The sequence below is a fragment of the Hypanus sabinus genome, chromosome 29 (assembly GCF_030144855.1).
Source record: "Hypanus sabinus isolate sHypSab1 chromosome 29, sHypSab1.hap1, whole genome shotgun sequence".
NCBI lineage: Eukaryota > Metazoa > Chordata > Chondrichthyes > Myliobatiformes > Dasyatidae > Hypanus > Hypanus sabinus.
The window spans coordinates 28,524,467-28,668,645 of record NC_082734.1 but is presented as its reverse complement, the minus strand read 5'-3'; positions in this window follow the sequence as shown (position 1 = coordinate 28,668,645).

The window sequence follows — 144,179 nt, the reverse complement described above, 5'->3', positions numbered from 1 at the left end:
CAGGGGCGTGTCCCGACAGGCACATAGTTCACCACAGGAGTGTTGGAAGCTATTGAGACGTTGGTGTTGGTGTGTCCTGACCCGGTGGAAACCGGTGGTGCTGCCCTCCTGGTGGGGACTAACTCCCCAGTTGTGTGACGGCTCCCGGGAGCTTGTACGGAGAAAGGGGGGGAAGACTTTCTGAAGACCCTTTCGGTGCATCCAGTGTTTCGAGCAGTGTTCGCAGAAGGGGTTGCCTCCCAAGGGCTGGACCCGGAGTGTAAACGAGGGACGGTGTGGTGTACGCAGGCGAGGCCCAAGGTGATCCGACCCGGGGAGGTAGCCCTAGTGATGGGGACCCCCAGATTCCCAGGAGTGCTGACGGGAGAAGCCCTGTTAGTAGACACCCCAGACGACCTTGAAGGGGAGACACGATTTCCGGCGGGGGCGCTGGTGAGGCCCGAAGTGCAGAGACCAGGGGTGGTACATGCGAGGCGTATAGCTATAAGTGTCAGGAACACCACGGCAAGAGAAATCACCTTTAAGAGGGGAATGCCACTGGCACATCTGTTCCCGGTGACTGTAATGTCCAGCGCACCAGTGAGGACCCCTAACAGGGAGGCATCGGAGCATCGAGGGAGCTGACCGCTGAAGCCTTTAACTTCGGGGATTCCCCTGTGTCGCCGGAGTGGAAACGCAGGCTAGTGGAGAAGATGCTGAAGATGGAAGCTGTTTTTTCTCGGGGCGAGTTTGATGTTGGCTGCACCAAAAGCACTCGCCACATCATCCGGGTGACGGAGGACACCCCGTTTCGAGAGAGATCCCGGCGGCTGGCTCCGGCAAATGTTGAGGACGTACGACAGCACTTGTGCAAGTTGAAGGAGGCCGGAATCTCGAAGTCTCGAAGTCCTTATGCGTCCCCAATAGTGGTGGCACGGAAGAAGAATGGGCGAGTGCGCATGTGTGTTGACTACAGGACGTTGAATCGGCGAACTGTCCCTGATCAATATACTGTCCCAAGAGTCGAGGATGCGTTGGCCTGCCTGAGCGGTGCGAAGTGGTTCAGTGTGCTGGAAGAAGTGGGTATTACCAGATCCCGATGAGTGCGGCCGATAAAGAGAAGACCGCTTTTATCTGCCCACTGGAGTTCTTTCAGTTCGAACGAATGCCCCAAGGCATATCCGGAGCCCTAGTCACCTTCCAGAGGCTCATGGAAAGAACTGTGGGGGATATGAATCTGTTGGAGGTGCTGGTGTACCTGGACGATTTGATAGTGTTTGGATTGACTTTGGAGGAACATGAGGAGAGGCTGTTGAAGGTGTTAGGCCGGCTTAATGAAGAAAGGTTGAAGCTTTCCCTGGACAAATGCCAGTTCTGCAAGTCGTCGGTTAACTACATTGGCCATATCATTTCGCGAGAGGGAGTGGCTACTGATCCAACCAAGATAGAGGCCGTGACCACCTGGCAGAGACCCCAGAAAGTGGGTGCTCTGCGCTCATTTTTGGGGTTCTGTGGGTATTTGTGAGCTATCCTCCGGTGGGGAAGAAGAGGACAGGGAACCAGAGGCAGGACGCTGGAGGATACTGGAACCCGGCGGAACCTTTTGGCTCGAGATGGGATGATCAATGTGAAGAGGCGTTCCGATCTTTGAAAAAGGCACTGACCCAGGCCCCGGTGTTGGCTTTTGCCGATCCCCAGAAGCCATGTGCTGCACACGGATGCCAGCCGAGAGGGTCTCGGGGCTGTTCTGTACCAGGAGCATGGCAAAGCATTGAGGCCGGTAGCCTTTGTCAGCCGAAGCTTGTCGCCATCGGAGAGAAACTATCCCACTCACAAATTGGAGTTCCTGGCGCTGAAGTGGGCGGTGGTGGACAAGCTGGGCGATTACCTGTACTGAGCCAAGTTTGAGGTGAGAACAGATAACAATCCTCTCACTTATATTTTGACTTCGGCGAAGCTGGATGCCACAGGACATCGGTGGCTGGCGGCCTGAGGTACCGCCCCGGAAGCAAGAATGTCGATGCAGATGCATTGTCTCGTCGGGAGCAGGGGGAGGAGGAGAGGGACGAGGAGTGAGAGAGTGTCCCTGCCCCTGGAGTGAAGGCGATGTGTCAGTTTGCTATCACCTTGAAGGCCGAGGGAAGAGGGAGGCTGGAACGAGCCGTGGACCATTTGGGGGTTTTTGATGACGCCATACCCCTAGTTTACTGTGACCTGACCGCACTGGGGACTAAACAGTTGCCGGTACTGAGTCCGGGGGAAGTGGTAACTGCTCAGCAAAATGACCCGGGCATTGGCACAGTGTGGAGAGCGGTCGAGAAGGGGGATGGGGCGTTGGCTGAGAAGGCGAAACACCCATGCGTGCCTCTGTTGTTGAAGGAGTGGTCTCGGTTGAAGTTAAAGAACAAAATCTTGTACCGGGTAACGACGCCTCTGGACCAACCTTCTGTTGGCAACTGGTCCTGCCGGAGGAGTATCACCAGGCTGTACTCCAGGCCTTACATGATGATTCTCGGTGATTGGGGGTGGAAAAGACCTATGGATTACTCAAAGACCAGTTCTACTGGCCCCGGATGAGGGGGGACGTCGAAGAATACTGTAGGGGATGCCGTCGTTGCATCCAAAGGAAGACCCTGCCAGCGTTGGCGGCTCCACTGTCGCACTTGCAGAGTGCGGGACCTCTGGACCTGGTATGTATGGATTTCCTATCGATTGAGCCTGACACCAGCAACACCGCGAATGTCCTAGTCATCACCGATCATTACACTCGCTATGCTCAGGCATTTCCCACCAAGGATCAGAAGGCGACGACAGTGGTGAAGGTGTTATGGGAGAAGTATTTTGTGCATTACGGCCTTCCCAGGCGAATCCATAGTGATCAGGGGCGGGACTTTGAGAGCCGCCTTGTCCGGGAATTACTGACTATGCTTGGGGTTGAGAAATCCAGGACTACCCCTTACCACACAGGGAGATCATCAGCCAGAGAGATTCAACAGGACCCTGTTGGATATGCTCGGGACGCTGGAGATTGGGCAGAAAAGCAGGTGGAGTCGTCATATTGGACAATTGGTTCACTGTTACAATTGCACTCGCAATGATGCTACAGGGTATTCGCCCTATTATCTGATGTTCGGGCGGGAAGCGAGGTTGCCCATTGACGTGTGTTTTGGAGGTGGTGTGGGTGAATTTCCCGGGAAGTCCCATCTAAAGTACGTGTCTGACATGAAGAGGGAGTTACAGCGGGCGTACGAGTTGGCCGAGACGGCGGCTACCAAACAAAATCAGAAGAATAAGATGCGGTATGATCGAAAGGTGAAGTTTGTACAATTATTACCAGGCGACCGGGTCCTTTTACGGAATTTGGGACTCCCTGGTAAGCACAAGTTGGCAGATCGATGGGCAGCCAGCCCCTATGTAATAGAGAGCCAGATGCCGAATCTGCCAGTTTACCGGGTGAAGCCTGAGGATGGAAAAGGGCCTATCAAGATACTCCATAGGAATCACCTGCTGCCAAGTGGTGAAGGTGGATAAGGAGCCCAAGTGGGAGGTTACGCCTAGTACAAGGACTCTGCGAGGGCGCGTAGAACGGGAAGAGCCAGCTGCTGAAGAGCGGGGACGGGTCCCTCACCCAGGAATGGCTATCGATTCAGAGGAGGACGACTCAGATGAGTGGGCCCTGTTCCCATTCGCTGGTGCTCCAGTACCAGGAGAGGAGGCTCCTGGCCCTTCCCATACTGAATTGGGTGAGAGGAGGGAAGGTCTTGAGGGTCAGATGGAGAGGCAGCCTACATTGGTGAGAGAGAGGGTGGAACCCGAGCGTGAGCCAGAGAGATCTCAGGTGAGGGAGGACCCCTGTGAGGAAGGGGGTGCAGGTCTGTCAGGTAGACCTGGAGTGTCCGAGACAGTGGGTTCGCAGGTGACGAGGGAGCCCAGTGGGGTAGAAGGGGTATGGAGATCTCAGAGGATTAGGCGCCCCCCGGAGCGGTTGACATATGTGGTACTGGGAGAACCGAGTGTGAATTCTACTGCTCTGGGTAGTTATGTCACTGCTTTCTGCACCTGGGTTGGGTTTTGTGTGTTGCAAGAAGCTTTGGGGAACTCTAGTAATGCCATGAGGGCATGACATTTGCTGGTGGGGAGAGAATGTACAATGTCCTGTGTATGTTACTCAAAATGGCCTCTTTGGTTTGTTACAAGTAGGAATGCTTCTTTGTCGGATAAGTGTTTCTCTTGCCGTTGTTTCACTTTAGAATGGCTGATATGGTAATTGTATTCATTCGTTAATCAATGGGGAATGTTATTGTGTCTTGTGATGCTGGGAACTTGGGGGAGGGGTTTTTCGCGGGTTTTTGGGGGGAGAAGGAGGCCGAGGAAGGTGGACGTGTGCTGGACTGCTCGTAAGACCACTGGGGTGGTCCCAGGTGCGACGGCCGGATGGGTCGATTGGTTTGTTGATTGAGCTCCAACGAGTGTACTAAACAGACTGAACTTTGATAAGTTGGCACCTTTTGTTTTTTCCTTGTATGTATGTATATATATTGTATTGCCCACTACACTTTTAATTTTAGTAAACTCTTTAAAGTGTATTTCATAACTGTATTTGTTGTGGATTTGTGGCGGGCGCGAGGCATAAACTCGATTCTCACAGCACCTGCGTGTACAGGAGGTGGGTTAGTGAGTGGCTGGATCTCCTTTTTCCCCTAGACATATACCAGCCTGTTGGGTAAGTGTTACACTAGGATAAGAAATCAGAATCTGTTTTTCTTGCAATAATAACAAATACAAGAAACCATGCTTTTAAGTGGAGGGGGGGAGGTTTAAAGGAGATGTGCAGGACAAGTTTGTTTTTTTGCAGAGTGGGAAGTGCATGGATCAGGCTGGAATCTAGAGGAAGTAGATACAATAGTGGTGAATAAGAGGCTTTTAGCTAGGCCTATGAACATGCAGGAAATGGAGGATTGGGGTTATGTGTAGGCACAAGAGATTTAGTTTGTCATCGTGTCAACCACAGTCATTGTAGACCCAAGCTTGTTCCTGTGTTGGACTGCTGTATATTCTTTAAATACCACCACTTCTGAATGCTACAGAGAGTAACTGTGTGGATTCATATCTGGTCATTGACTTGACTATAAATTAAGTGTGCTATTTTCTATTCCATTAGAATACAGACCATAAGACATAGGAGCAGAATTAAGCAATTCAGCTCAGCAAGTCATCATGGCCATCCTGGATGATTTATTTTCCCTCTCAAACCTTTTCTCTTGCCTTCTCTCCATAACCTTTGATACCCTTACTAACCAAGAATCTATCAATACCCACTTGAAGTATACTGGCCTCTGCAGCCTTCTGTGTAATGAATTCCACAGATATGGCATCCTCTGGTGAAAGATGATCCTGTTTCCCTTTCAGACTTACTATGGATATGGCACCTACTGAAAGTATATAACATGGAAATTGTCCTCCTCCATAACGTATATATTATTTGAATGCCTTTAAGCTACCAAATCAAGAGGCAAATGAGATTTATGGTTTAATAAAATGAGGTCCTCCAATGGTTGGGGTCAATCATGCATCTCACTTGACTACATGATACACAAGCTAGGGAGATATAATATGGAGAGCAAGTTGTTGCCCATGTAGCCTGTTCCCCCTTTCCATGCAGCTGCTAAGTCCAAAGGAATGGCAGAGACAGATACAGTTTGGCACCAGCGATGTTCCAGGAGTTGCCAGTCAGTGTTGAACTCGCTTTGGGCTACCTTAGGGATTACAGCTCCTGATTTTTTCTGTCAGGCTCCTGAAGCCTTCCCTATGAGTGGGTATAGCGACAAGGTAGTGGAGGTTTGAGATCAGAGTTTTCCTTTTCCTAAATGAGCTGCCAACCATGGCTGAGGAGTCCTGCCTGCCCAAAGCGACCGGTTTTAATGTGCCAGTAACCTTCCATTGCCCCTTCTGCTGTCAGTAGAAATGGTTCCACTGGGCTTAGTAGCTCAGCCACATGTGAAGGCCCAGATCAGGACTTGGTTGTTAGAGGCTATTTCAGACTTTGATGCACCATCAATAACTCACTCTGAGACTTAAAGGCGAGATATCGGCTTTTATTGACTGGAAGAAGGAACCAGCAGTGAGTAACCATCATACTACATCCTGGAGACTGAGGCAAAGCATCAGACTATGATCGCCTTTATACAGGGGCCTGTGGGAGGAGTCACAGGAGCAGTCAGCAGGGGGCGTGTCCAGAAAGGCATACATAGTTCACCACAGACATACAGCATTGGGAGCATTTAATAGTTCGTGGGAGCTTATTCCCACTACCACACCTGGCTATATCAACTTTAAGGAACCTGTTTTAATAAATTCAAGATAATTTATGTAACCTATTGTGCTGCAAATCTAAGATTTAAGAACAAATTCTGTAGTTCCTTCAAAACCTACATTATTGTTAATACAGAGAAGAAAATAGAGAGTTTTGAGAAATGCATTATGTTGTACACTGTCTACACCACTAATAGGTCAGGCTAACTTAAGCAACCCCCTAGTAGTCTACACAGCTGAATATACTTAGCAATGTCTACGTGATCCCTGAAGCACGTGGTCAACCATGGACTAGCTAGGGTGGAGTTTCTTGGGGCCGGTTCAGCTGTTGGCCTGAAGGTGGGACCCAAGCGAGTGGTGTGCCCAAGAAGGGACTTGCACATCTTTATAGATCTTTATCGCTACCTCCCAGTCCAGCTGGACGAGGCTAGGAATCCAATCCAATGCTTACTGGACACCAACTTAGCTAATCCATGACCCATTTGCATATTAAGCCAGCATACAATCTCCACACCTATAAGTCCCACAACTGAGTGACCTTCAACAGTCGGCCTCTGCCTCCCCAGGGACAATACATCCTATTAAGCTTACAATCATCAATCAAAATAAACATTTTTAGAGACAAGGTAATTGATGGCTTTTACGCAAATCAGCATTTTTAAACATGTTTTCATATATTGTCATCTGGTGTAGCAGGGTCATATATTGTCCTCCCTTTATTTAGTATCAAGGATCAATCTGCCCAACAACATAGCAGGCCCTAATTGTTAACCATTTCTTTACCATATCTACTTTCATACCCACTTACTCTACCCATACACTATACACTTACCTATACACCTATTTAGTATTATCAGTTTACTGAGACTTGGCTTGGACAATATTAATATGATGTCTGTTCTATAGTTATTTCCAGCCAGCAGTTCTGCTCTACTGGATCTCTGTGGGTTGGACACGGGTTCAAGTGGTCCTTCTTACCCTTCTGCCCCCACCAATCAAAGCTGGAACACTGATCTGTCACATGATCTCAGCAGCTCAGTATCATTACTAGATGATGAATTAATGTCATTAGGTACGAACTTTTTCCTCAGTACTTTTCTGTAATGTGAAGATCAATCACTTACTAACCCACTTAGCTACATGAAATTTAATTATTCAGTTCATCTGTGTGGGATAATGTCTGGAGTATCCCAACATTCTCCCTCCCTGGCGATCCTTTATTCAATGTTTTCATATGATTTAATTTATTTTTTTTATTTATTTGTTTTTCTTTATTTTCTATAAGGAAGATTTTTCCTTATCCGTGGTTTGGAGGGGACTGGAAGGATGCTTTCTCTCCTTTTTCTTCTAATTTCATCCTCGAATGGACTGTCCAATCTTTCTTTTCTTTTTTTGTTTTAGTTTAGTTTAGTGGGTATTTATTTTCCTTTTGTATCATAAAATTTCCAATCTTTTTCTTTTTATGATCTGTTAAGAGGAATTGAGATCTCTTCTTTATATCATATATATATATAAAAAAAAACAGTGTAACATTATACTTATCTGATTTTGACAATATATACTTTTTTGCTGTTTATATGTCTTTTGTATTATGTGTTTCCTAAAACTTCTCTGATTTGTATATTTTTTTTCTGGAAAATCAATAAAAAAAGATTAAAAAATACATTCTCTCTCCCAGCCTTTCATCTTCTGCCATGATTCTTAAACGTTGACCTGAATACTCACGTGGGATGGTTGCCGGTTCAGGAATTCTTATTCCCATTAACAATTTGTTTGGATATAACCTGGATACAATTCCCACTATTGTCTGTTAGGAGTCTGTACATTTTCCCCATGACCAAGTGACGTTCCTCTAATTGCTCTGCTTTTCTCTCATTTTCCAAAGACATACGGGTTAATAGGTCACATCTGTGTACTTGGGCTGAAAGGGCTGGTGACGGTGCTGTACCTCCAAATTAAAATTAAAACCCAATCTGATTTTCTCTTTTTCTCCACATTCTCATAAATATAATCACCAGTCAATGATACGGTGTTAATCGATTTGAAGACGAATCACCAAGTATTGATGAAAAATGGAGCACAAGTTGTAATAGTGAGCAAACGGAAATCAAAAACTGCTGCAGATTCTGAAAAACACTAGCAAGTTGAGGAGCAGCTACAGAAAGTGAAACTGATGAAAATTGGTGTATCTGAGATGCTGCAAAAGGATTTACAGCATTTTTTTTGTTTTTTTAAGCAAATCAGCCTGATGTGGGTAAAGTGAGCTGAGACAGTGCAGCAGAACTCAACCCCATCTGAGTCCAACACACGTAGTTGGGTCACATTACTAGGCTTGAAGTGCAGTGCCTATAAGAAGTATTCTTCCTTTCTTTTCACCCCCCTCCCCCAACCCACCGGAAGTTTTCTTGTTTTACATTACTGAATCACTGTGGATTTAATTTGGCTTTTTTGACACTGATCAACAGAAAAAGATTCTTCCATGTCAAAGTGCAAACAGATCTCTATAAAGTGATCTAAATGAATTACAAATATAAAACACAAAACAATTGATTATGTAAGTATTCATCCCTTCATCCCTGACAAATCAGTCTTTAGCAGATGCACCTTTGGCAACAATTACAGCCTTTAGTCTATGTGCATATGTCCCTATCAGCTTTGCACATCTGGACTGCAATTTTTCCCCATTCTTTATAAAACCGCTCAAGCTCTGTCAGATTGCATGGGGATCATGATTGAACAGCCCTTTTCCAGTCCAGCCACAAATTTTCAAATGGATTGAAGTCTGGACTCTGACTGAGCCACCTCAGGACATCAACATTGTTTTTAAGCTCGTCCTGTGTAGCTTTGTCTTTATGATTGGGGTCATTGTCTTGCTGGAAATCAAATCTTATCTCAACGCAGTTCTCTTGCAGACTGTATCAGGTGTTCCTCCAGGATTTCCCTGTATTTTGCTATGTTCACAAGCCTTCCAGAGCCTGCTGCAGTGAAGCATCCCCACACCGGGATGCAGCCACCACCATGCGTCAAGATAGAACTGATGCGTTTCTGATGATGTGCAGGCTAACACCAAACATAGCATTTAGTCTGATGGCCAAAAAGCTCAATTTTGGTTTCATCAGACCACAGAACCTTCTTCCAGCTGACTTCAGAGTCTCCCACATGCCTTCTGGCAAGTGAGCCAAAATTTCATGTGAAGTTTTTTCAACAGAGGCTTTCACTTTGCCTCTCTCGCCTAAAGCTGTGTCTGATGAAGCACTAGGGCAACAGTTGTTGTATGTGCAGTCTTTCCCATCTCAGCCACTGAAGCTTATTATTCCTTCAGAGTTGTCATATAACTCTTGATGGCCTCCCTCACTGGTCCCCTTCTTGCACGGTCATTCATATTTTGAGGACGGCCTGCTCTGGGTAAATTTACAGATGTACCATATTCCTTCCATTTCTTGATGATTGACTTAACTGTACTCCAAGGGATATTCAGTGACTTGGAAATTTTCTTGAATCCATCTCCTGACTTGTGTTATTCAAAAACCTTTTCACGAAGTTGCTTGAACTGTTCTTTTGTCTTAGTGTAGTTTTTGCCAGGACACTAACTCACCAGCAGTTGGACATTCCAGATACAGGTGTATTTTTACTACAATCAATTGAAACACTTTCACTGCACACAGGTCTCCAAATCAGATCTCCATTTAACTAATTATGTAAATTCTAAAACCATTCGACTGGACCAGTGATGATCTGGTGTGTCATATTAAAGGGTGTACGTAAATTATTTTGTGTTTTATAATTCGTAGTTAATTTAGCTCACTTTGTAGAGACCACTTTTCACTTTGACACCATGACATGTAGTGAGGTACAATAAAAATCTGTTTAGCATGCCATCCAGACAGATCATACAAGGATGCCCTTTAGAACAGAGCTGAAATGGAATTTCTCCTGCCTGAAGCTGGTGAATCTGTGGAATTCATTACCAAAGATGGCTGTGAAGACTGAATCATTGAGTATATTTAAATTGGAGGTTGATAGGTTCTTGGTTAGAAAGGATGTCAAAGGTTATGAAGTAACCAGGAAGTTAGACAACGGAGATCCAGTGGATGTAGTGTACGTCGATTTTCAGAAGGTATTTGATAAGGTCCCACATAGGAGATTGGTGGGTAAAATCAGAGCTCATGGCATTGGGGGGAGGATATTGACATGGATAGAAAACTGGTTGGCAGATAGAAAGCAAAGGGTAGCAGTGAATGGGTGTTTCTCAGAATGGCAGGTGGTGACTAGTGGGGTGCCACAGGGCTCAGTATTGGAACCACAGCTGTTTACGATTTACATCAATGATTTAGATGAAGGCATTGAGAATAACATCAGCAAGCTTGCTGATGATACTAAGCTGGGTGGCAGTGTGACATGTGAAGAGGATGTTAGGAGAATTCAGGGTGGCTTGGATAGGCTGAGTGAGTGGGCAGATACTTGGCAGATGACGTTTGATGTGAATAAGTGTGAGGTTATCCACTTTGGGAGTAAGAACAGGAAGGCAGATTATTATCTGAATGGTGTAGAGTTAGGTAAGGGAGAAATACAAAGAGATCTAGGAGTCCTTGTTCATCAGTCACTGAAGGTGAATGAGCAAGGGCAGCAGGTGGTGAAGAAGGCTAATGGAATGTTGGCCTTTATTACAAAAGGAATTGAGTACAAGAGCATAGAAATCCTTTTGCATTTGTACAGGGCCCTGGTGAGACCACACCTGGAGTACTGTGTACAGTTTTGGTCTCCAGGGTTAAGGAAGGACATCCTGGCTACAGAGGAAGTGCAATGTAGATTCACAAGGTTAATTCCTGGGATGTCTGGACTGTTTTATACAGAGAGGTTAGTGAGATTGGGCTTGTACACGCTGGAATTAAAGAGATTGAGGGGGATCTGATTGCAACATATAAGATTATTAAGGGGTTGGACAAGATAGAGGCATGAAATATGTTCCAGATGCTGGGAGAGTCTAGTACCAGAGGGCATGGTTTGAGAATAAGGGGTAGGTCATTTAGGAAAGAGTTAAGGAAAAACTTCTTCTCCCAGAGAGTTGTGGGGTTCTGGAATGCACTGCCTCGGAAGGCAGTGGAGGCCAATTCTCTGGATGCTTTATTGAAAGAGCTAGATAGGTATCTTATGGATAGGGAAATCAAGGGATATGGGGACAAGGCAGGAACCAGGTATTGATAGTAGATGATCAGCCATGATCTCAGAATGGCGGTGCAGGCTCGAAAGACCAAATGGTCTACTTCTGCACCTATTGTCTATTGTTATGGTGAGAAGGCCAGAGAATGGGATTGAGAGGGAGAATATAGCAAACAGGATCAGATGGTGGAGCAGATTCTGGGCTGAATGGCCAAAATCGGGTTCCATGTCATATGGTCTTATGATGTTTTCATCACGAGTACATCAAGAGAGTACAACAGAACACAGAATAAAGTGTAACAGCTAGAGAAAGTTTAGGGCAGGCAGACAATAAAGTGCAAGGCTATGGCGAGGTAGATTATGAGGTCAAGATTCCATCTTATCATAAACACAAGGTGTTCTGCAGGTTCTGGAAATCCAGAGCAATACACCCTAAATGCGTGAGGAGCTCAGCAGATCAGGCATCATCTATGAATAGACTCCTTTCATTAGGACTCTGGTCTTGGCCCAAAACGTTGATTGTTTATTCCTCTACAGATGCTGCCTGACCAGTAATGTCCATCTATCATACCATCTTATTGACGAATGATCTTGTAACTAATTGGTGTAGAAGCGTGGTGGTATATGCTTTTAGGCTTTTGTATCTCCTGCCCAATAGGAGGGGACTTACCCTACCGCTGTCACTACAAGCCTTTGAGAGTTCATATCCCTTCTGTTTTAGGCTTTCTGAGCATCGCTGATTTCTAACTGTTATGCTGTGATTGATGTACTGCCATTAGTGGTGCCTCCTCCTTCTCTGTAGATGGGAAAAAGCAAAGCAATTCATGGACAGGTATCCATCTGGGCAATTTGTTCTGAAAACTCAAGTTTTTAGAGTTGTTTAGTTTGATGTGGTGTTTTGAAATCATTTGATCAGAATGAGTGGCTAGATTATAGAAAATGTGCAAGATTATCATTTACAGCAGCATTCTACCATTAATATGTCAGACAATGGCTAGAACATCTTGCAATAGATGTAAATATTTAATCAGTAAACAACATTTGTAAAACAAAATCTGTTAAAATTTATCTTCTTTTATCTATAGGACTGAATGACCTAGTTCCTATTGCATCATCTTCATCCCATGTTGAATCAAGTAATTGGAATACATTTCAGGTAAATAAATGCAAAGCTTGGATCTCTTATTATTCTTTATTTTGGATAAAAACTGACCTTATGCAGTCAGATTTCTATTAGCTCAAGAACAAATTTCGGTTGTACTCATTGCCTGTAAATCACTTTAAATCTTGAAAGTAACATGAAATATGGTGTAGAAATGTGAATTTATTTCTACAGTGACAGTATTACAATCATTCAAATATGGTCTTGGTTGCAAAACTCATAGTTCACCATCTTAAATTTTAGTAGCTCTTTTTCCATGAGTACAAAGATTCTTGAGAACATTATTTTTTAATGTGTTAGAGTTTTGGAGCCTAAATTGCCATAATATCTTAATTCTGGCTACTGTCTGTTACAGCTTCTCCAGTGAAATGGATGCTTAGGGTGTGCCCATTTCTATGACTAGTTCTATAATCATAATTCATGTGACTAACGGCACTGAAGCCCCCTTTATCTGGTGCCTCCTGTTTATACCTGCATAGTCTCAACCAAGCCCAGTTGCACCTATTTGTGTGATTCACACAGTTAAATGATCTCAGATCACAGGCCAGATAAAAATGCAGTAAGTGTAACTGTTTACTCGCTTCAGTATGCTTTTGGAGGTTAACAACTCAGTCATTTTGTTGAGAACAGCTAAAAGCAACAAGCCCTCTGTAACCATAATTAATCCAAGTGCCTAAAACCAGAATAGGCTTCCATTTCTTGGTTTCAAGTGGGTGCAAGTTTTACCAAAAAAGTTTAAAACAAACTAATCACCATATTTATAAATGTTATACTTCAATGGGATAGAGGAACAGAAAGCTGAAAGTTTGGTTGATGTACAATGGGAACTATCCTTGTTATGGCTGTAAGATGGGGTGAGAGCCATTGTATGGGAACTAGAGGAGATGTGGGTGAGGGCAGCATTGTTAGTGGTGGAAGAGAAACCTCATTCTTTGAAAAAAAGAGGAAATCTCAGATGTTCTAGAGTAGGGAAGTTTTTCTTGAGAGCAGTGAAAACAAGTGGTAGGATGAGAAGAGATATAGTCAAGATAGCTGTGAGAGTCAGTAGGTTTGTAAGTGAATAGCCTGTCTACAAACATGGAGACTGAGAGATCAAAAAAACAGAAAGACCTGTCAGAGATGGACTAAGTAAATTTGAGGGCAAGATGCAAGTTGGAAGCAGGGTTGATAAAATTAATGATCTCAGCATGAGTGCAGGAAGCAGCATCAATGCAGTTATCAATGTAGTGAAGGAAAAGCTGGGTAGAATTACGAGTGTAGGCTTGGAACATGGACTGTTCCACTTCATACAATGGACAACTTATCTCAGGCCACTACATCTTCACCATTTAAGCATACCACTGAAGTACATGAATACAGTTTCCAAATGTGTTGAGTTTCCTTGCCAAGTAGTTTTGTGATAGCAACAAAGCTGGTATTAGCGTTGCAGGCCTGAACCCATACTTGTCTCTTTCAGTCATTTTGACTTCCACAAGGGCTAGCATTGCTGCAGTGTCCTTCATTAAGAGTGAGAATCTATTGAATGCGATGTTACACTTAGAAGTTCCCTAAAGTGTGGCTTCGTTCTGTACAGAAGAAAGTCCGATTATGATACAAGCTCACGTTTACATTGGGTGACTAAACCTTCAATTAAATGGGAGAAGTGGATCAGTTCCCACCTTCAGAGTCCTGGGGGGGGGCCTGTAACATGGACACAAAGCAACACTATACAGTACTGCTGCTCTGTCATTAGGAGACCGCCAACATTTTACTATTAGGGTAAATGAAAGGAGCGACAATAATTTTAAAATAATTCTTGAAACAGCCAATTTCGGATTTCTAAGGCAAATCTTAAGAAATAACAGAATGGTCTGGAGTGAGACCTCAGTCCTGCTACTGAGCAGAACTTTATGATTCCCTGTTGTTAACTAGATATGTCAACATAGTCCCCTCCCTGTGTGCAATGGTGATGTCACGAGGATTCTATATAACTTTATTCAGCATGTGATAAAATTGTTCAAGTTTTACTCTAGTGTTTCAATGTCTACTTTTTCCTAAGCAATTTGCCAGCTGCTGTCCACTCTCTTCTGGAATTTTGAACTGTTACGAATGTGCCGCAACTCTGAGGGGCCGAAGTGTACAAGGTTGCCCCCTCCTTTTTGAGAATCGCAAGATCACTATTAATTCGGGTCTGGGACCCAGGAAATGAGAGAGAGACACGCAGAATCCACAAGGTTTGGAATGTGTCCTGGCATCAGCAAAACAAAACCACTGATAACAGCTATTGTTTCTTGGAGATTGGGATTGTGTATTGAGTACTGTACTAATCATTAAAGCCCCTCAGGGGACGACCAGAGTGGGCTGGTTGAGGGATTGCATCATGCTAACCTGATTGACATCTGAGACCCCGTGAGTAAGGATAAAAGAGGGTCTGGGGAACAACCCCTTTAGACGCACCAGGAGAAATGCTGGAAATCCAGTGACAGCATTTTATAGCAAAAGCCGGTGGGGCTCGTGTGCGTCCTTCCCTTGCCTGGGTGGGCGGGCTCACCACGGAAGAACGGCTTAGCTAAAGGAGAGGCCACGAGTGAAAGGCTACACCAACGAGACTCCGATGGATCAAAATCATAAAAGGAAAATCGGCAAGTTTTTCTCCCAAAACTCTCTCTCTCTCTCTCCAACCATTGCAACCCAGCAGTCCCCAAAGGCTGCAGCCTGCATGAACTGAGTGAACTTTATATTTCCCTCGGACAATACATTATCCCCTAGACAACGATAGAGCTTATTTCTTATTGATTATTCTTATACCAGCAATTTTTAGATTTTGTATTGATGACGTATATTATCTGTATATTTGCATTGATATTATTTTTGTGTATTTTTACTAATAAATATTGTTAAAAATCGTATCATCAGACTTCAACAGACCTCTCTATCTGTGCTGGTAAGTGACCCAGTTATGGGGTTCGTAACAACATGGGGGTTCGTCTCGAGATTTGATACCATATTGGAGGGACAGTGAATCGGGATTTTAAGTCCAAACGTGGGTCTGGTTGTGTGGGTAACCAGACAGGAAACCAGCAAAGATGGACATAGATGAATTCATAGAAAATCCGACTCTGGAGGCGCTAGAGGCTGCCACAAAGTCAGACTTGATAAATATTGCAAAAGGACTAAACCTCGCAGAGGTGAGGTTGTAGATGAAAAAGCAGGAGGTGCAGAGGGCCATAACTAAGTATTATATTGTGAAGAATGTGCTTTTGTCTGAAGTATTGGAAAATATCCCTGAAATGGCACCAGCTAGTGGGGCGGCTCAGTTAGAGTTGAAGAAATTAAGGTTGGAACATGAAATTAAGTTAAAGCAGCTGGAAGCAGCCAAAAAAAGAAAAGGAGCAGGAATGAGTGGAGAAGCAGAGAGGACATGAAATTCAGTTAAAATAGCTGGAAGCAGTTGAAAAGGAAATGGAAAGGGTCAAAAAGAAAGAAGGAAAGGGCCGAAAAAGAGAGGGAGAGAGCCGAAAAGGAGAGGGAGTATGAGGATAAAGAGAAACTGAGGCAACATGAGATGGACCTGCAGAAATTAAGGCAAGAGCTAAGAGCTCAAGGGCCAGACCGAGAGGAGAGATTTAATGTTAGTAGGGAGTTTAGGTTAGTAACTCCGTTTGAGGAGAATGATGTTGATAGTTATTTCTTGCATTTTGAAAAGGTGGCAGTGAGTCAGAAGTGGCCCAAAGATCAGTCAGTGGCATTGTTACAAAGTGTGTTAAAAAGGAAGGCACAACGGGCATATGCAGCATTGTCCATGGAGGAGGAGCTGAGAATTATGAGAATGTAAAGGAGGCCATTCTTTGGACCTACGCATTGGTACCTGAAGCCTATAGACAAAAGTTCAAAAATTTAAAGAAATGGTGGAATCAGACGTATGCAGAGTTTGCCTATGAGAAGGGTGTGCTCTTGGATCGTTGGTGTGCAGCAGAAATGGTGGAAGAGGATTTTTGTCGTCTCAGGGAGTTAATTCTGATTGTGGAATTTAAAGGTTGTGTTTTGGATGATATCCAGATGTATTTGAATGAGAAGCTGAATAAGTCCATATCCGAATTTGCTAGGTTCGCAGATGAATATGCCCTAACCCACAAGACAAAGTTTTCCTCGAATAAAAGTTACCAGAGAGACCATGGGAATGGTAGAGAAAGCCCGCCGGCTGAGGCAAAGATCCAGCCAGGAGCTAGTGGTAAAATTAAGGAGGAAGAAAGGCAAGACGGCAGGAGAGGTCCTGGCTTGACCCGTTTTAATTGTGGAAAGGTGGGTCATATTGCATCTAAGTGCCTTGCTCTGAGGAAGGAGGTAGGAAAAGGGAGAGCAGCAGTCCCTACAGGATGTATTGTGGTGATCAGTAAATCAACGAGACAACCCAAAGTAGACAGAATACGAGAGGGGCCTGAGAAATTTACTTCAGAAGGAACCGTGTCTGTGAAAGAGGGAGATGCACCAGTTCCAGTGCGGATCTGGAGAGACTCGGGAGCTGAGCTGTCATTGATTCACAGTACGGTACTAGATTTTGGTTGTGAGACTGGAGAGGTAGCTTTGAGAGGCATAGGAAAAGGGACAGAAGTGATGCCCTTGCATAGGATCATTATAAATTGTGAGCTGGTATCTGGACCAGTTGAAATAGGGGTGCGATCAGAATTCCCGAGAACTGACGTAGACCTCCTTCTGGGTAACGACTTAGCTGGTGGTGAAGTCTGGTCAGCCATGGAGCTGACGAGCCAGCCTGTAAGTGTTGAGGACCCACCACTAGATTCTAAGATCAATCCCGCATGCACGATCACTCGCAGAATGTTGAGAAAGGCAACTGAGAACGAGACCAGTTTAAATCTGGCCAGTATTGATTTGGCCGAGACGTTTTTACCGACCCTGTACCAAGAAGAGTTAGAGGGTGGTAAAACGGAGAATAGGGAGGTGAAAGAGAGTAAGGGAGAGGAGGTAGACCTTCCCTTAGCCAGGAGGAAATTTATAGAGGCACCGAGTAAAGATGAGAAACAGATAAGGCTGTTAGAAGGTCCAGGGTTGGACATGGATGATCTGCCTGCTTTGGCAGAACTGTTTGAAGAAATTGAAAATTTTAAATGTGTTCCTGATAATGAAATGAGGGCAGTCCTAGATGAAAAGGATGACATTACCTTGAAGAAGTCTGCTGGGTTAGCAGATGAGGTTGTTTCAGCCCGCAGGGTTACGTTTACTCTGGAAGGGAGTTGCCCAGAGAGTAACTGGGAGGATCAGGGGAACTTAGAATTTGAAAAGGGTACAGGTATTGAAAGCTTGGAAGAGGCAGCTGTCCCATTTGAGTGTGTTCAAGATGTGGATGCACGTGGTACTGAACCTAGTAATGAAACTCAGGAAAAGTCTGAGGTATGTGATTCAGTTGAAAAGGAATGCAGTCCTTGTGGGTCAGATGGACTTGGTTCAGTGAAGAAAGGGTTAACCTTGGTAATAGTGGGAAGTGAGAATTCCCAGTTGTTTGTGTTCAAAGGTGTGTTAAAAATTAGTGGGGAGATAAAAGGTAGTGAGGTGAATATTATTATTGAAGGGAAAAGGAAAAGTGTAATTCCTAAATTGAATGAAGAAAATTTAAAGTCTGGATTGAGGTCAGAAGCAGCAACCAGGCTCCAGGAACAATGGTTTGGTAAAATGGTGCCTGCGAATCAATTACAGGTTGATTTGGAATGTAAAGGTGCCCCATGCACTATTGTTATTCAAGAATGTGCTGTGAAGAGGCAGAATCTGAAATGCTGTTTGGACAAAGAGGGATCGCTTGCAGATGTTAAACTGAAAACTAATAGCATGAAGGGTCCTGAAGATAAAATTAACGACTTGCTTAAAAATAAAGAATTGGGTGGAAATTCAGCAAATGGGCTACGTTTGGAACACATTGTTGATAAAATAACTCCTCTGAAAGGAGCATGCAAAAGCCTCCTCCACACTGGTGCACAAGCTAACCACGTGGGAGTTAACTAGAAAAGGGGCGAGGGTTGACGGGATGCCATATTAAATAACAGGATCCAGTTTTAAGGGATTTCGACAAAGCATGTGAATAATAACGACAACCCCCATGGAAGATTGACTGTTAAGTTTAAATGTAAAATGAAAATTAGTATTTGCATGAACTTTTGTAATATACACGTAAGCTAAGATCACAACTTGTTAGTTTTTGTTTGTTGAAGAAATGGAATAAAAATAAGTGGTTACTAAATTGGAGTCTGATGCTACCAGAATTTATTAAGGAACAAGATGTTAAGATATTAAAGGAACTGACAATGTAATCGCTAACTGTGTAGATGTTGAATTGAATGTATAACTGTATTGCTCTGTAGTGAAAAAAAAACTCTTTTGTATTGTGTTAGATTCTGAAATTCTGTAAGACTCTGTATTAATTAATTTTTACCGTTGGTAAAAATCTTAGAAGGAAGGGGGTATTACGAATATGACACAACTCTGAGGGGCCGAAGGGTACAAAGTCGCCCCCTCCTTTTTGAGAATCGCAAGATCGCTATTAATTCGGGATTGTGTATTGAGTACTGTACTATTCATTGAAACCCCTCAGGGGATGACCAGAGTGGGCTGGTTGAGGGATTGCATCATGCCAACCTGATTGACATCTGAGACCGTGTGAGTAAGGATAAAAGAGGGTCTGGGGAACAACCCCTTTAGACGCACCAGGAGAAACGCTGGAAATCCAGTGATAGCGTTTTATAGCAAAAGCCGGTGGGTCTCCTGTGCGTCCTTCCCTTGCCTGGGTGGGCGGGCTTACCACGGAAGAACGGTTTAGCTAAAGGAGATGCCACGAGTGAAAGGCCACAACAACGAGACTCTGATGGATTGAAATCATAAAAGGAAAATCGGCAAATTTTTCTCCCAAAACTCACTCTCTCTCTCCAACCATTGCAACCCAGCGGTCCCCAAAGGCTGCAGCCTGCATGAACTCAGTGAACTTTATATTTCCCTTGGACAATACATTATCCCTTAGACAATGACAGAGCTTATTTCTTACTGATTATTATTATACCCACACTTTTAGATTTAGTATTGATGACGTATATTATCTGTATATTTGCATTGATATTATTTTTGTGTATTTTTACTAATAAATACTGTTAAAAGTCATATCATCAGACTTCAACGGACCTCTCTATCTTTGCTGGTAAGTGACCCAGTTATGGGGTTCATAACAGAACCCTTAAACTGTATTCTAGCAGACAAAATACTCAAGTCGAGGCTAGAACACAGCTGAAGGGTTCAAATCAGGCATCAGAGATTTTGGCTGGTGCTGGAAAATGTATTACTGAGCAGCAACACAGGAAACTCAACAATATCTCTAACCCAATCTTACAATTCCAGTTTCCTTACTGGGAGTGCAACAGTGCAGGTTCAGCCACATAACACCTAGATATTTAATTAGAACTCTGATTTAGTTACCTGAAGGAGTTTAATGTTTTCACACCCACACTATGGATACTTGTGATTTACACTGAGGGTGTTCTATGAATGTCAGCTCAAGCTCTTCTGCTTATGTAAGTACAAATGGCCCAGCCTCTGATGATTCAGTAGCATGCAAACCGTGGTCACATCAGCATTGCCTATTCTGGTCTATAACGTACATGGAACCATTTCACTGCATTTGAGATGGCAAGCCTTTGTGTTGTCTGCTTGTCAGTTCTAGCTTCTTTCTCTCTTGCAGAACTTTTGACTTATTCATGCAAAAGTAATGAAACTGTTTACAGCTCTGAAGCGTGCCTTTTTTCCCTTCTGCTCTAGCTTTCCAATGTAAAAGTGACTCAGCTAAATAATTTAATCTTGGTCCTGATTTACCACCTTGAGATGCAAACACTACGTGCTTGCACTTTTTATGGAGTGGATTCATGGAACATGGTAAAACAGAATTATAGGGGTTAGAGACTGAAAACACTGCTTTCCTCTATAAGCAGATTATCAGTCCCTGTCTCTGTACCGTATACTGGATACAGATGTATGCCATGAATCTGAAGTAACTGCTACTTTCTCATTTAAGAGTACATGAAATGCAAAATTTGGAACCAGTCTTTTTTATCAATCCTACCTTTTATATAAGTTCCTGTAGAACAGGAGTTGCCAGTGAAAAATGAAATGCTGATTCTGTTCCTGTGATGTGAAAAACTGTGATAAGTGAGTAAGAGTTGAACCTATAAAACCTGACTCGTGATATGCCTTACTTTTTTAATGTTCTTTAAATTTTACTTGGTGCTTGTATTTATTACAAGAGAAAACCTGCAGATGCTGGAAATCCTAGTAACACTCACAAAATGCTGGAGGAACTCAGTAGGCCTGGGAGCATCTATGGAAAAGAGTAAACAGCTGATGTTTTGGGCCGAAACCTTTAATCAGGACTGGAGAAGAAAAGGTGAGAAGTTACAGCAAGAAGAATGGGGGAGAAAAGGAAGGAGTACAAGGTAGTCAGTAATAGGTGAAACCAGGAGAGGGGGAGGGCTGAAGCTAGGAAGTCAATTGGTGAAAGAATAAAGTGCTGGAGACTGGGGAATCTGATAGGAGAGGATAGAAACCACGGAAGAAAGAAAAGAAGGAGGAACACCAGAGGGAGGTGATGGATAGGGAAAGATATCAGATAAGAGAGGGATCTCCCTCAGGTGTTCCACCCCATGCCCTTTCTTCCATGGCTTTCTGTCTTCTCCCTTTATCTCTTCTATCAATTGACTTCCCGGCTCTCTACATTACCCTTCTCCCTCTCCCAGTTTCATCTATCAGCTACTACTTTTACTTCTTCCTGCCCTCATCATTTTTTTCCAGTCCTGATGAAAGGTCTCGGCTTAAAATGTTAACTGTTTACTTTTTTCCAAAGATGCTGCCTGGCCTGCTGAGTTCCATCAGTATTTTGTGTGTGTTGCCTATATTTACAATTTGATTACTGGAGGGCCAAGAAAAGCTTCTTTGCGTCACACCCAAAATGCTGGAGGAACTCAATAGGTCAGGTAGCATCTACGGAGAGGAATGAAGCATCGACATTTCAGGCTGAGATCCTTCATAGGAAGGGTCCAAAATGTCAACTATTCATTCCTTTCCTTAGATACTGTCTGACCTGCTGAGTTCCTCTAGCATTTTGTGCATATTACTCTGTATTTCCAGCATCAGCAGTATTTCCTTTGTCAGAAGGCAAAATATTGTTATGCACTAGGTCTAAGCTTTCAACTCTTTATGCTTTTAATTATCAATCACTTTTGATTTTGCTGGAGTCTGCAATAATGCTCACTGCTAAATTGTAGTGTGTCCAGTTATCATGCAGCTTTTTCAGACATGAAAAATTTGACTTCTAGTTCGTAATTCCAGTTTGCTTAATTTCAGTTATCTGACAACTCTTTATATAAGCAATCTCTCTGTACATTTTATGTTATTTTTAATTGTTCACTGTCAGCTAAATAAATTATTCAGGTCACCTTATGAAAATTTGTGTGATCTTGTTAACTGCCACATTTCTTCTCATTACAGCACTGAAAATATGCTGAAAGTGCCTCATTTTGGGAATTGCCTGAGTATGTTTCACGTTTGAGTTACTTTAACCTTATTAGTGTAGGGAAGGAATTACACCTACAGTTTTGAGCAGACAGTAATAAAATAAAGCTACAGAAAGCTTTCCTTTGCATCACCAAGAATCACTGTCATAAAAGTTATCTGTTTCACCCCTTCCAATACCAATAGATGAAATTAGTTCAGCCTTCAAAAGGCAGAAAACTGTTTCATTGGACCTGTTTCTTGAGCATTTAACCTATTGAGAAGAATTTCCAGAGAATCAGCAAAATCTTGCAATGGTTCTTTGCATTGTGAAGTCAGGTGTGAACCACACAGTCCCACCATCCTGTGTACAAAGCTCAGATTGTCCATTGGTGGGCCAGTGATAGGTTAAGGTGCAAAACAAAACATAGCTGAAGCTGGAGCTGCACAGAGGTTTGGTCACCACCTGCGGATGTAAAAACAGCAACATGTCACCCTGCAGAATTGAAAATAAATGTTAATGTCAGTAGATTATGTGGTGGGGACTGTGTACAGCTTTATCATTGCACTCATACTGACAAACTGCATTATGCCATGTCCATGGTAATATTTAACCAAGATTAATTTATCATTTTTAGAAGACAATTTTTGAAAGAGGAATTTGCACAATTACTTTGATCAGAAATTGAGGATCACAGCACATCTTTGAGGCTCGTTCTTACAAAATAAAGGGAGACAAAATAAAGTCTGAAGTAGATTAAAATAGTAAATGCTGGCAAAGCAATATCATATGAGCATATTTTTTAAACTTATTTCAACAATTCAATAGCACATGAAGAGTAAGAGCTATTTTTATGTTTCTGAACTCTTCCGTTCTGTAATTGTACTATTCTCAGCATCAAATTGAGCCAAGTATGTTGTGAGGCAGATTTGGAAAAACAATTGAATGTCAGATATTTGAGCGTGTTGATGGTCCATGCAGGCAGCATCAAGAAAGTTATCATGTGCTAGTCTTTAGTGAGCAGACAGTAAGTTAACCAGTAGACCAGCCCAAAATGGCAAGTCGATTCACAGGTGCTACCAGAAGTTTGGTTTATATTTCCAGAGTGAAGCCCATGTTCTGCTAACCTCATATGTACATGCATTGTATCATGAGTTACAATGTTTTTTGATGTGGAAAACTGGAGTGTGTGTCTGTGCATTGTATGAAAAACAGTCACTGTTAAGTGAAATATGAGTCTCCCAGAAGCTACATGCATCTTCATTAGTAGTTGTATAACAAGCACAAAATGCTGGAGGAACTCAGCAGTCCTGATGAAGGGTTTTGGCCCAAAAATCTTCCAGCATTTTGTGTGTGTTACTGCACAATCTCTTAATTTTAAATACTGTAACTGGGTTCCCATGGGGCATTCCTAAAATGGAAACATGCTCTTGCCCAGTGTTTCAAGCACCATTTACACTGTAGCACAATAAGTTTCAAAGCATCAGGCCAACCCCCATCTACTTTCAGAGACCTGATGACTGATTTACTTGACGTTGGCCAAGTGGCTGTGTACAGGGCTGACTTTTATTAATCAAATCCAACAGCTGCCTTTAATCTCACTTTCCACAGGCCCAACAAACAATCTAAAGACTGTGTGTGCACAAGAGCCATGTGCAGAACAATTAAAGCCTAGAGTAATTTTTATTTTCTTGGTGGAGTATCTTAGCCACCTGCCTGTCTGAAGCTGGTCATTTCCTACCATTGCTCTGTGGAGAATTCGTGAGAAATCCACCTGCTTTGTGTCTCGACTGGTCTGCAATGAAATTGGGGAAACATCAATTTCATGTGTGTGACTTTCTTTGCATATGTTGTCCAAAGGGTGGGAATTCCCTCCATATTGAGTAGACTACACTGTAAATTTAATTATCATGCTGGCTCTCTGAAAACACTATGTTGGACTGTGCCTGAGTCACAGTGAGCAGAGTAGGACTATGGTGAGTTTTTCTATCATTATTGTCCTTAGGTCTTGATACCATTTACACCCTGGAGAAGAGTGTAGAAATGTGGAAGTGATCCATCCACTGTGTCCAGGAGGGGCCATCAGTTCAATGTGGGCTAGAAGTAGAATGAATTCAGACCTACTTCTCCAGTTGTAGCTGGCTGCCAAGCAGCTGAACAAAATGTAATACGAATCCTTCTAGCTCCTGACTTGCACTTGCAGGGACTTCATGTAGGGACACACCTTAGGTGATCTCCCAACGTGCATATGCCCAGTTGGACCTGTTTTCAGGCCATATGTTGTTTGTTACCAGCTATTTGTTCTCGTCAAGTCTCTGCAGCAATGTTCTCACTAAGCGGTGGCATCTGGGTTATAGTAACTTATTTTTTACCCCTCTCGCTGAGTTCACCAATGTCTAATTGATTCAAGGATCCCTCCAACTACAGCCTTTCTTTGCTCAAAATCCGATGTGCACTAAATGGGTTATGCATTATTTATCAGGTGATGTGTACTCAAAAATATGCAAGGAATTGCAACCAAATGAACACTAGATAAGAAAGAAAGGTTCCCGTTCAGTGGCTTTTAACAAAACACCAGCAAAATAACTTCAAACACGAGGAAATCTGCAGATGCTGGAAAATCAAGTAACACACACAAATGCTGGTGAAACGCAGCAGGCCAGGCAGCATCTATAGAAAGAAGCACTGTCGACATTTCGGGCTGAGACCCTTTGTCAGGATTAACTGAAAGAAAAGATAGTAAGAGATTTGAATGTAGGAGGGGGAAGAGGGAAATGTGAAATGATAGGAGAAGACCTGAGAGGGTGGGGTGAAGCAAAGCTAGGAGCTGGAGAGGTGATTGGCAAAAGGTATACAGAGCTGGAGAAGGGAAAGGATCATGGGACGGGAGGCCTAGGGAGAAGGAAAGTGGGAGGGGACCACCAGTGGGAGATGGAGAACAGGTAAAGAGTGATGGGCAGAGAGAGGAAAAAAAGGGGGGAAGGGAAAAAAGTAAATAAATCAGGGATGGGCTGAGAAGGGGAGGAGGGGCATTAACGGAAGTTAGAGAAGTCAATGTTCATGCCATCAGGTTGGAGGCTACCCAGACTGTATAGAAGTTGTTGTTCCTCCAACCTGAGTGTGGCTTCATCTTGAGAGTAGAGGAGGCAGTGGATAGACATATCAGAATGGGAATAGGACGTGGAATTAAAATGTGTGGCCACTGGGAGATGCTGCTTTCTCTGGCGGACAGAGCATAGGTGTACAGTGAAATGGTCTCCCAGTCTGCGTCGGGTCTCACCAATATATAAAAGGCAGAACCAGGAGCACCAGATGCAGTATATGACACCAACCAATTCACAGGTGAAGTGTTGCCTCACCTGGAAGGACTATCTGGGGCCCTAAATGGTGGTGAGGGAGAAAGTGTAAGGGCAGGTGTAGCACTTGTTCCGCTTACAAGGATAAGTGCCAGGAGAGATTGGGGGAAGGGATGGGGGAAAGGAATGGACAGAGGAGTCGTGTAGGGAGCGATCCCTGTGGAAAGCAGAAAGAGTGGGGGAGGGTAAGATGTGTTTGGTAGTGGGATCCCTTTGGAGGTGGTGGAAGTTATGGAGAATTATGTGTTGCACCCGGAGGCTGGTGGGGTGGTAAGTGAGGACAAGGGGAACCCTATCCCGAGTGGGTGGCAGGCAGATGAGGTGAGGGCAGATGTGCGGGAAATGGGAGAGATGCGTTTGAGAGCAGAGTTGATGGTGGAGGAAGGGAAGCCACTTTGTTTAAAAAAGGAAGACATCTCCTTCATCCTGGATTGAAAAGCCTCATCCTGAGAGCAGATGCGGCAGAGACAGAGGAATTGTGAAAAGGGGATGACATTTTTGCAAGAGACAGGCTTGGAAGAGGAATAGTCCAGGTAGCTGTGAGAGTCAGTAGGCTTATAGTAGATATTAGTAGATAAGCCATCTCCAGAGATGGAGACAGAAAGATCAAGAAAGGAGAGGGATGTGTCAGAAATGGTCCAGGTAAATTTGAGGGCAGGGTGAAAGTTGGAGGCAAAGTTAATGAAGTCAATGAGCTCAGCATGCATGTAGGAGGCAGTGGCCTGGTACTCCTTCATAGGGTCATGATCGAGGGGTAAATAAGAAGAGGCATTGGCAAATTGTCGCTGTGCCTCAGCCAGGTAGAGGTCAGTATGCCAGACCACAACAGCGCACCTCTATCACCGGTTTTTATCGTGACAGTTGGGATTGGTGTGGAGAGAGTGGAGAGCAGAGCGTTTGGAAGGAGTGAGGTTGGAATTGGAACAAGGAGTGGTGAAGTTGAGATGGTTGATGTCCCATTGGCAGTTAGCAATAAAGAGATCCAGAGCAGGAAGAAGACCAGAGCGGGGTGTCCATGAAGAAGATGAGGGTTGAAGACGGGAGGAGGGTTCATCAGTGGAGGTGGGAGAGTCCTTGTTGAAGAAGTAGGCTCAAAGACGGAGCTGGTGGAAGAAGATTTCAACGTCATGGTGTACGTGGAACTCACTGAGGTGTGGGTGCAGGGTACAAAGGTGAGGCCCTTACTGAGGACTGAGCACTCTGCCTCAGGGAGGGAATGGTAATGACCTGGTATGGATGAGAGATAGAATCAGAGGGGGGAGAGGGGATGCTGACAACTGCCATCTTGAGTATGGAGTCCAGGACTAAGGTAGAATAACAGTTTGGTATTCTAACTGGGCTGAACAGGACCTATTCTGTGCTGTAGTGCTCTATGTCTTTATCTGAATCATTATGAAGATAATTTAACCAGTTCCTATGACACATTATGTTGTGCATTGCACATTGGTGTTAATCTGAGATCCTACAAACACCATTCTCCAATTTTTATTCCTCATTTTCCTTTTGGACCTTTGTAGGCTCTGGATAGGAATCGATTCTTGACCCACAGATGCTCATAGAATCCAAGATTAATTCCTTGGAATGCACTGAAGGTACAAATTTAATTGTTATAATGATCATCAACCGGGAGAGAATTATCTGTCTGGTATGTAACCAAGTGATGCCTTTCTTTCCAGAAGAGAGACATATCCAATACTTTCAAAGTCCAGGACTTACCCTGGTTGTTTAGGGTCTGTCTCAGAAAGTAGAAATGCTTTTTGATTGACTGCAAATATGCTGATTCCTTTTTAATGTTGCACATCCACTTTTTCCACTAATCCCTTGCTTGGGGTCTGTAGAACTAACTTGTGTATATAATTATATGGTCTTTCAGTATTATGTACATTAGAGCAAAGATGTATTTATGGGAAATGATGTTTTCGTTTCAGGATTGAGTCACAGTGATGTGCTCTGGGCCTGCCTTTCTTAATGTATATTTTTCAATAAATTGCTCAAAGTCAGTTTTATTTGTATTTATAATTTTTATTGTACTTAAAGGGTCTGGGAGCCCAGTTCATTGAAATGTGAATCTTAAAATACAGGAAAGAGGCATTTCTAAAGGGGATGTGAACTCAGATGTGAAAAGCTTGCGTGTTCTCAGTACCACCATTGAATCAAGATTGAATAACTTTAGCAGTAGCGTAACAGATAGAGGTGTTTTGGAGTTCTGTTCCAGCGCCTTCTGTAAGGAGTTTGTATATTTTCCCCGTGAACATGTGGATTTCCTCCAGGCACGCCAGTTTTCTCCCATGGTGCAGAAATACCAGTTAATTGGCCATTATAAATTGTCAGTGGTTAGTGTAGGGTTACTAGGTGGGTTGCACAACAGTACAGCTGGTTGGGCCTGTTCTGCACTGTATCTCTAAATAAGATAAAAATATAACTGGTGATTGTTGGGAGGATGCTCACGTCGACACCTGAAATGCAGCTTCTTCTATTTCTCACAATCACGCCAAGTATTGTTCCCACTCAAAGAGAAATTTGTATTTTATTCTGGCCCGAATGTTTCAATACCATTTGATTATTCAATCCAGCTGATCTAGATTGTACACAGTTGATCAAATATCTCAAATAAAAGCAGAAATAGTTAGAAGCACTCAGACAACATCTGTGGATAGGGGAACTGAGTAGTCAGAAAGTCTCGTTATGAAACATTAAGTGTCTTCTAAATGCTAAAAATTGACTGAAGCCTGCTAGTGAACCCACAGGTTCACAACTGCTGCCAATCTCTTCAACAAGCTTCCTTCGTTCTGAGTAACAGAAAATAATGCTGTTTTACAAGGGTAAATTGGCTTCAGAGCAAACCACTCGATGTACAAAGTGACTCATTATATTCACACTACAGAACATCATCTCCACACAGACCGTGTTTGAACTTTAGACCTCAAACCACACTGAACAATTCTTTGCGGGCTTGATGCAGGCAAGTTGTTTTCCTTAGCTGAAACAGGAGGCCACTGTTTCAGAATAAGAGGTGAGATGATGAGAAATTATGTCACTCATTCCACCACCCAATCTAGATTGGATTACCATCAAGGTCAGTACATTTGGTCAGAAGGGTGTAGTTCTATGCTATACCATTATGTGTTCAGAAAGTGTTGAACCTTTTGGAATTCTGTATCCCATTGTCTTTGTTCAAAGCACAAATCAGAACATTTCTGGACATATGGATAGCACTGGCAAATAACCCTGAGGTAAAAGTTCAGCCAAGAGTGATGGAACTGAATGGACTAACCTTGCTCCTGTTTAGCTTACCCATGTAACAGGAGACCTTTTCAATGCAGTATTATAGAACACCAAAGGAGCCTGTCCTTCTGGCCAGCCCGTAATTTTTTTTTTACAAACGAGATCCTGCAGATGCTGGACAGCTTGAGCAACACAATCCAAATGCTGGAGAAACTCAGCAAGTCCAGAGAGGAATAATCAATCAATCTTCATTACACAGAACTCAGAATGATAAATCAGTTTGTCAAATGTGTTCAGTACAGTTCCTTAATCAGTGTGTAGAACTCCCAATAGAAGAGTCTGCAATACTTGATCTACTATTAGGGAATGAGACAGAGCAGGTGACAGGAGCTTCTGCAGTGGGGAACCTGGCATCTAGTAATCACAATGCCATTAGTTTCAAAGTGAATATGCAAACAAAATAGGTCTGGTCCGTAGGTTGAGATTTTAAATTGGAGAAAAGAATCACAATTTTGATGGTATCAAAAAGGATCTGGCAGTTGTGGTTTGGGATAGGCTGGGCCTTCTGTAAAAACTATACCTGGTAAGTGGAAGGCCTCCAAAAGTGAAATTTTGAGTACAAAGCTTGTATGTGTCTGTCAGTAAATAAACAGATTAGGAAATCTTGGTTTTCAAGAGATATTGAGGCAGTGGTTAAGGGGTAAATAACAAGAATAGGCAAGTAAGACAAATGAGGTGTTTATGGAGTATAAGAAATGCAAGAGAAATCAGAAGGGCTAAAAGAAGGCATGAGGCTGCCCTAGCAGACGAGATGAAGGAAAATCCTAAGGGATTCTAGATATGTTAAGAACAAAAGGTTTCCAAGAGACAAAATTGGTCCTCTGGAAGATCAGAATGGTAATCCTAGCATGGAGCCAAAAGAGGTAGGGGAGATATGAAATGATTTTTGCATCCGTATTTACTCAGGGGATGGTCACAGAGTCTACAGAAGTGAAGCAAAGCTGCATCAGCTTCATGGACCCTGTACAGATTACAGAGGAGGAGGTGTTTGCAGTCTAGAGGCAAAGTAGGCTGGATAAATCTCCAGGGCTTGAAAAAGTGTTCCCTTGGTCCCCACAAGAGGCAAGTGCAGAAATTGCAGGGGCCTGAGCTGAGATATTTAAATCTTCCTCAATGACAGGTAAGGTACCAGAGGATTGGAGGATGGCTGCTGTTTAAGAAAGGCTCTAAAAGTAAACCAAGAAGTTATAGGCCACTGAGCCTGACATCAGTAGTGGGAAAATTGTTGGAGGTATTCTAAAGGACCAAATGAATGAGTATTTGGATAGACGTGGACTGATTAAGGATAGACATCATGGTATGTCATGCCTAACCAATCTTACAGAGTTTTTCTAGAAAGTTAACAGGAAAGTTGATGAAAGCAAGGCAGTGGGTATTGTCTACATGGACTTCAGCAAGGCATTTGACAAGATCGCATATTGGAGGTTGGTTAAGAAGATTCTGTCACTCAGCTTTAAAGATGAGGTTGAAAATTGGACGAGACATTGGCTTTGTGGGAGAAGCCAGAGAGTGGTAGTACATAGTTGCATCTGTGACTAGTGGAATGCCATGGGGATTGGTGCTGTGTCTATTGTTGTTTGTCATCTACATCAACAATCAGGATGATAATGTGGTTAACTGGATCAGCAAATTTGAAGATGCCCCCAAGTTTGGGGGCATAGTGGACAGTGAGGAAGGCTACCATGGCTTGCAGTGGGATCTGGACTGGCTGAAAAATGGCAGATGAAATTTAATGCAGACAAGTGTGAGGTGTTGCACTTTGGTAGGACCAACCAGGTTAGGTCTTGCACAGCGAACAGTAGGGCACTGAGGGGTGTGATGGAACAAAGGGATCTGGGAACACAGGTCCATAAGTCATTGGAAGTGGTGGAACAGGTAGATAGCGTTATAAAGAAAGCTTTTGGCATGTCAGCCTTCATAAATCAAAGCAGTGAGTACAGTGTCCTGATGAAGAATCTCGGTCCAGAACATTGACCGTTTACACTTTTCCATAGATGCTGCCTGGCCTGCTGAGTTCCTCCAGCATTTTGTATGTGTTGCTTGGATTTCCAGCATCTGCAGAATTACAGGGAATGGGATGCTAAGTTGAAATTCTACAGGGCATTGGTGAGCCCTAATTTGGAGCATTGTGTGCAGTCTTGGTCACCTACCTGCAACAAAGATGTCAAAAAGGTTGAAAAGAGTACAGCACACAGTAAAATTTACAAGCACACTCTGGATCTGGAGCACCTGAGTTATAAGGAAAGGTCAAGTAGGTTGGGACTTTATTTCTTGGAATCTAGATGGAGAGGAGATTTGATAGAGATATACAAGATTATGAGGGGTATTAATGGGGAAAATGCAAGCTGGATTTTGAGCTTGAGTAGGACTATAACTAGAGGTCATGTGTTAAATGTGAAAGGTGAAAAGTTTAAGAGGAACATAAGGGTGGTGAGAGTGTGGAACGAGCTGCCAGTGGAAGTGGTGCATGCAAGCTCAATTTCAATATTTAAGAGAAGTGCATGCATGGTAGGGGTATGGCAGGCTATGGTCCCAGTGCAGGTTGGTGGGAATAGGAAGGGTAAATGGTTCAGCAAGACCAGATTGGCCAAAGGGCCTGTTTCTGTGCTGTACATTTCTTTGACTCTCTCATGGGATTAGGCCCTTCTGCCCACATACATTGACCATGATGTTTTAATCCAATCTAGATTAACATTCAGTGATACTTATCAACTCATCTCAGATTCTGAAATTGTTTCTACTGCAACCTTATGCTTGCTCCATCGATCTGTTAAAACTTTAATGATATTTGATTTTGATCTATGAAAGTGAAAAAAATGGGAACCAAAGAGAATTCCACTCAACACAAGTCCTATTATTTGGGCTGAAGGATCCAGCCTCCGGTTAATATTGTCTTCAGTAGTTTCACATCGGCAAAACCATCAAAATACACTCAGTGTAGTTGATACCTAATAAAGTGGCTACTGAATGTATGTTTGTGGTTTTCTGCTGCTTGTAGCCCATCCACTTCAAGGTTTGATGTGTTGTGTGTTCAGAGATGCTCTCCTGCACACCACTGTTGTAACACATAGTTATGTGAGTTGCTGTCACCTTCCTGTCAGCTTGAACCCGTCTGGCCATTCTCCTCTGACTTCTCTCATTAACAAGGCTTTTTCTCCCACTGAACTGCATTCACTTTATGTTTTTTTTTATTCTTTGTACCATTTTGTGTGAACTCTAGACACTGCTGTGCGTGAAAATCCCAGGAGACCAGCAGTTTCTGAGATACTCAAACTACACTGTGTGACACCAACAATCCTTCCCTGTGCAGCATTCTCAGCAGCAGTGGTAAGGACAGTGCAGCAGTCTGAACCTGGCCCTGCTCAACAAGTCCCACAAGAGGCTAAAACAAGGGGACAAAAGAGAAGGAGATGAACTTCTGCCCTGCAAAAAAAGGACTGCAATACACCAACTACTTGCAGCAAATATGGTAGACTCATATGCAAGAGCCACACACGCAAGGTTCCCCACTACTGCTTTGAATGCAAAGACTAGTTTGCAAATAACAACTACTTTTTTGTTTGGTTTATTGGTTAGATGTTATTTAATGTTGAATTAATAGTTAATAGCTATAGTTAGATAGTAGTTAATAAGATTTTGTATGATATAGCAGTGAGAACAGTGTTTACTGGTTGCAACTGTTACAATTAGTTATATAATAAACCTCACAGTTCCAGGATGTTCTTACCATTTTCAGTTTCAATAAAATATATTTAATTCTTTATGGCTGTTATGTTTTCATGTCTTAGGTAAAATTGGACATTATATTGTGTGACAATGTATGTTTTTTCTTCAAAGATGAGTGGTGTAAAACCTAAAAAATACACTACACTGTCCCTCATCTTTGATACATTAATTAAGGATTAATCACACTTTTATTAATGTCAGATAGGCTATTTTGACATTGTAAATAGATCAGTGACTCAATTTTGTATAGACACTTGTTATAGGGGGATTCTTGGGACAGGGTCAAAATTGACCCTGACCGTACTGGGAAGGTATAAAATCTGAACAGTATGTAAGGGTTAAAATACTTAGTCACTAACATGGTATTATCTTACATTGTTGCTAATACAAAGAGCCTAGCAATAAAATTGCTAGAACCTAACTTTCTGAGCAACACGCACAAAATGCTGGATGAGCATTTTAAACGGTTAATTTAACCCCGTTAATTGAGCTCTAAGTCCTGATAAAGGGTCTTGGTCCAAAATGTTTATTTGTTGCTGCCTGACCTGCAGACTTCCTTCAGCATTTTGTGTGTGCAGTGCAGAGGCAGGCCCATTAGCCCATCTGTTTCCAAACTTCTCTTAAGTGTAGCATTCAAACCCGCATCCGCTACTTCCACTGGCAGCTCATTCCACCTTCACTCAGATGGTAGTGAGAGTGTGAGGTTCCCCCTAAATATTTCACTTTCCACCCTTAACCTGTGACCTCTAGTTGCAGTCTCAATGGAAAAAGCCTGCTTGTATTTACCCTATCGAACGTATATTCCCGAATATTTTGTATGCCTCTGTCAAATCTCCCTTCAATCTCCAATCTCCAACCTCCAGAGAATAGAGTCCTGACCTAGTCATCTGTTTCACTATAACACAGGTCTTCAATTCCCAGCAACGTCCTTGTAAATTATCTCTGTCCTCTTTCAATCTTGCTGATAGCTTTTCTGTGACCAGAAAAGTTCTAGGTAACCAGAACTTCACACAATAACTAAATTTGGATTCAACAACATCCTACACAACTTCAACATGATGTCCCAACTTCTGTACTCAATACTAGGATTTATGAAGGCCAACATGCCAAAAGGCTCTCTGTGCAATCCAATCTATCTGTCTTGCCACTTTAAAGTTCTCAAAATTTGCAACTTAAATAATTGGTGATTGATATGTATTGTCCTAAGTTGTTGCTTACAGAAAGAATATTGACACTAGTAAGGACAACTGTCTTCCAACATCCACTCCCCGCAACCCCGTCCTCAAGTAGAGTCATGGAATATTTTGCATATTCAGCTTATGAGAACAAGAGGAGAAAGCATCTCCAACAGTACGCCACCCTCTCAGTAACAAACTGACAGCCTGAATTATGCATTCAGTGAACATATTATGAGGTACCACCTGTCGCTAATAAAGTTGCCCCTGAGTGCATGTCTGTGGTCTTCTGCTACTGTCAGCCATCCACTTCAAGCTTTGATGTATGCTGCATTCAGAGATGTTTTACTGCACACCACTGTTGTAACGTGTGTTTATTTGAGTTCCTGTCACCTTCCTGTCAGCTTGAATCAGTCTAGCCATTCTCCTTAACTCTCTCATTAACAAGATGCTTTTGTGCACAGAACTACCACTCACTAAATTTTTGTTATTTGTTTTTCACACCATTCTCTATAAACTGTACTGAACTGTGTGAAAATCCCAGGAGATCAGCAGTTTCTGAGATACTCAAGCCACCTTGTCTGACACCAATAATCACTCCACAGTCAATGTCATTTTGATCACATTTCTTTCCTATTCTGATGTTTGTTCTGAACCTCTTGACCATGTCTGCATGCTTTTATGAATTGAGTTGCTGCTACTTGATTGGCTGATTAGATATTTGCATAGATGTACAGGTGTACCTATTAAAGTGGCCACTGAGTCTATACACACAGCCACAATCTCTTAATCTGGAGAAAATGATAGAGTGCGGCCATAGCAGGAAGAGCATCAGAAATACCTTTGAATTTGATCCACAACTTACAGCCTCCTTCACAGCCAGGAGATTATGGAAGGTTTGCTATTTGTCATTGGCTGAGGAAGGAGAGTTACAAAGGTAGTACGTGCCTATGGAAAGTTTGGTTGTGCTGACAAAGGTCTAAATTTCAGAGGAAACCCATGCGATAATGGGGAGAATGTACAAACTCCTTACAGGCAGCAGCAAAAAACTGAACCCGGGTCGCTGTACTGAAAAATGTTCACTATCTATTGTGTCGTCCATGCAACAGATTCCTATTGCAACACTCTTTCTTCTACCTCCCCACATTGTTGTCAGAATTGCATGACTTACAAGGTAGAACAGCACAGTACAGTCCATTCAGCTGCCATATTGTGCCGACCTTTTGATCTAAGGATTCTCTGAGGATCACTACCTAGTTATGGTGGAGAGTTTGCTGAGATCCTGAGAGCCATGCTGCCTAGATCTTAACTCCTGGTAGGGTCACCCATGGGGGTAAGGTCAAGGGGGAGGATCCAGACCAAAGAATGATCTAAACTAGACCTCAACGGTGGAGTTGGCAGAAGATGATGGCATGTCACAAAGGCAGTGGAGAAAGGCTGCAGCAGTGAAGGGTCCCCAGTCGTCTTTCACCCTGTGCCCCTGAACCCTGACTCTGATCTGCCAAGGACCATGAAGTAGCAGTCCATGTATCAGCCTCCACACATTAAACAAAGTTACACACAGGCGTTTCCATTAAGGGAATAACCTCTAGGGAGAACATCATACTCAACTTGAGTGATCGCACTAAGATCAATCCAACCCTTCCCTCCCATATGGCCTTCTATTTTTCTGTTCATGGGCCAATTTAAGAGTTTCTTCAATGTTCCTACCACCACTCTTGGCAATTTCACACACCCACGACTCTGTATTAAAATTTATCTCTGACAGCACCCCCCCCCCATACTTCTCCACAACCATATTAAAATTATGCACCTCATATTACAGATTTCTGCCATGGGACTGTCTCAGACTGTCCACTGTTGAGTCTTTTATCATCTCGTATACCTCCAGAGGACTGAGGTCTTCAAGTGAATGGCCTGGCATGAAAGTGCACTTTTTGAGCAATTAGGACAGACAGAACTTAGGAAGGCACAAAAATGCACCATCATTATTGACCGTCCAGAATCAGAGCACTGTGGCTGACCCTAAATCTCTAAAAGCTGTTACACTGAGCAACACACACAAACTACCGGAGGCTCATCAAGTCAGGCAGTCATCCGAACCCTATGGAGGGATATAGACCGTCAATGTTTCAGGCTGAGGCCCTTCGTCAGGACTGGATAGGAAGGGGGCAGAAACCAGAATAGGAAGGTGGGAAGAAGGAGAAGAGTTCAAGCTGAAAGATCATAGATGAAGCCAAGTGAACAGGAGGGTGGGTGAAGTAAGGAGCTGGGATGTGATTGGTGGAAGAGGTAAATGGCTGAAGAAGATGGAATCTAATAGGAGAGAACATTTAGTTTTCTATCCTTGACACACATTGGTACTTGCCATTGTTTAAACCAACCACATACCCAATAGAAAGCATTAGTCACTCAGTTGTATGTTCAAAAAAACCCTGTAAGATTTTGAATTTCTTTGTCCTTGTAGATGGAGTTGAAGCTATGTTCTTTAGTACTGCAGAAGCACACATCAAGAAGCCTCATTTATCTCAACTACACTGTAACACACACAACTCAGCAGGTAGTTCCTCCAGCATTCTGTGTGTGTTGCTCTGGATTTCCAGCATCTATAGAACTTGCATTATCTCTGTTAGTTCTGATATTGGACATTTTTAAATGTGCTTTATATTTAAGCAAATGCTAAAGCTCAATGTTGATCATTTGCAGACTAGGAAATCTGACATTTATGTTAATAAATACACAATACAAAGGATAAAGTACTAAGGAAATAATCAACAGGATATCAGTGGAGCCAAGAACAACAGCATTATCATTTCCAGCATCTGCAGATTTCCTCGTGTTTGAGCATTATCAATTTCTACTTTGCAATAGTGCAGTTCAGAATCTGTAAATATTGTCAAATCCTGAGAGTTTCAACGATGATTGACTCATTGAAATATGTAGTCCACATATCTGGATTGGTAAATTGATCTGAATAATTGGAGTGGAAAAAAAGGAACTGGAATTCTCTGCAAATCACAATCCAAAATATCAAGGTAAGGGAGGAATGTGCATATTTCTCAATACCCGGAGTGCAAGAAATAGTTCAAGATCACATGCATGCACCAACCTAAGTGGACGTTTGCAAACTCCAACTACTGGAGCAGAAGAAATAGCTGAAAGGTATGTGCAATGCATGTGAAACTGAAAGCTATTTCACTGTCCTGTGCTGCAGTTCAGATGTAAGAAACAAAAGGTCCTTCTAATTCAGTTTGCTGCTTGTTATCTTTATTTTCCTTTCCACCACCATGTCGTAGAAAGGATCCCGAGTAATACTGCCTCTGAAATATTATAACAGCACAATTATTCATTTGCATGACATTTCCTTTAATAGCATAGATACGATCGCAATGTCATCAGACTCAATATATCGTAAGTATTTACCCAAGGAGCTAAAATCCTTAACATTTTAAATCATAATCTTGCCTAACCTATTAATAGGTTAGTGATAGCATCCATCTTTAAGGACCCTCCACCAGGACATGTCCTCTTCTCATTGTTACCATCAGAAAGGAGGTACAGGAGCCTGAAGACACATACTTAATGTTTAGGAATAGTTTCGCCCTCTGCCATCAGAGTTCTGAATAAATTGATTTAAATTGATTTAAAAATATATAAAGACAAATACAAATAAGAGCAGAGGTTATATCAAATACATATTCCAATAGAAGTACAAACAACAAAAAATGAGTGTACACTGTCAAAATCATATATAGTACAATTTAAGCTAATAGATTAAAGGAGCCACAACTCCTCTTAACCATTCAAAGCAAAGATCAAAAATTACCATTAATAAGAAACAAAATACTAAACTAACTTAAAACAAAATAAAAAGAAGATGGGGCATTCCATCTGAGGAATTCACTACAAAAAAAAAGGAGTAATATCCTTCTGGTAAAATCTGAAATGTCACGGAGAAGAAGAAGAAAAAAGAGTGGAAAAAAAGTAAAATAAAGAAGAAAATTTAAATCATATAAAAATATTGAAAGAAAGGTCGACAGGTTTGCTCAAATTAAAAAGATGTATCAAATGTCTGACTTCTAATTTTCTCCAAGCTTAAACACAACATAATGGAGGACAGCCAAAAAAAAAACAGTAGGTGGATTAGGAACATTTCCTGCTTCCTTCAGAGTGATCCCAAAAATTGCCGTAAATGAATTAGGTTGTAGGTCCAAACCTATGACTTTGGTTAACGTTCTAAAAACATCTCTCCAAAAATTATTTAACTTTATACAAGACAAAAGCATATGAGTTAAGGTAGTCACCTCAGCATTACATCTATCACAGGTGGGATTTATATTAGAAAAATATACGCTAGTTTATCATTTGATACATGCCCCCTGTGCACTACCTTGAACTGAATCAAGGAGTGACAGGAGCAAGTGGATGAATTGTTCACTAAATTATAAATTTTATTCCATTGATCATCTGAAAATGACTCCCGATGTTCCAATTCCCTAGCAGGTTTAACCTTATCATTAGACATCATTCATAAATTCATAAACCGTTTATTTATAATGGCTATCAATCCGTTTTGAGATGGTTTAAACTGAAAAATAACATCTATCATATTTGGTAAATGAGCAAATGGATAGTTCAGTAATAAATCTCATAAAAAATTCCTAACTTGTAAATATCTAAAAAATAGTGGGTTACATATATCATATTTATCCACTAGCTGCAGAAAAGACATTAAACAATTCTGTAAAAAAAACAAAAAAAAATTGATTCCATTAGTTTTCCATATTAAAAAGGCCTTATCCAAAATTGATGGTTTAAAAAATAGTTAAGATGGATATTACTAGAGAACAAAGTTATTCAAATCAAAATAATCTGCGAAACTGAAACCAAATTTTTAATGTATGTCTAACAATGGGACTAAAATATATTGTCTACCAATCCTCGAAAACAAAAAGGAGAAATTATGTAATTATGAAATTAATAAGCTATTTATGGATTTCTATTCTAATCTTTATAAATCTGAATTCCCTGATAATACTATTATTATGAATCAATTTTTGCAAAAATAAATATACCTAAAATTTCGGCTCAAGATATTAATGTACCAGATGCATCTATTAAACAAGAGGAAATAGCCAAGGCTATATCCTCTATGCAATTAGGGAAAACTCTGAGACCAGATGGATATACAGTGGAATTTTATGACCTTTAATGAAATGCTTACATCACATCTTAGTCAAACTTTCACTTCTATATCTTCTGGGAATCTTCTGAAAACTTTTTATGAGGCATCAGTTTCACTGATTACTAGAAAAGGAAAAGATTTCTCTGAATGTGCATCTTATAGACCAATTTCCCAATTGAATGTGAATTTTAAAATTCTCTCTAAGATTTTTGCTAATAGACTTGATAATATTTTGCCTGCTGTTATATTTGAATCGGGAGCAAGTTACAGCTTGTGATTCAGCTGGGAGCTCAGAGAATTCGACCATGTAGGTAGGATTTAAGCCTACCTGGTCAATACCTGTGGAGGAGGGGGAACTGCGCAGGCGTGAGTGACGTCAGCATCGAGCGCGCACTTTAAAAGGCAGGACTTCTTTTCAGAGCGGGCAGCAGAGTCCGTGGAAGCAGAGTCCTGGGCTTTGGCTAAGTGGGCTTCGGCGTAAGGGGACTTTGGTAAGCCTGTGTGATTGCTCGCTGAGGGTAAGAAGGTAAGGTCGATAGGTGCTTTTTAGACTTATTCTATTAATCCAGTTCAGGTATGGGGGAGACAGTCAGAGCAGTGGTGTGCTCCGTATGCAGTATGTGGGAGGTCAGGGTCAACACAGTTGTCCCTGATGACCACACCTGCAAGAGGTGCGTCCAGCTGCAGCTCCTATCAGACCGAGTTAGGGAGTTGGAGCAGGAGCTGGATGAACTACGGATCATTCGGGAGGTGGAGGCAGAGTTAGATAGGAGTTATCAGGAGGTAGTCACACCAAAAAACCAAGAAGTAGGCAGATGGGTGACGGTCCAGAGAAGCAGGGGGAGCAGGCAGAGAGAGCAGAGCACCCCTGCGGCCATTCCCATTAACAATAAGTATACCGTACTGGATTCTGTTGATGGGGATGACCTACCAGGAATGAGTTGTAGTGGTCCTGCCTCTGGCACAGAGGTTGAACCCCCAACTAGGAAGGGGAGGAGGGAAGAGAAGAGAGCGATAGTTTTAGGGGATTCTATAGTCGGGGGGCAGATAGGAGATTTTGTGGGGCAGATCAGGAGTCTCGGATGGTATGTTGCCTCCCTGGTGCCAGGGTCCGGGACATCTCAGATCGGGTGCAGGCTATTCTTGAGAACGAGGGCATGAACCCAGATGTAGTGGTCCATGTAGGGACCAACGATGTAGGTAAGGTGAGTGAGGGGGTCCTGCTTAGAGAGTTCAGGGAGTTAGGAGTGAAGCTGAAAGGCAGGACCTCCAGGGTGACAATCTCAGGATTGCTACCTGTGCCACGTGCGAGTGAGGTGAAGAATAGAATGATTATGCACATTAATACGAGGCTGAGAGCATGGTCCAGGAAGGAAGGGTTCAGGTTTTTGGATAATTGGTCTTTGTTCCAGGGACATTGGGATCTGTTTCGAAGGGATGGTCTACATCTGAACCAGAGGGGTACTAACATTCTTGCAGGAGTGTTTGCCAGTGCTGCTCGGGGGGGTTTAAACTAGATGTGCAGGGGGCAGGGATCCAGATCCAGAGGGTTGGTCAGAAGGTGCATGGGGTTAAATGTGTACAAGGTTTGGGTGATCTTGAGAAGGTCATCAAAATTCAGGGTGCAATTTGCCCGATGGAAGTTCAAGGAGCTGGGTTAGGTACAGTAGACAGTGTTTTAAGCAAAGAGAGGAGGAATGGGCTAAGAATTCTATACTTGAATGCGCGTAGTGTCAGAAATAAGACAGATGAGCTTGAAGCTCAGATGAAAATGGGGAACTACGATAATGTTGGGATAACGGAGACATGGCTGCAAGGGGATCAGGCCTGGGAATTGAGTGTACCAGGGTATACGTGCTATCGTAGAGACAGAAATACGGGAAGAGGGGGTGGGGTGGCCCTGTTGGTGAGGAATGAGATTCAGTCCTTAGCAAGAGGTGACTTGGGAACAGGGGAAGTAGAGTCTGTGTGGATTGAGCTGAGGAACAGTAAGGGTAAAAAGACCCTAATGGGTGTTGTGTACAGGCCTCCAAACAGTAGCGTGGATATTGGGTACAAGTTGATTAGGGAGTTAACATCGGCATGTGCTAAAGGTAATGCAGTCGTTATGGGAGATTTCAACATGCAGGTGGACTGGGAGAATCAGGTAGGTGCTGGACCCCAGGATAGGGAGTTTGTGGAGTGTCTAAGGGATGTATTTTTGGAACAGCTTGTGCTTGAGCCAACCAGGAACGAGGCTATTTTGGACTTGGTGATGTGTAATGAACAGGAATTGATAAGTGATCTTGAAGTAAAAGAGCCATTAGGAAGTAGTGATCATAACATGATAAGTTTTTATCTACAATTTGAGAGGGATAGGGGCAGATCAGAGGTGTCAGTGTTGCAATTAAATAAAGGAGACTACGGAGCCATAAGGGAAGAGCTGGCCAAAGTTAAATGGGCGGATGCCCTGGCAGGAAAGACAGTGGATCAGCAGTGGCAGATATTCTTGGGCATAATACAAAAGATGCAAATGCAGTTCATTCCAATGAGAAAGAAGGATTCAAAGAGGGGGAAGGGGCCACAGTGGTTGACAAAGGAAGTCAGAGATTGTATAGCATTAAAGAAAAAGAAGTATGACAGGGCTAAGATGAGTGGGAATACAGATGATTGGGAAAGTTTTAAGGAACAGCAGATCTTAACTAAAAAAGCAATATGGAGAGAAAAAATCAGGTATGAGCTCAGTCTAGCCAGGAATATAAAAGGGGATAGCAAAAGCTTTTTTAGCTATGTGAAGAGAAAGAAGATAGTTAAGAACAATGATGGCCCCTTGAAGAATGAATTGGGAGAAATTGTTATGGGAAACAGGGAAATGGCAACAGAATTTAATGCGTACTTTAGATCTGTCTTCACCAGGGAGGACACAAGCAATCTCCCAGATGTATGGATGGGCCAGGGTCATAAGATATCAGAGGAATTGAGACAGATTGACATTAGGAAAGAAACTGTGATGAGTAGACTGGTAGGACTGAAGGCTAATAAATCCCTGGGTCCAGATGGTCTGCATCCGAGGGTTCTAAAAGAGGTGGCTCAGGAAATTGCGGATGCATTGGTAATCATTTTCCAATGTTCCTTAGATTCAGGATCAGTTCCTGAAGATTGGAGAGTGGCTAATGTTGTCCCACTTTTCAAGAAGGGAGGGAAGGAGAAAACGGAGAACTATCACCCTGTTAGCCTAACGTCAGTCGTGGGGAAGATGCTTGAGTCCATTATTAAGGACGAAATAGTGGCACATCTAGATGGCAGAAATAGGATTAGGCCGAGCCAGCATGGATTTACCAAGGGCAAATCATGCTTGACTAATCTGTTGGAGTTTTTTGAGGGTGTAACAGGGATGTTAGACGAGGGTAAGCCAGTGGATGTTGTGTACCTAGATTTTCAGAAGGCATTCGATAAGGTGCCACATAGGAGATTGGTGAGTAAAATCAGAGCTCATGGCATTGGGGGCAGGGTTTCAACATGGATAGAAAACTGGTTGGCAGATAGAAAGCAAAGGGTAGCAGTGAATGGGTGTTTCTCAGACTGGCTGGAGGTGACTAGTGGGGTACCACAGGGCTCTGTATTGGGACCACAGCTCCTTATGATTTATGTCAATGATTTAGATGAGGGCATTGAAAACTATATCAGCAAGTTTGCTGACGATACTAAACTGGGTGGCAGTGTGACATGCGAAGAAGACGTTAGGAGAATACAGGGAGACTTGGATAGGCTGAGTGAGTGGGCAGATACTTGACAGATGTCATTCAATGTGAATAAATGTGAAGTTATCCACTCTGGAAGCTGGAACATGAGGGCAGAGTATTGTCTGAACGGTGTCAAGTTAGGTAAGGGAGAAATGCAAAGAGACCTAGGAGTCCTAGTTCACCAGTCAATGAAAGTGATTGAGCAAGTGCAACAGGCAGTGAAGAGGGCAAATGGAATGTTGGCCTTTGTTACAAGGGGAATTGAATACAAGAGCAAGGCTGTTCTTTTGCATTTGTACAGGGCCCTGGTGAGACCACACCTGGAATATTGTGTACAGTTTTGGTCTCCAGGTTTAAGGAAGGACATTCTGGCAATTGAGGAAGTGCAGCGTAGATTCACTAGGTTGATTCCTGGGATGGCAGGGCTGTCTTACACAGAGAGATTGGAGAAATTGGGCTTGTACACGCTGGAATTGAGGAGATTGAGAGGGGATCTGATTGAAACGTTTAAGATAATTAAAGGATTTGATAGGATTGAGGCAGGTAATATGTTCCAGATGTTGGGAGAGTCCAGTACCAGAGGGTATGGATTGAGAATAAGAGGTCAGTTATTTAAAACAGAGTTGAGGAAGAGCTTCTTCTCCCAGAGAGTTGTGGAGGTGTGGAATGCACTGCCTCGGAAGACGGTGGAGGCCAATTCTCTGGATGCTTTCAAGAAGGAGCTAGATAGATATCTGATGGATAGGGGAATCAAGGGATATGGGGACAAGGCAGGGACTGGGTATTGATAGTGAATGATCAGCCATGATCTCAGAATGGCGGTGCAGACTCGAGGGGCCGAATGGTCTACTTCTGCACCTATTGTCTATTGTCTATTGTCTATCTCAAGTGCTCAAACTGGATTTGTTAAAATAGGCATTCAAATTTTAATATTCAAAGATTATTTAATATTATTTATTCCCCCTCAGTCAAAGAATATGAATGTGTTGTTTCTCTTGATGCAGGGAAAGCTTTTGACAGGGAGGAATGACCTTATTTGTTTCAGGTTTTGGAGAGGATTAACTTTGGTCCGGGATTTATTTCCTGGATCAAAGTGATTTATCATGCCTTGATGGCTGCGGTTATAACTAACAATCAGAAATCTCCTTATTTTAGATTATATAGAGGAACTCATCAGGGTTGCCCTCTTAGCCCTTTATTCTTTAATTTGGTTTTAGAGCCACTTGCTATTGTTCTTAGGGATTCTAACTTTGTTCAGGGTATTATGAGAGGGGATAAATTATATAAGGTTTGGTTATATGCAGATGATTTATTAGTTTATATTTCAGACCCTAGGAAATCTATGATATCCAAATTTACTGAATTCAGTATTTTCTCTGGATATAAAATAAATTTACATAAAAGTGAATTATTTACAATCAATAATTATTCTGATTATTGTGATCAAATTCCTTTTAATATTGCTAAAATTATTTTACCTACATTCGTATTAACATTACAAAAATTTATATGTATAATTTTCTTCCTCTAATTGAATATAGTGAAAACTATTGAAAACAAGTGCTTTCTAAATGGTCGCCTATGATGATGTCACTAATTAGTCAAAGAAATACTGTAAAAATGGTAATTTTACTGAAATTTCTATATATGTTTCAAGTTGTTCCACCCTTTGTCCCGAAAACATTCTTAGATAGAATAGATTCTATGATCCTGTCATATATCTGGAATAATAAGAGTTCTAGATTGAGTAAACTTTTATTGCAAAAATCAAAAAAAGATGAAGGATTGGTGTTAGCAAACTTTAGATTTTACTATTGAGCATTTAATATTCATTATATTGCTTTTTAGATTTACGGTATAGATAATCAAGATTGTCTTTCATGTTTGGACTTGGAGGAGAGCTCGATAAGGGGGTTTTCTTTGGCTTCCTTACTGGGAGCTCCTTTTCCTTCTTTGTTTTCTAGGATTGGTAGACAAGATTTTAGTCCCACTTGCACGATTTTTAAGCATTCATTTTGTAACTTATGTATTGCACTGCACTTATTTAATTTGATTTTTAACCATTTATTTTATATTTCTTATTATAATTTATAGTATATTTTGTGTATGGTACTGTACTGCTGCTGCAAAACAACATATTTCACACTGGCACACACACACACACACACACACACACACACACACACACACACACACACGCACGCACACACACACACAAGTGCTGGAGGAACTCAGCAGGTCAGGCAGCATCTGTACAAAGCAGTAAACAGTGGATATTCGGAGCCAAGACCCTTGAAATATCACAGCACAAGTCAGTGATAATTAACTTGATTCCATTTCAGAACCAGTAGATCTTCATTAGTGGCATGGACCCTTTCAGTAGAAAAGATTTTAAAACATTTTTTTGACCATAAGACATACAGTAGGAGGCAAAACTATCACACTCTATCCTGGTACATAGAGTCATCAAATCAAATCAAGTTTAATTATCATTTAAACCATTCATAGGTACAGCTGAATGAGACAGCGTTCCTCTGGGGTTAAGGCACTGAACATTCAAAAATAGCAAGCAAACATTGAAAAAAAGCAAGTGGCAAATTCAAAGGAGGATATTCATTCAAATAAAAAAACATATATGTAGACAAAGTTCTGGAGCAACAACGTCCGGCAATTGATGGTACAGATGCAAGCAATCCAGCCTATCATTCTACCCCTTGGACACAGGAGGCCAGGCCCAGCCAAGCTCCACCACACTGTAACTCTTCTGCATCTCACCTGGTCTGAGGGAGCAGGCAAGCCCAAGACTTGTGGCCCAATCTTTTCTACAGCCAAGGATACACAGCTCCTATGTTAACTGTCCCTGCAACAGACCAGGGTGCCAAGCCATTGGCAACTTACATTATCACTGTCCAGCAGAGTGTTGTGATTGCAAATAAAGTGTCTGAGACAATCTCCCAAGGTTATACTGTATCAACATTGATGCTTCCGAGTGGCTGGCAGCAACAAGGTCATAGAAAAATACAACACAGTAACAGGCCCTTCAGCCCATCTAGTCCATGGCAAATCATTATGCTGCCTAGTCCTATCAACCTACACCCAGACCACGCCCTTCCATGTCTCTCACATTTATGTATTTATCCAAATTTCTCTTAAATGTTGAAACCAAACCTGCATCAAATATTTCAACTGACAGCTCATTCCACACTCTCATCCACCTTCTGAGTGAAGAAGTTCCTCCTAGGTTCCCCTTCACCTTTAACCCATGACCTCTAGTTCTAGTGTCACCCAATCTCAGTGGAAAACACCTGTTTGCATTTACTCTATCTATACCCCGTATAATTTTGTATACCTCTATCAAATGTCCCCTCAGTCTCCTGTGCTCTATGGCATAACATCCTAATCTATTCAGCCTTTCTGTGATGAGACTTGGAATTACTGCAGGAATTCGGTAGTCACATGGCCTCTGGAAGGAGTCCAGTTCCAGGCAGTGAGACTACTGCCAAGTCAGGATGATAGTTCAAGTGTTTCTTTTAACATCTGGCTCAGTTCTACCTGATTGATTTAATCCACTCATCTCTTTCTTCCTTCAAGAGTGTGGATATTAAAGAACAATACAGCAGAGTGCAGGCCATTTGCCCCACAATGTTATGCCGACTCTTAAACACTGCCTCTCATATAAATTCCTCCATATACCTGTCGAGTAGTCTCTTAAATTTCATTAGTGTATCAGCCACCACCACTGACTCAGGCAGTGCATTCCACGCACCAATCACTCTCCGAGTCTAAAACCTTCCTCTAATAACCCCTTTGAACTTTCCACCCCTTAACTTAAAGCCATGTCCTCCTGTATTGAGCAGTGCTGCCCTTGGGAATAGGTGCTGTCTGTCTACTCTATCAATTCCTCTTAATATCTTGTATACCTCTATCATGTCTCCTCTCATCCTCTTTCTGTCCAGAGAGTAAAGCCCTAGCTCCCTTAATAGACAATAGACAATAGGTGCAGAAGTAGACCATTCGGCCCTTTGAGCCTGCACCACCATTCTGAGATCATGGCTGATCATCTACTATCAATACCTGGTTCCTGCCTTGTCCCCATATCCCTTGATTGCCCTATCCGTAAGATACCTATCTAGCTCCTTCTTGAAAGCATCCAGAGAATTGGCCTCCACTGCCTTCCGAGGCAGTGCATTTCACACCCCCACAACTCTCTGGGAGAAGAAGTTTTTCCTTAACTCTGTCCTAAATGACCTACCCCTTATTCTCAAACCATGCCCTCTGGTACTGGACTCTCCCAGCATCTGGAACATATTTCCTGCCTCTATCTTGTCCAATCCCTTAATAATCTTATATGTTGCAATCAGATCCCCTCTGGCATTTCCCCCTCTGCTATCAGATTTATGAACAGCCCATGAACACAACCTCACTATTGTTCTCTTTTTGCACCTGTTATTTCTTCATGCATCCCTTATTGTAACTCATTGTAGTTTTTATTATGAATTGCACTGTACTGTTGCCACACAACAACAAATTTCATGACATATTGTATGTCAGTGATAATAAATCTGATTCTGATTCTGAGAGAGAAAAAACCTTCCCCTCAAATATCTAATAAAATATATGCCAGAGACAACTTACAGTTGTGTACTCAAAGTAATGCAGGCAGTTGGCTTGTCCAAATGTATCACCGGTGTTTCCACTTTTTTACTCATCCACCTGTAAGGAAAGTGGGAAATGGGTTACACGTGCAAAGGGAAACATCCTGAAGTGTCATCACACTGTTGACTTTTACCCTTCAATTGTTTGAACAAGATTAACAAAAGGGCCAGACTGATTGGCCAGTGCTGATCCAACACAATGTATCAAGAGACAATTATAGACTTGTTTTACCCTATTTAAATTTAATTTTAAATTAGAGAATCAGTACACTAGAGGCTCTTGGGCCCAATGAGCCCATACTGCCCAATTATACCATGTGACCAATTAACCACCTAATCTGACTTTGGAATATAGGAGGAAACCAGAGCACCTGGAGGAAACAAACATGGTCACAGGGAGAACGATAAAGTCATCTTACAGATAGCAGTGGGAATTGAATACTGGTTGCTGGCACAATAAAGCAATGCACTAACTGCTCACTACTGTGCTGAAACACCTGGCTATCTATTTCATTACCTCTGTATTTACATATTGCTGCACCTTCCTGACCTGCAGTCTCCATGACGCCAGAGGATCTAAAACTCATCCAAAATTGATTCAAATCTCATCCTCAGTATTCATTATCCCAGAAGAGTACCCAAGACCTCCAATCCTTCTGCAAGCAAGATCCCTCTGCTGTGAAGATCAACATGACGACAATGTTTGTTATATGAGTATCCCACAGCACGTAGGGAAGGATCAAGGTAAATAGGGTCATAAAGAAAGCTTTTGAGATTGAGTGTGACCAGAAGGGTGAAAGGCAAAATACTTAAGGGGAACCTGAGGTGGAATTTCTTCACTCAGAGGGTAGTGCAAGTGCAGAGCGAACTGCAGGTTCAATTTCAACATTTAAGAGAAATTTGATAAGTACATGGACAGCAGAGGCATGGAGTGCCATGGTCTAGTTTGACACAGACTAGATGGGCCAAAGGGCCTGTTTCTGGGCTGCAGTGTTATTTAATTTGGTGCTAGAACTCTTGGCTATTGCACTTCATGAAGCTAAAGATATTCATGGAATTCTCATGAATGGGACTGTTCATAAAATCTCCCTTTATACTGACGATCTCTTAGTTTATATTTTGAATCCTGAAGAATCCATTCTTAGTTTATTGAAACTATTAAAAGATTTTGGGAAGTTTTCAGGATATAAACTAAACCTTCATAAAAGTGAATTATTTCCCATAAATGCATCTATATATGATGACATTCCTTTTAGAGTTACGGAGTCATTTAAATATTTAGGTATTATTATCTCTAAAAATCATAAAGGCCTTTATAAAGCAAATTTGGTCCTTTAGTGGATTTTATGAAGCAATTATTTTGTAGATGGAATCCACTTACACTTTCATTAGCTAGCCGAATCCATGCAGTTAAAATGATGACTACCAAAATTTTTATATGTATTTTAAAATATCCCTATTTTTTTTAACTAAGAAGTTTTTCAATCAGGTTGACTATTATTTCATCCTTTGTTTAGAAAAATAAAAGACCAAGAATTGGTAAATATAATTTATAAAAAAATTTTAAAATATGGAAGTCTTGCTTTGCCTAATTTAAGAGTGTATTATTGGGCTGTTAATATGCGTTATATGTGTTTTTGGTTATATTCAGCAGATAGAAATGAATGACCATCTTCAGCTGATTTGGAATTGAATGCTGTGAAATAGTTTCACTTAACCTCATTATTAGGAACTTCTCTACCTGTATAACTGGCCAAAATTACTAATTTAAATTTATATCCTGTGATTAAGCAGTCATTATGAATTTGGTTCCAGTTTTGTAATTTTTTTAATCTCAAAAAATTTAAACGTTTTAGTTTATTTTATCAACATTATTTATTTAAACCTTCATTAAGTGATCCTACCTTTTTTTATTTGGAGGAATAAAAGAGTTTATTCCTTCACGGATCTGTTCCCAGATGGCTGATTGATGTCTTTTGAGAAATTAGAAACTAAATACTTTCTCTCGTATTCACATTTCCTGCAATATCTTCATGTCAGACACTTCTTACAAAAATACTTAAGTAATTTTCCATATATACAGGATTCTGTCATGTCAGATATTATTTTAAATGTGAATCCTTTAGTGAAAAGTTTAATTGGGAAAATTTATAATTTATTGTTATAACAGCACAATTACCCTTCACTTAAGATTAAGCAAGATTGGGAGAGAGAGCTTAACATGACCCTGATAACAGAAGATTAGTAGCGCATTTTGAAGTTGGTTAACCCTTCTTTGATTTGTGCCAATCATTCTTTAATTCAATTTAAAATTCTACATCGTTACTATTTGACAAATGAGAGAATGTCTAAAATGTTTCCTAATGTTGATAGTCAGTGTGACAGATGTAAAACCGAGACAGTCACATTAAGACATATGTTTTGGTCGTGTTCTGTGCTGAAACATTTTTGGAAGTCTATTTTCTCTACAATTTCTAAAGTTTTAAAATTTAATTTACAACCTAATAATTTGACAGTTTTATTTGGTATATTCCCTAAATATATTTGTGGTATTTCTCCATCAGACCAACATGTAATGGCATTGGTTACATTATTGTCCAAAAGGGCTATTTTGTTGAAATGGAAAGATGCTTCTGCTCCTACTTTGATACAATGGTTTTCTCAGGTGATGCTATGTCTTAGTTTGGAGAAAATCAGAAGTCGAACTTTTGATCCTTGATTTGATTTTGAGAAAAGGTGGGGTTCACTTGCCCGCTACTAACATCTGATTTGAGCTAATTAATATGGTTTCCTTCTGATTTTTCTTTAAATAGATTTGAATTGGCAAATTGATTTTTTTATGGAAGCTTGTATGATGTATAGCTCTGGGGTTGTGCTCCCAATGGGTTTTCAATGGGTTTTCCCAATATTTCAAAAAAAATATTTTAACACTCTATTTTTTCTTCTTATTATTGATACATTGCAAGGCTTTGTTAATTAGTAATTTGCTAATTTAATTCCTTACTGTACATAATGAAATATTGATTTAGTGTATCTTTATTGTTAATCTTCAATAATAATTAATAAAAACGATTTTAAAATGAAATGGAACCTGAGCTGGAATTTCTTCAGTTAGAGGATGGTGTGAGCGTGGAGTGAACTGCCAGTGGAAGTGGTGTATACAGGTTCAATTTCAACATTTAAGAGAAATTTGGTAAATGCATGAACAGGAGGGGCATGGAGGACCATGGTCCAGCTTGACATGGCAGAATAACAGTTTGACACTGTTTCTGTGAGTTCAAACATTAAAGCTTCATGGGAACCATGATTATTTCTCTGCTCGATGGGGGTGGGGTGTATCAGACCCCTACTAACAGCAGGACTAGACTGTTCAGAAGAAGGTTCTCAGACCAGGTTATCGACCGTCCATTTCCCGCCATATTGTTGACTGACCTGCTGAGTTCCTACAGGTTCTAGTTTCTGACATCTTTTGTGCCTCAACTACAGAAATTACTCCCACCAACAATAACAGTATAATAAAATGGCATTATTATATATCATCAACTAATTGTGAAGGTGTGGAAGGCCCTTTAAATCTAGACACACACACAAAATATACATGTATGTTCCTCTGGAGTTCCAGCATCTGTGGAATCCCTTGTGTTTATCATTGTCTATGCTGGCTTCCAACAGCTCCATTCCCCTAGCACCAACATCACCGGGCAGTGAGTCATAACCATTCTTGGTAACTCACATCATTCATGAGATCTTCAGGCACCCCAATAGCACTGCCTACCATGCTGTTTCACACAGCACATTTAATGAAAGGTCATTAACCTGAAACATTGTCTTCACAGAGGCTCTTTGACCCATGATAGAAAGATGGGCTATGTGAGTGGGAAGCATTAGATTAATCTCAATGGGCTGGCACAACCACATGGCCATAATCACAGCCCCCACCTGTCACAGAGTCTTACAGTCATAGAAAAGCACAGCACAGAAAAATGCCCTTCAGCCCACCTAGTCTGTACCAAACCATTTAAACTGCCAACTCCCTTTGACCTGCACCGGGACCACAGCCCTCCATACCCCAACCATCTATGTACCCATCCAAACTTCTCCCTTTATCCCATGACCACTGATTGTAGACCCACCCAACCTCAGTTGTAAAAGCCTTCTTGCATTTACCCTGTGTATTCTCCTTATAATTTTGTATACCTCTATCAAATCTCCTTCTCAATCTAAGGAATAAAGGCCTAACCTGTTCAATCTTTCCTTATACAGTAACTCAGGTCCTCTAGACTGGGCAGCATCCTTCTAAATTCTTGCTGTACTCTTTCAATCTTGTTTACGTCCTTCCTGCAGGTAGGTGACCAAAACTGCACACAATACTCCACATTAGACCTCACCAATGTCTTATACAACTTCAACATAACATCTCATCTCCTGCACTCAATACTATGGTTTATGAAGGCCAATGTGCCAAAAGCCTTCTTTACAAACTTAACTACCTGTGATGCCAGTTTCATTGAATTATAGACCTGTATTCCTAGTATTCCTAGATCCCTTTGTTCCACCGCACTTCTCAGTGTCCTACCATTCACTGGGTAGGACCTAACCCAGTTGGTCTTATCAAAGTGAAACACCTCACACTTGTCTGCATTAAATTCCATCTGCCATTTTTCAAGCCAAAGTCCTGATAGTCATCACTGTCCACTACACCTCCAATCTTGGTGTCATCCACAAATTTGCTGAACCAGTTAACCACATTATCACATCATTGATATAGATGACAAACAACAATGGACCCAGCACTCCATTAGTCACAAGTCTCCAGTCAGAGAGGCAACCACCTACTTCCACTCACTGGCTTCTCCCGCAAAGCCAATGTTTAATCCAATTTACTATCTCATCCTAGATGTTGAGCAACTGCACCTTCTTGACCAACTTCCCATGCAGGACCTTATTAAATGCCTTGCTAAGGTCCATGTGGATAGCATCTACCACCTTGCCTGCATCAACTTTCCTGGTAACTTCCTTGAACAACTCTGTAAGGTTTTTTAGACACGACCTACCATGCACAAAATTATGCTAACTATCCCTTATCAGTACATATCTATCTAATATCTAATGTGTGGTCCCTTAACTTTCCCACTACTGATATCAAGCTCACCAGCCTATAATTCCCTGATTTATTCTTAGAACCTTTCTTAATCAGTGGAACAACATTAGATATCCTCCAATCATCACCTCAAAAGGATGTTTTAATTCCTCTGCTAGAGCTAGCAGTTTCTGCACTAGCCTCCCACAGGATCAAAGGGAACACCTTAACATGCCCTGGGAATTTGTTGACCCCAGTATGCCTCAAGACTGCGAACATCTCCTCCACTGTAATCAGTACAGGGTTCATACACCACTTCTAATTTTTTCTAAATTTAAACATAACATAGTTTGAGAAAACCAATGAAATACAGTGGGAGGATTAATTTCCTTCCAATTCAGCAAAATAGATCTTCTAGCCATCAGAGTGAGAAATGCAATCATTCGACAGGTGGAAGAAGATAAATGAAGTAAGTCCATCATTGGTAAACCAAAAATTGCGGTAATAGGATGGGGTTGTAAATCGATGTTCAATACCGCAGAGATAATATCAAAAATATCTTTCCAATATGTTTTCAAAAGCGGATATGACCAAAACATATGAGTTAAAGACGCAGTTTCAAATTGACATCTATCACAAATAGGATTTATATAAGAATAAAAATGAGCTAATTTATCCTTGGACATATGGGCCCTATGTACAACCTTAAATTGTATTAATGAATGTTTGGCACATATAGAAGATGTATTAACTAATTGAAAAATTCTATCCCAATTCTCAATAGGAATAATAAGATTAAGCTCTCTATTTGATACTTTTGTTAAATTTGAAAAGATATGGAGACCATTTATTCAATATTTTCATATGATGTAACTTGACCCTGTTCCAAGCTTATTTGATTTTCCAGCTTTAATCTTATTTATGTTGAGAGGATCGGAGTTGATGACACTGATGATTATGTATTCTTGTGAGATATTATAAACAGCCCTTTTTTTCTTTTTCTAGTTTTTCTTTTTTTTGCTTTTTTTCTTCTTTATTATCTATTAGATTAGTAGTTTAGTTATTTTTGCATAATATTTTTTTCCTTTTTTTGTGTTTTTTTATATTATATATTATGAAATACCTAGATTTACTTTGTTCATACATATACTGTATGGTTCATGTTTTGGGAAAACTCATTTATATTGTAATCATTGCATATGTATTCTTTTATGTGTAATGGGAATTTGTATGTTTGTAATCCCTTTATTAATATATCAATTGCATTTTGTTCATATTATTAATGATAATAAAAAGATTGAAAAAGAAAAGAAAGTACAGGGTTCATGAAGTTGATGCCACTTGGCCTCACTTTAACAGACTCTGAGTCCAACCCTGAGTAAATACAGATGCGAGAAAAATTTGTTTAAGATCCCCCCCCCCCCCATCTGTTTTGGCACCACACATAGATTACCATTCAGATCTTCCAGAGGACCCATTTTGTCCCTTGCAATCTTAACATTATAATTATATTTTTATATATAATTAACATTATAATTAGAAGTGGTGTATGAACCCTGTACTGATTACAGTGGAGGAGATGTTCGCAGTCTTGAGGCATACTGGGGTCAACAAATTCCCAGGGTGTGTCAAGGTGTTCCCTTGGATCCTGTGGGAGGCTAGTGCAGAAACTGCTAGCTCTAGCAGAGGAATTAAAACATCCTTTTGAGGTGATGATTGGAGGATATCTAATGTTGTTCCACTGTTTAAGAAAGGTTCTAAGAATAAATCAGGGAATTATAGGCTGGTGCTCTTAGCAAATCCGTAGAATCCCTTGGGGTTCTACTTCACCTTGTCTGCTAGGACAATTTCATGCCTTCTTTCAGCCTTCCTGATTTCTTTCTTAAGTGTTCTCTTGCATTCTCTATACTCTACAAGTACTTCATTTATTCCTACCTGCCTGTACCGGCTATGCACCTTGTTTTTCTCTTAACCAGGGCCTCAATATCTCTTGAAAACTTGTTATCTTCTCCTATCAGGCAGAAGACACAAAAGCCTGAAAGCTCACACCATTAGGCTCATGGACAGCTTCTATCCACTGTTATAAGACTACTAAGTAGTGACCTAGTATGATAAGATGGACTCTTGTCCTCTCAATTTACTTTGTTATTTACCTGCACTGCACTTCCACTGTAACTATTACTCTTTATTCTGCATTCTGTTATTGTTTTACCTTGTTCTATGTCAGCGCGCTGTATAATGATCTGACCTGTATGAACTGTATGCACAATAGAAAATAATATAATTTCACTTTGTTTTTTAATGAAGTAAGTTTAAACATCTTGAATATGTTACAATACTTTGGTGCAATGCACTATATATTTTATTGAATATAGAACAGTACTGATCAGTACCCTACAGCCCAACATTAATGGTGGACAGGGACATGCCTTTTCTTGTGTGTTCTATAGCAGTTTAGTTCTATATCCGGGTGCCTCATTTAAATGTTCCTTCAGTTGTATGCCATGTTCTTGGGAATGACTGAATGTGTTTGAAACACTTTATTGCACAGTGCTGTTGTGGCCCTGATGTGGGGCAGTGGATCTCAGTTTTGAAAGCCATCCTTCCCGGTCATGATTGAAAAAAGTGTGCATTAGGTCACTCCCATTATCCTCGGGGATTTTTTACGGCTCATTCCTGATGCTGTCATACAAATTCTGAGGAGAGCAATGAAATAAATTCGAAGATCAAAGTTTGAAGTACATTTATTATTAAAGTATATATATGTCACCATATACCACCCCGAGATTAATTTTCTTGTAGGCATTCACAGTAAATCCAAAGAAACAAAATAAAAACACACAAAGATGGAGAAACAACCAATGTGCAAAAGACAGTAAACCGTGCAAATACGAAAACACAAACATAATAATAGATAAATATCACTGAGAACATGTGTTGTAGAATCCTTGAAAGTGAGTCCATAGGCTATGGAATCAGTTCAGAGTTGAGGAAAGTGAAGTTCAAGAATCTGATGGATGAGGGGTGATAAACTTTCCTGAACCTGGTAGTGTGAGTTCTGAGGCTCCTGTACTTCCAATGACAGCAATGAAGAGAAAGCATGGCTTGGATGGCAGAGGGCCTTTCTGATGCTGCAATCCTGCGATTGTGATCCTTGTAAATGGTGGGAAGGGCTTTACCTGTGATGAACTGGACAAGGTTTTGTAGGCTTTTGCATGCTTGTATTTGGCTGTTTCCATACCAGACTATGATGCAATCAGTCAGTATACTCTCCACTGTACATCTATAGAAGTTCCTCAAAGTTTTAGATGCACTGTCATATTTTCACAAACTTCTAAGCAAGTGCAAGTACTTCAGTGTCTTCTTTGTAATGACATTTAACTGCTCGACCCAGAACAGATCCTCTGAAATTATAACACCAAGGAAATTAAAGTTACTGAACCTCACCACCTTTGATCTCCTGATACGGGCTGGATCATGGATCTCTGATGTCTTCAGATCTTTGGTTGCTTGAGATTAGGTGAGAGGTGGTTGTTGTGCCACTATTCAGACAGATTTTCAATCTCCTTCCTAAATTCTAATTCGTCACCATCTTTGTTTCAGCCAAAAAGAATGCTGTTGTCAGTAAAATTAAATATGCTTTTGGAATTGTGCTTAAAGCAAGTAGAGATTGGAAGTAAACACACAGTATTGTGGTGAACCAAAAGGGGAACATTTTAGTTATTGTCACGTACACCAGGGTGCATGAAATTCCTTGCTCACATGAAACTCACAATGTAAAGAGTGTACAATAAGTAAATACAACAATAAATATGGTGATAATGGAATGGTGTATATCATGGGGGTACAAAGTGAGGTGCAAAGAAAGAAATGTAAGAAGGAGCCTGAAAAAGGCCAGTAACATCATGAAGGATCCCACCTACCCTGCTCAAAGACTGTTGCTCCACTCTCATCATCCACACCAGGACCGACAGACTCAAAAACAGTTAATTTCCCCAAGCAGTAAGGCTGATCAACACCTCCATCCACCAGCTCCACCACAAGGGTCATAGAATCATAGAACATACAGAACAGAAAAAGGCCCTTCTATTCTGAGCCAAATGATTCATCTGCCTACTCCCACTGACCTGCACCCAGAACACAGCACACCATAGCCCTACCATCCATGTACCTATCTAAATTTCTCTTAAATGTTGGGTTCAAACCGATATCCATCACTTACACTAGCAGCCACACTCTCACCAAACTCTGAGTGAGGAATTCTCGCTCCAATGTTCAAAGAAAAGTTCAAAGTAATTGTTTTATCAGAGTGCATATAGGTCACCACATACAACCCTGAGATTATTTTTCCTGTTGGCATACTTAGCAAATCTATAGAACAGTAACTGTATACAGGATCAATGAACACAAAACCTGGAAATGCAAGTATAAATAAATAGACAAGAGCATGAAATAACAAATTAAAGAGTCCTTAAAGTGAGACCATTGGCTATGGGAACACCAGAAATAGAATAAGTGTAGTTACATCCTTTTATTCAAGAGCTTGATGGTTGATGGGTAGTAACTGTTCTGGAACCTGGTGGTGTGAGTCCTGAGGCACCTGTACCTTCTACCTGATGGCAGCAGTGAGAGAAGTGGTGAGGATCTTTGATGATGGATGCTGCCTATCTGCTTCAAAATATCATGTAGTTGTTCTCAGTGGTTGGAAGGGCTTTACCCGTGATGTACTGAGCCAAATCCATTACATTCTGTAGGATGTTCTGCTTAAAGGCATTGGTGTTCCCACACCAGACCATAAAGCAGACAGTCAGCACACTTTCCACCACACATCTATAGAAGTTTGATGAGTGTTTTGATGACATGCCGAATCTCCACAGACTCCTGAGGAAGTAGCCATGGTGCTGTGCTTAGTTTACAATTATACTTATACGATGGGTCCAGAACAGGTCCTCTGAGATAGTGCACCATGGAATTTAAAGTTTCTGACTCTCTCTAACTCTGATCCTCTGATGTGGACTGGCTCATGGACCTTTATTTTCCCTCTCCTGAAGTCTACAATCAGCTCCTTGGTCTCAATAAGTGTAAGATTGTTGTTATTACATGATTCAGCCAAACTTTTAACCTCCCTGCTGAGTGCTGATTCATCATCACCTTGGATAAGGCCTACAACAGTGGTGTCATTCGTAAACTTGTAGATGGTGTTGGAGCTGTGCTTAGCTACACAGTCATAGATGTAAAGCATTGTAGATGATGCTTGGTACTGGAATATCCGTACGGAATGTGACTCTGACAGGAACTGATAATGGGATAAAGTGACTCTTGATAAGAGGAACACTTCAAGGTAGCAGCAGCAGGGTGGATGAATGCATAGTGACTTCATCAGTGTAGGTATGAGGTGTGGAGTGTGCACAGTCCAAAGACATTCTAATTTCTAATTGAAAATTGCAAATTGTTCTGTGATTAGGCTAGAGTTCAATGGAGGATTGCTGGATTGCACAGCTTGAAGGGCTGGAAGGGCCTTTTCTGCACTGTATCTGAATAAATAAATATAATTATCTCATTTTATAAAATATAAAACTATTTTTCCAACAAACTCAAAAACAGTTACTTTCACCAAGCAGTAAGGCTGATCAACACCTCCATCCACCAGCTCCACCACAAGGGTCATAGAATCATAGAACATATAGAACAGAAAAAGGCCCTTCTATTCTGAACCAGGTGATTCATCTACCAACTCCCATTGACCTGCACCCAGAACATAGCTGTCCATACCCCTATCTAAATTTCTCTTAAATGTTTCCTTCAAACTGACATCCACCTCTTGCACTAACTGCCACACTCTCACCACATTCTGAGTGAAGAATTTTCCCTTTAAAGTTTAAAGAAAAGTTCAAAGTAATTGTTTTATCGAGCGCATATAGGTCACCACATACAACCCTAAGATTCTTTTTTTTTTGGGCATACTTAGAAAATCTATAGAACAGTAACTGTAAACAGGATCAATGAACACAAAATATGGAAATGCAAATCTAAATAAATAGACAAGAGCATGAAATGACAAATTAAAGAGTCCTTAAAGTGAGACCATCGGCTATGGGGACACCAGAAATTGAATGAGTGTAGTTATCCCCTTTTGTTCAACAGCTCGATGATTGAGGGGTAGTAACTGTTCTGGAACCTGGTGGTGTGAGTCCTGATGCACCTGTACCTTCTACCTGATGGCAGCAGTGAGGGAAGTGGTGAAGATCTTTAATGACGGATGCTGCTTTTCTACTGGAAAAATATCATGTAGATGTTCTCAGTGGTTGGGAGGGCTTTACCTGTGATGTACTAAGCCAAATCCACTACCTTTTGTTGGATTTTCTGCTCAAAGGCATTGGTGTTTCCACACCAGACCATAATGCAGACAGTCAGCACACTTTGCATCACACACCTACAGAAGTTTGCCGAGGGTTTTGATGACACAACGATTCTCCACAGGCTCCTGAGGAAGTAGACATGCTGCTGTGCTTACTTTGCAATTATACTTATATGATGGGTCCAGTGCACCATGGAATTTAAAGTTTCTGACTCTCTCTAACTCTGATCCTCTGATGTGGACTGACTCATGGACCTCTGTTTTCCCTCTCCTGAAATCTACAATCAGTTCCTAGTCTCATTGAGAGCGCAGTTGCTGTTATTGCACCATTCAGCCAAACTTTTAATCTCCCTGCTGAGTGCTGATTCATCATCAGCTTTGATGCGGCCTACAACAGTGGTGTCATTAGCAAACGTAGATGGTGTTGGAGCTGTGCTTAACCACACAGTGATAGATGTAAAGCCAGTAGAGCAGAGGGCTAAGACCACATCCCTGTGGTGCTCCTGTAATGATGGAGATCGTCGAGGAGATGCATTTGCCAAACTGAACTGACTGGGGTTTGCAAGTGAGAAAATACAGAATCCAATTGCACAAGTGGGTATTGAAGCCCTGGTCTTGGAGATTATAAAACCTCCACATTACTGTCCGGTGAATACAGGCTGTTTGCTGACAGTGTACATTCAGTCAGTTGGGGGGAGTAATTGCCTTGCGAAGTTCTGGTGGAAGGTCTCCACCATTGTTGATCCCACGGTTCATCGCCATAAACCTTTCCAGTGCCGGCTTCTCCTTAACGTTGGATTGTGTAGACTTGTGTTCAACATAATGATTGCAAACAATGGCACGTAACAGGTATCTGCAATGCAAGCGTGCATTGTTAAAAAACCCCTGAGAAACAGCACCGAATAGTTGACGTAACTCTGCAAAACATAACCTATGAGAACTCTGAGCATTTAACGACTTAACAACAAATATAAAGATTAGCTTTATCTGTCACATGTATATCAAAATATCTGATGCATCATTTAACATCAACATCCAATACAATACACATCTATACTAGGAGCAGACTGCAAGTGTTGCCAGTGATGATAAACCTGATTTCGATTCTGATCCCACTCGTACAATAAGGTGGACTCTTGGTCTCACCGTTATAATCCTGCACTTTATCATTTACTTCTGCACCTTCTCGACAGCTTTTACATTTTGTAACCATCTCAGTACCAATGTAGCATGCCTGTAACTTACAAACCCATATGTCTTTGAAATATGGTGGAAAACTGGAGCATCCAGAAGAAACCTACACGGAAACTATGTAATCTCCTTGAAGACAGTGGTGGGGCTTGAACCCTGAACTTTCAGCTGGCATTGCAAAGAGTTATGCTATCATGCTGCCCAGAGGCTAGCTTTAACAGGAAGCTCAGGAGAATGCAGATGCTGGTGGCCCAGGTGCAGGGTGATTCCCTCTACGGATGACACCTGAACCGCTGAGTTTTGCCAGCAACTCATTTTTTGCTCTAGTGATTTTAAAGTGCAAAGGCATCCATCATCCTGCTGATCTTCTGAGCTTTGCCTAGCAACCGGAAACTTCACAGGAACTGGCTGCGAGTTGAAACAAAATCAAGCTGTGAGTACAATAGGTGTAATTCGTACTCATGAGGTTTTACACCACGGAGGGCAGAGAGAAGTTGTTGTAAGCTGCCCATCTGTTGAGATAGTAGTGCTGAGGAAAGTGTATTTAATTCTGGAAGTCACTTACACCAAGGTTGGCTGAGTTTACCAGTGAGTACAGTATTGAAACTTGGAGTATTGTGTTAAGTTCCAGATGCCTCATTCTAGGAAGGATGTGACTACTTTGCGAGGGTGCAGAGGAGATTCACCAGGATGCTACCTGGATTAGGGAGCATGCTTTATGAGGAGAGTTTGATTAAGCTAGGACTTTTCTCTTAGGAGCAAAGGAGGATGAAAGGCAACTTATTAAAAGTGTACATGATGATAAGAGGCTCAGATCCAATGGACAGCCAGAGACTTCTTCCTAGTGTAGACAATAGACAATAGGTGCAGGAGTAGGCCATTCGGCCCTTCTAGCCAGCACCGCCATTCACTGTGATCATGGCTGATCATACACAATCAGAACCCCGTTCCTGCCCTCTCCCCATAACCCTTGACCCTGCTATCTATAAGAGCTCTATCTAACTCTCTCTTGAATGCATCCAGAGACTTGGCCTCCACTGCCTTCTGGGGCAGATCATTCCACATATCCACCACTCTCTGGGTGAAAAAGTTTTTCCGCATCTCAGTTCTAAATGGCCTACCCCTTATTCTTAAACTGTGGTCTCTAGTTCTGGACTCACCCATCAGTGGGAACATGCTTCCTGCCTCCAGCATGTCCAATCCCTTAATAATCTTATTATTAAGCTAACAGAATTAAGAAATTCTCACCACCATTATTAAGAAATTAAGAAATTATTAAGAAACAGTTAATATGAGAGGGCATAATTTTAAGGAGATTGGAATAATGTCAGAGGTAGTTTTTTTTACTCAGAGAGTGGTGGGTGCATGGAACACACTGTCAGGGGTGTTGGTAGAGGCAGATACATCAGGGGCATTTTAGAAACTCTCAGATAGGCACATGAGCGATAGAAAAGTGGATGGCTGTGTGGGTGGGAGGCATTAGGTTGATCTTAGAGTAGGTTAAAAGGTCAAAGAGCCTGTACTGTACCATTCTGTGTTCCATGTTCTGTGTAACAAATTCAGGATGGCAACCGGCAATACCAGGGTGGATGAATGAAGATCAAATCCATAATTATCTTGTGATCTTCCACGGTTTACAGCAAATTCCTCACTTCCCCTACTCTTAAACTCAAGATATTCTGCAAATGCTGGAAACATTGAGGAGCATACACAAAATGCTGCAGGAACTCAACAGGTCAGGCAGCATCAGAGCATCAATGAAGGATAATGTTTCGGACCAAGACCCCTCATCGGGACTGGACAGAAAGGCGGAGAAGCCTGAATAAGAAGGAAGGGGGGGGAATGAGTACAAGCTGTCAGGTGCTGGGTGAGACAAAGTGTGGGAAAAGCTGAGTGGGAGGGTGGGGATGAAGTAAGAAGCTGGGAGTTGATCGGTGGAAGAGGTAAAGGGCTGAAGCAGAAGAAATTTGAATAGAGAGGAGAGTAGACCATAGGAGAAAGGGAAGGATATTAAATTGCAGCAAGAGGCGGAGAGGGAAGAGGCAAAAAGAAGCTCAGAGAGAAGCTGTTTTTTTAAATTGATCATGGCAAAGAGGCTAGACTGCGCAGGCACGGGACGTAGCGCACCAAAGGTTTAAAAAAAAGACCGCCATATACAACAGCCATCGTCGGAGTGGACTGAGGCAGAGTGGGTCGGCTTTGGCTCAATCAGGCTTTGGAGAGAACAGGCAGAGGTGAGATTTGAATGGGCACAACTGTGCAAGTGTGTGAAAGTCAGCCCTTGAGGCAGCGGGAGAATTTATATAGCGAGTAGAGGCTGAATATGAGCTTCGCTCCAGGTGAGTAATCTAATTAGATTAGGAGTAGGTAATGGAGGCAGCAGTTAGGGCAGTTGAGTGCTCTGTTTGCAGGGAGAGCACAATTGTCCCTGATGTCTACATCTGCAAAAGGTGCATCCAGCTGCAGTTCCTGACAAACCGTGTTAGGGAACTGCAGCTGGAGCTGGATGAACTTCGGATCATTCGGGAGGCGGAGGCAGAAATAGACAGGAGTTTTAGGGAGATAGTCACCCCTAGGAGTCAGGAGACAGGTAGCTGGGTGACTGTCAGGAGAGGGAAGGGGAATAGACAGTAAGAGCAGAGCACCCCTGTGGACTTTCCCATCAACAATAAGTATACCGTTTTGGATACTGTTGGTGGGGTCGACCTACCAGGGACAAGTTGCAGTGGTTGTGTCTCTGGCACCGAGACTGGACCCTCAGTTCAGAAGGGAACGAGGGAAAAGAGGAGAGCAGTAGTGATAGGGGATTCGATAGTTAGGGGGACAGATAGGATCTTCTGTGGAAGAGATCAAGAATCCCGGATGGTCTGTTGCCTCCCTGGTGCCAGGGTCCACGATATCTCGTTCTCAGTTCTCAGTATTCTCAAGAGGGAGGGTGAGCAGCCGGATGTTGTGGTCCATGTAGGGACCAATGACATGGGTAGGGAGAGTGAGGAGGTCCTGAAAGGTGAGTTTAGGGAGCTAGGTGCCAAGTTAAAGGACTGGACCTCCAGGATAGCAATCTCAGGATTGCTACCAGTGCCACGTGTAGGTGGGTTTAGAAATAGTAAGATAGTGCAGATCAACATGTGGCTGAAGACATGGTGCAGGAGGGAGGGCTTCAGATTTATAGATAATTGGGCAGTTTTCCAGGGAAGGTGGGACCTGTTCCAGTGGGACGGTTTACATCTGAACTGGAGGGGGACAAATATTCTTGCAGGTAGGTTTGCTAGAGAGGCTTCAGTGGATTTAAACTAGATATGAGGGGGTGGGAAACCAGAGTGTAGGAACAGATGTATGGGAGAAGGAAGAAAGAGAACACAATAAAGGTCTTTGTACTGTTAGAGATAAACAGAGAGGAAGCGGTGTAGAATTTCTTAAATACACTTATTTTAATGCTAGGAGCATTGTAAGAAAGGTGGATGAGCTTAGAGCATGGATTGATATCTGGAAATATGATGTTGTAGCTATTAGTGAAACATGGCTGCAGGACGGGTGTGATTGGCAACTAAATATTCCTGGATTTCGTTGCTTCAGGTGTGATAGAATCGGAGGGACAAGAGAAGGAGGTGTTGCGTTGCTTGTCAGAAAAAATATTACAGCGGTGCTCTGGCAGGATAGATTAGAGGGCTCATCTAGGGAGCCTAGTTGGGTGGAATTCAGGAATGGGAAAGGTGTCGTAACATTTATAGGGGTGTATTATAGACCACCTAATGGGAGCGAGAATTAGAGGAGAAAAGTTGCAAGGAGATAGCATATATTTTTAGTAAGCACAGGGTTGTGATCGTGGGAGATTTTCATTTTTCACACATAGACTGGAAGCCCATACTGTAAAAGGGATGAATGGTTTGGAGTTTGTAAACTGTGTTCAGGATAGTTTTTTGCAGCAATACATAGAGGTACCAACTAGAGAAGGGGCAGTATTGGATCTTCTGTTAGGGAATGAAATAGATCAGGTGACGGAGGTATATGTTGGGGAGCACTTTGGGTACAGTGATCACAATGCCTTTAGTTTCAATATAATTATGGAGAAGGATAGGACTGAACCCAGGGTTGAGATTTTTGATTGGAGAAAGGCTAACTTTGATGCGATGCGAAAGGATTTAAAAGGAGCAGATTGGGATAATTTGTTTTATGGGAAGGGTGTAATAGAGAAATGCTGGTCGTTTAAAGGTGAAATTTTGAGGGTACAGAAGCATTATTCTCCTGTTAGGTTGAAAGGAAAGGTTAAAAGTTTGAGAGAGCCATGGTTTTCAAGGGATATTGGAAACTTAGTTAGGAAAAAGAGAGAGATCTACAATAAATATAGGCAGCATGGAGTAAATGAGGTGCTCGAGGAATATAGAGAATTTAAGAAGAATCATAAGAAAGAAATTAGAAAAGCTAACAGAAGATACGAGGTTGCTTTGGCAAGTAAGGTGAAAATGAATCCAAAGGGTTTCTACAGTTATATTAATAGCAAAAGGATAGTGAGGGATAAAATTGGTCCCTTAGTGAATCAGAGTGGACAGCCATGTGTGGAGCCGAAAGAGATGGGGGAGATTTTGAACAATTTCTCATCTTCTGTATTCACTAAGAAGAAGGAAATTGAATTGTGTAAGGTAAGGGAAACAAGTACAGAAGTTATGGAAACTATGACGATTATAGAGGAGGAAGTACTTGCACTTTTAAGGAATATAAAAGTGGAAAAAATCTCCAGGTCCTGACAGGATATTCCCTAGGACCTTGCGGAAAGTTAATGTAGAAGTAGCAGGGGCTCTGACAGAAATATTTCAAACATCATTAGAAACGGGTATTGTGCCAGAGGATTGGCGTATTGCTCAAGTGGTTCCATTGTTTAAAAAGGGTTCTAGGAGTAAACCTAGCAATTATAGGCCTATCAGTTTGGCGTCAGTGGTGGGTAAATTAATGGAAAGTATTCTTAGAGATGGTATATATAATTATCTGGATAGACGGTCTGATTAGGAACAGTCAACTTGGATTTGTGCATGGAAGGTCATGTTTGACAAATCTTATTGAATTTTTTGAAGAGGTTACGAGGAAAGTTGGTGAGGGTAAAGCAGTGGATGTTGTTTATATGGACTTCAGTAAGGCCTTTGACAAGGTTCCGCACAGTAGGTTAGTTAGGAAGGTTCAATCATTAGGTATTAATATTGAAGTAGTAAAATGGATTCAACAGTGGCTTGATGGGAGATGCCAGAGAGTAGTGGTGAATAACTGTTTGTCAGGTAGGAGGCCAGTGACTCGTGGTGTGCCTCAGGGATCTGTACTGGGTCCAATGTTGTTTGTCATATACATTAATGATCTGGATGATGGGGTGGTAAATTGGATTAATAAGAATGCAGATGATACAAAGGTAGGTGGTGTTGTGGATAATGAAGTAGGTTTTCAAAGTTTGTAGAGAGATTTGGACCAGTTAGAAGAGTGGGCTGAACGATGGCAGATGGAGTTTGATGCTGATAAGTGTGAGGTGCTACATTTTGGTAGGAATAATCCAAATAGGACATACATGGTAAATGGTAAGGCATTGAAGAATGCAGTAGAACAGAGTGATTTAGGAATAATGGTGCATAGTTCCCTGAAGGTGGAATCTCATGTGGATAGGATGGTGAAGAAAGCTTTTGGTATGTTGGCCTTTATAAATCAGAGCATTGAGTATAGGAGTTGGGATGTAATGTTAAAATTGTACAAGGCATTGGTAAGGCTGAATTTGGAGTACTGTGTACAGTTCTGGTCACTGGATTATAGGAAAGATGTCAACAAAATAGAGAGAGTACAGAGAAGATTTACTAGAATGTTACCTGGGTTTCAGCACCTAAGTTACAGGAAAAGATTGAACAAGTTAGGTCTTTACTCTTCGGAGTGTAGAAGGTTGAGGGGGGACTTGATAGAGGTATTTAAAAGTATGAGGGGGGTTAGATAGAGTTGACGTGGATATGCTTTTTCCATTGAGAGTAGGGGAAATTCAAACAAGAGAACATGAGTTGAGGCTTAGGGGGCAAACGTTTAAGGGTAACATGAGGGGGATTTTCTTTACTCATAGAGTGGTAGCTGTGTGGAATGAGCTTCCAGTAGAAGTGGTAGAGGTAGTTTTGGTATTGTCATTTAAAGCAAAATTGGATAGGTATATGGACAGAAATTGAATGGAGGGTTATGGGCTGAGTGCGGGTCAGTGGGATTAGGTGAGAGTATGCGTTCGGCACAGACTAGAAGGGCCGAGATAGCCTATTTCTGTTCTTTATATGATATGTGAAACTAGAGGGCAGTGATAGGTGAGGAGAAGAAAAGGGGTGAGGGGGGATCGAGAATGGGAAATGGAACCAGAGAGAAGGAAGGAGGGAGGATTAATTGATGGAATTTAGAGAAATCAATATTAATGCCATCAGGTTGGAGGATAACCAGACAAAATATGAGGTGTTGCTCCTCCAACTGGAGTTTGGCCTCACCACAGCAGAACCGGAGGTCAGGGATAGACATGTCAGAATAGGAATGGGACAGAAGGAAGACGCTCGACAAAGCGGTTCCCCAATCTGCATCGGGTCTCACCAATGTAGAGGTGGTTGCATCTGATATCCCCTTTACTCCATCCCGACAAACTCTCAGGTGAAGCGCTGCTTCACCTGGGAGAAATGATTAGAGCCTTAACTGTCACTGAGGGAGGAGATGTAGGGGCAGACAATCAGAAGCAAAGGGATTGTCTCCTGAGTTCCAATACAAGTAGATGGGGTGTAGGTGGTTGACAAAGGAAACAAATATTAAAGACAAAAGAGAACAAACAAGAAACCACAGATGCAACTGTGAACATCTTTGAGGGAAACTTCTGCCTTCCAATATCATGTATAGGATGTGGACATTGATAAAATCTACAGATTATATTTTGCAGATGTACTGTGACTGATTGCATCACCATCCATTATAAAGGGACTGCTGCACAGGACTGGGGGCTTGTTAACTCAGCCAGCTCCCTCCTACCCAGCATTAAGGCCATCTTAGAAAGGCAATGACTCAGAAAGATGGAATCCATTATTAAGGGCACTCACCATCCACAACATGCCTTTTCTTATTACTACCATTAGGGAGGAGGCACTGGAGACTGAAGACACACACTCAACATGTTAGGAAGAGTTTTTTCCCCTCCACCATCAGATTTCTGAATGGACCATGAACCCCACCTCACTTTTTGCAATGATTTGTTTTTTATATTTCTTATTGTGAGTTATAATTTTTTAATGTTCTACACTGTGTTCCTGCTGCAAAGCAACCCATTTCACATGTCAATGATAATAAACCTGATTCTGATTCTGAATTACAAAGAAGACACATCAGCAGATCAACTTGGTTAGGAGCTTCAGGAGATTCCGTATGTCACCAACAACTGACCAATTTCTATAGGTAAATTGCTTTATTATTGTTGCATGCCCTGAGATACAGTGTAAAGTTTGTTTGATCATTTCATTACACAGTGCACTGATGTGGTACAGGTAGACAATAAGTTGAACATAGAACAATACAGTACAGTACAGGCCCTTTGACCCATAATGATGTGCCAACCCTTAAACCCTGCCTCCCATATAACCCCCTCCACCTTAAATTCCTCCATATACCTCCATATTATTCCTCCATATGATTGCAAGATAATAGCAGGGTAGATAGGATGCGTAGCGGTTAGCACAACATGTTACAGTACCAGCAACATGGATTCATTTCTTACCATTATCTGTAAGGAGATGATACCTTCTCCTGGTGCAAGAGTGAAAGGTGAAATGTTTAACAAGAACACGAGTGGGGAACTTCTTCAGTCAGAGGGTGGTGAGAGTGTGGAACAAGCTGCAAGGGTGAGCAATGGATATGGGATTGATTTCAGCATTTCAGAGAAGTTTGGGTGGAATATGGAGGTTCTGGTCCAGGTATAGTTCGAGGGGACTAGGCACAGTCTAGATGGGTGATGAACCTATTTCTGTGCAGTAGTGTTCTGTGTCTCTATGACTCGAAAAAAATTTTGAAGAAAGACCTGTTGAGAACTTTGCCACAATTTTTCTCCCAAACAGATTCCTGAAGACCAGTCTTTGACTGTTACAGGCAAAGAATCTTCTCAGTGAGGCAATGTAGAATGAATGAGTTTAAAAAACAGAATGAAACAATCATCATGAACATTTACTCTCTCTACTTAACAAGGCAAGGAACCTTTCTCAGAAATGTAATTTAATGTGGTTGCTTGGCTGGCCCCATCTGACGCCTCCTTCCAAGTACACAAGGTTTACTACCAAGAAGAACAAAGGCTGCAGACAGAGGGACTACCACCACCCACAAGTTCCCTTATGCCTTATATTCCGGAGTATAAGCTGACCCCCCATTTTCAAGGTTAAAAAAGTGGGTTTTTCAGGTTACCTTTGTATAAGCTGACCCCTTTTCTAGAGATTTTTGATTTAACCAGAAAAAGATCATAAGATCGCACATGCTGGTATTCAGCTTTGCCGGATCTGGAACCAGCGAAAGGATTCGAGTTCAAGCGTTGAAATGGGACAAAAAACACCGTGAGGTCAGCAAAAATTTCAAAGCTATGCGAAGTTGGTGCACCCAATTTATGAATAGACATGATCTTGCGTTGAGACAAAAAACAAAAATTGCTCAGAAAATTCCCGCGGGGTGTTGTTTACGTTAAAGGACACTGCTGGAAGGACAAAGTGGGTTGCTTGAAGTGGGTTAAAGAGGTGTGGCGTCGACATCCCAAAGGTGTCAGGAAGGAAAAGTCGCTAATCGTCTGGGACATGTTCAAGGTCAGGTGAGACAAAAGCAGCATTGAAGCTGAAAATACAGACATTGCAGTCATCCCCAGTGGTTTGATGTCCGTGTTCCAGCCACTAGGTGTGAGCTTAAACAAACCAATTAAAGAATTCATGCATCAACAGTGGAATGAATTTGACTCAAAAACAGCAAATAAATATGACCTGTCTTCCATGTATTCATTTTTCCAAAGTTGTATAAGCCGACCCCCTAATTTTAAGAACCAAATTTAGGGCCAAATTCTCGGCTTATGCACTGGAATTTACAGTAAGTCATACAAAATTCTTCTTTGAAAGCATGTTTTTTTTTCAATATTAGCTTTATTTGACACATGCACATTAAAACATAATAACATACAGTTAAATTCATCATTTTGCATCAATGACCAACGAAGTCCAAATACGTGCTGGAGCTGCCTCAGAGTGTCATCAAGTTTCCAGCACCAGGATCTCCTGTCCACAACTTACTAATCCTAAATTGCATGTCTTTGGAAATGTGGGGAAAAAACAGAGGAAATCCATATGGTCATGGGGAGAATGTACAAAAACCTGACAGACAGCAGCAGGAATTTACCCCCAATCTTACAGCAGGGGTTGTAAAGCATTACACTATTGCACCATCTCTTCATATTGTGGCACCTTCATCATTACTGGGTTGAAATCGTGGAACTTCTCCCCACACATACAATACTGTGGGAGCGCTTTCACCAGAAGGACAACCACTAGTCATGGAAGCTTCCCCAGTCAGACTGCAAGCCTCATCCCAAAGAATAAATTTAAAGCAGATTTGAGACTCTGTCTATGCTCCATAATCTGTCTTTTAATATTCTGCATCTGAAAGATGAGACAAGTGTCATGCTGTTCGCTGGCAATATCAGAACCACAGTGCAGAGGAAGAGATGGTCTCTAAGCCCACAACCAGAGTTTATTCATAATAATTCCAACAGAACATCAGTGACTTGCCTGAGCAACACCATTCTCCAAACTAGGACCCCACAATTCATGCTATTTGGCGTCCACTTAAATAGTATAAATATGATAGAATCCCTGAGCCTATAAAAATAAACTTAACAAGCTTTAACAGAAAACACTAGGAGACTGCATCACAAAGAGTGAGTTTCTTGAGAAAAGCACATGGAATTTTAATCAATTAACTACTTCTGCTAAGAACCAATTAACCAATTCAAATGCTCTTAAAAACCTCAGAACCCAATGCATTCTGGCTCAAAGAGCTCATTACACGAAGGGTATCTTGTTTTATAACAACCCACACAAAATGCCGGAGGAACTCGGCAGGTCAGGAAACTTCTGTGGAAATTAATGAACAGCTGATGTTTCAGACTGAGTCTCTTCAGCAGGACTAGAAAAGAATGGGGAAGAAACCAGAATAAAAGGTAGGGGTGGGAGGGGGGAGTATAAGCTGGCAGGTAAGAACAGGTGAGAAGGAAGGTGGGTGGGGGAGGGGATGTGGTAAGAAGCTGGGAGCTGATAGGTGGTAGAGGTAAAGGATTGAAGAAGAAGGAATATAACAGGAGAAAAGAGTAAACCTAGGTTAAAAGTGAAGATGTAGAGGAACCAAAGAGAAGAGATGAGCAAGTGCAGAGAAGAAGGGAATTAAAATACTTCTGCCTCCTTCCTTCCCAGTCCTGATGAAGGCTCTCAGCCCAAAACGTCAATCATTTATTCCCCTCCATTGATGCTGCCTGACCTGCTGAGTTCCTCCAGCAGTTTGTGTGTGCTGCTCTGGGTTTCCAATATTTGCAGAACTTCTTATGTTTAAGACCCAGTCTCAAATAGTTTGTAGGATCTTGAGCAAGCAAAGGAGTTTCTCTCCCCGAAAAGTCTTCATTTTGTGGGGTTTCTGATACTTTGAGCTCATTAAATGAAACAACTCTGTGGATACAAGAGTTATCCATTAAGGTCCTAAACATAGCATCTCAGCAGGGACCCACTCTACAATGCGTTTCCTGTAGTTTTTGTCACTAATGTAACATAAAAGAACATGGAACCTGCTTGTGGACAAATGCTCTTCTCCATCTGCAAGCCAGTAACCCTTTCACTTCCAGCAGTATTCCTCATGGACCTTGTTAAACTTCATACAGTGGGCATTTGCAACACACACAGGAGCTGGAAGAACTCAGCCAGTCAGCCAATATTCATGGAAGGAACTGGACAGTCAATGACTCAGGTCAAGGTTCTTCATCAGAACTACAAATAAGGGGGAGACAGCCAGAGTACAAAGTTGTGTGGGAGGAAGGAGGGAGGGAATGAAGCTGGGAGGTGACAAATGGAAGGGCTGAAGAAGATGGAATCTGATAAGAGAGGACAATAGGCCATGGAATAAAGGAGGGAGGTGGGGAAGGGAACCAGTGGGAGGAGTGTGTGAGTGATGAGCAGATGGAGAGAGAGAGTAAGTCTTTTCCCTTACCCACCTATCACCTCCACCCCAACCTGGACCCACATGTCACCCTTCAATTCCTGTTGCTCTAAAATTTTTATACTGGCTCTCTTCCTCTTTCTGTCCAGTTAAATGAAAGGTCTCAACCTGAAGCATCAACTGTCCAGTTCTCTCCTCAGGTGTTGCCTGACCCACTGAAACCCCTGGCATCTTGTATGTTGCCTCAGAGCATTGCCTGTGTGTGTGGTGTGAAGTGGCATCCATTCCTCTGTGTGTCCCTCTGGATGCTCAGCATCTGCAGTTTCTACACTGGACGTCTGGATGCCCAGTATCTGCAGCCTCTACACTGGAGATCTTGATGTTCAGCATCAGCAGTCTCTACACTGGAGCTCTGGTTGTAATCAGCAAAATGAGAGCAATGTTCAGGAACCAAACAGTCTACAGTACATGACTGACACAGCCCAGCCCCGCCCATCAAAGACAAAGCCCACCCCAGCACTGAGCACATTTACTTGGAGCACTGCCACAAGCGAGCAGCATCCATCATTGAAGACACCCTCCATCCAGGGATAAGATGTGGTGAAATTACTCTTGTCACAGAGAGCAGTGGAAAGTGCATTGAGAAGAGAGTAGGTGCCTTTTTCCGATCCATATTGAATTTCTTTCTGCCGGTGGCCATCAGTTTGTTCTTTTCTACGATTGTACTAAATGGAACAAAATACAAATTTTAATAATAAAATTTAATAAAATGCAACTCAGCTCCTTATACACCTGGTCCTGGACAGCCCTTAGGGGAAAACGGACGCAGAGAAAAAATTGGTCTAATATGGTATGCACTACCAAGAATTGAGTGCTGGTCTGGTAAAACCCACATGTATCTTCTGCCAGAGCAATGCAGGCCATTCCCAGGGATGGAGAGGGACCACTTTTGGCATCTTCTGGATGTGATGGCATCCCTCATAGTGCATGGCAAGCTGCTGAACTGCTAATCTATCCCAAGCCCCAGACAATGCTATCATTTTGACCACAGGTGGAGGACCAGTATGTAGCTCCTTCAACACTTTAGCTCTCAGTTTGGATGGTCCAACGGCTCTCAATCCCCAGATAAGGCAACCTCCATCAAGGGCAAGTTCATCCGTTGGTAAAAATGTGGAACTGGATATTCCAGTCATTTTGGGTTGCCATGATGTGAGACGGTGTGGTGTCTTTCCTGATTTCCCTTTGGATTATCTCTGCAGTAACAGGGAGACCGTTAATTTATATAATAAAAAATGGTCAACAGGAGTGCCCTCTTTTGTAAAGTTTTCAGAATTTTTTTTCTATTCCAAGGGTAAACATCTGCATTTCCATGATTAGTTGGTCCTCTTGAATTCAATCTTGTAATAGGGTACTCACATCAAGTGATGTTTGGTTAAAAGAATTCACATGTTGCATTGTGCTCTGAGCCCACAACCCTCCAATCATTTTAACATTTCTTGACATTTTGGAGCTGAGATGTTCCTTACGGGTAACGATGATGTCATCTAGATAACACTGGATAGACTTGTAGCACCTGGTCCATGGCTTTCTGCCAGAGTACAGATGCAGATGCTCCTCCAAAAATATCCCTATTGTCGTGATAAAGCCTTTGTGAGTTTTTATATTGAGAAATGTTTTGGACTCATCTTCCATTTCCATCTGTAGGTCTGCCTCAGCTCAGTCCATTTTGCTGAAGTTTTTCCCTCCAGAAAGGTTTGCAAATATATCCTCTATTCTGGGCAGAGGGTATTAACCTACTTTCAGTATTGGGTCAATAGCTACCTTAAAATCACCACAGATCCCAACAGACCCATTTTTCTTGGACTACTGGCATTGCCCATGTACTCTACTTGACCTTGGAAAGAATGCTTCAGGCTCCATGTGCTCTAGCACACTGGCCTACTTTATCACAAACAGTATAAGGAACCAAATGGCCTTTTTTAAACTTGAGTGTGGCATTTTCATTTAACACTATTTTACCCTTGATATACTTGAGTTTTCCAAAGCCATCCTTGAGCACTACTGCAGCTTCCTCCAGCACCTTTCTTAAATCACTCTCAGTTGACTCTGTTGCAGGGGGTGTGGCATAAAAATTGTGGATGGCTCCACAACTCCAGTCAAGTTATAATTTCTTCAGCCAATTATATCCCCACAATGCTGGCCCTCCTGTTTTTAACATTCCACAAACTAAATGATCCATCAGTGCATCATTAAGTGCATCACTGAACTGGCAATGCTCAGACAATCTCTTCAATTCAGGCACAGAAGCTGAAATGGACTCCCCTGCCTTTTTATTCCACTTATGAAACCAAAAGTGTTCTGTAATCAACAATGGTTTCAGTTCTAAATGTTTCTGCATTCCGTTCATGATATCAGCAAAGCTCATTTTGGCTGGTTTAGTTGGAGCAGTTAAACTTCTAAGAAAACTGTATGTTCTTTCACCAAATGCACTCAGTAAAACTAGCCCATTTTTCTCATTGGTTATTCCATTTGGTTCAAAATAATGCTCAATTTGTTCAGTATACATGATCCAGTTATCCATTGTGCAATCAAACACATCTGTAGTTCCAACGTAGCCAGCCATTTCTTCATTTTTTTAAGTTCCTGATTATTATCACCTAGTTTTCCTTTTATGATCTCATGAATTTCATCCATTTTCTGCCATTTTTAAGCCAACCATCTCTCTTCCCTTGTGAAGAAACAATGTGCTGTGCTTCAACAGGTAGGTAGTCAACTCGGGTTCATTTTTAAAATTACTAGTTGCCATTGTTATGTTTTATAACTCCAAAAATGAATCAAAAGAAATGCATGTGAGAGCCCAGGATAACTCACGTACATTCAGTTTTACTCTGTCAGGTGAGCACTTATGATTTAATAACATATGCCATTTATGTACTTTTACATATAAATAGCTCTGCATTTAATATTTCAGTAACACTTGAGTGATATTGTAGATATATTGTTGGATTAAGCATGAACTATTAAATACACAACAAGAGTCCTTGCTAACAGATACTTCTTTCTTGTGACAACACTCCTTGTAAATCTGCTCAATGGTGGAAAAGGTTTTTCCCATGAAGGACTGGGCTGCATTCACCACTTTCTGTTCCTGGGCATTGGTGTTTCTATATCAGGCTGTGAAGCAAGCAGTTAAGATACTGTCCACCATGCATCTGTAGAAGTTTATCAAAGTTCTAGGTGGCATGCCATATCCACACAAACATTATTGTTCATGCTGTTGTTTGCTTTCATGGAATTTCCTCCAACCCTCTCAAAGATCGCTCTGCTTACTCCAATGTCTCTACTTTTTCCCTGTGGCCTTGGTATTGTTTCTCCTTCAGGAAGGTATACAATTTCCCACCTGTTTCAGTGAATACAACAGTGGAGAAGGTGTTCTCAAGCTTGGCATTAGCAATAAGGAGAGGCTGGACAAACTTGGATTAGTTTCAGTTAACACTAAAGATCTGATGGAGGTTTACAGAATTATAAGAAGCACAGATAGAGTAGGTCGTCAAAGTTGTAAAGGTGTTCTTGTACATGACCCACAGTGCTTTCTTGGGCAGCTTTCTTGCAGCTAACATGGATGGAATAGGCCTAAAGGTCTCCTAATGTGATAAATTCTCTATCATTCCATGATTCACAATGGGACAAATGACTTGCTTCTGCTCCCCTAGCAATTCTGTGCATTCCTTCCATGTGCTTGTTGAAATCTGATATGCTATTTGTAGCAAGTTGTATATTCTATCCAGAGATTGACTAAATTGGCTTCCAGTTTCATTTCACTGGATGATTATTTGCAGCTGGATGCATTTCACTTTGCCCCCTCCCCCAGATTCCCACCAGTTTACGTTTCCTGAAGTAGACTGAAAATACCCTTCCCCATCCATGTGCCTATGTAAACTTCTCTTAAACGTTGAATTCAAGCTCGCATGCACCACTTGCACTGGCAGTTCATTCCACACTCTCATAACCATCTGTGTGAAGTTTCTCCTCATGTTCCCCTTAAACTTTTCACCTTTCACCCTTAACCCATGACCTTGAGTTGTGGTCTCACCCAGTGAGAAAAACCCTATCTATATCCCTCATAATTTTGTATACCTCTATCAAATCTCCCCTCAATCTTCAACATTCCAAGGAATAAAGTCCTAAGCTATTCAATCTTTCCTTATCCAGACCCGGCAAGATCTCTGTAAATTCTCACTCCAATACGTTGCTGAATTTGCCTTCCTTAGTGTGTTATCTTTGTATCCAGTGTCCTAGTGACTGCTTCACATCAACCATTTTTACTTTTGATATTTTAGAGATACAGGTCCTTCAGACCCAATGAATCAGATCCACCCAAATACACCCATGTGACCAATTAACCAACTAACTTGTACATCTTTGCAATGTGAGATAGGAATTTTTTTAGCAATATTATCTTCAATTGTCATATGCACCATTTGTATCAATGACCAGCACAGTCCAAGGATGTGCAAGGGTCACCAAGCTTCTGCCACTCGCAAGGTGTGCCCACTAACGCTAACCCGTACATCCTTTAGAATATGGGAGGAAACCAGAGCACCGGGGAAAACCCACGCAGTCATGGAAGAATGTACAAGTTCCTTACAGTCAACTGTCTAATTCAATGTATTCCCTTCCATAGATGCCGCCTGATTCTCTTGACTTCCTCCAGGAGCTGGGGTGTATATATTTCTGGACTTCAAGCATCTGCAGAATCTTGTGTCTTTTATCATTGTAATGTACAATAAATGCAACTTGGTTCACTGATATATTAATGATATGCAGAGACTATCAGCCATGCCGGCATTTACTGTCAATCCTCAATTACCACTGACCCATGAAGGTAATTGCAAGTCATCCACATTGGTGGACAATAGGCCAAACTCGGTAAGGAGGGCAGCTTCCTTTCTTGAAATGAACCATTTTTTTTGTCTAGTGATTTAATTACATTTACACCCAAACCTCAATCAATAGAAAGGACGATAATTATTTATTTTGTTTATGGAGATCGAGCATATCTAGAATATTGTCCTGAAGGAGAGCCTCATCCTGAAAAATCGACTCTTTGTTCACTTCCACAGAAGCTGCACGACCTGCTGAGTTGCGCCAGTATTTTGAGTGTGTTGCTTTGGATTTCAAACAACCGCAGAATTTCTGTTGTCCATATCTAGTATGTCTTGTTGCCTAATAGGTAATGGAAACACTTCATTGTTGGAACTACAATGGGATTCAGGATCATATGATGGGATTACTTTACTTTATTTTCACCAAACAATTGATACCAGAGCGTACAATCATCACAGCGATATTTGATTCTGCACTTGGCACTCTGAAATACAAATCGAAGGAAATATAATAACAATTTAAATTATAAATCATAATTAGAAAATAGAAAAGGGAAAGTAAGGTAGTGCAAGTCAGGTCCGAATATTTGGAAGGTATGGCCCATATCCGGGTCAGGATCTGTTCAGTAATCTTATCACAGCTGGAAAGAAGCTGTTCCCAAATCTGGCCGTATGAATCTTCAAGCTCCTGAACCTTCTCCCGGAGGGAAGAGGGACAAAAAGTGTGTTGGCTGGGTGGGTCGTGTTGCTGATTACCCTGGCAGCACTGTTACGATACTGTGTGTACGACACTCTGTACTCAGACTCATCATTACCCAAGATATGGCCTACAATTGTGGTGCATCAGCAAACTTAAATATATTGAGTTCGATGGAAACTTGGCTACACAATCATGGGTGTACAGTGTGTACAGCAGGGGGCTGAGTGGGGCACCAGTGCTCAGAGTGATTGTAGAGGAGAGCTTGTCCCTTATCCTTACAGCCTGAGTCCTGTCTGTGAGGAAGTTGAAGATCCACCTGCAGATCTGAGTGCTAACACCCAGGTTCCAGAGCTTAGGAATCAGCTTATTTGGAATGATGATATTAAAGGCAGAACTGTAGTCAATGAAAAGGAGCCTTACATATGCATCTTTATTCTCCAGGTGTTCTAAGGAGGAATGGAGTGCCGGAGAGCTGGCATCTGCCGTTAACCTGTTGCTCCGGTAGGCGAATTGCAAAACATCGAGGTTGACCGATAGGTTATGGTTGATGTGTGCCATAACCAATCACTCAAAGCACTTCATAGCAATAGATGTCAGAGTCACAGGTCAGTAGTCATTCAGGCATGCCACCTTGCTTTTCTTTGGCACCGGGATTATCGCTACTTTCTTAAAACACGAGGGGATCTTAGACTGAAGCAGGGAGCAGTTGAAGATGTCAGCAAACACTCCAGCTAGCTCGCTTTCATAGGCCTGGAGAACCCAAACCCGGGATGCCATCTGGGCCTGTCGCCTTCCTTGGATTTATCTTCAGGAAGGCTCTTCCAACGTCTTCCTTGGTGACGATGAATCTCGATGCCACCAGGTCCGGTTCATCTGTTGAGGCGGGAGGTTCCTCTTCTGATCGAATCTTGCATAAAATACATTAAGTTCACCAGGAAGAGAATTGCTACAGTTATTGATATTCCCAGCCTTTTTCTTTGCACCCAGTAATCTCATTTGGACCCTGCCATAGTCTACTGGCATCCCTCTGGTTAACCTGGGCTTGCAACTTGGCTCGATATTGCCTCTTGGTGCCCTTAATGGCTTTCTGGAGTTCACACCTGGATTCCATGTAGTGACTGGTACTCCCGGACCTAAAAGCCGCAGCTCTAACCTTCAAAAGGGACTGGAACTCATAATTCATCCAAGGCTTCCAGTTAGGGAATACCCGGATTGTCTTGCTAGACACACAGTCCTCTGTGCATTTCCAGATAAAGTCTGTGACAGCTGAGGCATACTCATCGAGGTTAGTTGCTGAGTCCTGGTATACTAACCAGTCCACCAATTCAAAGCAGTCACGGAGGACCTCATCCGTTTCCTCTGTCCAACGTGACACCACTTTTGACACCGTCACCTCCCGCTTCAGTTTCTGTTTGTAAGTTGGGAGGAGGAGTACAGCCTAATGGTCCGGGACTTTTCCAAAGTGAGTTCGTGGGACAGAACGGCATCCTTGACTGCTGTATAGCAGTGGTTAAGTATATTTGGGCCTCTAGAGGAGCAGGAGACATGTTGATATAACTTTGGCAGAGCTTTTCTGAGGTTCACCTGGTTAAAGACCCCGGATGTAATGAGCAAAGCCTCCGGATCCCTGGTCTCAAGTTCACTGATGTTGGCATACAGTGTATACACAGCACAATCCACGTCCGCCTGGGGGGGAATGTAGACCGCTGTCAGTATGACCGAGGTGAACTCCCATGGCAGATAATAAGGACAACACTTCACCAACAGATGCTCCAGGTCCGGACTGCAGGAGCTTGTCAGTGCCACTGTGTCCAAGCACCATGCAGTGTTGATCAGCAGGCAGACTCTACCTCCCTTTGTCTTGCCCAAAGATGCCCTGCAGTCTATCCAATGGATGGAAAATCCCTCTGGTTGGATGGTACAGTCAGGGGTGGCAGGGGAGAGCCAGGTCTCTGTGAAACAGAATATACAGCAGTTCTGCAATTCCATGCAGAATGTGAGTCTCCCTTTAAGATCACCCACCTTGTTCTCAATGGCTTGCACATTAGCTAGTAGGATGGTGGGCAGAGGGATCCTAAAGCCCCTCTGCTTCAATCTGACCAGCAGCCCAGCTCTTTTCCCACACTTCCTTGGTACATAGCGCATCTTTCCATGTTTCCATCAATACAGTGTGTTGCTGACAGCTCTTTGAGGTTGGTGGACGCATCCCGCGGGGATTGATCGGCGGGTCGCATCGTCGGGTGCTCCAGGTCGGGCCGAGTGACGGGGGAGGCTCCGCTGTCATTTACAACTGCCAGGGGCCCAGGCTGTTGATTGGGTTGGGTCCCGAAGCCAACACTTAATCTCGGAGGGCCGGGCTGCCATGAACTGAGTCACAGTTACAGAGGCCTTCGTTGCAGCCGAGCCCCAGGCTCGATGTCCGAGGTCGGCGGCGGAGACCTCATTTCCGGCAGCTGTGGATGGCCACCAACAGAGCTGTACGGTGGTCGCTCCAGGGAAGCGTCTGGGGTATCTTGAGGTGTCCGATGTCACTTCTGTATGGTCACCTACTCCGGATATATGCTGGTCGGAATGGGCCATGTCTCTAGACACTCCGACATGGTAGCAGGCTGCGGGTCTCCGGGAACATGATGGACCTCGGACTAGGCCACGCTGATCGGGTCCAGGTGTAGTCCGGAGTTGAAGAAGCGATTCTGGCACGTCAGTGATCTCCAGCTGGGTCAGTAGCTTTGGCGGGGTGTTGTTGATCTTGCTAGATGTAGCAAATCGGAGGTTTAGAAGGGTTTCTCAGGTATAGGACAGTTTGCTGGAGAGAGAACACGCAGAGTTGCCAGATACTGGCGCCATTTTAAGATTAAGAGTCATGCCTGATAGGTAATGGAAGCACTTCATTCTGGCAGTCATAGTCTTGATGCTTCTGTACCTCCTTCCTGAGGAGTTCAGTCAAAGAGATTGTGGGCTGGGTGGTAGGGATCTTCAACAATGCTTCAGGCCCTTCACCTTCAACACCATCAATAAATGTGACAAATGGGGTGAGGAAGACCCCAGTGATCTTCTCAGATTGCTTTACTCTCCTCCACAGGGTGTGGCTGTGCAGCACTGACTTTTAAACAAAATGCATAGGTCGTTGTGAGAATGGCTTAGGAGGTGACAATTTCAACTTGACTACTCAGAAGGAATTAGAGAACCAGGTAAAATTTCCAGTGGTATTGTAACTAAGGGCTATTACTGTACCATTATAAACACAAGCAATTCTGCAGATGCTGAAAATTCACAGTAACACACACAAAATGTCGGAGAAACTCTGCATCTCAATGACGTTTTGGGCCGAGACTGTACTCTTTTCCATAGATGCAGCTTGGCTTGCTGAGTTTCTGCAGCATTTTTAGTGTGTCTCATAGATTTCCAACATCTGCAGATTTTCTCTTGCTTGGGGGGAGCTGGAAGAAGAATACACAGTCAACATGTTAAATCAAGACACATCAGGAGGTTGGGAAAGGAAGGCAGAGGAAGCCAGAGTAAGAATGTGGTGGAGGGGAAGGAGTATAAGCTAGAAAGTGATAGGTGAAGCCAGGTGAAGGGAGAAGGTGGGAGGGAGGGGGAGGGTGGGAGGATGAAGTTGGCAGTGGGAAAAGGGCTGAAGGAGAGGGAATGTGACAAGAGAGGAGAGAGGACCATGGGAGAAAGGGAAGGTGGAGGTGCAGACAAGTGGAGGGTTTATCGAGATGTTAGGATTTAAAGAATGACTTGAAGAAAGTGAAAGAATTGCAATCCCTGGAAAAAAGAAGGCATGAACATCAAGAATGGAGGGAATAAACTCAGGGAGGAGGTTACAAGAGGAAATCTGATGACTAATATAATGATGAAGAAGCGCGCAGGAGGGAGATAGATCAACTGGTGTCACAACAACAACCTGGCACTCAACATCATTAAGACCAAGGAACTGATTGTGGATTTCAGGACAGGGAAGTCAGGGGAACACACACCCGTCCTCATTGAGGGTTTAGCAATGGAAATTGCAAGCAGCTTTAAGTTCCTGTGTGTCAATGTGTGAGAGGATCTATCCTGGGACGACATATTGATACAATTATGAAGAAGGCACACCAGTTGCTATACTTCATTAGGAGTCTGTGGAGATATAGTATGTCACCAAAGACTGGCAAATATCTACGGATGTAATGTGCAGATGATTCTGACTGAATGCATCACTGGCTGGTGTGGAGGCTCCAATGCACAGGATCAGAAAAAGGTGCAGAGGTTTGTAAACTCAGCCAGCTCCATCACGGGCACCAGCCTCCCCACCATTGAGCACAACTTCAAAGGATGATGCACCAAGAAGGCATCAGGAAGGAGCCTCACCATCTAGGACCTGAACTTCAGGGAGGAGGTACAGGAGCCTGAAGACACACACTCAATGTTTTAGAACAGTTTTTCCCCTTGTGTTCAGCTTTCTGAATAGGGTATGAACCCACCCATGAACACTACATCACTATTTTGCTCTCTTTGTGCACTATATAACCATAGAACCGTAGAACATTACAGCACAGAAACAGGCCTTTTGGCTCTTCTTGGCTGTACCAAACCATTTTTCTGCTAGTCCCACTGACCAGCACCTGGCCCATATACCTCCATACACTTCTCATCCATGTACCTGCCCAAGTCTTTCTTAAAGGTTAAAAGTGAGGCCTTATTTACCACTTTATCTGGCAGCTCATTCCACACTCCCACCACTCTTTGTGTGAAGAAGCCTCCCCGAATCTTCCCCTTAAACTTTTCCCCCTTCACCCTGAACCCATGTCCTCTGGTTTTTTTCTCTGCTATCCTCAGTGGAAAAAGCCTTCTTACATTCACTCTATCTATATGCATCATAATTTTATATACCCCTATCAAATCTCCCCTCATTCTTCTATGCTCCAGAGAATAAAGTCCTAACCTATTCAACCTTTCTCTGTAACTCAGTTTCTCAAGTCCCGGCAACATCCGTGTAAACCTTCTCTGCACTCTTTCAACCTTATTAATATCCTTCCTGTAATACGGTGACCAAAACTGCACATAATATTCCAACTGTGGCCTCACCAATGCCTTATACAACCTTAACATAACATTCCAACTCTTATACGCAATACTTTGATTTATAAAGGCCAATGTACCGAAAGCTCTCTTGACTACCCTATCTACCTGTGATGCCACTCTTAGGGAATTTTGCATCTGTATTCCTAGATCCCTCTGATATACCGGACTCCTCAGTGCCCTACCATTTTCCTTGTATGTTCTACCTGGGTTTTTCCTTCCAAAGTGCAATACCTCACACTTGTCTGTATTAAAATCCATCTGCCATTTTTCAGTCCATTTTTCCAGCTGGTCCAAATTCCTCTGCAAACTTTGAAAACCTTCCTCACTGTCCGCTACACCTCTAATCTTTGTATCATCGGCAAATTTGCTGATGAAATTTAACACATTATCATCCAGATCATTGATACAGATGACAAATAACAATGGACCCAGCACTGATCCCTGTGGCACACCACTTTTCACAGGCCTCCACTCAGAGAAGCAATCCTCCACTACTACTCTCTGACTTTTCCCATTGAGCCAATGTCTAATCCAATTTACTACCTCACTATGTATACCTAGCGACTGAATCTTCCTAACTAATGTCCCATGCAGGACCTTGTCAAAGGCCTTACTGGAGTCCATGTAGATGACACCCACTGCCTTCCCTTCATCCACTTTCTTGTAACCCCCTCTAAAAAATCTAATAGATTTGTTAAACATGACCTACCATACACAAAGCTGTGTTGACTCTCCCTAATAAGTCCCTGTCTATCTAAATACCTGTAGATCCTATCTCTTAGTACTGCTCCCAGTAATTTACCTGTTACTGATGTCAAACATACCGGCCTATAATTTCCCGGATCATTTTTAGAGCCCATTCTAAACAACAGAACAACATGAAATATCCTCCAATCCTCCGGCACCTCACCTGTAGATGCCAACATTTTAAATATATCTGCCAGGGCCCCTGCAATTTCAATACTAGTCTCCTTCAAGGTCCGAGGGAATACCCTGTCAGATCCTGGGGATTTATTTACTCTGATTTGCCTCAGGATAGCAAGCACCTCCTCCTCTTCAAACTGTATAGGTTCCATGACCTCACTAATTACTTGCCTTATTTCCATTGACCCCATGTCAATTTCCTTAGTAAATACAGATGCAAAAAAAAAACATTTAAGATCTCCCCATTTCCTTCAGTTTCAGACATTACCAGCCACTCTGATCTTCAAGAGGACCAAATTTATCCCTTACTATCCTTTTGCCCTTAACATACTTGTAGAAGCTCTTAGGATTATCCTTCACCCTGACTGCCAAAGCAACCTCAAGTCTTCATTTAGCCCTGATTTCTTTCTTAAGTATTGTATTACTCTTTTTATACTCCTCAAGCATCTTATTTCCTCCCTTTTGCCAATACCTCTCTCTCTTCTTCTTTATCAGAGTTCCAATATCCCTAGAAAACCAAAGTTCCTTATATCCTTATTCAGCTTGCCTTTAATCCTGACAGGAACATACAAAATCTACACTCTCAAAATTTCTCCTTTGCAGGCCTCCCACTTACCAATGACATCCTTGCCAGAGAACAACCTGTCCAAATCCACATTTTTTAGATCCTTCCTCATTTCTTCAAATTTCTTCAAATTCTTCATACATTTTCCAGTTTAGAACCTCAACCCGAGGACCATATCTATCTTTATCCATGATAATTAATGGTGTTATCATCACTGGAACAAAAGTGTTCCCCTTCTCACACTTCCGTCACCTATCCTAATTTGTTTGCTAATAGGAGATCTAATATTGCATCTTCTCTAGTCGGTACCTCGATGTATTTATTTGTAGTATATTTCATATCATAATTTTTATGTATTTCAGTCTACTGCTACTACAAACAACAAATTTCACAACATTTCACATTGATAGTAAACCTGATTCTGATGCCAATTCTGAGTGGTTGAAATTGTAATTAATGATGTATCACTGATCCTAAACCCTTGGGCTACCCTCTTGGAAGGCAGACGGTGTATTAACTTCATCTGAGAATGGTCTCCTTAGATAGGATATAGGAATACTTTGTTATAATGGTAGAAGGGAAGTTCATTCCCTAAGATCATAAGGCATAGGAGCAGAATTAGATCATTCGTCCCATTGCTCTACCTTCTATCATTCCCTAGAAGGACTGAGGGATTTAGTCAGAGGTGCTCAGTATTTTGAAGGGTTTTGATGGAGTGGTTAAACAGAACATATTTAAAGTTTAAATTTAAAGTTTAAGTTTAAATTTCAAAGTAAAAGTATCAAAATGCACATACTATATGTCTGGTTTAAGATGGTGCTGGCAAAGCCCAGTGACTATTCACTGGTGGCAAACAAGACAAAGAATACAACTAAATATTTTATTTACTAACACTTTTTCTGGTAAAATTTGTGGTTAACAATCACCACGAACAATGGAGAGGGGAGTGACGAGGGGGCTGAGTCAAGGGTCAAAATGAGTGGGTGCGAGATGAAGTTGAGCTGAGGTCGAGGCAAATTCAAGGTGAAAAGAGGCAAGGCAAATTCCGGGCAAACAGAGGGGAGGAAAAGTTGAGGCCCATCCATCTATACTGAAAGTAAGGACAGACCCAAGGTTTGGATGATATAAGTTCCAGGCAAATTTGTAAAGGTCGGGTACAGACCAAAGTAAGATGATGAACCTCAGGGTTGTATAGTGTATACATACTTAGATAATAAATGAACTTCGAACTTTGAATGTCACCGTATGCTACCTGGAGATTCAGTTCTTGCAGATATCCACAGGAAAATAATGAAATACAATAGAATCCATGATGAACTATCCACAACCAATGCGCAAAAGAAGACAAATTGTGCAAATAAAAATTTATTAAATAAGTAAATAATACTGAGAACATGTTTCCACTGGCAAGATATCTAAGAGTTGCTGAACAAAAGTAACACTAAGATAATTTGCAAATGAATTGGAGGTAATAGAAGAAAATCTTAGAACATAGAACAATTCAGCACAGTAAAGGCCCTTCGACCCATATGTTATACTGTACTTTTAATCTACTCCAAGAGCAATCTAACCATTTTCTTCCAAATAGTTCTCCACTTTTCTTTCATCCATGTGCCTATCTAAGCTTGTCTTAAATGCCCCTAATGTATCTACCTCTACTACCACCCCCAACAGTACGTTCCATACACTCGTGTTATGAGTGATGAACAGACCTGATGGACAATGGGGTGAAGGGTTAACCATTCCCAACCCTCCCCCCCCCCCGAGAACCACGAACTATTACTGTTGTTATGCTGACCATGAGAAAGAGAGATGAAAAACAGGCAAGAACATCTGCGACAGATAAGAGAGAGGGGGAAATTGCTGATTAACTGTATTGTGACTCCTTTTGAATTATTTACTGTTTTGCTGCAAGGACAACAGTTTGCTCAATAACATTCCTCAGTGGACTGCAGGAGTGGCCTGATTTGATAGAAAGAGTCATTCAGAATTGATGGATGGCTGAGACCCCGTTAGTAAGGATAAAAAGACAGGTCTAGAGAGATACCCTTCTGACACACCAGTGGACCCTGAATGAGGGTTGTGAACCCACAAGGAAAAGTGGGGGATTCAAAAGCAAACCAGGAGGTCATTCAGTAAGGCTATCAGCGTAAAAGCAGGGCTAGTGGGAATTTGTGTGTGTGTCCACTCGTGCCAGTGTAACAAGTCCACCACAGAAGAGTGGTCTAGCTGAAGACTAGAGGGTCATAACTGAATGACCACAATGATACGACAGGCTGCGGTAGCTGTTACCTCTCGCTCGCTCTCTCTCTCTCTCTCTCTCTCTCTCTCTCTCTCTCTCTCTCTCTCCAACGATTACAATACAACAACCATAACTACATCAGCACTCATGAACTGAACTGAACTTTATACTTTTCTATGACAATTCATTTACCCCTAGACATCGATAGAGCTTGTTTATTATTGCTTATTATTATTCATACACTTCTAGGTATATTACTGCTAACTTGTGTTATATGTATATTTGCATTATTGATATGGTTTTGCTTATTTTTATTAATAAATATCTTTAAATATAGTACCCCAAGACTCCAAAGGATTCTTCTTTCTCTGCTGATCTGATACCAAGTTAGTACGTAATAAATTGGGGGCTCGTCCGGGATTTGTTCTCCTAATTAGTGAGCTAGTGAATCGGGATAAAAGTCCCTTATCTGATCTGGTTGTGAGATCAACCAAACGGGAAACCAGAAGTGATGGACATTGTCAAATTTTTAAAAGACCCAACTGCGGGGGTATTAGAGGTTGCCAGGAAGGCTGAATTGATGTATGTTGCGAAATGATTAGATCTCCCAGAGGTGAAATCGTCGATGAGAAAGGTGGATATACAGAGAGAAATAACTATGCATTATGTATCCAAGGGTGTGTTCACTCCACATGTATTGGACCTGTTCCCTGAGAGGAAACCAGCCAAGGGGGAGGTTCAGTTAGAGATAGAAAAATTTAAGGTTAGCTGAGAAGGGGAAGAAGAGGCAACATGAATTTCAGATGAAGCAGCTGGAAGCAGAGAGAGATGCAGCAGGGTGAAGAGAGGATGCTGAGGTGGAGGGAGGAAGCTGAAAGGAGGAGAGAGGAGGAAGAAAGAAAGGCTGAAAGGGAGGCTGAAAGGAGGAAAGAGGAAGCTGAACGGAGGAGAGAGGAGGAAGAAAGGAAGGCTGAAAGGGAGGCTGAAAGGAGATGGAAAGGGAGAAAGAGAAGCAGCATGCGCTGGAAATAGAGAGGTTAAAGGTACAGCAGGAAAGAGAACGGGCGACAGACCCAAATGAGGGGTTCAAGATTGGTCAGCAGATCCAGTTGGTACCTAAATTCGAGGAGATGGATGTCGATAAGTTCTTCCTCCATTTTGAGAAAGTGGCTGTGAATCAGAACTGGCCTGAGAGAAAATGGGCTGTCTGTTACAGAGCGTACTTAGGGGGAAAGCTCAGCAAGCATATTCGGCATTGTCTATAGATGAGTCTAAGGATTATCAGGAAGTAAAAAGGGCAGTACTGAGGAGTTATGAGTTGGTACCAGAGGCATACCAGCAGAAGTTCCGGAACTTGAGAAAGCCATGGAACCACACATATTTAGAGTTTGCCTGTCAGATGCAAATGTATTGTGAGTGTTGGTGCACCTCAAAAGTGTTTGATGAAGATTATGATAAACTATTACAGTTAATACTGATGGAGCAACTTAAAAGTTGTATCCCTGAGAGTATGAAGACGTACTTGGATGAGAAGGAGACAGAGACTCTGTCTGCGACTGCCAAGTTAGCAGACGAGTATGCTTTAACCCACAAGTCAAAGTTTTTCTCAAATAAGAGTTACCAGAGAGGCAGTAGGGACGGTAGAGAAAGCCCACCAGCTAAGGCAGAGAGTAAGCCGGGAGCTAGTGTAAAAGGTAAGGATGAAGAAAAGCAGGCTAGCAGGAAAGTTCCTAGCTTTACATGTTATCATTGTGGGAAAGCTGGTCATATAGCATCTAAGTGCTTTGCTCCGAAGCAGGAGACAGGAAAAGGGAAAACAGCAATTCTGACTGGTTGCATTGAGTCAGTCAGCAGATTGATGACGAAGGCAAAGGTAGATAGAACACAAGAGGGGCATGAGAAGTTTATCTCGGAAGGGACTGTGTCTGTAAAGGAAGGAGAAACCCCAGTTCCAGTGCGGATCTGGAGTGATACTGGGGCTGATTAGTCATTGATTCTAAGGAAAGTGGTAGATTTTGGTTCTGAGACTGAGACTGGGGAGGTTGTGTTAAGAGGTGTTGTAAAAGGGACAGAGGCTGTACCTTTGCACAGGATATTTTTGAAATGTGACCTGGTATCTGGACCAGTCGAAATAGGGGTGAGGTTGAAAGTACCGATGGACGGCATGGACGTCCTACTTGGTAACGATCTGGCAGGTGGTGTTCAGCAGTGAAGTTGACAAGTAAGCCTGTAAATGCTGAGGACCTGCCCATAGATTCTAAGATTTATCCCGTATGTGCAATAACTCGCAGCATGTCCAGAAAGGTGCCAGAGAAAGGAGCCAGTTTAAATGAGTCCAGTGTTGATTTGACGGAGCCGTTTTTACTGACCCTGTACCAAGAGTGGATAGAGGGTGGTAAAACGGAGGATAGTGGGGTGAAAGAGAGTAAAGGAGAGGAGGTAGATCTACCCTTAGCCAGGAGGGAATTTATAAAGGACCAGAGATGTGATGAGGAGCTTGCGGTGTTGAAAGAATCAGCTCTTTCTGAAGTAGAGATTGATAAAGAACCAGAGGGCTACTACCTGAAGGAGGGAGTGTTAATGAGGAAGTGGAGGCCGACCATGGTGCCAGTCAATGAGGACTGGACGGTGGTACACCAGGTGGTAGTTCTGAAGGTTTATCGGGATGAAATTTTGAACTTGGCTCACAAGGGACCTCTAGGTGGACATTTTGGAGTGAGGAAGGAGGTTATGGAGGCACAGAGTAAAGATGAGAAACAGATAAGGCAGTTAGAAGGTCCAGGGTTGGACACGGATGATATGTCTGGCTTGACAGAGCAGTTTGCATTTGAAGAATTTAAATATGTTCCCGATAATGATGTAAAGGCTGTCCTAGATGAAAAGGATGACACTATCTTGAGGAAGTCTGCTGGGTTAGCAGACGAAGTTGTTTTAACCCGCAGGGTTGAGTTTACTCTGGATGGGAGTTGCCCAGAGAGTAACTGGGAGGATCAGGGGAACTTAGAATTTGAAAAGGGGACTGGTATTGAAAGCTTAGGAGAGGCAGATGTCCCGTTTGCTTGTGTTCAGGATGTGAAGGATGTGGAGTCACCGGGTACTGAACCTTGTGTGGAAGCTCAGAAAAAGTCTGAGGTATCTGATTTAGTTGAAAAGGAATGCAGTCCCTTTGGGTTAGATGGACTTGGTTCAGTGAAGAAAGAGTTAAACTTGATACCAGTGGAAAGAGAGAATTCTCGTTTGTGTTTGAAGATGTGTTAAAAGTTACTGATGAGATGAAAGCTGGTGATGTGAATATTATTGAAGGAGAAGGGAAGGGAGTTGTTCCTAAATTGAATAAAGAAAATTTAAAGTCTGAATTGGTTTTAGAAGGATTGACAAAAGGGAAGGGACCTTTAACTGAACAATGGCTTGTTAACAAGTTGCCTGTGAATCAATTACACTTTGTTTGGAAATGTAAAGATAGACAACTGATGTTATTCAAGTATGTCATTTGGAGAGGCAGAACTTGAAGTGTTGCTTTGACCAAGAGGGATCACCTGCAAATGTTAAAAGAGAAACTAACAGAAATAAAGATCCTGAAGATAAAATTAATGACCTGCTTAAAATTAATGAGTGGTGTGGAAGTTCAGCAACTGGACTTAGTTTGGAAAACATTGGTGATAATATAGCTCCAGTGAAAGGAGTCTGTGAAGGCCTATTCCACACTGGTGAGCAAGCTAACCACGTGAGAGTTAAGTGGAAAAGGGACAAAGGTTGACCAAATGCCACTTTGAATAACAAGATCTGGTTTTGAGGGAATCTGACAAAGCATGTGAAAGATAAAAACACCATGGAAGATTGACTGTTTGAATGTTAAGTTTAAAAGTAAAATAGAGATTAGAATTTGCACAAATTTCTGTAATATACAACAGTATAATTATACATGTATTGGTTCACCCTTTGTAATATACACCTAAGCTAAGAACACAACCCCTTTACTATTTTTTTGCTAACATGAAAAATAAAATTAAGTGGTCATTAAATTGGAGTCTGTTGTTACAGGAATTTGATATTAAAATACAACATGTAAAGGGGACTGACATGTAATTGCTGATTGATTATCTAGATGTTAATTTGAATGTGTATCCATATTATTCTTGTAGTTAAGACAACTTCTGAAATTTGTTAAACTCTGTAATTCAGTCATGTGCTTTATTAGTTAATTTTCCCCCTGGTGAAAATTCCCAGAAGGGTGGGGGTGTTATGGGTGATGAACAGACCTGATGGACAATGGGGTGAAGGGTTTACCATTCCCAACCCCCCCCCCCCGAAAACCATGAACTATTACTGTTATTATGCTGACCATGAGAAAGAGAGACGAAAAACAGGCAAGAACATCTGCGGCAGATAAGAGAGAGGGGGAAATTGCTTATTAACTATATTGTGATTATTTACTGTTTGAATTATTTACTGTTTCACTGCAAGGATGATAGTTTGCTCAATAACATTCCTCAGTGGACTGCAGGAGTAGCCTGATTTGATGGATAGCTGAGTCCCCGTTAGTAGGGATAAAAAGGCAGGTCTGGAGAGACACCCTTCAGATGCACCAGTGGACCCTGACTGAGGGTTGTGAACCCACAAGGAAAGGTGGGGGATTCGAAGACCGAACCAGGAGGTTGGTCACTAAGGCTATCAGTGTAAAAGCAGGGCCGATGGGGACTTGTGTGTGTATCCACTCATGCCAGAGTGACGAGTCCACCACAGAAGAACGGTCTAGCTGAAGACCATAGGGGTCATAACTGAATTACCACAACGATACGACAGATTAAGAAAGATGAAAGGAGGGTTTGGCTGCTGTAGGTGTTACCTCTCGCTTGCTTGCTCGCTCTCTCTCTCTCTCTCTCGCCAACGATTACAATACAACAACCATAACTACATCAGCACTCATGAATTGATCTGAACTTTATATTTTTCTATGACAATTCACTTACCCCTAGCCATCGATAGAGCTTGTTTATTATTGCTTATTATTATTCCTACCCTTTTAGGTTTATTACTGCTAACTTGTGTTTTATGTATATTTGCATTATTGATATGATTTTGGTTATTTTTATTAATAAACACCTTTAAATATAGTAACCCCAGACTCCAACGGATTCATCTTTCTCTGCTGGTCTGACACCCAGTTACGAGGTATGTAACAGTCATCACTCTCTGTGTATTAAACTTACCTCTGACACCCCCCGCATACTTTCTTCCAACCATCTTAAAATTATGCCCCTTCATATTAGCCATTTCCACCCTGGGAAAAGGTATCGGGCTGTCCACTTGATCCATGCCTCTTATCATCTTGTCATATCTTATCCTTCTTCACTCCAAGGAGAGAAGCCCCAGCTCACTCAACATATCCTCATAGGACATGCTCTCTAATCCAGGCAGCATCCTGGTAACTCACCTCTGCTCTCTCTAAAGTTTTCACATCCTTCCTATAGTGAGGCAACCAGAACCAAACATAATATTCCAAGTGTGTTCTGACACACTTAGAGTTTTATAGAGCAGCAATATCACCTTGTGACTCTTGAACTTAATCTCATGACAAATGAAGGTCAATACACTATGACCACCCTATCAACATGCATGGCAACTTTGAGGAATCTATGGACAAGGACGTAATGCTCCCTCTGTTCCTCCACTTTTTAAACATTGATCTGAAAAGTGTTTCTTAAGGGGCTGTAGACAGATTCAATGTGAACTTACAGCAGAGAATTGAATAAATTCTTAAGAAGGTAAAAGAAAATCTGCCAAGCTACGAGGAAGGGGCAGGCCACTGGGACAAACTGAAGGGCATTCAATAACCCAGCACAGAGATGTAAATAGCTTGGTTCTCTTCCCTGCTGAAATAAAACAAGAAGCTGCATCTGCATTTGTTTACTTGTAAACACTTTGCTGTTTCTCAGAAGTGGTGGGGGGGTGGGGGGCGGCTTGGATGTGTGGTGTCTAAAACCTTGCAATCTCCCAGCCAACAATGACAGTCTTACTATAAAAGCAAGCATGTGTCTGAGGATTTCGAAAAAATAATTTGCTCTCCTGGTTTAACCAAGGTTGCTGGCCAACACCACAGACTTTTCCGTATAACAGACGCTCAAGGCATATAATGTCAGAAAGTGGTCAAAAAAACTCAAGTATACAGTACTTTCCCCTTACCTTGACTATCCTTCTCTGCCTAACAAAACAACAGCAACCCGGATGAACTAGTTAATTGATTAACATTTAGTTTCAGATCTTACTTGAACAAACTAGTGGCCCCTGCTCTTCAGGTCCATCAAATCACCATGTCAATGCATATTACCCATACGTGAGCGCACAGGGAACTCACTGAGAATGTTAGAACATTGAAGGTGCAGTACAGGATCTGTTCATAGCATATGGTGTGTAATATCCAACATGGTGCTAAGAAATTGGATGATCTGCTTATAATATATCTCCTCTCCCCCCAGTAAATGATTAATGACCAGATGATGTGTGGGTACTGCCAGAATTAGGGTTGGTGCACTGTTATCTAAAAACCTGTAACAGCAATAAGTCCCCCCCCCCCCGTGACCTAGTCCACAGTCAGTTCCAGGAAACAGTGTGTGCTCTGTATTACTCAGAAGTTGTTCAATTTTGTGTTTAACACTTCTGGTCCCATGGTGATGGCCCGTGACTCACTGTCCTTTCCTTATGCAATTTGTTCCTTGCCAAAGAGGTACCATTTATGGGGAGAGGTCAATCAAACCAAGTCTTCATTTCTTGGAAAGTAGGAGAATGAGGGGTAATCTTATAGAAATGTTTAAAATGACGAAAAGCAGTGAAAAGGAGACAGTAACAATCTTTTTCCTAAGGTAGGAAGTCCAGAACGAGGGGTGCATAGGTTTCAGGTGAGAGGTAAAATTTTAAAAAGGGGCAGTTTTTCACCCAGAGGGTGGTAAGAAAATGGAATGAGCTGCCAGAGGAAGAGATTGAGGCAACTACAATAGCAGCATTTAAGAAGCACTTGAAGGGGTAGGGATTAGAGTGGCATAGGCCAAATACAGAAAATTGGGACTAGCTGGGTGGGCACCTTGCAGGGATTGGATTGGTTCAGCATAGATGTCTCTATATCACTCAGTCTCCTTGGTCAGCTGATGTTCTTGGTATCTGAGACAGTACCTTATTGGTTAGATTCAAATCCATATTCATTCATTGATCACACGTACATCAAGACAGACATCAAGAAATACATTGTTTGCATTGCCACCCATCACAACCCAAGGATGTGCTGGGGGCCACCAACAAGTGTCTTCAGACATTCCAGTGCCAATATGGCCTACTCACCATGTCCAGCAAAACAATACAGAACACAACAAGCATCAAAACAACAACAGCAAAACAAGCCCCATTCCTCCCTCTTACACACACACACACACACACACACACACACACACACACACACACACACACACACTCCTCCAAGCCTCAGGTTAAGAAAATCAGCTGGCCCTTTTCAGTTATCTGCTTCTGAGATCTTGGTAAAGCCAAATGTGAAGTATCTCATTGGCAGAACTCTTCGACAAATAAAGAAACTGAAGGTCATGTCACTGAGTCAATTATCCAGAACTAGCAGCTAGTAAAGTCCAAGGTTAAAAGTCCAAAATAAATGATATTATCAAAGTGCATATGTGACATAATATAATACCCTGAGATTCATTTCCTTGCAAACATTCACAGTAGCACGGAGAAATGCAGTAAATCAACCATGGGTCTGTCCAGGGTTGAACTTCTTTATCTCTCTTAGAACCTCAGGTAGGTTTTCACTGAGAAAATTTCCACAGGTGCTAGGATTTGAGGACCTGACATACATGTTGAATAGTTCATGACCCTCAGATTCTAGGCCCCACCTAGAAAGTGATGTCTTGCAAGTCAGGATGTTGTTCATTGACTTCAGCTCAGCGTTTAGCATGATCATCCCTCAGAGACTAGTGGGTAAGCAGTCCTCATTGGGACTCTATACGCTTTTCTGCAACTCATTGATGAGAAAACTCCAGCCAGTCCAATTTGGCAGCAACATCTGAAGCTCCATCATGCTGAGCACTGGTGCCCCACAGGGCTGTATGCTCAGCCCACCACTGACCCATGACTGCATTGCCAGATCCAGCTCCAACCACGTCATCAAGTTCTCTGATGGCACTACAGTGGCTGGCCTCATCAGGAACAATGATGAGTTGACACACAGAAAGGAGGCAGAGAGGCTTGTCAAATGGTGTGAGAACAACAACCTGCAATTCACTGTGGACTAGACAAAGGGGATGATTGTGGACTTCAGGAGGGCACAGCTCAACCACTCTCCATTGCACATCAATGGCTCTGCTGTGGAGAGAGTGACAAGCACAAAGTTCCTTGGTGTGCACATAACAGACATCCTTACCTGGACTCGCAACACCTCCTCACTAGTCAAGAAGGCACAACAGTGTCTACACTTTCTGAGAAGACTGAGGCGTGCAAAGTTCCCCACTCCACTCTAACATCTTTCTACAGAAGAACTATCAAGAGTGTTCTTTCGAGCTGCATCATTGTGTTGTATGGAAGCTGAAGGCAATGGACCACAAGTCCCTACAGATGACAGTGACAACCACTGAGAGGATCACTGGGGTCTCTTTCCCCCCTATTTGTGACATTTTCCTGAAGCATCACAGACGAAGGATGTAAACCATTCTCCCCATTACCTATTCCACAATCTCTTCAGCACACTACTGTCTGGAAGGAGGTACAGGAGCATCAGGACTAGTACTGCCAGACTGGGTAACAGTTTCTTCCCTCAGGCTGTGAGACTAGTGAATACCCTGACACCACTGAGGTCTTAGCACTAGGACAGCGAGCTGTTTATTTTCCTGTCTACTGTTCACCTGTCCTGCACACTATGTGCATTTTGAATTATTTTTTATTAAATTATTTGGTAATATTTTGGTATATGTGCTGTGTGTGATATATGTTTTGTGGGTGCACCAAGATCTGGAGGAATATTGTTTTGATTGGTTGTATATATGTACAGTCAGATGAAAATAAACTTGATCTTGAAGTTTATTCCCTGGAGTGTAGGAAAATGAGGTGAGATTTAATAGAGGAATAGAAAATTTTGAGAGGTATCGATAGAGTAAACAGAAGCAGACTTTTTCTACAGGGGTTGAGTAAGACTGGAGGTTATAGTTTAAGAGCGAAAAGTGAATTATTTAAGGGGACTCTAAGGGGGAACTTCTTCACTCACAGGGTGGTGCAAGTGTGGAATGAGGTTCCAGTGGAAGTGGTAGATGCAGGTTGAGTTGTGGCATTGAGGAAAAGTTTGGATGAGAGAGTTTTGGAGTGCTCATTTCAGGTGTGGGTAGATGGACCTAGGCAGGATAACAGTCCAGCACTGATCAGATGGGCTGAAGAGCCTGCTTCTGTGGTGTAGTGCTCTATGACTCTATGACTTCTCCAGCTGCATCAGAATGCTGCCAAATGTGAATTCATCACAATGATGGGATCATACATGTAAATAAGACATAGGAGCAGAATTAGGCCATCTGACCCATCGAGTCTGCTCCATTATTTGATTATGACTCAAGTGTTTAGCAGCATAGTTAGGCTAAATGACCTTGGATTGTTCATAACTCTTGAGTAATTCTGCAAATCCTGTGTGGCTTCTTCAGCTCAGTCACCCCACTGACATTGGTTTCAATCTGAGGAACCAACTTGCTGTAGTCAGAAGCTCCCTAAATGAACGGGACAAGGAAAGGAATCCAACAATAACTTTGCAGTATTGGCTAATTTCCTGAAAAGGAGAAAGCGGTAGTGAAACTGGCATGGAGTGAAGAATTACAGCCATCAGTGGCCTTCTGCAATGAGCTAGTACAGGAATGATGTACCAAGTGGCCTCTTTTTATGTCACAAGTTGTAAGATTACATTCCCAAACCAATTTCTAAGGCCAAGATAATTCATCCAGGGATCTGTGTTTGAATCACAACTTTAAACTCAAGTCATTAGGTCATCTGAGGAATTCATTGCTGCAAACGGCTGTGGAGCATTGGGTATATCCATAATGGACATTGATAGGTTTTTAAATATTAAGAGTTGGTATTAAATGGCCAATTTCTGCTCCTATGTCTTATGATCTTATGGTTAAATAGTTAAGCTTCTGTCAGCAATGGTGACAAACCCTTCTGGTTCATTGATGCTTTTCAGGGAGAGCTGTCAACTCCCATCAGATTTCTGTGCCTCTACACACATATATCACCAGCTGGTACAACCCAGCAAACATTCAATTCACAAAAAGGCTTTCCCAGCATATACAATGAATAAATTCTTCTCGGGACTCCAGTCAGGTATAGGAAATGATTTTAACTGACATTTTGATGACAAACTGCCATCTTCATCGGGAATGATGCCTGGGCATGTCTAGTCCAGTGGCATTTATACCCCATTGTCCATCCCCCCTGATCAATTAGTCCTGATCCAATCAGGTTTCTGCTTTCCCACCTTGTTTACAATCGAATTCCAGTTTGTTCTTAGATCAAACCCTTTGTCTTTGTGAAAATTATTTTCCTATGGTTTTATTTCAATGGCTTCCTTTACCAAGTGTCCCAAGAGCCATTAGTGTGGCACAGTAGTTTTGTGCCATTGAAGTCAATGCAATTTGCCTCCGCCAATTTCTCTGGGTAACCCAAACAGATAAGCTTCCTATGCTCCTTCATACAGGTTTCCATTGTGCATCCCGTCTGGCCGATATACACTGCTCTGGGAATTCTGTATACACCAGTCAACCTGAGTCCCAGGTCATCTTTGACCCACATAAGCTGTGATTAGAGCTTTCATCCAAGTTTGTGGATAGTATTAAGCTAGTATTTCTTCAGGATCCTGCAATCCTTCCAGATACTGTGGAAATCCACAAACCTTTAAGGGACTAAATATACCCAGGCATCATCCCTGATGAAAATGGAAGAGCTTGTCATTGAAACATCAGTTAAAAGTGAAACCTGTACCTGGCTGGAAGCCCAGCAAAAGTTTATTACTTCAGTTCAGAGGTACCTTGGGCTATGGGCCTAGCACCAAGGGAAGTAAAATACTGCCTGACAAACCTACTGCAATCCCTTGAGGAAATTACAAGCAGGGTAGACAAAGGAGATGTTGTAGAAGTGGTGTACTTAGAATTTCAGAAGGCCTTTGACAAGGTGCCATACATGAGGCTGCTTAGCAAGATAAGAACCCATGGAATTACAATAAAGTTATCAGCATGGGTGGAGCATTGGCTGCTCAGCAGAAAACAGTGAGTGGGAATAAAGGGATCCTATTCTGGCTGGCTGCTGATTGCCAGTGGGGTTCAACAGGGGTCAGTGTTGGGACCACCGCATTTTACGATGTATGTCAATGATTTAGACTACAACATTAATGGATTTGTGGCTAAATCTGCCACTGATATAAAGATAGGTGGAGGAGCAGGTAGTGTTGAGGAAACAGAGAGACTTCAGAGAGACTTAGATAGTTTAGGGGAATGAGCAAATGAAATATAATGTTGGAAAGTGTATGGGCATGCATTTTGGTGGATGAAATAAATGGGCAGACTATTATTTAGATGGGGAGAGAATTCAAAAAGCAGAGATTAACTTCCAGGTTGAGTCGGTTTTAAAGAAGGCAAGTGCAATGTTGGCATTCCTTTCTAGGAGTATAGAATATAAGAGCAGGGATGTGATGTTGAGGCTCTATAAGACACTCGTGAGACCACAATTGGAGAATTGTGTGCAGTTTTGAGCTCCTTATTTTAGAATGGATATACTGACATTGGAGAGGGTTCAGAGAAGATTCACGAGAATGATTCCAGGAATGAAAAGGTTTCTGTATGAGGAACATCTAGTAGCTCTTGGGCTGTATCCCCTGGAGTTCAGGAGAATAATGGGGATCTGATAGAAACATTCCAAATGTTAAAAGGCCTGAACAGATTAGATATGGCAAAGTTATTTCCCATAGGGAATTCTAGGACAAGAGGGCCTGATTTTAGGATTGCAGGATGTCCTTTTAGAACTGAGATTTGGAGAAATTACTTTAGTCAGAAGCTGGTAAATCGGTGGAATTTGTTGCTGTGAGCGGCTGTGGAGACCAAGTCATTGGGTGTATTTAAGGCAGAGATAGATAGGTTTTTGATTAGCCAGGGCATCAAAGGGTATGGGGTGAAAGCAGGAGAGTGGGAATGACTGGAAGAATTCCATCAGCCCATGATTGGATGGCGGAGCAGACTTGATGGGCTGAATGGCCTACTTCTGCTCCTGTGTCTTGTCTTATGGGTCTCTACTTTCTTAGAAGGTTAAGGAGGTTCAGCTTGCCACCAAACACTCAAACAAACTTCTACAGATGGTACTGTTGAAAGTATCTTCACTAGTTGCATCATGGTCTGGTGTGATAATCCAAATGCACAGGAAAGTAATGAGCTGCAGAGAGTTGTGGGCTCAGCTCACTACATCACAGACACGTCCCTCCCCACTTTCCGTAGCATCTGTATCTACATCAAGATTACCACATCTGTCATCAAAGGTCCCCACCATCTGGGCAATGCTCATAGCTATCAATCAGCAGAAGATACAGAAGCTTGAACTCCCAAATTGCCAAGGTCAGGAACAGAGACTTCACTTCAGCCACTTGCTTCTTGTACCAACCAGCACAACCCTAAGCACTACTAAAGTGTGGCAACACTATGATAAGTTTGACTACTTTGCCCTATAATGGACCTACTTTTGTTTAAGCTGTGTTTTTCTGATATAATTTTCTGTAATTTGTGTCACTCATTTCTGTTTTCCTTGTGAATATTATGTACCTGATGTAAAGTGACTGTCATTTGTTGCAAGTAAGTTTTTTATGTACACATAAAATACTTGGGCACATGACTATAAGTTTGTATAATGGTAAAAAAATGTTCCCTCCTCTTCCCCTCTTTTTCAATTTCCCAATCCAGCCTTCTCATCTGCCAATCACATCCCCCGGTGCCCCTCCTCATTCCCTTTCTGCTGTAGTCCACTCTCCACTTCTATCACATTCGTTCCTCTCCAGCTCTTTAACTTTTCTATTAACTTGACTTCATTTATCACCTTCTAGCTTTCTTCCTTCCCCTCCGCCAGTTTTATTCTAATGTCTTTTCCCTTCCATTCCAGTCCTGAAAAACCCAAACAATGATTGTTTATTCATTTCCATCGATGCTGCCTGACCTGCTGAGATCCTCCAGCATTTTGTGTGTGTTGCTATGGATTTGTATAATAAATTACTTAATAATTAGTTTGTCATTAACGTCTAACAGAAAGCAAACTGCGGGGATGCACTAGTAGTGAACATTGAGAATTGCTCAGGCAGGTCTAACTCAGTAGAACATTTCTAAAGCTAAGAGCCTGGGAAAAGGGAAGTAGGGTACTGGTGTTCTGAGGAGGAACTCGCTTCTGAAAGCACATGGCTGCAATTTTCCATTCCCCATTCAAGCGCATATCTCTGAATTGCAGGAAGTGGCCTAGTTATTGTGTGACAGAGAAAATGAGAGCAGAGACTGTCAACACCTCAGCAACAATGCACAAAACGAGACAAACTCTGCCGTAGACTAGAGCATCGAATGTAAATCAGTACAGCATAGGAACAGGCCCTTTGGCTCACAATGTCTATGCTGAACACCATGCAAAAGTAAACTAAATCCTCTCTGCCTGCACCTGGTCCATATCCCTCCTGAATGCTCTTATTGGTATTGGTTCTGGTTTATTATTGTCACTGGTACCAAGACACAGTGAAAAACTTGTATTGCATACAGTTCATACAGATCAAATCATTACACAGTTCATTGCAATAGAATAATGCGGATAAAGTGTAAACATTACTGAAAAAGTGCAGTGCAGTTAAATGGTCAACTGCAAGATCATAATGAGGTAGATGTGAGGCCAAGAGTCTATCTTATCATGCAAGAGTCCATTTAAGAGTCTGGTAACAGTGGGACAGATGTTGACCTTGAGCCTGGTGATATGTGTCTTCAGGCTTTTGTATGTTCTGCCCGATGGGAGAAGGGAGAAGAGAAAGTATCTGAGGTGGTTTGGGTTTCTGATTAAGCGGCTGCTCTACAGAGGCATCAAGAAGCATAGACAGAGTACATGACAGCGTAGACAGAGTCCATGGCTGTTTACTGTGATGTGCTGAGCAGTGTCGACAGCACTGGAGTTTCTTGTGTTTGTGTACCTATAGACACACAAAATGTTGGAGCACCATCTATGGTAATAAATCAACAGTCGACCTTTCAGGCCAAGACCTTCTTAAGACATGTGTATATACGCACACACATATATACATATCTAAAAGCTTCTAGAACACCACTATCATATCTGTTTCTACTTCCACCCCTGGCTGTCCATTCTCGGTACCTATCACACTCTGCATAAAGAAATGCTCCTCACACCTTTCCTTTAAACTTTACTTCCTTAAATTAAAGACATGCTCACTGGAATTTGACAATTCAACCATGGGAAAAATATTCTGACTGTCTACACTATTTCCATCTTGCATAGTTTTATGTACTTTTATCAGGTCTCCCCTTAGCCTCCAGAGGGGAAAAAAAATCAAGCTTTTTTCAGAATCAGATTCAGAACCAGGTTTAGTATCATTGACATATGTTCTGAAATTTGTTGTTAATCAGCAGCAGGACAGTGCAATACACAACAAAACTATGTTACAATAAGAAATACAATTAAGTAAATAAGTAGTCTAAAAAAGTGAGCCAAATAGTGTTCATGGGTCCATGGACTGTTCAGAAACCTGACAGTGGAGGGGAATACACTGTTCCTAAAACACTGAGTGTGAGTCTTCAAACTCCTGTACCTCCTCCCTGAGGGCAGTAATGTGTAGGGAGCGTGTCCTGGGTGGCAAGGCTGCTTAAACACAGGGCACAATCTCAGAATAGAGGGATGTCCATTGAGAACAGGGATGAGAAGGAATGTTTTTAGCCAGAGGGTGGTGAATCTGTGAAATCTATTGCAACAGCTGGCATTGGAAGCCAGGGCATTGACTGTATTTAAAGCAGGGGTTGATAGATTGTTGATTAGTCAGGTCGTGAAAGGTTACTTGGAGAAGGAAGAACAGGGTTAAGAGGGACATGGATCAATGATGCTCAAATGACAGAGTAGACTTGATGGGCTGAATGGCCTAATGATGGATGCTGCCTTCTTGACATATCAGCTTTAGAAGGTTGCCTTGCTGGTGGGGGAGGCCAGCAATGGGTGAGGTTGAGCTTACAATGCGCTGCAGCTTTTTCCGATCCTGCGCAGTGGCTCCTCCATATCAGATGCTGATACAACCAGTCAGAGTACTCCCCACAGCACATCAACAGAAATTTGCTGGAGTCTTTGATAACACCAAATTTTCCAAACTTCTAATGAAAGATAGCCAGATGCAACCTCTCCTTATCACTATGCCATCTAATACAGTCAGCACCCCGGTAAATTTCTTCACCTTTTCCCAAACCTCCACATCCTTCTTGTACTGGGTGACCAGAGCTACATGCAATACTCCAAGTGGGGTCTAACCGATGTTTTATAAATGCATGTCGACTTCTTGACTTAATACCTTAATTTCACAGTGATGAAGATAAGCACACCATACACCTTCTTTTCCTAACAGATAATGCCAGAGATATTCAGAACTTGTGGAGTTCTTGTTTCATTGGTACTGAAGAAACTCCAAAAGGAAGAGTTTTCAAGATTCAGAAGAAGAAGGAAGATGAGCAGAGAGCAGGAATGTGTGTGACAGGACGGGAGTGTAGAGAGAGAAAGGTGGGGAGAAACAAATCATCAATATCGAGTAAAACTGTCCACAAACACCAAAAGAATTTGAAAAAAATGCAATAGATCCAGAATCAATACTCATCTTCTGAAATTGTTGAAGCTAGTGGTGAGACAGGAAGGCTGCAACGTGCCCCGTCAGAAGTATGTGACAGTGAGAGAAGAAGTAAAAGTCTAGGACCTGAGGGCACAGCCTCCGAATCAAAGGATGTCCCTTCAGAACAGAGATAAGGACTAATTTCTTTAGTCTGTGGGTGGCGAATCTGTGGAATTCAGTGCCGCAGACAGCTGGGGAGGCCAAGTCATTGGGTATATTTAAAGTGGAGGTTGATAGATTCTTGATTAGTCAGGGTGTCAACGCTTAAGGGGAGAAGACAGAAGACTGGGATTTGGAGGGGAAATAAATCAACCATGCATCAAATGGTGAGCAGGACTCAATGGGACAAAGGTCTTATGGTCTGATGCTGACTGATATGCTGAGCTCCTCCAGCATTTTGTGTGTACTGCTCAAGATTTCCAACAATATGCAGTAAACTCTTATAATTCGGTGTAAATAGGCACTTGATAATTGCTGGGGACTTGGTGAAGAACAAGCTGACATTTTTGACAATCTGATTGAAAAGATATCTGTCAGTGGTGAACTATCTTCCTAACAAAAAATATCAACCTTCTATCCAAGGGCCGATAGGTTTCCAACTCAGATCTCCTCTCGAGAAGAAATATCATACTTATTCCTCCATTTTTAACTGGTAGAAATAAGCTGAATCCTGTACTTCAATTATATCATCTAAGCTTCCTCATTCATCAACTATAGTGTCAAATCACTTACCTTTCTCTGAAAAATGGTCAGAGAGGAGGGACAAATTTCCCCTAGTTCCAGCAACTCAAATAGCACAGAGATATGGGGACTGCAGGTGCAGCAATCTGAAGCAACACAGAAAAAGCTGTAGCAGACCAGGCAGTATCCATGATGGTGGGGATATCATGAAAAGACAAGAGCTAAGATAATACCCAGGAGAGAATAGTATCAGATGGTGTGCTGTCAACTAGGGCAGGATGGGTCCTTACGAGCATAGCTTCCCTTTACACATCAAGGGACTGGAACCATTTGCCTTACCAAGACAAGGGTGAAAATGAAGGATCCTCATCTGTTGCAGGAGTGATATTTGCCTGTCAGCAAAAGTGTTGGGATGGACTTGAGTCAATTTGATTTATTCTAGATCATAGTCTCTGGGTCGGCTTGCATGGTGGGTGGTGGGGTTGATGCTTGCTGGGGAGGGGGAGGATGGAGGGTTAATGTTTTTGCTGCTGCTTCTACATGGGAGTAAGGGGAGCTTCATTCACTCATTCATTCTTTGGGTTTTTTCTGTTTCGTGGATGTCTGCAGGGAGTAAGCATTTCAGGTTGTACACTCTATACGTTCTCTAATATTAAAATTAACCATTAAACCTGTGACAGTTACTATTGGGCAGTTCTTTAACAAATCTGTAGAATTCTTGGTCTTTAACCATAACACCTTAAGCCCATAGGATATAAGAGCCCAATTAGGCCATTCAGCCCATCAGGTCTGCTTCACTATTCCATCATGGCTAATTTATTATCCCTCTCATTTCCATTCTTCTGCCTTCTCCCATAACCTTTCACAACCTCACTAATTAAGAACATGTTATGTTTTGTAACTCCAAAACATTAAACTAATTGATAGGAAAACAAGAGAGCCAGGAATGTGAGTCCAGCTTCGTGCTTACTTTATGCATCACATGGTGGTGTGATGTCATATGCCATTTTCCTACTTTTACATATAACTGCAATGCATTATGTAAACAGAAAACAATGTTTAATCAAACAATATATTTACAATATTACTCAAATATGACTGAAATATTAAATATATGACACTCCACCCTGCTTAGCTATAAACCTCAACTCAAAATAGAATGCATCAAAACTATAATCACTGTACACTATATAATACAACTACTCTACTGTCATGGTCCAGTCCGTGAAGCCCGCCTTCTGGTTCACGGTCTGGTCCATCACTCCTTATTCCAGGTTTTCCGGTTTTCAATTGTTCTGTTGGGTGCATAAATAGCTACATAAATAGCTCCTGGGTTCAGCTTCATTTACTCAGGTCTATACAGATGGTGCTAAGGAACCTAAAACAGGAGTGACAGGGTTTGGGGTGGCTATACCAGCAAAAGAAATTGCAATCAGCAGAAGAACATCTGATAAATTAGCAGTGTATACAGTGGAGATGATGGCAGTGTTGGTTGCGTTGCGTTGGGTGGAGAAAGCTAGACTAGTCAAAGTGTTGATATGCTCAGATTCATCCTCAGTTCTAGCAAGTTTAAGGTCTTCTCACTCAAACAGCCGGCAAGATGTACTTCATGAAGTCCTTCAGTCAGTCACAATAGTTGCAAATCAGGGAGGTCAGGTTAAATTTCTATGGGTTCCAGCTCATGTCGTGATGAAGGGGAATGAAAGGGTGGATGAGTTGACAAAGAGGGCATGAAAGAAAGAAAATATAGAAATGCACATTAGTATCAGTAAAGCAGAGGTTAAGTGTGTAATCTGGGAAAAAATCAACCAAATGTGGCAAGAAAGATGGGACAGGGAGGGGAAGGGGAGGCATTTATATCAAATACAAAAAAGTTTGCAGGTACTAGGGTAGGAAGTAGATACAGAACAGAGGAAATTGAGTGGACTAAGTTAAGCTGGGGCACTGTGCACTAAACCAAACATTGAAATTGATAGGGAAACACCAGACAAGACTGTGTGAGGAATGTCAGGAAGAGGATTCAGTAGAACATGTAGTTCTGAGTAGAAGGATGTATGGGATACAGAGAGATTATGAGAATTAATCGAAGGGAATTAAAGGAATTCACATTAAAAGGGTTTCTGGTCATGGGTGAGAGAACACAGGTTAGGGCATTTTTAGCTTTCATAAGGGGTACAGGGTTTTTTTTATAGGATATGATGGATAAACAGGAATACGGTACTAGGATGGCCAAAGATGGGAGGATAAAGTGTAGGTTAGGGTATGTGTGTATGTATGTGTGCAATTGGGTGAAGGGATTTAGATTATGAGTCTATCGCACACTCCGGAGCAGAAGGTGGCTGTAATGCACGAGAGAGAGGGAGAGAGAGAGAGAGAGAGAGAGATTCATTTGCTGTCGGGCTGGGAGCTAGGAGTTTTGATTGGCAACTGGCCAGGCTGGAGAACGGAGGGGGGTTGAGGCTGGGCTGGTGAATGTGTGAATGTGGTTTGGAACTTGTTGAAGGAAAGAGAGTGGGAAGAGAGTGGAGAAGGAATGGGAATTGCTGGGAGAGGGTCATCCGGGTCTGGTAATGGCGGACAAGGCGAGAGATGGGGTTGAGGGAAAGAGAGTGGAGAAGGAGTGGGATAGGGATTTGGGATCAGAGGTAGGCAGCTGGGGAGAAATGGATTATGGTGAAGAGAGAAATGAAGGGAGAAAGAAAGGGAATCAGGAGATAGTGAGGGGAGGGATGAATGAAAACCGAGAAAAAGGGAATAAAAAGTAAGAAATGACAGTGGAGAGTGCTCTGAAAGTGAGGAAGATGAACAAGTTCAGAGAGAAGGTGTTGTCATAATTAGGTTTAATGAGAAGACTCAAGGACACATAAAGAAAATTAACCCCTTTGTGCTAACAACGACTCTGGCAAATAAGATGGGGGAAATAGTATTTGCAAAAGTCCTTAATGATGGCAACCTATTGATAAGATGTGTGAATGAAGAACAACTTGAGAAAGCGCTCAAGCTAAAAGAGATAGGAAAATGCAAGGTGGAATATAGAGGGAGGGTGGGAGCACGGAATGGTGGTTGTAAAGGAGTGGTCACGGGTGTACCAATGAGTATAAGTATGGAGGAGTTGAAGAGAAATATCAAAGGGGGAAAAGTAATTAATGTTCTAAGACTGAAAACAATAAAGGAGGGAATGAAAAAGGAAAGTGAATCAGTATTGATTGAATTTGAAGAAGAAAGAGTGCCAAGGAACGTGTTCCCAGGTTTCATGAGTTACCCAGTAAGGGTATATGTGCCAAAGCCATTGAGGTGCTATAATTGTCAAAGGTTTGGACACATAGCTAAAAATTGTAAAAGGCAGAGGAGATGTGCTAGATGTGGGGGTGATCATGAATATGGAAAGTGCGGAACAGGAGTCCAACCAAGATATTGCAATTGTAGAGGAGCTCATAATGTGGCATATAGTGCATGCAATGTTATTAGAAGGCAGAATAAAATTCAAGAAATAAGAGTGAAAAGAAAGACTACTTATGCAGAAGCTGTAAGAATGTCAAGAGAACAGAATAATGCTCCTAATGAACAGGGAGCTATAGGGATGCGAGAGGTGCAGCAAAGAACAAATGACAGGATTCATGAAGACAAAAAGGCTCTGGTAATTCAGCTGGTGGCCAAAGGAGCAGTAAACCATTTAGGGTTAGTACGACTGACATGGGAAGAAGAGAGGGAGAACCTCACTAATTAGTCAAGCCAGGAAGTGTCTTGGGTTGGTTAATATTCATTATGGTGATTCTTTTGCAATGGAATGCAAGGAGCTTACTGGCCAATGGCCAGGGATTCAAGCACTTTGTTAAGGAAATGGTTGTAAAACCAGATGTAGTGTGTATTCAGGAAACTTGGTTGAAACCAGCTTTAGACTTTGTGGTATATAGGTATACAATGATAAGGAAAGATAGAAAGTAGTGTGGTGTGCAGATTTCAATGCTCACAGCACAATATGGGGAGATCCGATGGAAGAAAAGGATTTGGTGTGTATGAATGATGGTAGAGGAACAACAAGAGCTGAGTCAGTAATAAATGTTACATTAGTGTCTAGTACCTTGGCTGGAGTTAGTAACCGGGGAGTTTGGATTGCTTCAACAGTAGACAGTGATCACTACCCAGTTTTATGTTCAGTGGGTGAAAGAGTTGAAGTAAGACCAGGTGGTGGAATCCCAAAGTGGGTGTTTGGAAAAGCAGATTGGGGTAAGTTCCAGAAGTTAAGTGAAGAAGCATTGACAAAGATTGACATTTATGGCTAGATAGATGAATTAAACAGTCAGGTGACTTCAGTAATTATTATGGCAGCAAAAGGATCTATACCCAGGAGTAAAAATAGGATGAATAGAAAACTGGTACCATGGTGGACAGAGGAATGTTGTCAGGCTGTGAAAAATAGAAATAGAGCATTCAGGCTGGTGAAAAGAACCCATAATATGCAGCATTTAATTCAATATAAGAAGGCACAGGCAGTGGTGAGAAGTATACATCAAGCTAAAAGGACAAGTTGGAGGAGATTTTGCAACAAAATAGGAAGAACAACACCTGTGGGAGAGGTATGGGGAATGATTAAGAGGATGGGGAGATAGAAGGGAATAGGAATATCCAGTAATGATATCTGAGGAGGAAACAGCAGTCTCCAGCAGCGATAAGGCTGAGATCATGGCCAAGTCATTTGTAAAGATACATAGTTCAGAAAATTTGTCTGAAGAAGGGAGAAGGAGAAGGGAAAGAACAATGAGTCAACACCCAGGTGTGTTAAACAGGAGTGAAGAATCAGATCATATAATTGATGATCCATTTACTTTGGCAGAAATGGTGAGAGCAATTAAGAGTTTGAGACCAAACTCCCCAGGGAAAGATCTAATATGCTATGTTATGCTAAAAAATTTAGGAGAAGGAGCGCTCTTGAAGTTACTGCATTTTTATAACAGAGTGTGGGAGGAGGGAAGATTGCCAAGTACATGGAAAGAAGCAGTAGTAATTGCAAAAAGGAAACCTGGCAAAGATCCATCAAAACCCACTAGCTACAGGCCAATAGCACTAACATCAAATATAAGTAAGGTAATGGAAAGGATGATAACAGACAGGTTATCATATGATCTTGAGAAGAGAGGAATGCTGGCAAGTTATCAGAGTGGTTTTAGAAAGGGAAGGAATTCCATGGACTCAGTAATGTTAGAGACTGAAATAAGAAAGGCCCAAGTAAATAAAGAATCTGTAGTTGCAGTGTTTTTTGACATTGAAAAAGCCTATGATATGATGTGGAAGGAAGGATTATTAATTAAACTGCACAAGATGGGGGTTGGGGGAGAGTTTTTAATTGGATTAAAGATTTTTTGCTTGGTAGAAAAGTTCAAGTTTGGATTGGATCAGAATTATCAAAACAGTACATAGTGGGAAATGGCACACCTCAGGGTAGTGTGATTAGCCCGTTACTTTTCATCATTAAGATCAATGATGTCTTCACAAAGGTAACAGTGGATATAGGTAGGTCACTGTTTGCGGATGATGGGGCCTTGCGGAAAAGAAGCAGGAACATGGAGCATATAATCAGGAAACTACAAGGAACTGGTAGAGTGGGGTTATGATCGAGGATGTAGATTTTCAGTGGAAAAAACTCAAACTGTACTTTTCATCAGAAAAAGAATTGAGGTAGGGAAGAAGTTAAGGATGTATGGGATTGAATTAGAATGGGTTGGATCATTTACATTTCTGGGAGTTATGTTTGATTCACGATTAACATGGGCAGACCATATCAGGAAAGTTGAGGAGAAATGTAAAAAAGTAATAAACGTGATGAGATGTTTGACTGGTAGGGAATGGGGAGCAAGTTGTTCAGCATTGAAGAGAATGTATGTGGCTTTAGTAAGATCTGTGTTGGATTATGGAAGTGTAGCATATGGATCAGCAGCTAGGTCTCTTATAAGGAAACTTGATTTGTTTCAGGCTCAGGCTTTGAGAGTGTGCAGTGGGGTTTTTAAACATCACCAGTATCAGCCCTGAAGGTAGAAATGGGAGTAATGCTTTTGGAATTAAGAAGGATGCAATTGATGGCAAAATACTGGGCTAATTTGCAGGGGCACAATGATTCTCACCCTGCTAAAGGAATGTTTCAGGAGTCCTGGGAAAATGGCAGGTTTCAGAGGGAAAACTTTAGTCATGTGGGGAATGATATTGCTAAAGAATGTGAGTGTTTGATCTAAGGATAAGTCCTTCAGTAGTTTATCCCATTGTAGCTCCATGGAAACTTGTATGGCCTGACATAGACTGGCATTTGTTAGAGGTAAAAAGGAAAGGAAATATAAAACTGATTTGGTAAGTGCATTTAACTGTCATGTGATGGAAAAGTATAGTGATTATACTCAGATTTATACAGATGGAGCTAAGGAACCTGAAACAGGAGTGATAGGGTTTGGGGTAGCTTTACCAGCAAAAGTAATTGCAATCAGCAGAAGAACATCTGATAAGTTGGGGGTGTATACAGTGGAGATGATGGCAGTGTTGGTTGTGTTCCATTGGGTGGAGAAAGCTAGACCAGTCAAAGCGTTGATATGCTCAGATTCATCCTCAATTCTAGCAAGTTTAATGTCTTTTCATTCAAATATCCGGCAAGATGTACTTCATGAAGTCCTTCAGTCAGTCACAAGAGTTGCAAATCAGGGAGGTCCGGTTAAATTTCTACGCGTTCCAGCTCATGTAGGGGGCGAAGGGGAATGAGAAGGTGGAGGAGTTGGCAAAGAGGGCGTTAAAGAAAGAAAATATAGAAATGCACATTAGTATCAGTGAAGCAGAGGTTAAGTGTGTAATCTTCAACCAAATAATCAACCAAATGTGGCAAGAAGATGGGACAGGGAGGGGAAAGGGAAGCATTTATATCAAATACAAAAAAGTTTGCAGGTATTAGGGTAGGTAGTAGATACAGAACAGAGGAAATTGTGTGGACTAAGTTCAGGCTGGGGCACTGTGCACTAAACCAAACATTGAAATTGATAGGGAAATACCAGACAGGATTGTGTGAGGAATGTCAGGAAGAGGAGTCAGTAGAACATGTAGTTTTGAGTTGCGGGAAGTATGGGATACAGAGAGAGATGATGAGAATTAATCTAAGCGAATTGGGGGTGCAGGAATTCACATTAAAAGGGTTGCTGGACATGGGTGAGAGAGCATAGGTTAGGGTATTTTAAGCTTTCTTAAGGGGTACAGGGTTCTTTTTATAGGATACGATGGATAAACAGGAATAGGGTACTGGAACTGCCAAAGATGGGAGGATAAAGTGTAGTTTAGGGTATGTGTGTGTGAGATTGGGTGAAGGAATTTAGAATGTGAGTCTATCGCGCACTCCGGTGCGGGTGGTGGCGGTAATGCACCATTAAGCTGGGTGCCAACCGCCATGAAATGAAACGGAGAGAGAGAGAGAGAGAGAGAGAGAGAGAGAGAGAGAGAGAGAGAGAGAGAGAGAGAGAGAGAGAGAGAGAGAGAGAGAGAGAGAGAGAGCTTCATTTGCTGGTTTTTTAATTGATTTTAGTAAAAATACACTGGTGTCTGGAAGGTCCAGCTGCTGGTGTCTAGCTGAGGAACTATTGTGGTGTTGTGGGTGACATTCTGTGGGAATATTGACTGACGGCCTATATAGGTCCGGAACGATATTCGTACACAGTCCCTTGCAAGCTCTGATAGGATGGCAGTGAGGGAGACTAATAGTGACAGCGGCAGCATGGAGTTTGAGTGGGAAGAGATAGGGAGAGGGACTAAGAATAGGAAGGTGATAGGTCAGAAGAAAAAGAAAGGAGGTGGGTCTAGTGTAGGTGGATCAGAAAATGAGGGAAGCGAAGTTGAGGAGAAGGGCCCAAGGGCAAAATTGCTCAATGTAGTGGTAAGATTTGAGGGGAAGTGGGAGTAAAGAAAATCAATCCGCTTAATCTCACAAAAATTCATCAGAGGGCAAGTAGAGGAAGTGAGCTATTTAAGAATTTTAGGAGATGGAAACCTGCTGATAGGATGTAAAACTAAAGAGCAGATGGAGAAGGCAATGAAAGTGACTAATGTTGGGAAAGTCAAAGTGTTCAGGGTTATAAGAGTTGGAGCACAAAACGTCAATGGTTGCAAGGGAGTGATCTCTGGGGTTCCCCTCAGTGTTAATATGAAGGAGCTAGTGGAGAACTTAAGGGTGAGGAATAGTTCAGTGAAGAGTGTGAAAAAAATGACAAGGGGAGCAGAGAAAAGGGAGATTGAAACTGTTCTGGTAGAATTTGAGGATAAGGTGCCTCCAAAGGAGTTATATTTTGCATTTCTAAGATACAATGTAAGAGAATATATACCGAAACCTATGCGGTGTTTCAATTGCCAGCAGCTTGGGCATGTGGCCAAAGTGTGCAATGAAAAAAGATGTGCAAGGTGTGGTGGGGAACATGAATATGGAAAATTTGGAGAGGGATTGGGACCAAAGTGCTGTAACTGTGGAGGTAACCATAGTGTAGCGTGCTGGGGATGTTAACTGGTGAAAAAAGAGGCGGAGGTGCAGAAGATAAGATTGAAGAAAAAGTCTCATATGCTGAGGCAGTCAGGTTGGCAGGATAGAAGAAAATGAATGAGGGAGAATGTAGCAAAGAGCAAGTGGCAGCTAAAGAAAGGCAAGATAAGAAGAATGAATGGATAAAGAAGAAAAAATTGGTGAACTTTATAGCAGGAATGGTAAATGCAATATGTGAGATCAAATCTAAAACTGAAACGATTCAGATTATTGTGAAGGCTGCAGAGGACCTTTTGGGTATGATAGGATTAAAATGTGAAGAGGTAAATGATGAACTCAGGGTACAGTCAAGTCAAGAGACAGGATGTGTGGGTTGATATTACTCATAATGCGACTTCTTCAATGGAATGCAAGAAGCCTGATTAGTAATGGACAAAATTTCAATAGTTTATAGGTAGTAGGAGAGAAAAGCCAGATGTTGTGTGTATCCAGGAGACCTGGTTAAAACCAAATTTAGATTTTGTTTTATATGGTTCTGAAGCAGTAAGGCAAGACAAGGGAAAGGGGGGAGGAGGAGGATGTGCAACTTATTAAAGCAAGGTATTCCTTATAGAATACTAGGTATAGGAAGTGAACAAGAGTATGTGGTAGTAAAATATGGGCTGAAAGGAAAGAGTTGGTGATTGTGAATTATTATAATCCATGCAAAAGGCTAGAGTTAAACAAGCTTGAGGAGATAGAAGGACAGAATTGTAGTAACATTGTTTGTTGTGGTGATTTTAATGGCCATAATATATTATGGGAGAGCAACAGAACAGACATCAATGGTCAAGTAACAGAGGAGTTGCTAAAGGAAATATTTGAGGGAGAGGTTATACCCAGATATATCTGTTGGAATGGCACCTTTTGGTGTCAGGCAAGGTTAGGTTGATGACCCGCCAGCCCTTGACCTTGATTATAACCATCCAGTACCCCTTGACCCTTAGGGAGAAGCAGAGCATTTTGTCAGAGCTGCCCTTACTTAAAGTTGCCTGTGAGAATTCAGAATTGTGGTGCAAGCTCGAGGAAATGGTTGATATTCATCAGATGAACCCAAAGAAATATCTGTGTTAGCAAAAGCACAGTTCCTGAGGAGCATGAGAGACAGTATGGCCCAAGCAGTGCAGGATGGTACATGGACAACTACAGGGAACATCAGCATTGAAGAGAAACCTCACTTTAAATGGAAGTGAGGCAGCGATTGGGGGAGATGAGAGTAACTGGGGAACAATAATGTTGTGGTTCAGAGAGCTGGATTGTACAGAATGTACATATTGAGCATATGAGGAGCATTCAGGGTTGGATAATCAGAGAGGGATGTTCCAATCTCCCTGAAAATGTGAAGGAACCTGAGCTTAACCCACCAGGAAGTTTTAGACTCGGCAAGAGCAGTGGTATCAACCTACACCATGATAGTATCATGGGCCAGCGAGATAGACCAGAGGAAGGGGAAGAGAAGATGTAAAGTAGCTCAGCGGATGTAGCTGATGTGATTTCACAGAGTAATTTCTTTGTGTGCTGGCAACCAGGGAACTGGACAAGGAACTGTGGAATGGACATGGGAGGGTAAAGTAGAGGATTTGTTACAGTTGCTGCCTCTCAGGCCATGATTGGAGGCAGTGTCCTGAAAACAGATCACTCACAATAGCAGACAGAATCCACAGCAGCACCCTTTCTTTCTGATTTGACTGCTGGCCAGGTTATAGAGCAGGTAAGGTCAGACAAACAGCTGATGGCAGCCTCCATTGCCAGCACTGCAGACCCACGGATGTACACAACAGCATTGTGAGGGGGCCAGCAGTGCAATATATTCGTGAACACAGGGGCATTAGTAATGATAACTAACCTACCCTTACCAATGATTGGACAGGCCACTTACATCACAGGTGTAGGGAGGAAAATAGTGAAGGCAGAAAGAAGCAAGCCACAGATACTCAAAATCGGCAGAGTGCAGCTTCCAGTGTTTTTCTGAGACTGTCCAAATAATAAGTGCAACAATAAGCCAGGAAAGGGAATGGGCAGGTCAGGGGCAGCGAACACATACATCCAATGGAGTGCCTAACCTAGCCAGCATAGCTCAATCTGCTCTGATCATCAGGGACTGGAGCCAGAACGGTGTCTATGGGTTACTTTCTCAGCAATTCCCAGCAGTATGGACTAGACACAAGCAAGGTGTGGTCGAGTGAAGATAATTCAGTTAAAATAGAATAGGACTTGCATAAACCCCATAAACAGTATCCTATAAAAGCTGATGCACTGACATCTGTTCAAAGTATAGGGAAGAAACTAAAACATCAGGATATACTAAGAGACAGAGTCAGCCACTAACTCACCTGTATGATTGGTAAAGAAGCCAGACGGATCACATACGATAGACTATATCGCCCTTAAGACCACACTGAGATAGCATCCCATTGTTGGTGAGTCCCGTGACAATCCTGAATGGCCTGTCTCCAGAACGTTAAATTTTCTCTGCCCTGGATATCGCCAAAGGACGTTGGCTGCTCCTTTCAGCATCTGAGTCCCAAGACCGATTTGCTTTCACCCTGAGTGGGCAACAGTATAAGTGGACCAGACTCCCCCAGGGATTCCACAATAACCCAGCCATTTTTTTTTGTAAGGCCATGGTGCAGACTTTGGAAAAGCTCAATATAACACCCAATCAGTCGATCATCTTAGAGTATGTAGATTATCTACTAATCGCTTGGAAAGATGAAACAGGTCATTTATGGGTGAAAGCCAGTGTTTTAGAGATATTGCAAGATCATGGGTTTAAAATCACTCTACACAAGGCTCAGATAGGAAACCAAACCATAAATTACCTAGGTTACACAATTTCCCACGGGAAGAAGGACATGTCAGGTGACAGACGTTCTGCAATCAGCTTCATGCCCTGCCCAGTAAACATAAGGGAAGTAGGAGGGCATGGGGTATATTCAATACTGCCGTATCATACCAGAGTTCTCAGCACTAGTGGCACTAATAAAAGCCTTATTTAAAGGATGGCATCTCCTTCTGGAGGAAGTAAGATGGGTGCCAGATGAGTGGAAGGTTTTTTTTTACAAATATCGTGATAACCCTGGTCTCTGCACCTGCACTTGAGTTACTAGATGTGGCTCATCCCTTTCACCTAAACTGAAGTAATTACAATCCACTGGTGGTGCAGGACCACAGGGACACAAGACCAGTGGTATATTATTCAATGAAATAGACACCTATTGTAGCCGAACATCTCCACTACATAGCAGCTTCAGACTCTGCAAGCAGGGCAGTATGAGTAAGTGAATCTGTTGTGTGGATGGGACAATTTGTGTAGAGCTTCTGAACACAGGGAGGCTGAGAGCAGTCACTGACAGCAGAAAGGCAGCTTGGGAGACAATTTTCATCCCTACAGACAAGTCAGTGGGAATAGTAATGGACACTGGAATAAAGCCCACAAGAACCATCCTAACAGAAGTGGAGGCTCATGAACGTCAAATGGAAATAGAACTGGAAGAAGGTATCAGTGTAAGAGAAGCACCTCTGGAAGGGGAAACGGGATTTATTTTTGATAGATGGGAAGCCACGGACTGGATGGGCTATGGTGAAGGAAATGAGGAATTAGCTATAGGAACCAAGAGGTTCCTCATCTCACCTGGTAGAACCGCTGGTCCTGATAGTAGCACTGTAATACTGTAAATACATATACACACAGCAGGTACTCCTTCAGAGTGGTGTATGATTATCTGATAGTGTGGGAAAGACAAAGTTTGTAACATCAACAAGAGAAGTTATTCAGAATGGACACCTAATACAAGAACTGCTGGAAGACATGAGGCTGGTGCAGAAGGAAAATGAATGGCAGACATCAGCATGAAGGAGACAGCAGATGAACAAGAGGCAGTTGAAACTACTGAGGTGAAGTCAGAGGAGAAAGAGAAATGGAGGAGAAAGGGAGCAAAGGAGGGTCCAGATGGCAGCTAGACCCACTGGGAAGCAGGAGTTGCTGTGGCAGATACTACTGAAATTATATCATGAGGTGATGTATCGAGGAAGACAGAGTAGGATCATAACCCTCCAGCAGGACGGTTGTTGGCCATGGATGGATGGTGATGTTAAGAAATTCTGTCACTCTTGTACACTTGTGCCCAGCATAACCTTGGGGACAGCATAAAAGTAAGGCTGGTAAGCCAGCCGGTGCGAGAGGGCACAGGCAAAACATCAGATGGACTGGGTGGGGCTCTCGTCAAAAAGCAGAAAGAAAAACTATTCTCTGATGATCGTGGATCACTTCATCGGGTGGGTGAAGGCCTTCTCAACAAGGGAATGCAGCACCGGCATGGTTTCCTCTATCCAGTGTGTATTATAATAGTTATAAAACGTGACATGAAGGCTATAGTTAGTATACTCGGGTATTCTACCAGAAACGTCTAAACTGCAGAGAGGCGGGAATACATGAAGTCTACCATTGCATCACTATCTACCACCTCAACTTCGAGTAAATCCCTGATACTTACCGTATTTTGATAGGAAGTTCAATGCACTCTTGGTGAGTACACAATCTTTATTGCCACCAGAAATTTGCATATGTAATAGCATTTTTAAAAATGTATCCAAGAACTGCCTAAAAAGCTCATTTTACAAGTATATTCAATACTGTGGGAAACAGTTGTTTTTATAACTTAACTGTATCACATATAGCAATTACAGCATGGAAATGGGCCATCTCCGCCCTTCTAGACCGTACCGAATGCTTACTCTCACCTAGTCCTACCGACCTGCACTCAGCCCATAACCATTCATTCCTTTCCTGTCCATATACTTATCCAATTTTACTTTAAATGACAATATCAAACCTGCCTCTATCACCTCTAATGGAAGCTCGTTCCACACAGCTACCACTCTGAGTAAAGAAGTTCCTCCTCATGTTACCCCTAAACTTTTGCCCCCAAACTCTCAACATGCCCTCTTGTTTGAATCTCCACTACTCTCAATAGATAAAGCCTATCCACATCAACTTTATCTATCCCCCTCATAATTTTAAATACCTCTATCAAGACCCCCTCAATCTTCTATGCTCCAAAGAATAAAGAACTAACTTGTTCAATCTTTCCCCGCAACTTAAGTGCTGAAACCCAGCTAACATTCTAGTAAATCTTCTCTGTACTCTCTCTACTTTGTTGATATCTTTCCTACACTTCAGTGACCAGAACTGTACACAGTACTCCAAATTCAGCCTTACCAATGCCTTGTACAATTTTAACATTACATCCCAACTCCTATACTCAATGCTCTGATTTATAAAGGCCAGCATACCAAAAGCTTTCTTCACCATCCTATCCACATGAGATTCCACTTTCAGGGAACTATGCACCATTATTCCTAGATCACTCTGTTCTACTGTATTCCCCAATGCCCCACTATTTACCATGTATGTCCTATTTTGATTATTCCTACCAAAATGTAGCACCTCACACTTATCAGCATTAAACTCCATCTGCCATCTTTCAGCCCAATCTTCTAACTGGCCTAAATCTATCTGTAAGCTCTGAAAAAGTACTTCATTATCTACAACGCCACCTATCTTAGTATCATCTGCATACTTACTAATCCAATTTACCACCCCAACAACTAGATCATTAATGTATATGACAAACAACACTGGACCCAGTACAGATCCCTGAAGCACACCACTAGTCACTGGCCTCCAACCTGACAAACAGTTATCTACCACTGCTCTCTGGCATCTCCCATCCAGTCACTCTTGAATCCATTTTACTACTTCAATATTAATACCTAACGATTGAAACTTCCTAACTAACCTTCCGTGTGGAACCTTGTCAAAGGCCTTACTGACAACATCTACTGTTTTATCCTCATCAACTTTCCTCGTAACCTCTTCAAAAAATTCAATAAATTTCTCAAACATGACCTTCCTCACACAAATACATATTGACTGTTCCTAATCAGATCCTGTCTATCCAGATAATTATATATACCATCTCTAAGAATACTTTCCATTAATTTACCCACCACTAACGTCAAACTTACAAGCCGATAATTGCTAGGTTTACTCTTAAACTTCAACAAACCTGTGTATTTTTTTACAGTATGTCGTGGGTCATCCGTATTTATTGACAGAAAGCGTCTTCGCAGTTGCACAATAGTTGCAGTGCCAATGCAGTTGTCGATGTAGCGAAGGAAAAGAGAGGGATGGATAGCGGTATAGTCTTGGAACGTGGACTGTTCTACAACATTCCAGGATGAAGGAGATGTCTTCTTTTTTTAAACAAAGGGTCTTCCCTTCGTCCACCATCAACTCTGCTCTCAAACAGATCTCTCCCATTTCCCGCACATCTACCCTCACTCCATCCACACGCCACCCCACTCGGGATAGGGTTCCCTTGTCCTCACCAACCACCCCACCAGTCTCCAGGTCCAACATATAATTCTCCGTAACTTCCGCCACCTCCAACAGGATCCCACTACCAAACACATTTTTCCCTCCCCCCCCCTTTCTGCTTTTCACAGGGATCACTCCCTACGCAACTCCCTTGTCCACTCGTCCCCCCCCCCCCCATCCCTTCCCACTGATCTTCCTCCTGGCACTCCTTGTAAACGGAACAAGTGCTACACCTGCCCTTACACTTCCTCCCTCACCACCATTCAGGGCCCCAGACAGTCCTTACAGGTGAGGCGACACTGCGTCCGGTGCTCCCAGTGTGGCATTTTACATATTGGTGGGACCCGACGCAGACTGGGAGACCATTTCGCTGAACACCTACACTCGATCCGCCAGAAAAAGCAGGATCTCCCAGGAGCCACACATTTTAATTCCACGTCCCATCCCCATTCTGATATGTCTATCCATGGCCTCCTCTATTGTCAAAGTTAATCCAAACTCAGGTTGGAGGAACAACACCTTATATACCGGCTGGGTAGCCTCCAACCTGATGGCATGAACATTGATTTTTCTAACTTCTGTTAATGACCTTCCTCCCTTTCTTAACCCCATCCCTGACATATTTAGTTGTTTGCCTGTTCTCCATCTCCCTCTGGTGCTTCAACACCCCTTTCTTTCTCCTGAGGCCTCCCGTCCCATGATCCTTTCCCTTCTCCAGCTCTGTATTACTTTCGCCATTCACCTTTCCAGCTCTTAGCTTCATCCCACCCCCTTCGGTCTTCTCCTATCATTTCACATTTCCCCTTCCCCCTACTACTTTTAAATTTCTTACTATCTTTCTTTTCGGTTAGCCCTGACGAAGGGTCTTGACCCAAAACGTCAACAGCGCTTCTCCCTATAGATGCTGCCTCACGTGTTGTGTTCTACCAGCATTTTGTGTGTGTTGTAGGCTTGTTTAGATGTTCCTTTGAATCTTCTGAATAGAACTGGATAACAAGTGATATTGAGAATAAGTTTCCACCACTCTGGGAGAAAGCAGTGGTTTTCAATTGGAATTCCTACCTCTTATCCAGTTGAATGATACATGTGATGCCAAAACACAAATTGTGTTGAAGCGTAAATTGCCGGCCACAGGTGTAGCAGCACTTCAAGACAAGTGGTCTCAAGATCATATGCGGCCGGCTGTTTGCACGCTTGCATCGTGGAGCTAGCAACTCGACCTTGTTAAAAAACAGTCAAATGCTATGGAAACGGCAAAAAAAGCTGCCCCATACACCATAAAGCACAAAAAGGAACAACAAAAATCTAGCTGTATGTGGTTTTAGTGAGGCTCTTCACCTGCTATCAAAAGCTGCTTGTAACCTTCCCAATCTTCAAATGGCAGATATTCAAAAACTAGCAAGTTGCAAGGATCTCACTAAATGCCCAAAGTACTTTCATTGCTGATCAGAAGAATATTATAGATATTATAAATAAAGTATCTTCTTCAAAGCTTTGAAATAGTTTTATTTTCATATACACCTGTAGCATTACATTTAACTTGCTGAAACACAAATATTGACTGCATCTTAGAAGAATTCGTTTTAGAAAAAAATGTTAGTACCTAATGAAGACCATGTTAGAGGCACAGATGTAAATGAAAGTCACAAGTGGGCCACGGACCGAAAAGGTTGAGAACTATTGGTATAGGGGACTGGAAAGAGTTACAGAGACAGGGAGGCATGACATGACTAGAGGAGTTTACAAAAATGTGAAGGACTTTTAATGTCTGAGGGCATTACATTGCTAAGGAGGAGTGAAATAGCTGGTGGTAATTTCAGGAGAAAGACTGGTTGAGCTGGGTGGTTATAATGTTGGGGAGAAGAACAAGGGCCAGACGGAGTTACAGAGAAAGGGAACTGATGGGGTTACAGTGAAAGTTTTAGTGCCCTTCCATATATTCTCACCAGAGGTGGATTGCACTGAAGGTTTGCCTGACTAGTTCCAGCAATAGTAAATCTCACACATGAGAACTGACTTCATTTCCAGGACCTCATAAACTCTAGCTCAGGAAAAAGATGGAGACTTTGAAATCTCAACCATTTCTGACTGAGCATGACAAGACTTCGTTATTCATTTCCAGGATCTTGGCATTGGTGGTAAGAAGATGAGAAGGGCCAGCTCACTCCTTGATCTTCTGCCATTTTATTCAGTATACCTGTACACCTGCTTGTTAATGCAAATAAAGTACAAAATTTCAAAGTACATTTAATATAAAAAAATGTACAACCAGAAATGTATTCTCTTCACAGCAGTCAATGAAACAAATAGAATGATAGAAACATCGACCCCATATTCCCCTCCCCCCTCCATTCACACAAGCAGCAGCAAAAACTTCGAACCCCACCCACCCCAATGACCACCCGTGCAGCAGAAACACTGACAAACCCCAACCCCCCCCCCCCCCCACCGTGCAAGCAGCAGCTGAAGAGCCCAAAGTGTCCTTGATCCAGAGTCCAGCAAATGACAGATCACATACCAGCACTTCAGTATCTCAGACAGGCTCTCACTCTCCAGTGAGAGAAAGAGGTTGCTCCTGCCAAGATCAGAGACCAGCAACCCACTGTTCTGATCTTAGTTTTTTGTGTCACTAATCTAGAACCCCTGTCTTAAAGACCAACAGGCTCTCCCTGTCTCTATTCAGAGTGAGAGGGATCACTCAAGTACAGGGACCTTCCTCTGACATAGCTGCCAATTAGTAAACACACTACCTGCTGACTCAATGTTTTAGTCTCTGGAGATGCTTCAGTTGGCGAAATCAGCGAGGAACTGGGTCACCTATGGGGCTTTTCCCTGAAATTCTACCTCCCAGACTTGAGGGCTCAAGTCTCCCAGGCCGTTCCGGGAGAAAGCAAAGCGCTAGGTCGCACAGTTGGTCCGAAACCCACAGCTTGTGAAGAATATCTAGTTAAGCAATTATGTGACAGCAATTCAATCCATCAGACCGTGCAGATAGAAGTGATATAATGAGCTGAATGTGGAGTGCATGGACTAATGCCACTCAGAGAAGCGGGAGATTAACATCACAGCCTTTATCTGTGGAAAGGAGTGATATAATGTTATAGATGTGGAGTGTTCTTGATCCAGGACACCCATCTTGAGGACCGATGGGCTCTCTATCTCTATCTCTCTCAAATGAGGTAGAATACTCAAGGACAGGGGCCTTCCTCTGACAGCAGGTGACGGTTAGCCAACACACCACCTGCTGTCTCAGTGTTCCAGTCTCGATGTTTCAGTCTTCCATGACATTTCAGTTGGCGAAATCAGTGAGAATCGAGTCACTGATGGGGCTGCTCACCAACTTCAAAACTCCCAGCCCCAGGGGTTCACGTCTTCCTGGCTATTCCAGAGAACTGGGAGTATCCAGTTACACACACTCCTTATCTGTAGATAGGAGAGATATAATGCAATGAAGGTGGAGTGCATGGACTGATCCCACCCAGAGAAGCAGACAATGCCTCATCACCCTGCTGACTTCTAGATGGGGAACAGGTAATACAGCAGATGTTGAGTACAAGGACTAACTCCACAAGATTTATCAGGATACTGCCTGGGTTAGAAGGGAGCGATAAAAAGAACCACACACAATAAAAAATGGAGGAGCTCACAAGTCAGACAGCCTCTATTGAGGAAAATAGACAGCCCACTTTCTGGGTTGAAGCCCTTCATCTGGACTGGATAGAAAGAGCAGATAGCCAGTGGGGGCCGGGGGGGTGGGGAAGAGGCGACCTGGAAACTGATAGGTGGAAATGCTGAAGTCCTGAAGTTGGTGAAATCTAATGGGAGAAGACGGTGGACAATGGAACAAAGGGAACGAGGTGAAGAGGGGAATCACAGTGAAGAATATGTGGGTGATGGGTAGATAGAAGGGGCATGAGAGGGGAAAGAAAGGATGTTGAATTGGTGGATATGAGAGATAGCAGAGGGGATTGGTTACTAGAAGTTAGAGAAATCAATATTCATGCCATCAGATTGGACACTAACTAGGTAGAATATGAGGAACTGTTCCTTGAATCTGTGTGAAACGCCAACCCAGCAATTGAGAAGGCTGTGGACAAACATGTCAAAGTGGGATTGGAAATTGGAATATGGCCATCGGGTGATCCCAGAGGGTACGTGAACATGATTGATGAAACAATTCCCCAAACCGCATCAAGTCTCACTGGTATAGAGGAGACTGCACTAGGAGCAATAAATAACACCAGTGGATTCACAGGTGAAGGATTTCCTCACTTGGAAATATTATTTAGGGCCCCGAATGGAGGTGTATGGTCAGGTGTAACATCGAACGCAGTTGTAGGTATAAGTGGCTGGAAGGGGATTGGTGGGAAAGGACAGGCAGACAAGGGAATCATGGAGAGAATTATACCTCCAGAGAGGCTACAGGAAGGGGGAGATGTGCCGGGTGGTGGGATCCCATTAGAGACAGCGGAAGTGGCATAGAATGATAGGTTGCATGCATATGCTTGTGGCGTGGTAGGTGGGGATGAGGGAAATTCTATACCTGGGATTGTGGAAATGAGAAGTGATGCAGGTGAGGGCTGTGGTGATAACGGGAGGGGATCCCCTTTCCTGAAAAAGGAGGACATTTTGGATGTCCTAGAATGGAATGCCTCATCACGACACCATGTGGCAGAGATGAGAAAAGGGAATAGTGTCTTCCCAAATGAGATCTGATGCTATCAAGAGGCTGGATAATCTTATGTTGTTTCCCTGGTACAGCAGAGGCTGATGGAAGACCTCACAGAGATCTATAAGATTATGACAGGCAAAAATAGAATATACAGCTGGTATGTTTTAACCCAAGGTGGAAATGGCTAATACCAGAGGACATGCATTTAAAATATGAGGGGGGTAAGTTCAAAGGAAATATGCAGCACAAGAGAGTGATGGGCACTACAAGTGCACTGCTAGAGGTGTTAGTGGAGACATAACAATGGACATGTTTAAAGCCCTCTCAGATACATGAAACCCCTCCACCCACTAACTTGCACCTCCACACTCCTATTCACCAGCACTTTATCATTTCCTGTCAGTCACCTTATGCACAGACACTCCTGTGCCTAGCATCACATTATGGACATACAATCCATTTGTCTGTATAAGTCATCATACGTATTTATATTTATTGTGTTTTTCTTTATTATTGCTGTTTCTGATCTTATTTTGATTTTTTTCTGTGCTTCATTGGATCCAGAGTAACAATTATTTCACCCTCCTTAACAGCTGTGTGCAGGAAATAACATTAAACAATCTTGACTCTTGACTGTGTAGAGAATCAATGGAAATTGCATTGTGTAGGCAGAAAACATGAGGTGTCATTAGTTAGACACTGCATTGCGGGCCAATGCTGTACTCACAGTTACAGGGTAATGGAGCAGTACAGCACAGAAACAGGCCATTTGGACCATCTAGTCAGCCTCATCCCATCAACCCACACTTGGACCATTCCCTTCCCATCCAGGAACTTCTTCAATTTCTCTAAAATGTTGAGATCGAACCCACATCCAACACTTCCACTAGCAGCTCATTCCACACAATCACCACCTTCTAAGAGAAGGACCTCCTCCTCTGCTGCCCCTTAAATATTTTACTTTTCACCCTTAACCTATGACCTGCAGTCTCACCCAAACTCAGTTGAAAAAGCCAGCTTGAATATACATTATTTATGCCCCTCATCATTTTGTATACCTCTATCAAATCTCTGCTCATTCTCCTGTGTGCCAGGGCAGGTGTCCCAATCTATTTAACCTTTCCCTACAACAGGTCAAGTCCCAGCAACATCCTTATGGATTTTCTCTGTACTCTGTCAATGTCATTGATAACTTTTCTCTAGGTAGGCGACCAGAGGTACACACAATACTCCAAATATATCCTCAGCAACCTTTTACAAAACTTCTACATAACATCCCATTCCTGGACTCAGTATTTTGGCTTAGGGAAGCCAATGTGACAAAAACTCCATCTTTGAAATCCGATCTTCCTGTGATTCCACTTTCAAGGAATTATGGATCTGTATTCCCAAACCCTCTGTTGTAGCACACTCCTCAGTTCCAGACCATTCATTGTGTAAGTCATACCCTGGATTGTTCTCCCAAAGTGCAAAACCTTGCACTTGTACACATGAAATTCCAACTGCCATTTTTCAGCCCATTTTTCCAGCTGGTGCATGTTCTGCTGCAAGATTTGGTCATCCTCCTTACTGTCCACTATGCCCCCAATCTTGTTGTCATCTGCAAAGTTAGTGATCCACAGTATCAGCCAGATCATTGATATAGATGACGAACAACAACTGACCCAGTTACTGACCAGTTACTGTGACACTCTACTGGTCACAAGCCTTGGCTGGAGTGTATGAAATATTGAACCAGTAGAAAAGGTTTTGAAAAAGCCAGTTGATGTGACACATTGGTTTTTGATAAGGTCCCATACAGGAAGCTGGTCAGCAAGATTAGACCACATATGGTAGGTGGGGCTGATGTTGTGACATGGACTGACAATTGGTTATTGGATACAAAGCAAATCAAAGAGCAAATGAGAACCAGGAAATGGGAGCAGGTGTAGGCCACACATCCTCTCAAGCTGATCTCACTGTTCATGGCAGCTCTGCCCCAGATCTCAATTCCAGTGTCGATCCAGTGTTTCCCAGTGGGGGCAGCTCTGGCCCTGAGCTGAGCAAGTATCCAAAGCAGCTGGTTGTGGAGTGGTACAGCACAGAAAACAAGCCCTTCAGGCTGGAATCTAATTGCAAGTTAGGGGTGATGGGATGGAATATACATCACTGTGTAGAGTCTTAGGCCCATACAGTATAAAGCTCAGGAGCCTGGGACTTTTGCACAGTACTGTAGTTAGCTATGAAAAGATCCAGAGCAGGTAGAAGACCAGAGCGGGGTGTCCAGGAAGAGGAAAATGTTAGGAGATGGGGGGGAAAGGGTTTTTAGTGTGGGCTGGAGAGTTCTTGCAAAGAAATACGCATGGAGACCAAGGTGGCGGAAGTAGAGCTCAGCATCATGGCGAGCATGGATTCACTGAGGAGTGGGCACAGGAGGACAAAAGCGAGGCATTTACTGATGACATAACAACCTGCCTCAGAAAGGGGAATGTCAGAGAGGATGGTGAAGACATGGTTGGATGAGAGCTGGTATCAGAGATGGAAAGAGGGTTGGTCGTGTCTGAGGACAGGGGAGGGTTGGGGTGTTCAGGGATGGTCGGGTGAGAGGAAGATGGATTTCTGAGGACCCAAGAGAAGGCAGTGGGACCTCAAAGGCATGGGGCTGCAGAGTGGTGTAGAAAGGGGAGACTGGGGTTCCAGTGGCAACGCGCAAAGACCCGGCCTGGAAGCGCCATCGCTCAAGGTCCGGGGCTGGGGTCAGGGGTGGAGGTTGAAGTACAATCAGCACTTTGGTGTCCGGAGTCGTTGGAACCGGAATTGATTGATGGCGGTGGAGTCCTGGTTCTGCATCAGCTCGGGATTGTTAGAACCATTGAGGTTGGCCGCTGGGATCGCGGTCTGAGGACATCCGTGGCTGCGGCGTTGGAGACTGCAAGTCCTGCAATCTGCAGACAGACAATCTTCTGATCCATCGAGCACCAAAAAAAGCGGGATCTCCCGGTGGTCAGCCATTTCAATTCCACTTCCTATTCCCATTCCGACATGTCAACCTACTACCGCGATGAGGCCACACTCAAATTGAAGGAGCAATGCCTTAAATTCCATCTGGGTCGCCTCGGATCTGATGGAATACACATCGATTTCTCAAACTGCCTGTACTGCCCCCCCCCCGCTTCCGCATTCCTATTTCCTTCTCTCATGTTATTCCCTACATGTCCATCACACCCCCGCACTTCCCTTTCTTCCGTGGCCTTCCTTTCCTCTTCTATCAGATTTCCCACTTCTCCAGCCTTTTATCTTTTTCACCAATCAACCTTTAAGCTCTTTACTTCAGCTCTCCCCCTCTCCCGATTTAACCTGTCATCTTGAATTTCTTCCTCTGACTTCTTGTCATTTTATCTCCAGCCTTGATGAAGGTCTCGGCCCACTGACTTGACTACTTACTCTTTTGCATAAATGCTGCCTGGCTTGCTGAGTTCCTCCAGCATTTTGTCTGTGTTGCATCTGCAGATGTTCTCTTGTTATAAATTCGGCTGAAGTTGCCTTGTGTTTTTATGCTGATTACTAAAGCCCAGATTGTTTGCATCTGATCAACACAGCCCATTACAGCTGTTAACATATCAGAGATTTGTCCTGGACCCAATGCATAAGCACAAAGAAATTTGCTCAGATTTAAAATGTCACCAAGAATATTGACACACCTCTATAGATGCGCAGAGCTGAGTATTCTTATAAGTTGCATCAGGGCATGGTATGTAATCAATAATGCCCAGGAATGGACAAAAATATATAGGAATTGATTGACACAGCCCTGTCCATCACAGACAAATTTACATCATGTGTTGCCATAAGAAAGCAGCATGCATCTTCAAAGATCCCTCCTGAACTATTACCATTGGACAGGAGGCAAAAATGCCTTAGGTCCCACGCCATCAGGTTCAGGAAAATGTATTACCCTACAACCATCAGGCTTCTAATACAGAAGATAAAACTGCATAAATCAATTTACCTCCTAGTGTTTTTGGAAACATAGAACATAGAAACATAGAAAACCTACAGCACAATACAGGCCCTTCGGTCCACAACGCTGTGCCAAACATGTCCCTACTCTAGAACTACCTAGGCTTTACCCATAGTGCTCTATTGTTCTAAGCTCCATGCACCTATCCAGGAGGCTCTTAAAAGACCCTATTGGTTCCGCCTCCACCAATGCCATCGGAAGCCCATTCCACACACTCACCATTCTCTGCATAAAAAACTTATCCTTGACTTCTCCTCTGTACATGCTTCCAGGCACCTCAAAACTATGCCCTCTCATGGTAGCCATTTCAGCCCTAAAACAGGCAGCCATGTTGGAAAGTGAACAGGAAGCTGAAGGATTCTACGTCCTCTTCATTGCCAACCACACACATAGGCAAGGAACAATCCAAGCACAGCTCCAAGAACCTCCCTGGTCAAAGGCAACGCCACTGTGCACGGTTGCAACTTCTGCAGACATCAGCTATTTCCACCACCCATTTAGGAAACCCTGCTGCAGGACATTGTCAAATCGATTGCAGTAAACTTGCAGTATTTTGGGAAGTTTTGGGTGCATAGGGCTGTCAGTTAGAATGATGCAACCGAGCCTTTTGAAAGTCCAGGCCTTGCATCCAAGTCCCAATCACCAGATGGCTGAAGAATAAAGAAAGAATGCAGAGCAAAAGAAAATCGGGGAAAAACAAATTCATTAGTACCCAAAGAGGCATTAATATGTTTTTACCCAGAGGAGATTCTACAAGTGGCCACATCCAGGTGAAACAACACCCTTTTCAAAATTAGACTCCAGGCTCAATACCGGTTCTTCCCCCATCCATTTACAGGATTGTTTATAATTGCACCCTCAGTCTATAACACACCACATTGGAAATATGGTTGGTGCTACAATACAGAGACCCAGCAAGATCCCACAAACAGCACTGACCTAGCAAAAGCAGCACAAGGCAATTCAGCCTCTCAAGCCTGTACTGATATTCAATGTGATCACAACTGACTAACCTCAGCTCCACCCTCATAGCAATTGTTTTTATATTGTAAAAAAATCAATGGATTTCTCTCTTGTACCAACTCAGTAACTGAGTTCTCTGTTGGGTAAAGAGCGCACAAATTTAACAACCAGCCTGCCCCGGGGAAGTGTTCCCTCTAAGGTGCATGCGTGCACACATCTTTCGCTACTAGCACACAAAGGTTTTGTGGAAATTGTATATATAAGCTATTTACTTCTAGAAAAACTACTTTAAATTCTATACAATTTTTGTTTTGCAACTGGATAAAATACCTCAGGCATAAGTGTCACAATCAAATATATCGTATAGTAGTCAGGACCATAAAATATAGAAAAGAAAGTTACTTACAAGTTATCACATAGCATTTTTGAGGAAAGTGGAAATGTATGCTTTGGTCTGGTACAGTACACTCATTTAGTTTACAGAATGAGCAGTTATGTTATACAACTGCATGGAACTGCAAGGATTTAAGATGCACATTCAAATACGTAACTGATTCTAAAACACTCTACAGCATGTGACACATAAATTAAAACTAATTAAAACAAATTACCACTTAGTGTTCTCAGGACATTGGAAATATATGCTTATTCGCTTTGAGCACAATACGTTACATTATGTGCACTTTTTGTAATGCAACTGCATATACCTTCGCAGATGTGAGTGGCACTATCAAATCCACAGTTGTGGAATGTTTACTTAGAGTGCCAGGCTTTAGATGTTTCAGAAAGGAGAGGGAGGGAAGCAAAAGAGCTGGGGGCATGGCACTGCTGACAAGTGAAAGTGTCACAGCTGCAGAAAAGGAGGAAGTCATGGAGGGATTGTCGACGGAGTCTACGTGGGTAGAATTTAGGAACAGGAAGCGGTCAATAATTCTACTGGGTGTTTTTAATAGAGCATCCAACAGTAATAGGAACATCATGGAGCAGATAGGGAGACATTTTCAGGAAAGGTGTAATAATAACAGGGTTGTCGTGGTGGGAGATTTTAATTTCCAATATATCGATTGGCATCTCTCTAGAGCAAGAGGCTTAGATGGGGTAGAGTTTGTTATGTGTGTTCAGGAAGGTTTCTTGACACAATATGCAGATAAGCGTACAAGAGGAGAGGCTGTACTTGTTCCGGTATTGCAAAATGAACCTGGTCAGGTTAGTGGGAGACCTTTTTAGAGATAGTACTCACAACTCTATCTCCTTTACCACAGCATTGGAGAGGGATAGGAACAGACAAGTTAGGAAAGCATTTACTTGGAGTAAAGGGAAATTTGAGGCTATCAAGCAGGAACTTGGAAGCATATTTTGGGAACAGATATTCTCAGGGAAATGTATGGCAGAAATGTGGCAAATGTTCAGGGGATATTTGCAAGGGGTTCTGCATAGGTACATTCTGATGAGACAGGGAAAGGATGATAGGGTACAGGGACCATGATGTACAAAGGCTGCTGTAAAGCTAGTTAAGAAGAAAAGAAGATTTTAGGAAAGGTTCAAAAAACTAGGGAATGATAGCGATCTGGAAGATTATAAGGCTAGCAGGAAGGAGCTTTTGAGTGAAATTATGAGAGTCAGAAGGGACCATGAGAAGGCTTTGGCAGACAGTATTAAGGAAAACCCCAAGGCATTCTACAAATATGTGAAGAGCAAGAGGATAAGATGTGAGAGAATAGGACCTATCAAATGTGACAGTGGAAAAGTGTGTATGGAACTGGAGGAGATTGCACAGGTACTTAATAAATACTTTGCTTCAGTATTCACGACAGAAAAGGATCCTAGCGATTGTAGGGTTGACTTACAGCAGACTGAAAAGCTTGAGCATACAGATATTAAGAAAGAGGATATGCTGGAGGTTTTGGAAAGCATCAAGTAGGATAAGTCACCAGGACCGGATGAGATGTACCCCAGGCTACTGTGGGAGGTGAAGAAGAAGAGTGCTGCCTTTGGCGATGATCTTTGCATCATCAATGGGGATGGAATAATTTCCAGAGGATTGGAGGGTTGCAGATGTTGCTTCCTTATTCAAGAAAGGGTGTAGAGATAGCCCAGGAAATTATGGACCAGTGAGTCTTACTTCTGTTATGGAGAAGATCCTGAGAGACAGGATTTATGAACATTTAGAGAGGCATAATATGATTAAGAATAGTCAGCATTGCTTTGTCAAAGGCAGGTTGTGCCTTACTGACATGTTATAAGATTATAGGGTTGGGAAATGATTTTCGGATTCCTGTGAATAAGGGGTTAAAATTGTTGTTCTGTTCAGCAATTTGCTTCTACTGCTTTCAAACCGACAGTCATGGTCTCACACTTGTTCCTTGCACGGTTTCCAAGAAATAAACTGAGCACTCCTGTCTCGTAAGATAGTACCATGAGCAAATGAGACACCGGTTCACAGGAGCCTGTGACCCTGGTGTGAGCCCTGTCTTAGCGATAAAAGACAGGATGTGGTTTAACATTGCTAATGAAAATGCTGAACTAAGGCTAAAGACAAGAAATGATGGTTAAAAGGTCTCTATTATATTATCTTGCACATTGTCTGTGGTTGATGACCTTTGGTTTATTAAGGCAATGAAAGGGTCTTTATCTTAAATACCACTGTTGCTGGGCTTGTGACTGTGGGGGTAGCTAGAAAATTGTTTCCTGCTACATGAGAGAAAGGGTATAAAAAAGACTCTGTATTTGTGTGCAGGGAGAGAGACCCTTAGAACGGACTGCTGTGGGCCTAGATAGAGTTCTGTCCAGTAGCGAGGTACTAAATGAAAAGCTGTTGCTTATTCTCCATACTACTGTGTGTTCTTGCATCAGGTAACAGGAAATAATTAGAAGGAACGTTTGACATTACGAGCCTGATTGAATTTTTTGAGCACGTGACTAAGCACACTGATGAAGGTAGAGCTGTAGAGGTGGTGTATATGGATTTCAGCAAGCATTTGATAAGGTACCCCATGCAAGGTTTATTGAGAAAGTAAAGAGGCATGGGATCCAAGGGGACATTGCTTTGTGGATCCAGAATTGGCTTGCCCACGGAAAGCAAAGAGTGGTTGTAGACAGGTCATATTCCGCATGGAGGTCGGTTACCAGTGGTGTGCCTCAGGGATTGTTCTGGGACCCCTTCCTTTTGTGATTTTTATAAATGACCTGAATGAGGAAGTAGAGGGATGAGTTAGTAAGTTTGCTGATGACACAAAGGTTGGAGGTGTTGTGGATAGTGTGGATGGCTGTCAGAGGTTACAGCGGGACATTAATAGGATGCAAAACTGGGCTGAGAAGTGGCAGATGGATTTCAACCTAGATAAGTGTGACGTGGTTCATTTTGGTTTCTCACATATGTTGGCAGAATATAGCATTAATGGCAAGACTCTTGGCAGTGTGGAGGATCAGGGGGATCTTGGGGTCCATGTACACTCAAAGCTGCCACACAGGTTGATTCTGTGGTTAAGAAGGCATACGGTGCATTGGCCTTCATCAGCTGTGGGATTGAATTTAGGAGCTGAGAGGGAATGTTGCAGCTATACAGTATAGGACCCTGGTCAGACCCCACTTGGAGTACTGTGCTCAGTTCTGGTTGCCTCACTACAGGAAGGATGTGGAAACAATAGAAAGGGTGCAGAAGAGATTTACAAGGATCTTGCCTGAATTGGGGAGTGTGCGTTCTAAGAATTGGTTGACTCAACTCAGCCTTTTCGCCTTGGCATGACGAAGGATGAGAGCTGACCTGATAGAGGTGTATATGATGAGGAGTGGCATCAATCATGAGGATAGTTAGAGGCTTTATCCCAGGGCTGAAATGGCTACCATGAAAGGACACAGTTCTAAGGTGCTTGGAAGTAGGTAAGGAGGAGATGGCAGGGGTAAGTTATTTATGCAGAAAGCATGAGTGTGTGGAATGGGCTGTGGGTGACTGTGGTGGAGGCAGATACGATTGGGCCTTTTAAAAGTCTCCTGGATAGGTACATGGAGATTAGAAAAATAGGGGGCTATGGGGAACCCTAGGTAATTTCTAAAGTTAGGACATGTTTTTCACAGCTTTGTGGGCCGAAGGGCCTGTATTGTGCTGTAGGCTTTCAATGTTCTATATTGGATCGAGCAGAACTCTTCTTAGAAGTGTGTCTGTATATGAAGCCTATTGCTTGTTTTTACTGAATGGATCTCTTCTATACCCACTAGCCATGAGCTTCAGTGTCTCTCGAGGAACTGTTCACACTACAGCATTTGGAGGTTTGTTCAGGATACGTCCGTAACTCATCATGTGACCAGCAATTTCAGCATTCCAAGTGAGTGAGTATTTTTAAAGTTCACATGCACTTGGTTCTGTTTGAGTCGATCACAAAGTATCACAAACATGCCTGAGAACTGAACCGGTTCTAATTGTAGTGTGAGTGTTTGTTGTTCAAATATCCGGAACAATCACTGCTTAGAGTTTTCTAGGTAGCCATTAGGGATAATAGTGAAGATGTAGATCTGGAATAGGGAAATGATAGGAAAATGGGAAAAGGGTTCCAAACTACAGGGTAATTTTGCTGCGCAATTTGATTAGATCCTCCTTAAGGTTTGGCCTTTTCTGGAACAAATTTCTTTTTTTCTTTTTTTCTTTTTTTTTCTTTTTTTTAATTATTAGCTTTTTATGCATTTTCTACATCACTACAGACAGAAAAAAAACCCAAATCAAAATGAAGAAAATTAATACAGTGCAAAAATAAACATACAATAATACTATAATACAAAAAAGATAATTGAGAAAGCACCCAAACTGAAGACATGTAAAGTTAGTATCCTCCCCAAGCCCCGCAACAAAAAAAAATCCAGACCAACCACAACACAATATAGAGAATATAAATCAGGACATTCAAACCCCCAAAACTGTAAATACACTTAAAAACAGAAGATAATAATGCCTACTACCAAAAAAAGAGCTGAAAGCAAGGGACTGAAAAAAAAACCTTAGTTAAGAGGAAGGTTATGAAAGTACTCAATAAAAGGTCCCCAGACCTTATGGAATTTTATATCCGAACTGAATAATGAATAATGAATAATGAATTTTTTCAAGGTCTAAGCAGGACATAATATCATTAAGCCATTGAGCATGCATGGGCGGGGCAACATCTCTCCATCTAAGGAGGATTAAACGTCTAGCCAGGAGAGAAGCAAAAGATAATATTCGATACTTAGTCGAACTCAAACATAAATCTGTCTCACCCAAAAAAACAAACAAAGCAATTGAAGGGTTAGGTTCTAAGTGGTGGTTCAGAATATAAGATAAAGTTATGAAGACATCTTTCCAAAATTTCTCCAAGCTAGGACAGAACCAGTACATATGAATAAGAGAGGCATCACCCCTTTTTGTCCTGAAGGGACAAGAAGGGACTGTAAGGACCTTTTCTGGAGAATTGTCCTACAATTACCTTTGATCTTTAGCATATAAAAATGTGATGCATTATTGGATCAAGCAGTCCTCTTCTTCCAAGAGTGTTTCAGTATGATCCCTGCTGCTCATTTTGATTGAATAAAACACTTCTATATGCACTAGTTCAGTGTCTCTCTGGTGACTTGGTTGACAATATCTCACCTCCATTCTGAGGCTATGCCTCTGGTCCTAAGCTGTCCCACCAAGGGGCATGCACTCTAACTAGGCCTTTCAACATTGGAGATGTTTCAATGAGATTTCCCCTTCCTCCTTCTAAATTCCAGCGAGTACAGCCCAGAGCTTTCAATCACTGCTCATATGTTCACCTATTCATTTCTGAAATCGTTTTCGTTATCATATCATTAGCGGAGCAGCAGTATGGTCACATTTACCCAATATCCCTCGGGATCAATAAAGTATGCCTGTCTAACTGTCATGAACATCCCCGAACCGACTCCAATGTCAGCACAGCTTTTCTTAAACAAGGGCCCCAAAACTGTACACGATATTCCACGTGAGGCCTCACCAATGCCTTGTACAGCCTCAGCATTACATTTTTGCTTTTGTATTCTAGTCCCCTTAAAATGAATGCTAACTTTAACTTCCTCACTAACGTATCAATCTGTAAATTAACTTTTAGAGGATCTTAACCTGTGGACCCATCCTATTTACTTCATATCTATTCAAAAATAAAAACTCATTGAGTAAAGGTCCCCATCCCAAAATGTTCCCAAATGACACTTCCGTTACTTGACCCATCTCATTCCATAAGAGGGGACCAGTATTGCACAGTATTGTATAATGATTAAGATTTCTGGGATACGTTTCACAAACTCCACCCCACCCAAGCTCTTTGCACTTTAGTGTTCTATTCCATGTGGTGCCTGCCCTCTTAATACTTTCTGATACAAACCTCACTTTTTTTAATGAATCATCCAATGTCTGCCTGTCTTTCCCCAAACCTTTAAGGCACCTGGAATTGAAAATCAATCAGTCTCAACATTAGAAAAAAAATCACCTGGGTCTCAGAGATCTGAAAGGGGTAACATATGAGGAGTGTTTGATGTCTTTGAGCCTGTAATGAATGGGAGTGTGGAGGCTGGAGAGCGGTGGGGTGTCAGTAAAACATACAAGATACTGAAAGGCTGGATAGGCTGGACAGCAAGAGGTTTTTTTTTTCTTCAGCAGGAGTGGTTAGGATCTGAGAATTTAAAGGAACATCCACTTAGATCTAAGGTGAGAAGGAATCTGATATCAAAGATGGCCATGGAAGCCAAATTATTGGGTGTAATTAATACATAAATTTATAGGTCATTGATTGCTTTAGGGTTGCAGGGAGTAGCAGAAGAATGGGGATGAGAGAAAAAAATCAGTCATAGTAGAATGGTGGAGAAGACATGATATCCTCTACCTATTTCTAAATCTCATTGTCCCTTCTAATGAGAATCCCTAAGATCCACAAGTAGAAATTCTTACTTGTCTCTCTCTGAAGTGATCTGACCCTTATTCCAAGATGATACCCATGGTTCTGGATCTCCTCCTACCATGGAAAACATCCTCTCAAGGGGGTTCCAGTGATGTCATCGTCGAGAATGGCAGCTTAAGTCACTAGTTCCTCTGGAAAAACACATATTAAGTCTCTTTAATCTATCAAATATAGTATTTTTCAGAAAATATTTGACCTGAAAAGAGGGGCAATAATGGGGAAAAAGAAAGGAAATTTAAAAAGTGACACTGCAGAGCCTGCAGCTGAGAGGAGTGCAGCAAGCAGCTCTCCTACTCGACCGCGTGCTAATGAGCCGGACGCTGGGCCTTGCTCGGGTGAAGCGGTGAATATGATCGAAATTCTGAAAGAGATAAGGGAGTTCCAGAAGGATATAAAGCAGCAGCTACATGATATTAAGTCAGAGCTCGCCAACGTCAATCAAAAAATAGTGATGGCAGAGACTCAAATTGAGAAGGTGGAAGATCGCATTCAAAACGTGGAACGGATACTGAGTAAGGCAATAAAAATATTAAATCACCAAGAAGGTAAATTGCTTGAACTGGAGGGAAGATCACGGCAGAAAAATATCAGAATATATAATGTTCCCGAAGGAGCAGAGGGCTCATCTATGACAGAGATTGTCAGAAAGTTGCTGCTAAATGCGCTGGAGCTTCCCTCGACTATGGAGCTGGAAATCGAGAGAATGCACCATGCGCTAGACCCGAAGTCTACCCAAGATAAGCCATGCTCAATAATAATTAAATTCCTTTAGTACAGTACCAAGGCGGAGACTCTACAAAGGGCCTAGAGTAAGAAGAAGGTGTTTTTAGCCAATAAATTAATATATTTCAACCAAGGTTACCCCCCCCCACCACGGTCCTGCAGAAACGTAAAGAATACTCGGAAGTAAGGCGAGTACTAAAGCAAAAAAGGATTAGATTTCAAACTCCGTACCCTGCTAAACTTCGAGTGTTTTATGAACACAGGATGCGGTTGTACCACACAGTGGAAGAAGTGACTACAGACATGAAGGCCAGAAGGTTGCCCATCAGCGGGATCAAACCAAGGGAAAGCCTGGCAGAGGAATTATCCGGCTCCGCTTGGGAAATAGTGCGAGAATCGAGAAGGCAGGAGACGGGAGGAGGCCGAGAGAAGTATATCAGGAGGAGACTGGAAGTTTTCCAAAGACAGTCCTCACCCCCTCCAGAAGAGCCATAAGGTTTGGCTAACTTTAAAAATGTTGAGAAGCTAAACGGAAGCAAAAGTACCTATCTCAATTAATATTTATTATAATGTGGATTTTATATTACTTAGTTGTTATTCTTTATTTGTTCATTTACTCCTTTTTCCCCACCAAAATGAGAAGATATATATATATATATATATATATATATATATATATATGTGCATGTGTGTGTGTGTGTGTGTGTGTGTGTGTGTGTGTGTGTGTGGGTGCGTGTGTGTGCACATATATATATATATATGTAGGAGGAGTACACAGGGAAATCTTTTCTGTGTAATAGATTTGTTCACTGACTTTTATGAAAACTGCAATGGGGACTCTCAACTGACAAATAGGAGGGGTTATCCCTCACAGCTGGACATTTCCTCTAGCTCAATGCAGGGTCATCTACTAGAGACCTCAGCCTTGGAATCACACATTCGTTGCCATTTTTGTTATTATTTGCGTTTCTTGGTTCTTACTTGTTCAGGGAGTAGATCAATTAAGTTTTATTCTGCTAATTTTAATGATACATTGACAGATAAATACAGATGGCTAAGGACAAAGTAAAATTCATTTCTTTTAATATCAATGGGCAATGGGCAAATGTAATAGAATTTAATCCAAAATTAAAAAAGAACAAGCCCATGTGGTATATTTACAGGAAACTCATTTCAGTGATAATGAGCATAGAAAACTAAAGAGAATGGGCTTCAATAATTTGTTTTTTTTTCCTCATATAAATCAGGACATAGGAGAGGAGTTGCTATTCTTATCTCAAGTAGCTAAATTTTGAAAAAGTATTCAAAATGGGAAAGAGGGCAGATATATTCTGGTAAGGGGGAATATAGATGGAAATTCAGTTACTCTATTCGAAATACATGCACCCCCGGGAAGTGATTTTGGTTTCTTTCAGAAAAGTACTGATAATATGGTAGCAGAAACAGAAGGTCTTCTGATATGTGGGGGAGTCTTAAATTTATAATTACAACTAAACTTAGACTCTTCCAATAGAAAAACCTATGAAACAAAATCCTTACATAAGAAAGTTAATACATTTTTTGAGGATGTTGGTTTAATTGATATATGGAGGGTCCTTTTCCCTGACAAAATGGATTACACTCATTATTCTGCTCCCCATTCTGTATATACAAAACTAGACTATTTCACAACATTTGGAAAAGACAGAGATAAAATAAACACCTGTGGAATTGGGGAAATAGATGTAAACGACCATGCACCTATATATTTATCTGTTGATTTTGACCTACAACCAAAGAATACTATTTGGAAACTAAATTCAAGTCTACTCAATGATCCATACTTTAAGGAACAAATTTAAAAAGAAATTGGTCTCTACTTAGAATTTAATGATAATGGAGACTTTTCACCTTCCATTTTATGGGATACTCTGAAGGCCGTCATAAAACCGAAAATTATAGTGATATCTTCATATAAGAAAAAAATCAGGAAGAAACACTAGAAGCATTACAAAATAGGCTGAAGGAACTATAGAAAAATCTCAAATTGAATTTGGCACAGGATAAATTAGGGGAAATTAAAAGAATTAGGAATGAAATAAATAATTTGGCTATGCAAGAAATCAGGAACAACTTAATATTTCTGAAACAGAGACATTATGAAATTGGATCAAAATCTATGAAAATACTAGCATGGAAACTGAAAGAAAATAGCAGAAAATATAATTCATCGAATTAGGGACTCAAGCACAAAAATGATTAAAAAAATAAGCTAAGTGAAATTCAAGAAGCTTTTGAAGCGTTTTACGAAACTCTATATTCCAAAGTTCCAGGGGGAAGCATAACCCAAATTGACACCTCCTTGAATTCTCTAGAGTTACCCACTTTAAGTGAAGAACAAAATAGAACGACGACTGCTGACACAACTGATGTTGAATTATAAGCTGCAATTAGTACTCTTAAATTAAGCAAGTCACCAGGATCAGATGGGTATATGGCAGAGTGGTACAAAGAATTTAAAAATGAGTTAATTCCTGTTTTACTCTCCACTCTGAACTGGGCTCCAAAAAAGGCACAAATGCCACCCAGTTGGAAGAAAGCGAAAATCTCAGCTATACCGAAAGAAGGCAAGGATAAAATGGAATGCGAGTCATTTAGACCAATATCCATTCTTAATGTAGATTATAAATTATCTACCTCCATCATGGCCAAATGATTAGAGGAGTTTCTACCCATTCTGATACGTAACGTTCAGACAGGTTTTATACGACATCGCCAGACACAACAATATACAAAGGACACTTCACATTATAGATCATATACAAAAAAATAAGATCAAAGCAATAGTGTTAAGTGTAGATGCTGAAAAGGCATTTGATTCGGTTAATTGGAATTTTCCTTATAGAGTTTTACATAGATTTGGTTTCCAAGACACAATTATCAAAACTATACAGACAATCAGACAATATACATTGTATATATATGACAATCCTACTACTAGGATTAAAATAAATGGATATTTATCAAATAGTCTTACTCTAGAAAGGGGCATGAGACAGGGTTGTGCATAGTCACCACTACTCTTCACATTATTTCTGGAACCATTAGCTCAATACATCAGACAAAATGAAGATACCAGGGAAATTACTATTAAAGGGATAGAGCATAAATTGCAAACCTTTGAACAATATGGTCAATTATCAGGATACAAGATCAACATAGATAAAACCCAATTACTTTCATATTACTATAGCCCACCAAGGGAAATTGAAAGTAGACATCCCTGGGCATGGCATACAGTGCCTTTCAAATATTTGGGCATCATTATGCCAAAAGATTTGGCAAAAATATCAGAATGTAATTATCAGCCTATATATAAAAAAATAAGGAAGATATGGCAAGATGGAACCTGATTCCTTTTTTCAGTCTCAGTTCAAGGATTGAGTCTATTAAAATGAATATACTGCCCAGACTGCTATATCTCTTTCAGACCCTACCAATAGAGATTAATCAAAATCAATTCAATGAATGGAACAAGATGTTATCAAGGTATATTTGGCAGGGTAAATGGCCTAGAGTTCATCTCAAAACTTTGCAATTAGCAAAGGAAAAGTGGGGATGGGGCCTACCGTCTCTTAGAGATTATTATTTTGCAGCACAGTTGAGAGCTGTGACATGTTGGTGCAACCCATGTTGGTTGCTCAATGGAAAAACACTGAGGAGAGGGTACTTCCCATCCCTATACAAGCAATTTTGGCTGATAACAACCTGCAAAGGTACATAAATACTATTGATAACCCATGGGTGAAATTGACTCCTAAAATATGGAAAACTACTATAAAAGAATATAATCGAGTGGAAGATATTGCAATTCTTAAATGGTGTGCATACGACTGGGATTTTACACTAAATAAATTAGATGCTAGATTTAAGGACTGGACAGCTAAAGGAATAACAAGTTTTTGCAACATAATGAAAGAAATAACACTATTCAGTTTTGAAATGCTAAAAGAGAAACATTTATTAGAAAAACAAGACTTTTATCGATATTTACTGATGCGACGATATGTTAATAAGATGCTTAAAATGTAACCAAGGCAAGTACATGCTTGATAGAGCTATTTAGAAAAGCATATAATTCAGATAATGGTAGTAGAACCATTTCAAGCATGTATAAGGGGTTGTCAAATCTTAAAACACATTTGACTTCATACATTAAAACAAAATGGGAGAAGGAAGGAGGGATAATTATATCTGAGGAAGAACGGACAATAATATGGAGGTATCAATGGAAGTGTACCAGTTCACAGAAACGGACGGAATTTGGATGGAAAAACTTGGTAAGATATTTTGTTACACCTTCTCAGAAATCCCATTATGATAGTAACCTCCCTGTTTACTGGAGAAATTGTGGAAATCAAAATCCAAATCATTATCATATTTTTGGGACTGCCCTGTTATCAAGAACTATTGGACGGGGATACACAATGCCCTACAAGACATCTTTAAATGTTAAATACCCTTAGAGAGTAAGACCATATATTTTGGATATATACCTCAAGGATGGTTGAAAAGAGATAAATATTTAATGAATATACTGTTGGTGGCTGGTAAAAAGACTCTTACTAGGAAATGGTTATCACAGGAGAGCCCAACTTTAATTGCATGGATGAAAATTACAGTGGACAAAATGGAGAAGATAACAGCATTTGTTAATCATAAGCTGGGAAAAATGGTTTAACTACATAATGCCTCATAGGCCTGATTTTATTCTCATAAATCAATGAATATGTTGTAAAAAAAAAAATCACTCCCTACTTGTACATAGTTTGTTCCTTTTGCTTGTTTTTTTCTTTCTACTCTTTTCTATAAGCGTATACCTCAGACAAATAATTTGTGGAGATTTGTGATATATATGATTATATGATATATATGTACAATGTCTGAAATACATCTTATGGAAATGTTTGTTGGTTGATGAACTTCATTAAAAAAATAAATTACAAGAAAAAAAGAACACATCCTCTCAAGACTGAAGAAATCATTGGGGTTTGAAAAGCTTTGCTGCTTAAAATGGCGTCAGAGTACAACGGCGACTCTCTGCGAGCTGCTGGAAATTGCACCAGATTTCCTTGTAAATATACTCCTTTTGAATAACTTTCACTGTAACCTGCAGCATGTATATCTACTCTTCACAATGCACTACTAAACTATATCAATGACATTCAGATCTCACGTCCGACGGTTAAATGTGGAGCCGTTAGGAGCAGCACCTTTAAGAGCCAAAGTCGTGGCCACAGCCGAAAAGACAGCAAGAGAGGTAGGATTCAAATCAGTCTGAAGTGCAGGGGGATTGAAATCTTTTGCAATTAGGTTTGAAATCTCATAGGATGTAAGTAAACCTTTTGTCATTAAATGTTTGCTTTACTGGTCTGCCTTGATTGAAAATCAATGCAATATTGCTGATGTTATTTTTCTCCAACAGCCATTGGTCATCTGATGTCAAAAAACTTAAAAATAATAATAGAGGGGGAGAGGGAATGAACCACCACGTACTGTGATTTTGGTCATATTAATTCAACTAATATATTATAAAAGGTATAAAAATAATAGTATTGAATATACATGCAGAATAAAACTAGCTTTTTTGTCAATTCTTAGATACATTTTTTAAAATGCTCTTATATATGCACATTTTTGTTGGGAATAAAGAATAGTGCTTTGAACTTCCTTTCAAAATATGGTAAGCATCAGGGATTTAATGGAAGTTGTAGAGGTAGATAGTGAGGCAATGTTAGACTTCATGCATTAGTAGACAACAGATTCAGGAGTAGGCCATTCGGCCCTTCTAGCCAACACCACGATTCACTGTGATCATGGCTGATCATACACAATCATTACCCTGTTCCTGCCCTCTCCCCATATCCCTTGACCTCACTATCTATAAGAACTTTATCTAACTCTCTCTTGAATGTATCCAGAGATTTGGCCTCCACTGCCTTCTGGGGCAGAGCATTCCACATATCCACCACTCTCTGGGTGAAAAAGATTTTCCGCATCTCAGTTCTAAATGGCCTACCCCTTATTCTTAAACTGTGGCCTCTAGTTCTGGACTCACCCATGAGCGGGAACATGCTTCCTTGCCTCCAGCGTGTCCAATCCCTTAATAATCTTATATGTCTCAATCAGATCCCCTCTCATCCTTCTAAATTCCAGTGTATACAAGCACAGTCGCTCCAATCTTTCAACATATGACAGTCCCGCCATTCCGGGAATTAACCTTGTGAACCTACACTGCACTCCCTCAATAGCAAGAACTCCCTCATTCTCGCCTCTCTGCAGGTTAGCCGTTTCTGGTAGAATACCCGAGTACAGTAACTGCAGCCTTCATGTCACCTTTTATAAGTATTAAAGTACACACGGGTTAGAGGAAGCCATGCTAGCGGTGCATTCCCTTGTTAGAAAAGCATCTACTCACCAGGTGAAGTGATCCAAGATCATGAAACAGTAGTTGTTTCCTCCCTGCTTTTTGACAAGAGCCCCGTGAAGTCCATCTGGATGCTTTGTCAGTGTTCTCTCAGCAGTAGCTGGTTTGCCAGCCTCACTTTTATGCCCTTCCCAGGGTTAAGCTGGGCACAAATATACAACAGTGACAGAATTTCTCAACATGGTCACCCATCCCTGGCCAACACCAGTCCTTCCAGAGAGTCATGATCCAGCTCTGCCTTCTCTGATGCATCATCCCATGATATAACTTCAGTAGTATCTGCTGAATACATGGTTGGTCCATGGACACTCCTGCTTCCCCATGGGTACAATTCACTCCTTTGCTGCTTTTCTTTCTCCTTTCCTCCACTTCTCAGTAATTTCTTCTTGCACACTTGCAATTCCACCTGCCTCTTGTTCGTCTGCTGCCCCCTTCACACTGATGTCTGCCCACTGTTACGTACCCGTGGGTATCGTGTGACTGTCACATGATCATGATGTAATTGAGACTCTGCTAGGCATGATGTAGTGGTCTTGTGATGGTGGAGTGATGTAATTTTTCTGCCAGTGAGAGGTCACGTGATGGCCTCTTTCAACAGGTATAAAAGGAGCACGCATCCCTGTGACATAGGTCAGTTCGTGGCTTAATTCGTCAGTGACTCCGTACTGCTCTGTATTTGATTTTAATTTTCATTTTAAAAGTGGAGTTTTAATTTCTACTGTAAGAATCATGGTGCTGGCAGTTTGAAAATCACTGCCAGTTAAAGTCCAGTCGGAGAGTGACGAATTATTGAAGTTCGGGAAGCTGAAGGATCGAGAAAAGTTGTTGTTGTCAGTAGTAAAACAGGTGTAAACTTATTTAATCTTCATTCAGAAGGAAATAGTAAACTGCAATCCAAGATAGTCCCTGCTAAAGTGCAGGAAGGACTGGAGCAGGGTTTTGCCAAGGAAAGGTCAGTGCCTTTGAGTCATTTTTATTCCCTTCATCGTAAATCCTTCAGGCAAGGCATACTTCGGCTAGGATCAGCAGTAATGTCGCGCCGTAAGAGAATTTATTACTTCAAGGAAAGTCTCTCCTAACTGACTGTGTAAATCACTTGGAATTTTTACATTATCACTCTAAGAACTGTTTTTGCATTATCGCTTCAAGAACTGTTCACGCTGCTGTATAGCAGTTGACTTCCGGTTAAGTTAGTCATTTGTTTACTTTTTTTTTGAGCAGTGTTTAATAAAAGTTTTATTTGTTTATAAAAACCTGTCTCAATTCTATATTCATTGTTGCTGGATTGTAACACCACTCATTTCATTTCTGCTCCTTACTCTCCCCTTTCTGGCGGCCCTTTACTTTAATCAGTTCAAACTCTGTTGGCAGCCTCACTGCTTCCAGCAACTCTTGTATTAGGTGCCCGTACTGAATTCCTGCCCTTGTTGATGTTACAAGTCCTTGTTGTGCCCACACCATCAGATAATCATGCGCCACCCTGAAGGAATACCTGCTGTCTGTATATATATTTACTTGTCTGCCCTTACAGTAGTGCAGTGATTCTATCAGGGACACCAGTTCCATCACATGAGCTGAGAAATCTCCTGGCAATTCTCCTACAACTAAATCCTCATTTTTCCTTCAGCACAGCCCATAAAGTCCGTGACCTCCCATCCACCGTACGTACATCTGAGACACACCTATAAAAAATCCTGCTTCCCCTTCCACGGACATGTCTCTTTCACCACTACCTTCCTCCTGTTCTATTTCCATTCATGTGTACTGAGTGCATTATATAGCCCAGCATTCTAATAGCCTTCCTAATCACTTCTGTGCATTGTCTAGATGTTGATAGTGAAGAGTCTACCAGAATGCCCAAATCCTTCTCATACCATGCTCCTTCTAATTCAAGACCACCCATTGTATATTTATATCCAATATTTCTACTTAATATATGTAATACATTACATTTCACCTGCCATTTGTCTGCCCATAATTTTGTTTCATGGCAAACTTTACTAGTTTATTTATGTGCTTATCCAAATCATACTGTAAATTAATAACAGCAGTGACCCCCCCCCCCTTCTCAAAACTGATCCCTGCGGAACCCTACTTTTAAAATCTTCTAGGTGTGAAAATGATCCTCTCACCATATCGTTGTCTTCTGGATTTTTGAGCCAATTCTGCACCCATTCACACACCTTACCCTGAAGCCCCTTCTCCTGTAATTTGATTATTAACCTCTCATGGGGTACCTTGTCAAAAGCCTTCTGAAAGTCAAAATAAATATATCAACCACTATTGTTATCAAAAAATTCAGTAACTGTGCAAATGCAGATATAAATAAATAGCAATAAACAACGAGCATGAAATAACAATAAAACAGAGTGCTTAAATGAGTGTTGTTACCCCTTTTGGTCAAGAGCTTGATGGTTCAGGGATAGTAACTGTTATTGAATGTGGTGGTGTGAGTCCTGAGGCACCTGTACCTTCTGCCTGATGGCAGCAGTGAGAAAACTGCATATCCTGGGTGGTGAGGATGTTTGTTGAAAGATGCTGCTTTTGTACAGCAACGTTTCATGTAGATGTGCTCAATGGTTGTGAGAGTTTTACCCATGATTTACTGGGCTGAATCAACTAGATTTGTTGGATGTTCTGCTCAAAGCCATTAGTGTTCCCATACCAGGCTGAAATGCATCCAGACAACACACTTTCCAATAGACATCCATACAAGTTTGCAAAGGTTTTCAATGACATACTAATACTCCTCAGACTCCTGAGGAAGTAGAGGCTTGGCCCTGTTTTCTAAACAATAATATTAACAAGATGGGTCCAGGACATGTTCTCCCAAATGACACCCAATAATTTCAAGTTAGTGACTCTCTCCACCTATAATCCTCCGAAAATTACTGGCTCATGGACCACTAGTTTGAGAACAACCCAGGCAAATAGAATGGTGTACATTTAATCAAAGGAACAAGAAGCTGACATAACCCCAATGTCCGTGCACCAACTAGAATTGACAATAAAGCATTCCTGCCATCTATTTCCTTACCAGAACTCAAGGTTAGATCCATTCTGAAGATGGTAAAACCTTTTGGTCGGTTGCTGCGTCCAGCGTGTTTGCTGTTAACCAAGTCTCAACAGAAGAAACAACTGAGATCTGCCTCTGACACAGCAGTTTTGCCCTGAGATCATCACTCTTATTTTCAAGAGACACTACATTCGCCAGCAAGATACTCAGAAGAGGAGGCCTCATCCCCTTCGCTTCAGCTTGGTTTGACTCCCGCCTCTCGTGCTACCTTTTTGGCCATGACCATGGCGTTACCCCTTAAAAGTGCCGCACTTAACTGCTTCGCATTTAACCATCGAACGTGAGATCTGAAAATCAGTGATACTGTTTAGTAGTCCATTGTTGGGAGGAACAGGTGCTGTGTCTTACCACGGCTGATGTAAGGAGAACTCTGT